General features: G+C 45.0%; 2 protein-coding genes across 3 annotated transcripts; one reads left to right on the forward strand and one right to left on the reverse strand.

The window, feature by feature from the left end:
* Positions 1-48,664: 48,664 nt before the first annotated feature.
* On the forward strand, positions 48,665-71,935 carry PLAT (plasminogen activator, tissue type). Its single transcript, XM_082374739.1, has 14 exons — positions 48,665-48,778; positions 59,538-59,635; positions 60,792-60,840; positions 62,438-62,575; positions 62,931-63,041; positions 63,353-63,527; positions 64,196-64,287; positions 65,481-65,655; positions 66,095-66,180; positions 67,055-67,250; positions 67,343-67,479; positions 67,617-67,757; positions 68,621-68,787; positions 71,102-71,935. The coding sequence occupies exons 2-14, from the start codon at positions 59,561-59,563 to the stop codon at positions 71,258-71,260; spliced, it is 1,701 nt and encodes a 566-aa protein (XP_082230865.1). The 5' UTR covers positions 48,665-48,778; positions 59,538-59,560; the 3' UTR covers positions 71,261-71,935.
* Positions 71,936-73,992: 2,057 nt separating this feature from the next.
* AP3M2 (adaptor related protein complex 3 subunit mu 2) lies at positions 73,993-95,020 on the reverse strand. Of its 2 annotated transcripts, none has more exons than XM_082374740.1 (9): positions 94,970-95,020; positions 93,184-93,521; positions 89,241-89,412; positions 85,763-85,900; positions 80,883-80,968; positions 80,498-80,631; positions 78,937-79,144; positions 78,536-78,680; positions 73,993-77,349 (listed from the first exon to the last, which is right to left on the reverse strand). In XM_082374740.1, exons 2-9 carry the CDS (start codon positions 93,454-93,456, stop codon positions 77,249-77,251), a joined length of 1,257 nt encoding a protein of 418 aa, XP_082230866.1. In that variant the 5' UTR covers positions 93,457-93,521; positions 94,970-95,020; the 3' UTR covers positions 73,993-77,248. The 2 variants fall into 2 exon arrangements, with proteins under 2 accessions (XP_082230866.1, XP_082230867.1); XM_082374741.1 differs by lacking the exon at positions 94,970-95,020 and adding an exon at positions 93,606-94,826.
* Positions 95,021-144,179: the final 49,159 nt, after the last annotated feature.

Genomic DNA, 144,179 nt, shown 5'->3' on the forward strand with positions numbered 1-144,179 from the left:
TAGAGCCAATATTTTCTAATAACTATAAATGGAGTATATTCTATAAAAAAAGTTGAATCACTATGTTGTACACTTGAAACTATATTGTAAATCAACTATACCTCAATTTTTTTTAAAAGGTAGGCAATATAAGGCTGAATTGCATGAAATTATCATTTTTTAAAATAAAACAAAACCAGTTGAAACATCAGCAACAAAGATTAGCAGTTTCATCTGGTTCAGCCTAAAAGCAGCAGGAGGTAAGAGGGCACACAAGTCAGAGACAGGAGGGCTGGGAGGGCGAGGGTGTTGTGAAGGACAGGTGATAAGATGGTAAGAGCCGTGCCTGACACAGAGGACGCTCCTGCCTGGACAGAGCCTGAGGCTGAAGTTTACTCTTAGGAACAGACGTCAACCCAAGCAGACGGGTCAGTGTGCCCAGGGCTGCCCTAGCCACGCCAGGATGCTCAGAGTTTCTCCACTTATCCTATTGCTTCTGCTAAACAGCACGCTGGGCCTCAAAGCAGGAAGAGAAAAGAACGTGAGTAAACAGTTGTAAAACACTTAGAATAGTGCCTGACATATTCTAAGTGCAGTGTAAGTGTCTCTCTTTTTTTTTTTTTTATTTTTGGCTGCGTTGGGTCTTTGTTGCTGCGCGTGGGCTCTCTCTAGTTGCGGCGAGCGGGGGCTACTCTTTGTTGTGGTGCGCGGGCTTCTCATTGCAATGGCTTCTCGTTGCGGAGCATGGGCTCTAGGCACGCGGTCTTCAGTAGTTGTGGCACGCGGGCTCAGTAGTTGTGGCATGCGGGCTCAGTAGTTGTGGCTCACAGGCTCTAGAACGTAGGCTCAGTAGTTGTGGGGCACGGGCTTAGTTGCTCCGCGGCATGTGGGATCTTCCCAGACCAGGGCTCGAACCCGTGTCCCCTGCATTGGCAGGTCTTAACCACTGTGCCACCAGGGAAGTCCTAAGAGTCTCTTTAATACATCAATTTTTAAAATAAATTTATTTTCATAAATAAAATTTTACTGAGTTCCTACAGGTGCTGGGCCCTCTCTAGAGTATGTTTCCTGTATGACATCACAAAAGGTTTCTTTTTAATCCTGTCACCACTGAAAATCACTGTCCCTGAGAAACTTAGTGAGACATCCACAGATATGCCAAAGGTTCACTCTGCACCACTATAATTTAAGAATTCTCATTTGCTCAGCTAAAAATACCTTGGCTTTCAACTGAATATAAATCTCTCTGATAAGTCACATATTACTGGATTTTTTTTAAAAAAATTAATGATGGCCCAGGAAGCAGTCTCTGGGTTTTATCATGTCCTGAGATGTTTATCATGTTAAGTCCCTTTTTCCCTCCAGATAAGACACGTCCACTGCCTACGTCTGGTCTTTATCCTGTTCTAGAGATGACTGAGCAGATTTTTTACAAAAAATATTTTCAGATGCAGCAGAAAAGTCTTCCTTTTCCTTCCTGTTTTGAGGCTGAATGTGCTATTTAGGGTAATCCAGAAACACTGAGCAGCCTGAGTGCCCCACACAGCCCTGGGTACCGCCGGTCCAGGGTATCCAACTCTCATTAGAGGCACCTAGAATCTTACTGGAGGTGTACGACTCACTGAGGGTCCCCAAGTGATGAGAGATGGGACCAGGCAATACAGTGTCCAGTGCTAATTTGTTCTGCTGTAGAGGCGGTATGGTGTTGGTGATGAGGATAACGGTTTCCAATGGGGTTATTGTAAAATAAAAGTCTTCTTCACAGGGTAAGTAAAAAATAACTATCCTCTTGCCCGATCTTTGAGAACAAAACAGCACTGAGCTCCTTTGAGTGAGAAAAGGATTGTTTTCTGAGCAATCTGGGAGCTGAGTCATAGTAAGAGAAGCCAGCTTAAAAGATAGGAAAGCGATAAAACAGACCACTCGGAAGAGGGAGGATTTCCCCAGGCCCCCAGCCCCAGAGTCAGCTCTGGTTCAGTGATTTCAGCAACTCTTTCACTATCCTTCCAAGTTTGTTTTACCCCAGCCCTGCAGGGAGAGAGCTCTGCAAGTCGGGACCTGCTCCTTCAACAAACAAAAAATCTTTTGTCGCAAAAGTTGGAAAACTTGCAGTTGAAGGACGTAAAGAAATCCGCCTTTCTTCTAGGGGAGATCGTGGGAGGCGGGAGTGGGCTGGTGGAGACTGATGGTGAGAATGAACTTCAGCCCAGACCCTACGTGGCTCAGCGCAGAGCTGGCTGAAGTGAGGAAGGGAAGAAAACGTAGCTAACTTCTACCTCTGTGAGTGAGACCTGGGCCAGTCTGGCCATCGTGCTTCAAACCTTGGGTGAAACACGGAAAGCTGGGCATTTGGGGCCCTGAGTCCCCCTCCTGAGAGGGATTATAGCTGGGGGAGGAAATCAGCTTGTAAGCTCCTTTCATTTGTACATGCACATGTTTTTATTCCAGTAAATTCAAATTAAAGAGGAAGGCGTTGCTAAAGCACAGCTGCCCATCCCTTGGCCGTGGTGGTGGGGAAACCGTGGATGTGGGCTGGGTGTGTGTGCTCATACCTTAGGATGTTTCTTAGCTCACCTTAGTTCTGAGCTCTTACCTGTGCTCTATGGGAGCAGAGATTTTATTCCCTGCTTCATTCCTAGTGCTTGGAACATCACAGGTGCTCGGTAAGAATTTACTGAATGAATGGGTGAATTGGCCAAGGCAAAAACTTGGTGATACTGCACCCTTTAGCATTTGGTTATAGGTGGTCTCTGGAGTCTGAGAGATGTGGTTCTAACTCTGGCTCTGCGTTTTCTTGGCTTTGTGAACAGGCAGTTCACTGGACCTCACTGAGCCTTAGTTTTCTCATCTCTAAATTGGGGGCTAATAATCATTAAAAAGTCTACAAATAATAAATGCTGGAGAGGATGTGGAGAAAAGGGAACCCTCTTAGACTGCTGGTGGGAGTGTAAATTGATACAGCCACTATGGAGAGCAGTATGGAGGTTCCCTAAAAAAGTAAAAATAGAGTTACCATATGATCCTGCAATCCCACTCCTGGGCATACATCCGGAGAAAATTATAATTCGAAAAGATACATGCATCCCTATGTTCATAGCAGCACTGTTCACAGTAGCCAGGACATAGAAACACCCTAAATGTCCATTGACAGATGAATAGATAAAGAAGATGTGGTACATATATACGATGGAATACTACTCAGACATTAAGAAGAATGAAATAATGCCATTTGCAGCAACATGGATGGACCTAGAGATTATCATACTGCATGAACTAAGTCAGAGAAAGACAAATACCATATGATATCACTTATATGTGGAATCTAAAATATGACACAAATGGACTTATCTATGAAACAGAAACAGACTCACAGACATAGAGAACAGACTTGTGGTTGCCAAGGGGGAGGGGGTTTGGGGAGGGATGGAGTGGGAGTTTGGGATTAGCAGATGCAAACTATTATATAGAGAATGGATAAACAATAAGGTCCTACTGTATAGCACAGGAAACTAATATCCTGTGATAAACCATAATGGAAAAGAATATGAAAAAGAATATATATATATATATATATATATATATATATATATATGATGAGTCTGTATAACTGAGTCACTTTGTTATACAGCAGAAATTAATACAACATTGTAAATCAACTTATACTTCAATAAAATTAAAAAAAATAAATTGGAGGCTAATAAAACCTACTCCTCATGGTTATATGGTTTAAGTGAGATAAGAACTATAAAGTGCCTAGTACAGAGCTTGGTGCTTATTAAAACCTGTTTGAATAGTAGTTATTAATACTTTTTTGTGTTTTTTTGTCTTTCTTTTTCGGCTACGTTGGGTCTTCATTGCTGCGCACGGACTTTCTCTAGTTGTGGCAAGTGGGGTCTCTACTCTTCATTGCGGTGCATGGGCTTCTCATTGCAGTGGCTTCTTTTGTTGCAGAGCACGGGTTCTAGGGTGTGCAGGCTCAGTAGTTGTGGCTCGCGGGCTCTAGAGCGCGGGCTCAGTAGTTGTGGCGCACGGGCTTAGTTGCTCCGCGGCACATGGGATCTTCCCAGACCAGGGCTCGAACCCGTGTCCCTGCGTTGGCAGGTGGATTCTTAACCACTGCACCACCAGGGAAGTCCTAATACTGTTAGTTTTTAAATGCAATAATCCAGAATTCAGCTGAGATCCTCGTCCCTTGTGATTCAAGTTAAATGGGCTCCAGCCGGCCCCCACTTAACGCTGAAAGGCCCTGTGTCCATTCACCTGTCACGTCTCTCCAGGAATTTGATGTAAGAGGTGGTGGTGTTAAAAGATAGTATGCTTCGCAGCCTCCTCTGATTCTGAGCTCCTGCTTTTGCTGAATTCTTGACTGTCCTTTCTAAATCGGTCTTCCTCTCCACCACAGCCAGCGATTTTGTCACCACACTCTCTTCTAGTTCTTAAGAGCCATTATCACTAATTTTTTTTTTTTTAAAGATTTATTGATCGATTGATTGATTGATTACTATGTTGGGTCTTCGTTTCTGTGCTAGGGCTTTCTCTAGTTGTGGCAAGCGGGGGCCACTCTTCATCGCGGTGCGCGGGCCTCTCACTATCGCAGCCTCTCTTGTTGTGGAGCACAGGCTCCAGACGCGCAGGCTCAGTAGTTGTGGCTCACGGGCCTAGTTGCTCCGTGGCATGTGGGATCTTCCCAGACCAGGGCTCGAACCCGTGTCCCCTGCATTGGCAGGCAGATTCTCAACCACTGCGCCACCAGGGAAGCCCCACTAATTTTTTGAAAAAGACTTCAGGTTTCTTTTTTTAACACAATTGTGTATTTATTTATTTATTTATTATTTATTTATTTTTGCCTGCATTGTGTCTTTTTTGCTGCACGCAGGCTTTCTCTAGTTGCAGCGTGGGCTTCTCATTGTGGTGGCTTCTCTTGTTGAGGAGCACGGGCTCTAGGCGCGCGGGCTTCAGTAGTTGTGGCTGGCGGGCTCTAGAGTGCAGGCTCAGTAGTTGTGGCGCACGGGCTTAGTTGATCCGTGGCATGCGGGATCTTCCCGGACCAGGGCTCGAACCCGTGTCCCCTGCATTGGCAGGTGGGTTCTTAACCACTGCGCCACCTGGGAAACCCCATCAGGATTTAAATTAAATCCTTTTGCCCCCCTGGGTTTGTGGATCCAGTTCTCTGCCCACACCTGGAAGACAGCCCTTCAGCTCGAATTCACCCAAATCATCATTCGCAGGACTCGTATTTACAGACTTTGCCAAAGGTTTGCAGAGATGGAGACATTTACATCCCAGCACCACAGGCGATTTGAAATAAGCATCAGACAGCTTCTCTTGAGCAGTTTCCATTCCCACCACCTGGCCCAGCTTCCCCCATCTCCACCTCCCACCTGCCCTGGCCGCCCAGCTCCAGGCCCCCTGTTCCTGGACAAAGAGCCAGATCCCTCTGACATCTCGGGCAGAGCAGCCCACTCTTCTCGGCCACAGCCTCGTCCTCAGTTAGGTCCCCAACAGAGTACAGCCAGGGGCCCTCAGGCGGCCAGCACGGCTTCTAAACTAGATTCAGATCCGAACGCCTTAGGCTGAGGCCTCAAGCCTGTCCTTTCCGGGCCCACCCACTCACTAGCTGCTGCCCTCAGGCTGCCATCACCTCCTCCAGACGCTCCGTCACCCCCTGGAGGCCTCCCCTTCATGACAAAAATCCTGGGCTGAACGAGGGGACGTCTACACTCTAATTTCTTTCTCTGTCCCTGCAGAGCCACTACCCTCTAAGAAAAAGGGAACTGCAGTGATTCGATAGGAATTCTGCCTCCCCTTAGAAGACAGAAACACCGACAGACCATTCTGGGTCCTAAATAATAAAAATTTTCCCCTCTCTGCTACTGCTACCTGCCAGTCTGGATCAATTCACACTGATCTGGTGGGTGGGTCTGTGAAGTGGGCAAAAAATGGCAGGACCCGGAGGGATGGTTCTTAGGAGAAAAAATTGTAGACCCTATTCATTTTATTACCAGAGGATGTCAGATCACTTAAACACATAGATAATCTTTCTACTTCCTTTTGGTCATTAAAAAAAATTAGGTTTATAGAGATACCATTTACATACCATAAAATGTACCAATTTTAAGTGTACAATTTAAGGAGTTATTCTACAACTGTGTGTAGCCCAATAACTCTCATGAGAATCACCCCGTAGAACATCTCCATCACCCCAAAGTTTGCCTCCCTTGGGGCCCCTTGCCGTCCACCCCTCCCCGGCTCCAGGCCCAGCACCCCCGGCCAGCACTGATGCAGTCACTGCAGTTACTCAGTTTGGCCCATGTTCATGTAGCTTCCTCGCAGCTACCACTTCTAGACAACTGTTAAGGTGTGGCCAGCCTGCTGAGTTGGGCTGGATTTCTCCTGCTGAGAAGTCAGAAGCTGGAGATGACCAAGTGGACACACTGGGAAGGGCCCGGGTCAGCGGCTCCAGACCCGGCTGAGTCAGCCACGTGGGGAAGAAGGGCTCGCCACTGAGCCGCCTGAGCCAGGAATGAGGAACAGAGAGAAAAGGGAAAGGCCGGGCAACTCCAGAGGGAGGAGGCGGAAGGCCACAGGGCCACAGAGATGGGAACTTTAATTAAAGTCCTGCACTGTGTTGCAATTCAACTGTCAGACCCCAATCCGCCCCCAGCCCAGGCTGCTGTCAGCACTTCCCCTGGTCAAGGGTGTTTGTCCCACCTGCCTGCCCCGTCCCAACTTCTCCTTTCTGCAGGAGGCTACGGGCGACTCCAGGCGGCCAGATCTCCAAATAGGTAAAGCGGATCTCCATCTCGCCACCCACTTCCTGCCTCCGGACTGGGGCCTCTCTCTGTCTGAAGACATCTTACCCAACTCCTCTGTCCCCTGGGCCTCTGTCTCCAGCTTCATGCCCTTTTCTGTGAGTGGGACCCTTTGCAGTGGCATTTGAATTTTTTTTTTCCACCGCGCCCCCGGGGCATTTGAATTTTAACTGGAAAAAGAAAAGGAAGTAAAATCACATGTCTTGAACAACTTTTACCAGAGGGAAAGAAAAATTCAAACAGTAACAAACAAAATTAAAAGTAAAAATTCTCTCTCCAGGTCTTAATTCCCAGTCTGTCCCCCAAGAGCCAACACATCAATATTTCTTTTATGTCCTTTGTAGGGGGAAGAGGAGATACTGTCTTTTTCTTTTTTTTTAAATTTTTTTGATGGGGACCATTTTTAAAGTCTTTATTGAATCTGTTACAATACTGCTTCTGTTTTTTTTATGTTTTAGTGTTTTAGCTGCCAGGTATGTGGGATCTTACGTCCCCGACCAGGGATCAAACCCTCACCCCCTGCATTGGAAGGCGAAGTCCTAACCACTGGACCACCAAGGAAGTCCCGGGGATATTGTCTTAAAGCAGCATAACATATGCATGGCTCTGTACCTTCCCTTTATCACTGTATAATCCGTCTTGGAACTCTTTCCATGTCAGCATATATATTAATTTTGATATAATTTCAAACTTGCAGAAAACCTGCAAGAATAGTAGAAGGAATTCCTGTACACCCATGAGCCAGATTCACCAATTATCTATATTTCACCCCTTTTGCTTTATCTGTCTACCCACCTACATATTACTTTTCTTTTTTTTAAATTGAAGTGTAGTTGATTTACAATGTTGTGTTAATTTCTGCTGTACAGCAAAGTGACTGAGTTATACATATATATATACATTCTTTTTTATATTCTTTTCCATTAGGTTTATCATAGGATATTGAATACAGTTCCCTGTGCTGTACAGAAGGACCTTGTTGTTTATCCATCCTATATATACTAGTTTGCATCTGCTAATCCCAACCTCCCATTCCAACCTTCCCTCAAACCCCTCCCCCTTAGCAACTGCCAGTCTGTTCTCTATGTCCTTGAGTCTGTTTCTGTTTCACAGATAGGTTCATTTGTATCATATTTTAGATTCCACATATAAGTGATACATATGGTATTTGTCTTTCTCTTTCTGATTTACTTCATTTAGTATGATAATCTCTAGGCCCAACAATGTTGCTGCAAATGGCATTATTTTGTTCTTTTTTAATGGCTGAGTAATATTCCATTATATAGATGTACCACATCTTCTTTATCCATTCATCTGTCGATGGACATTTAGGTTGCTCCATGTCTTAGCTATTGTGAATAGTGCTGCTACCTATTACTTATCTGAACCATTTCAGAGTACGTTAGAGACAGTCTACCTCTTTACACAGTTTACCTCTAGACTGTGGGATCTTAGCTCCCCGACCAGGGATTGAACTCCCACCCCCTGCACTGGAAGGTGAAGTCCTAACCACTGGACCACCAGGGAAGTCCCCTTTGATGATGTTGTAACTCTATCGTTCCTTACAGTTGGTATTCTACTGTAAAGAACTTGGTTTTTTAGCTGGCATTCTACTGTAAAGAAGAGCTTTCCCTTCTCCACCATTTATTTATGAATTTGTTTTGTTTATATTAGTATAAATCTTTGGATTCTTATTTTATTCAATGAGTTGTAATCCAATGCTATTACTTTTATTAATTTTGATACTTAAATTATTTCAAATGGCCAGTGAAAGCCACTTCAAGTTGGCTCCTTTGTCCGTTTGATGTGGCCCCATCATTCTTTGAGCCCTTCCTTATATTCTGGTAACATTCTGGCAACAAGATGTTCCAGGATTATCTCACACTTCCTATGCCACCGTCCTGGAATCAGCCTTTTCTCCAAGGAATCCTGGTTCCTTTTAGTGGAAAATGTTATTTGGAAACCAAGATCAGGGTGCTGGCAGCACATACATTTTCACCTAATTGATTTATCAGCTGGATATGATTCTATTGTATGTATGTAACATGATTTATAACCAGTCACCTGTTCATGAACATTTGTAGCGTTATCAGTTTTAGCTATTACAAAAGTGCGCTGCTGTGAATACTCTTGGCTTACATTTGGGAATATGCCTGTAGAGCAGATTTCTAGCAGTGAAATGCTCAATCAGGTTTATGCATTCAAAAATTTGATAAGATTACTCAGCCATAAAAAGGAACGAAATTGGGTCATTTGTAGAGACGTGGATGCATCTAGAGACTGTCATACAGAGTGAAGTAAGTCAGAAAGAGAAAAACAAATATCGTATATCGACGCATATATGTGGAACCTAGAAAACGGTACAGATGAACCAGTTTGCGGAGCAGAAATAGAGACAGATGTAGAGAACAAAAGTATGGACACTAAGGGGGGAAAGTGGCGGGGGGAGGGTGGTGGTGTGATGAATTGGGCAATTGGGATTGACATGTATACACTGATGTGTATAAAATGGATGACTAATAAGAAAAAAAAATTTTTTTAATGCAATATAAGCAGAAGGATTAAATTAGAAACAAGCATTCCAAGGATTAAGAAAACAAGTAAATTGAATTGCTCAGAGCGGTCATAAGTAAGGGAATAGAACTTAAAAACTAAAAATAATAAATGAAGGACCAGGCTAAATTTGAATTGATAATTTGTATATTTAATCATATGAAAATATGAACATTACCCTACCCACAAGGTTAACTAGAGGTTTAAAGTATGTTAAATTCACCCATATAATACCCCAGAATCTTTGTTATAGAAAAGTCATAAAACGGCAAGCGTGAGAGTCAGAGATGGTATGTGCCAGGATTTATTCAATTTATTTTAAGCTAAATTCTTTCTATTTTTAGATTACATACAATATCACAGTTAAATACATAGGGATGAGTGGTACAATTGAGTAGGATAAATAAAGACAAAAACTTAAGAAGAAAATATGGATAGAAAACATGTTATATGATCAGATTCTAAACATGGAATCAGCTGGGCATATTGATCCTTTATTAGGTCCTTGAGGCTACTAGGGATTTATAGATGGTTTCTGTCTCTAAAGTTTACACAGAATTCCCTATTCTTTTAAAATCACCACTTTCACTCAAACCACAGACTGCAATTTCAGTAAGTGCTGAACTTCACTATTTTGAGATCATTTAAAAACTTTATGATTTCCTCAAATTGTCCAGTGTCTCCACAGTCTGCTGCTCTCTAGAAAATACTTCTCACAAACACACACTAGATCTTTTAGCTTAATCACTGAAGAAGCTACACACCAGTTCTCATGAAAAATGGATTTGTTTGTTCTATTAGCAAGATCAGCAGAGCAGTGATGTGCTCTGCACGGGGGCAGGGGACAAATCTACACCCACTTGGTGTTTGTCACAGTGAGAGGGGGTTGAAGTCAGTGGCTCCAGTAAGTATCTTTAATTTCACATGTACACTGAAAAACCAAGTTAGTCAGATTCCACTGAATAAAACATATCCGACTAACATGTATGAAAATTTCAAAAATGCTTAGGGATAAATGGCCAAGCAACCATTAAAACTAGCACGTTATTTACAATAAATGTATAATTATAAATCTTATTGATACAGATTCACTTAAAGATTCACATTTGAAAATTTAGAGCAACTTTATAAGGTTTGGCAAGGCTTCTTCAATAAAGGTGGCATTTAAATGGAAAAAAAAATGTGATAAGGAATATGAAAAAGAATGCACGTATATGTATAACCGAATCACTTTTCTGTACAGCAGAAATTAACACAACATTTAAAATCAACTATACTTCAATAAAATAAATTTTTAAAAAAATGTGATAAGTATTTTCAATTATCCCTTGAAAAGATTAGAAAAGTACACTGATTCACTCCACATCAATGATGGAGTGTCTATTTATCCAAATCTTGCTAACTGTAAATACTATCAAAAATTTTCAATTTTGTCAATTTGATTATGGTTTTAAATGGATTTCTTGTGTTACAAGTGATATTGACTATCTTTCATTGGTTTATTGGCCATTTGTATTTCATGCTGCCTGGTCAAATCCTTTTCCCATAAATAGACATTCTCTTTATTCTTACTGATATATACCTTCCTTGTAAATGAAGACATTAGCCTTTTGACAAATTTTTTCCCAATTTATTTTCTGACACTGCTTGGTGTGATTTTTTAAAAAACATTTCTGAGAGCCAATTTGTTGACATTTTGTGGCTTCTAGGCTTTATATTCTGATTAGACAAGCCTTCCCTACTACAAGATTATCAATGAACATCACTCCGATGTTCTCTTTATACTTTTGTGGTTTCTTTTTTTAGGTTTAATAGTCTATTTAGAATTTCCTTTTGTGTAAAGAATGAGGTAGGGATTCAGCACTATTTCCCCCGCAAGAGGCTAATTCCAGCCATTTATTTAAACATCCATCTTATTTCTCACTACACTGAAGTTCACCTTTATCAGAAACTTCATCCTCATTTGTTTTGAATCTATTTCTGAACTCTATTTTGTGTCATTCAGCTCTCTTTTATTCTCCAGGGAGGAAAAACTATTTTAATGATTGTACTTTATACTGTCTGAATATCTGGAAGATGACACATGATCTCATTTAAACCTCAAAATAACTCAGAGAGAAAAACGTTTCTCCCATCATTGCTAGTGAGGAAATGGAAAAGAGGAGAGGCAGCTTGCTCCGGGCTGCAGAGAAGTTACTAGGACCCCAGGACCCACCCTAACTTCTCCATCGCTCTCCGGGGCTTTTTTGAATGTGAGGTCTTCCAGCAGGGTTTAGTAGGTTCTGACGTCCTGCTAGGGCTCAGAAGAGTCATTGGCTTTACCCTGTCACAATCAAAGGTCTTGCAGTTCATCTTAGATAGTCCCAGTTAATAGAAATATTCCTTGCTCTATGTAACAGATGTTTCCGAAAGGTCATATTAACCAATTTTTACAAAGTAAATCCTTTTTCAGATGAACCAGAGGGGGGTCTCTGTTGAAAGAAACTTCAGCGATCTAGCACAGCAGAGTTCTTTCGCAACTGTAAAATTTTCTCCTTCACTGATCTTTTTGTGATTCATATTTGGAGCAGATATTCGGACCTCTTAAAAAGAAGCATACCTGCCCTCTTAGAGTCCAGTAGCGTATGGCAAGTGTGCCTGAACCAGAGATATTGATGAAAGGAGCAATGAGGTTGGGCCCCAAGGTAAAGATGAGTGTTTCCTGGAGAACACCCTTCTTCTTTGTCAGCATCTGAAATTCACTGAAGGGTTGCCTGTGAAAATGACCAGCAAGCTAATGAGAGTATGGTGTAAGAAACCAGTTCATCTTCCTTAGACAGGAAACTTGAAATTGCTTTGTAAGGACAGTCAAAGGGCGGAAAAGCTGCTGAAGAAACTGTTTTCCACTGGCTCTCCTGCTGAGATGAGTGGTTTTCTGCACCAAGATCAAGAAGGTATCTATCTAGTTGTTTCCTGATACCGCAGAGCTAAATTTTAGTGAGTATCACCTCATGCCTGATCTGTGCTAGGGGTTTTATAAATCTCATTAGATCCTTAAATATTAGTTTTATTGTATACACCTTTCCTATCTAAACACGTTTTAAATGAAAAATATATATCTTGGGGGGAAAAAACAGAGCAATACAGAAACATATAATTCGGAAAGTGGAATTCCCACGAGGCAACTCACAGAGATAAACTCTTCTGCAATTTTCTTTCCAGTTAATACTCTGTCTTGAAAATAGACCTGTGTCAGTTCTTATTTTTTTTAACAGCAGCTTCGTATCCCATCGGATGGATGTACCACTTCTTAACTGTTTTCCCATTGGTGGGTGTTCCACATTTTGGCTATTGTAACAGTGCTGCAATAAACATCCTTGTACGTGTGTATCTTTGCACACATGTCAAGAATTTCACAGAAATCCCTAGAAGTGGAATTGAGAGTTCAACAGCCATGCAGATGTAAATATTGTAATAGTCATTGCCAAATGGCTCTGCAGAATGCTGATGTTTTACAGGCGAACTCCAGACAAGGGCTCTTGTGTCTCGTGAGCTGAGGGCTGCCTTTCCCCTCTGAGCCTGAGGGTCCTAGATTCCCTTGTGATCACGATAAGATGAAACTACGGGCTACAAAACACAGGGACTCCGTCTCCCTTTACTTTGTTGCCACATGCGTGCCCAGTGGTGTCCAGATGAAGCCCTCACTGCGCTCTGCCTGCCCACGTGATTCTCAAGCAGCCCAAGGCTTCTCCGCCCAGAGCCGGGTGTCTCCCTGGGTGCTGCGACAGATGGCTGGTGACCTGTCGCTGGGCCGTTGTGTGCACAATCCGCCTGCAGTACTGAGGGGGTGAAGTGTCCTGACCTGTCCCGTTGCTCTCCTCAGATCAGAAGATGTAGACCCACGGCTTCATCCAATCGCGATGCTCCCACTGCTTTGGGAGTACTGATGGGAAAGGGAGAGGTATTCCTGACTTGTACCGAAGCATTAAAAGTGTGATTTCTAAACAAAGGGCCTAAAAGCCCCTTTAGGCCAGGGCTTTCCAGATGTTACCCCTTGTTGCTGATGTGCCCTCTGCCTGGGGAAGAGCACACAGACCTTGGCACAGCTGGCTAAGGCAAACCACAGCTTATGTATCCCTCTGACTTCCGTTCAGAGGGAAAGCGCATTTGCAGGAGGTTTACCTGAGGGTTCCCCATATATCTCTGGCCTAGTCAGTGGAGGAATCAGTATCTGAACCCAGGTCTTACTGATTCAAAAGCCTGTCTAGAGAAAGGACAGTCTATTCAACAAATGGTGCTGGGAAAATTGGATATCCACATGCAAAAGAAGGAACTTGGACCCTTACCTTATACCATATACTACAAAAACTAACTAAAAGTGGGCCATATACAGCTCAATAACAAAAGAACAAAATAATCCCATTAAAAAATGGGCAAAGGATCTGAATAGACGTTTTTCCAAAGAAGACGTACAAATGGCCAACAGGTACATGAAAACGTGCCCAACATCACTAATCAGCAGGGAAACACAAACCAAAACCACATGAGATACCACCTCACACCTGTTAGAATGGCCGTCATCAAAAAGACAAGAGATGACAAATGCCGGCGAGAATGAGGAGAAAAGAGACCCACCATTGGTGGGGTTGTAAACTGGTACAACCACTATGGAAAACAGTACGGAGGTGCCTCAAAAAGTTAAAAGTAGAACTACCATACGATCCAGCAATCCCACTTCTGGGACTATATCCAAAGGAAATGAAAACACTCTTACAAAGAGATATCTGCACTCTGTTGTTCATAGCAGCATTATCTACAGTAGCCAAGACACGGAGACCACCTAAGTGTGCACTGACAGATAAATGGATACAGAAGATGTGGTATCTATACACAAAGGAATAAATTCAGCCATAAAAACAAGGAAATCCTGCCATTTGCGACAGCATGGATGGACTTTGATGACATTATGCTCAGTGAAATAAGTCAGACAATGACAAATACTGTATGATCTCATTTATATGTGGAACCTAAAAAAACGACAACAACAAAAAACCAAACTCACAGAAAAAGAGATCAGATTTGTGGTTACCAGAGGCAGGGGTGGGGGGGTGGGGAAATCGGATGAAGGGGGTCGAAAGTTACCAACTTCCAGTTATAAGATAAATAAGTACTGGGGATGTAATGCACACCATGATAAATATAATTAACACTGCTGTATGGTATATTTGGAAGCTGTTATGAGAGTAGATCCTAATAGGTCTTATCACAAGGAAAATAACATTTTTTTCCTTTTTTTTACTATCTACATGAGATGATGGATGTTAATTAAAATTATTGTGGCAATTATTTCACAATATATAAAAGTCAAGTCATTATGCTGTATACCTTAAACTTATACAGTGCTGTGTCAATTATATCTCAATAAAACTGTGGGGGGAAAAAGATTTTAAAAAATGAACTGTAGACCTAAATGTAAGAGCTAAAACTATAAAACTCTTAGAAGAAAACATAGAAGAAAAGCTTCACAATACTGGATTTGGATATGACACCAAAAACACAGGCAACAACAACAACAAAAGAGATAAATTTGACATCAAAATTTTAAAGTTCTGTGCATCAAAAGTCTTAATCAATAGATTGAAAAGGCAGCTCATTGAATGGGAGAAAATATTTGCAAACCATCTATCTAATCCAGAATATATGGAAAACTCTTACAACTCAACAACCACAACAAAACCCTATTAAAAAATGGGCAGAGGACTTGAAGAAGTCCGTTGTCTCCAAAAAAGGTATACAAATGGCCTAGAAGCACATGCAAAGATGCTCAACATCAGTAATCATTAGGGAAATTCAAATCAAAGCCACAATGAGATACCACCTCACATCCATTAGGATAGTTATCAAAAAACAAAAACAAAAACCAGAAAACAACAAGTGTTGGCAAGGATGTAAGAAAATTAGAACATTTGTACACTGTTGGTGAGAATGTAAAATGATAGAGCCACTGTGGGAAACAGTACGGAGATTCCTCAAAAAAAAAAACAGAACTACCATATGATCCAGCAATCCCACTTCTGGATACAAACCCAAAATAATTGAAAACAGGGACTTGAAGAGGTACCACTATTCCCAATAGCCAAAAGGTGGAAGCAACCCAAGTGTCCACTGATGGACGAACAAAATGTGGTCTCTACACAATGGAATATTATTCATCCTTAAAAGGGTAGGAGATTCTGACATGTGCTACGACATGGATGAACCTTGAAAACATTACCGCAAGTGAAACAAACCAGTCATAAAATAAAATAAATAATGTATGATTCCAGTTATGCGACGTGCCTAGAGTAGTGAAACTCATAGAGACAGAAAGTAGAATAGCAGTTACCAGGGGCTGGGGGTGGGGAATGGGGAGTTCTTGTTTTATACTGTTAATATTGTTTAATGGGTACAGAGTTTCAGTTTTGCAAGATGACCAAAGTCCTGGAGATGTATGTTGGTGCTGGTTGCACAACAATGTGCATATACTTGATACCGCTGAACTGTACACTTAAAAATGGTCAAGAAGGTAAATTTTATATTATGTGTACTTTACCGCAATTTAAATTTGTTTAAGTTCACAATAGTTCTCCTCCAATGTAGGAGGAGAGCAACACTTTGTTGCTCAAAAGTGTGCCTCAGAGACCATCAGTTTCTTAAAAGTTCAGGTTCCTGGGCCTCACGCCCAACGTTTGGAATCAGACTCTAGGAAGAGCAGCCCAGGAACCTGCCTTTGGATGAGTTCAGACGGTTCCTACGCCCACCAGTTTGAGAACCACTTCCCTACAACCAAGTGGCCAACTGAGGAAACATAGCAACTTTCCAACACACCCCTCAGCCCAGGAAAAGCGACGGCTCGGACTTTGAAAGCAGAATGACACGCAAAATCTCGTTGCTTTTGCCGCAGGGCTGTGGTCCGTGAGCAGCCAGCTCCCCGCCTCCACTGCCTCCCTGGAGGCTCAGGACTCGGCCTTCCAACCGGGGCCTCGTCCACAGCTGACCTGTGTCACGCCTGGTTCTGACGTAACCGGTAAAGTGGGGGATGATCACTGCCTCACCAGGTTGGTGTGAGGGTGAAATGAGAAACGCCTACAAACTCTGCTTTGAAGTCGTATGTAAATATAAATTATTATTATCTTGCAACTCTGAGAATAAACCGTTTTGGCAACAACACACTCTCCGATCAGCATCTCGAATGCAGCAAAAGACCTTCCTCAATATGGTATAGAATAGAGCACAGGGACAGAACTGATGCACGGTCCAGCCTGGTACAATTTAGGAAATAGTTCCCATCATGTTTCCTGCCTTCCAATCCCTGGACCAATTACAAGAGCAGCCTCGTGTCGCTGGATAATCCATTGATAGCGGACAACTTAACATATGAAATTAATTATGAATTACTTCTCAAATCATTGCTATACCAGCACAGGAGTACGGTAAAGAAGGTTAAAAGAAGCAAAAGGAACTTGGCACACTTAAATCAGGCCTGTTTGCTGCAGACATCACCTGGAGCATCGCGTGCGTTAGAGGCACTTCCTGTCTCATCACGTGTCTGGCAGCCACAGCACTGGGATAGCCAAGGACACAGTCCCCCTTATTTTCTAAACAGGAAAGAGAATGGACTCTGTTTTACTAGCTCCTCCCCTCAATCAGGGATCAGACTAGAAACTGTGAAGATTCAATTAATCCATTCACATAAAATTACCGCACGGATATGACACACACATCGGCCTGGATTTCCACATTTTGGTTGGGAGACCCCAAAGCATGACAAACGCCCAAATAAAATAATTAATACATTTAAAGAAAAGTGTTCATACATCATCAGTGGAACCAAAACATGATGACTAGAAGTAGTTACCTCCCAAATAATAGGAAACCTGTTTTGGAGCTTATATAGACTAGAGGGTGTCCAGCCCTGAAGTCATATCAGTATCCCCCTCGCGGAGTCACTGCTAATAAAGCCAGAAGCCCTCGGTGACCAATGTCCTGCATCGTCAGAGTTCAGCCGAGTTTCTATCTATAGTCTAATTTTTCGAGTATAAACAAAATTTGAGACAACATGCAGGTCTAAAAGCTCAAATATTATGTGTCCAACTACAGATACTCTTAAAATGATTAACCAAAGGACCAGGACTGTTGATCCTTATTTTAATGCTCTGAACACCAGCCCACCACCGAGCTCGCCTGCGGTTACAAACTTGGGGTTCCTGCCAGGACTGTCCGCCTCCCTGAAACTCAGTCCTGGTATCCGGCTCAGCCTGGAACCCTGGGGCCTCGTGCGGGGCTCTGAGCAGTAGCGCTAGCAATTTCATCTGAAGTGACGCCGTCGATCATGCTAATTAATAATGGTTGTTATTATTATCAATCCTGACCACATCTCAGGGGGTTGGTGAGACAGGATACCCCGGAGATGTGTGGGGCTCTGAGGACACAGAAGCCCCATGCCCACGTCCAGAGAGACCTGCCCATTGGCAGCAAGCCTGGTGCCATAGCAGTCTTGTGGAAATGGTGACTAGGCATGTCCAGTGCCCCGTGTCCCACAGCCCTCCTGGACAGCACTAGGAGTGACCGGGGGAGGGTCCAGAGACCAGCAGGAGCCTCTGGGCAGGGATGGGGGGACAGCATTCGCAGATGTGGCACGGGCTTTCCATGCTAGAGGCTACGGAAGGATTGTGGGCAGCGACAAACGCTGCAAAGAGTGAGGACAGTGACCAATGACCAGGCAGAGTGGGTTGACATCTGTGGAGGGTGGCAGAAAACAGCATGGACCAGAGTGCTCCCCTACCTGCTACAGAACTCAGCCAGAGTTCACTGACCAGCCACCAGTATGGAGTTTTCCTTATACCTTTATTATTTCTTACAGGGGTCCTTTATACATCCCCTCAACAACATCTACCATAATCTCTCTGATTCTTCTAGCCTTTTCACTGCCCAGTGCTGCTCTAAGATGAGGCTTGCTAATAACAGCATCTAACATCCGCAATATTGATTCTATTCAAAATCTTGGCTGTTTATCAATGCTAGAAAATTTTATCCCAACCAAAGGGCTGATGCTCTAAACCATCCCTACTGTAAACGGATGCTCTTTGTTTTGTCATATTAATGCGCCTCTCTACTGCAATGTAAGTACATCAGGGATCTGATCTGAGCTCAAATCCCACACTCACCAATGCCACCCGTGCTCTCTCTCTTCTCCTCCACTGTTAACAGCAGGGCTTTTACCACTATCGCTTATAAGCACGCGCGCTTAGATTTCCATATTAACTTTCTATTTCTTTTTTCATTTGTTTCGAGTGTGTTTGTAATCACTCACTGAAGCATTTTTATGACAGCACTCTCGAGTCTTCGTCAGATAATTCTGACACCTCTGTCAACTCCGTCTTGGCATCTATGGATGGTCTTTTTTTACTCAATCTACTGATTGTTTGAGATCTTCCTGGTTCTTGGCATGATGAGTGATTTTTGGTTGAAAGCTGGACATCTGGGGTATTATGTTATGAGGCTCTGGATCTTTTTCAAACCTTGTGTTTTAGCATGCTGCCTCCGACACGACGCTGGCAGGGCAGTTGCCTGGTGATGGGGGGAGGTGCCACCTCATTACAGCCAGGAGGGGTAGGAGTCCAGGTTCCCCCACGGCCAGTGATGATCCCCGAGGGGGGCGTCACTACTGCTGGGGGGGGGGAAGTTCCTGCTCCCCACGTGCTTTCCATGACACCCAGTGTGGGGTGACCTTGTTACCACTGGGCGGTGGAGAAAGTTCTGGCTCTTCCCTCTGCTCCTCTGATGGCCCCCAGGAGGGAGACAGGGGCACGTGGTTCCAGCCAGGGGAGGGCGGAGGCCCAGGACCCGCCTCGGCCTCGGCTGGTGTGGGTGGCTGTAGGCCCACGGCTTTCCTTCAGTGTTTGGCTAGGGTAGAGGGATTGTCTACAGGCTTCCTGTCTTGCTAGGCTGACACTTCCCTGCTCCTTTGGTAGGAGGAAGCAGCCTTTTCTCGAGGCTTTTGTTTTGTTTGTTTTTTTGCACCTATTGGCGTTTCACTTCTCCACCTCCAAGTCTGGGAAATAGACGAGGCAAAAAGAAAACCCAGAGAACTCACCACCCTTCACCACCTGGGACTTGTGACCCCCTAGCCAGTCTGCCTCCTCTCCATCTTCCAGACTCTTCTTAAGTTTATGTGTAATGTCTAGGGTTTCCAGTGGTATTTAGCAGGAGGAATACAGAAAATCTGTTTATTCCATCTTCCCACAGCAGAAGAACCTATCCGTTAAAAATTAAAATACTGCCTTTTGGGCATACACACACACACACACACACACACACACACACACACACATATATGTGTGTGTGTGTATATATATATATTTAAAAAAATTTTTTTATTTGGCTACACCGGGTCTTAGTTGCGGCACCCGGGCTTCTCTCTACCTGTGGCAAGCAGGTTTTCTCTCTCTAGTTGTGGCGCGCAGCCTCAGTTGCCCCGTGGCATGTGGGATCCTAGTTCCCCGACCAGGGATCGAACCTGCGTCCCCTGCACTGGAAGGCGGGTTCTTTACCACTGGACCAGAAGGGAAGTCCCGGGGGTATATTTTTTAAAAGACTTAAAAAAATCACAAATGTCTTCTGCATCAGCAACAGTAACGGCAGCACTAATTCAAGCATATGAATGTTTATAGGGGCAAAACCTCTTATGATCGCTCATGATTTAACATCTATATTACTTAACTGGTAATTCAAATTATAAGGAAATTTATAGTAGTGCTATTTAGTTGTGTGAGGATTATAAACATTATTGTCAGCTGACTTAACAAGCCTAGCTTTTCCCCGCCTATTAATCTAATTGGGACAAACTTGTAACTAATTATTCTTTTAATCGAGCATTACTGTTTTACAGATAGGTCTAAATTTAGTAATGACAGCTCGTTCTAATTATACAGTCTTTATAATAGAAAGTAGCATATGTATTAATCATTTTAATTGCACTAAACCATCTTTTGTATATAGACATGCTCACATAAATTTATATGTAATCTCTCTTCTACTCCTATAACTTAATCCTAAAATTATTCATGGGTTCAAGTACTGTAAATACAATTTAAATTAAACCTTGGATCGTGATTCTATGAAGAGAAGCTCATTAGTTCTCATTTACTAAGAAAAATTTTAAGAATTTCGAATTCCTGTTACTTTATGTAACAATGGTTTTTTAAAGATTTTAGATAATAATTTTTAGTTTGTTCGTTTGCTCAGGAGCCAAAAACTTGGTAATGCTCCAAACTAAAAAGTATTAATATACTAATACTTTAACAGTAATAAACCTGATGGTCACTTTTCCTACGTTATCCACACATTTGCACGAGTCATATCAATATTCAAATAGCTCTTTCACATGCCTTTTTAACCTGTCCTCTTCTTGGTCTTACATTTACTAATGCAGGTCAGATGACTACCATTTCAAACCCACATTGACCAACTATGCAAATATTTAGGCTCGTCATAAATGTTAAATTTGATTATATTTCAGTAATCTTTATTCCCCCTGCCTTTTAAGAACATGTTCAATTCTGAAATTTTAAAAAATGGGTACATATTTACTCAAATATTAATCAATTACTCAAAATATTTACCCTGATTTATGATCACTATAACTCTTATGCCTAACGATATTTTCAAACTTTTTATTGAGTAAGAAGGCACAGTAGTCATGTCATGTTATTAACTCGTTAATAATACGGTCAAACAGTTGCAAACACAGCACCCCTCCAAGCAGTTCTCGGCAACTGTGTTGAATTGTCAGCTTTGAATCAGGTTTTGAAAAGTTTATAATTAACTCTACTTCATAAGCTTATAACTAATTTTTATAATCAACCCTACTTGGCTTCCCATTTTAGGTTTCCTTGAAAGACCTGAGAAGTCACCCCAATTTGAGTCTGGCCATGACTGCCTCATACAGTAGAAATCTTCCACCCTAACAGCCCTACCTCATTACAGGACAAGAGTGGAACTGGATTTGTTTACACTAATCTGAGTCTAATATCACCTAGAGAAAACAAAACAAAACAGAACACTCTGTTTATGAGCCCAGATAGCAATCTAATTTTCACGAAAACATTAGATTTTTAAATTGTGGCTTTTCAACCTTTGACCTACTAAGAGTACTAATAACACTGAGACAGGCTGGGACCTGGGACCTGGGAGCCCTTGCTGCAGGGCTTGCATCTCCTCTAGCAACAAAACACAAAGAAACTATAAGGGACTAAAAATTACTGCGTATATGGGCAGTTGGGGCAAATTATGGACAGCAAGATACGAAAAGACCAAAAACCCAACTGCCACTTCTGAAGAGCCAGGAGCAAAAGCAAGGTACTGCGCATGCCCCCTGCACAAGACACCACCTAAGGGGTGGGCAGACCCCCTAAGCCCCACCTCCTGCCCAACCCCTGGACACACCCCTACACTCACCCCATATGAGGAACCAGCTCGCACCATCCCCCTCCCTTCCCACCCTGCTCGGGGCGCAAGTAAGGGAACCTGTTACTTGTTTTTGCTCCCCGCTGCTGCAGCAGGGGCCCCGGTAAAGCCTTGCCTGAATTTCTTTTTTTTTTTAACATCTTTATTGGAGTATAATTGCTTTACAATGGTGTGTTAGTTTTAGTTAGCTTTATAGCAAAGTGAATCAGCTCTACCTATACATATATCCCCATATCTCCTCCCTCTTGCGTCTCCCTCCCACCCTCCCTATCCCACCCCTCTAGGTGGTCACAGAGCACCGAGCTGATCTCCCAGTGAGATGCGGCTGCTTCCCACTAGCTATCTATTTTTCATTTGGTAGTGTATATATGTCCATGCCACTCTCTCACTTCATCCCAGCTTCCCCTTCCCCCTCCCCGTGTCCTCAAGTCCATTCTCTACGTCTGCGTCTTTATTCCTGTCCTGCCCATAGGTTCTTCAGAACCTTTTTTTTTTTTTTTTTTAGATTCCATATATATGTTAGCATACGCTATTTGTTTTTCCCTTTCTGACTTATTTCACTCTGTATGACAGACTCTAGGTCCATCCACCTCACTACAAATAACTCAATTTCATTTCTTTTTATGGCTGAGTAATATTCCATTGTATATATGTGCCACATCTTCTTTATCCATTCATCTATCGATGGACACTTAGGTTGCTTCCATGTCCTGGCTATTGTAAATAGAGCTGCAATGAACATTTTGGTACATGACTCTTTTTGAATTATGGTTTTCTCAGGGTATATGCCCAGTAGTGGGATTGCTGGGTCGTATGGTAGTTCTATTTTTGTTTTTTTAAGGAACCTCCATACTGTTCTCCATAGTGGCTGTATCAATTTACATTCCCACCAACAGTGCAAGAGGGTTCCCTTTTCTCCACACCTACTCCAGCGTTTATTGTTTGTAGATTTTTTTGATGATGGCCATTCTGACTTCTCCAAAGAAGATATACAGATTGCCTGAATTTCTTGTCTGGCCTCTAATCAATTTCTATTGATTAAGGAGGCCAAGAACCTTGGTCAGTAGCAATCCCAATTGAAAGTAATCAAACCCACTTAAAAAGAAGACATACAGATGGCAAACACGCATATGGAAAGATGCTCCACATCCCATGTCATTAAGGAACTACAATGAGATACCACTACATACCTGTTAGAATGGCCCAAATCCAGAACACTGACATCACCCAATGCAGGTGAGGATATGGAGCAACAGGAAATCTCTCCTTCGTTGCTGGTAGGAATGGAAAATGGTGCAGCCCCTTGAGAAGACAGTTTGGCAGTTTCCTACAAAACTAAACATACTCTTTTTATATGACTCAGCAATCATGCTCCTTAGTATTTACTCAAATGAGCTGAAAACTTACGTCCACACAAAAACCTGTGCATGGACGTGTATAGCAGCTTTATTCAGAATTGCCGAAATTTGGAAGCAACGAAGATGTCCTTCAGTGGGTGAATGGATAAGTAACCGGTGGTATATCTCAACATGGAAATTTATTCAGCACTAAAAAGAAATGAGCTATCAAGTCATGAAAAGACATGGAGAAACCTAAAGTGTGTATTCCTAAGTAAAAGAAGCCAATCTAAAAAGGCCACATACTATATGATTCCAACTATATGACATTCTGGAAATGGCAAAACTATGGAGATGGTAAAAAGATCAGTGGCTGGCAGGGGTTGGGGGGAGGGAAGAGTGAATGGGTGGAGCACAGAGGTTTTTTAGGGCAGTGAACTACTGTGTATGATATTATAATGGTGGACATATTTGTCCACATCCATAGAATGTACAACACCAAGTGTGAACCCCAATGTAGACAACAGACTTTGGGCAATAATGATGGGTCCACGTAGGTTCATTAATTGTAACAAATGTACCATCTGGTGGGGGATGTTGATGGTGGAGGGGAGCAAGGTGTACATGGGAACTTTCCATATCTTCTGCTCAATTTTGCTGTGAACCTAAAACTGCTCTAAAAATAAAGACTTTTTAAACATTTAAAAAATTGTTGCTTTTTCAGCTTTCTGCCTATTAGGAGTAATAATATACCAATTGGAATGAAGCCAATGTACTTAAAAATCCTTTGCAATAAGCACATGCTTTTTTTAAAGCAATTGTATTCGTGGCTCTATTAATCGCAGATTTACGGATGAACAGATGTTGGTGAGACAGGAAACCTAGTCTCATCCTTCCTTTTTACTGTGTCATCTTTAGCAACTGATAGCCTCACTTAATTTTTTTTCCTTTTTTTCCATTCTTTTGTTTTTCTTTTTTTTTCTCTTTTTTTAAGCCTCACTTTAGTCGAATGCTTTTTCTAGTATATTTTTAAATTATAAATTGTGAAATATTTCAACCTTCAGGAAAGTAGAGAAATAATATAACAGACAACCACACATCCACCATTAATTTCAAAAATGTATATTAGCACTTTGCCATACTTGCTTCATTAACATCTTTACAAGACCAGGTGCATTACACTTTCCACATCACATACTATTTGTAACTTTATCACCATGCATGTCACCTCTACATTCTTTCCTTGATCAGCAAACTCATGAGAAACCAGCAACCCTGTTGGAGAAGATCCTTCTTGGCCTGGCCTGCTGTTCAAAGTAATTTCTAAGCTGAACTATGGCTGGTCCTTCCTTCAAGATCATGCAATCTAAAACTGACCTTAATTCCTCTTAAGTGAGACATCATGACAATGAACTCATGACTAATTGGTCCATAGTCACACATAACTATCGTTTCTTCAGTTGGGTATCTTTTGTTTTATTTTGTTTTGATGTAACCTTAACATACATACAGAAAAGTACATAAACTGTAAGGCTGCAGCTTGACATCACTCAGATCACATGGTATCTTATTAAGTGAGGGAGATGCTATAATCCAGATACGACGTAAAAACCTAAATACAGTCTAAGAGCTTATAGCGTGTGATCTATGAATGCTATCTTCTTAATGTTTGAGCCATAAAATAAATCTTTATTTTATCAAAAGCAATGTGTAATAAAGATCTGTACATGAGCACAAATGTACATGAGGTAGTTAAGCATAAACTAAAAATAAATACAAAATTAAGTTAATTAGTTTACCTCCTGAATTACCTAGCCCTATTACTTTTAATATCTTGTTAGACCTCTAAAGTAAGATTAGTATATACAACAGCAATAGCTACTATCCTGTATTAAAAGACTAATTTTTAGGTATAAATAATGTTAAAGTTACTAATGTAGCCTACAGAATTTTTACCTTGGTTTTGCATTTATGTAAATTACCTGATTTTATGCTTCAGTACGAACACAGCACACAAACGCTTCCTGAGCTGATCTTGCTTATATTAAAGCTGGGCAACGGAAACACCCAGGTGGGCTTTTACAGGCCCATAAACCTAAAGGCGGGGGCCTGGCTTTATCGATAGTGGTCAGCAGAATTGCACGTGCCAGCATTGGCACACCAAAGGGAACGGGCTCTGGTCCACGAAAACTGAAAGGCTGCAGCACCAACAATACCATAAGGCAGCTCATCACATCTTGTTTGACCAAGTCCCCACGGAATCAAATTGTCAATAAATAATTTTAAATTATCGAACAATAAACGACGGTTTGACTAAGCTGTCCTGAGAATGGTAAATTTCATCCTAGCAGTTGAGTGCATATAGTTGATCCAAACCAGCATTCCCCCGTGTAAAGCATGTCTAAGAATTGAAAAGTGAAGTTCAAATTCAACTGCATTGTGGATAATTCCAGCCGAAATAAAAATGAAGATACTTAATTTTTTCCCTTTTTTTCGGTTGGGGTGGAGTGGGTTTCAAACATACAGAAAAGTTGAAGAAATGGTACAATGAAAACCCTTGTACCTTCCACGCAGATTAAACATTTTGCCATATGTGTACCCTCTCTCTCTTTCTCTCCCAAACTCTCTCTGCTTCTGTCTCTCTGGGCAGATAGATTTGATCCATAGATAGATGTACCGTTATATAATTTACGTTTATGTTTGGTTATGTCATTTGAAAGTAAAGTTGCAGACATTATAATAGGAGGACAGGTCATCCTAAATATTCCGGCATGAGTCTTCTAAGAATAAGGACAATCTTCTGTGTGACTACAGTCCTATTATCACACCTGAAAAAACTAACAATCATTCCTGAATAGCGTTTATATACACTCCATATTCAAATTTCCTAAATTGTGCCCAGGATGTTTTTATAGCTTTTATTGCCTTGGAATTGCTTGTTACATGTTCTTCAGTCTACCCACTCCTTTTTTTTTCCTCCGTGACCTTGACTTTTTGATGAGTCCAGGACTGTTATCCTTTGGAATGCTCCACAGCCTGGATTTGCCTAGATTTGTCTAACCGGCCTCTTGATGTCACTTAACTTTTTCTCCCTCCCCTGTGCTTCCTGTGGACTGGGGGTTAGGTTTACAGCTTTGGTAGATGCAAGTAAGACATTTTGGACAGTCCTTCACGGGGGATGTTGGGTGCCTTTTGCATCCCACTGGGAGGCACATACACTCAGGGTGTCCCACTATCTGTGAGGCTAATGTTGATCACCTGATTAAAGGGGTGATCATCAGATTGCTCCATTATAAAGGTGTGTCTTCTCTTTGCAATTCACAATGAATCTGTGGATGGTACTTTGGTGCCATGAACATATGCTGTTCACTAACGATCTTTCACCTAATGGTTTCAGCATCTGTTGATGATCATTGACTGAATGAATATGTGGGACTGCAAATTGGTGATTTTAAGAAAATGATTTTTGGAGACTATATAAGTCAAGACCCTGACAAGAATTAGATACTTTCCCATGCTTCATCCTAAACTAACACAGACAAAGCATTTTTTTGCCAGAAGACTGCTAGTAATGGCTTAAAAGCCAAATAATATGTGGTGGTTGTATCCCTCTGGGAGTCTCTTCTGTAACTGATACTCTCCTGTAAACCTCAGCTTCCTTACCCTTGTGATCAGCAGAGCCTTGGCATTGTAGAAGAGAAGGCACAGGACGGTCATAAAACTGTCAGAAAAGGTGCAGCATCTGGGTTAAGAACAAAGGAGCTACATCCTCTAGTTTATAGAGTATGTGGTTTGTGAATGTTTTCATGGTTAAATAGTCCAAAAGAGGATTTAATAATTAATAAAAAAAAAAACCATCTATGAAGCACTCATACCCAACTTCAATGAAAAATCTGTAATTTGGGGCTTCCCTGGTGGCACAGTGGTTAAGAATCCGCCTGTCAATGTGGGGGACAGGGGTTTGAGCGCTGGTCCGGGAAGATCCCACATGCCTTGGAGCAACTACGCCCGTGCACCACAACTACTGAGCCTGTGCTCTAGAGCCTGCGAGCCACAACTACTGAGCCCACTTGCCACTACTACTGAAGCCCGCGCGCCTAGAGAAGCCACCGCAATGAGAAGCCCACGCACCGCTCGCGGTTGTGCAAAGAGTAGCCCCCTCTGGCCGCAACTAGAGAAAGCCCGCATGCAGCAACAAAGAACCAACGCAGCCAAAAATAAATAAAATTTTTAAAAAATCTGTAATTCGTAATATGATGTATTTTATTGGAACCCACAGAGCAGATGGGTTACAACATGGTGAGTACACTGACAAGTATACTTGGATGAGTCAACTGTGGCTCAATCCAAGCAAATTCGGGGTGGTTTGGGGGACACCTGATTACACTGAACTCGCCCTAATCCTTTCCTAAGTCAAATTAAACTCTGCTCCACATTTCTTAAAACATTCATGTTCACTTAAAGAAGGGAAAAAACACTGGGGATTTTAAGCAAGTTCTGTAAGAAAATGGTAAACAATCAAAGTTAGCCAAGATCAAAACTTACGTCTTCGGCATGAAAAATTAACCAGAACTAGACGCACAAAATCTTATGGGTTTCAAATCCTGAATGTAACTAAATGAACAACTCATGAACAATTAACAGAATGAAGTCATCTATGTTGCAATATTATGAAAAGATTTATTAGGAAAGGGGAGAGGCCAACTCCACCCAGATAGTCAGTTATGGAAAATGGAATTTACGTTAAACTTTAAATACGCTTTTAGCGGTAATAACCTCAAGCTTATTTTAATAGAAAAAGAAGGTACAGGTCTTTTGAAATTGAAAATATTTTTTGTTGATCAATGAAAATACCAAAAATTCATTGCAGGCATAAGAGAAGGTATCAGTTTAAGTGGTTTAATTCCCATAATCAACCAGTAGCCCTGACAAACTATTGAACTAATCTATATATTTTAGAAGAAATAATACTTATTATTAGAAATAATAGTAGTTAGAAATATGAAAATCAGATTTCTTGGCATACGTCCATTTAAAAGAATAAGAAGGATGGAAGGCTGGAAAGGTGAAGCGGGGACGAGACAGGGGAGGCTTTTCCTAAAGGGTCTGTACACTCTCCCATGGGTAGCAGGGAGCCAGTGAATGTTTTAGAGCCAGGTGACTATATGAGGCAGGCATCGTTGAGCGATGACTGGGAACAACTCTTTGAGAAATGAGAACGGCTAGTTTGCAGGCATCCAATAAGTGCCAGGCTGTGTGCAGGCCCGGTGGATATTCTCTCTCTCAGCCCCACAGCCAGTCTGCAGAGTGAACACCAGCCCCGTTTACAAATGAGGAAACTGCTCAGAGAGCGTGTATCTTGCCCAAGGCCACGCTGCTGGCAAATTGTGGAACTAAGGTTCAAAACAAGTGTGTTGACTCGAAGCTGGATGCTTTCCTCTGCCCCAGGCAGTGACTGTGGAGAAAACACGTGGCCCGGCCAGCAATGCAGAGACCTGTCTTCTGTGCAAAGGAGAGCGTGGGCTGCGTCCAGGGCCCGGGGCCGGGGCCCGCGGGGTTTCTGCCCTCTTTCCAGGGTTAGTGCTGACACCAGGAGATCCTTCTCCACGTGCCCCATTGGAAAAGTCGCCTTGCCCTCACTCTAACCCTCTGAAGGCTGGGCAAAGGAATGAAGAAATAGGAAACAAGATAGACGTAAGATGGGAATTCAGGGCTGAGGTATTTGGCTCTGACTTTCAAATGTGTCACTTTACAGTTTTTCTACTCTCACTTCCTTCTTACCTATCCAACCGCCATCGCTATTGGAAATGTACCTAGTCAACCACCAGTGCCACTAGAAGCAGGGATGGGGCAGGTGCACACAAGGGACAGAACTGGGAAGAGGAAGAAACCTGGGCAGGGGGGCAGTTGATCATGTTTTCTGGACTCAGAATATATAAAGAATCTCTCTTTAGAGGTGATTTAAGGATTGAAATGGGATTAGTGACCATTTCTGGGTACAGGTGCATAATCACATTCCCGGCGTTTCTCAAACTTAAATGTGCATATGAATCACCCGGGATCTTATTAGAATAAATATTCCGATTTAGCAGGTCCAGGAAGGGACCTGGGGTTCCAGGTCAAGTTCACACCTGGGTAAACAGGAGCCAGACTTCTGTAAAGGACAAACCTCTGTAAAGTGGCCACAGAGGTCTTGGTGTGAAGCCAATGTGAAGAACCAAATAAAAGTTATTTGGATAAATGATACACTTTGATGTTAATTATTTAATTCACCAAGTGTCCGCTGAGGTACCCACCAAACACCTGGCAGATATGGAAGACAGAATTCCTGAGAATTACTCTCAATTTCAGAGCCTGGACTCAAAAAAGAACCAAAGTGTCCAGCAGCTAAGCAACCACGTAGACGGGGCCCAGGGCGGAGCTCTGTGGGTGGCTCTGTGCGGGAATCTCTGGAATTCTTCTTGCTCTGTGGCCTCGGGCACCACAGCCTGCTGCCAGGAGTGGGCTCCAGGTGGGCCCCAGCCAGGGTGATGCCACAGAGCAGGAGACCCTTGGCCACAAAGGCATGCCCTCCCCCCAGGGCACTGGCTTCCCCTGGCTCCCTGCCAGCCGCCTGGGATGCTCCAGCCTGACCGGTGGGGTGACCAGACAGCGTTCCTTCTTAAGATCCCCTCCCCGCACTACCCACGGTTTAACTTTCTTCCAACTCTGAGAAATCTTGACATCCTTTCCGCACTGGCAGGGGAGGCCACAAGGGTGGGACAAGGGAAGGGGGTCCTCAGAGCTGGGACCCACGAGGGGCAGTGTGGAGAGAGCCAGGGGTCTGGCACCAAACACATCTGCCACTCAGGGGAGGCAGTGACTTTTGGGCAAGGGTTCCCATCACGGAACGGGCTTAATAATGCCGACCTCACTGTGTTCTGTGAGAATGAAACTGAGATGGTTTATGTAAACTATCTGGAAGTGCGCTGAACACAGACTCCTCGGGCCTGCTTGTTCCTCTTCCCCTCGGCCCTGAGCACGGAGCCCCCCTGAGCTGCCTGCTGCTTCTCCGGCCTCCTATCTGGCTCCCGTTCCCTCCAGTCTAATCACATTCCTGGGATGCGGCGGCCTGACGTCCCGTGCAGTGCTGACCGCAGGGCCTTTGCTCTGCCACATGCCTCCGTTTTCCAGCCACGCTGCCCCCAGCCCAGCCCACATGGTAGCTTCAACTCTTCGGTCAGCTCAACCCTGCAAGGCCTCCTTCACGAGGCCTGCTCAGTCCTGACGTCTCCTCAGTAAAAGTGCCGGCCCCCCTCTGAGCCTCCCCACACTGGGTGGTCACGTCTAGCTGGTGCACCACCCTCTGGGGCAGGATCGGCAAACCGCAGCCCACGGGCCAAATCCAGCTCGCCACCCGGCTTGGTCCGTAAAGTTGTATCAGAACCCAGCCACGTTCCTGTGCTGACCACGTGGCTGCTTTCATGGCGCCGTGACAGCATTGCATAGTCACCGTGGAGACCCTATGGCCCTGGATCATTCGCACGTTGCAGAGAAATCTGTCAGCATCTTCTCTAGTACATCTTTGTCTCCTCTCTCTAGACTCTCAGGTACCTGAGGGCAGGGCAAGTGTCACCTGCCTCTGTATCCCCAGCATGTCGCACCCTGCCTGGCAGGTAGCAAGATTCTAGCCAATGTCTGAGAGATGGAAGAGCGAGCACATAAGTACTGGAATTGCGAGTCTCTGTCTTCCTTATCCCCCCGTGGAGTGGGGACCCATCGTGTGGCTTGAAAGTAGAGGCAGAGGATTTTTTGGGTTTTATTTATTTATTTATTTATTTATTTATTTATTTATTTATTTATCTTTGGCTGCGTTGGGTCTTTGTTGCTGCACGCGGGCTTTCTCTAGTTGTGGAGAGCGGGGGCTACTCTTCGTTGCGGTGCACGGGCTTCTCATTGCGGTGGCTTCTCTTGTTGCAGAGCACGGGCTCTAGGCGTGCGGGCTTCAGTAGTTGTGGCACGCGGGCTCAGTAGCTGTGGCTCACGGGCTCTAGAGCGCAAGCTCAGCAGATGTGGCGCACGGGCTTAGTTGCTCTGCGGCATGTGGGATCTTCCCGGACCAGGGCTCGAACCCGTGTCTCCTGCATTGGCAGGCGGATTCTTAACCACTGCGCCACCAGGGAAGCCCGAGGCACAGGATTTTTGTGCTTGACATGAAGTCTCCTGGACCCCAGCGAGCATATCCGAATGAAATGGGGACATAACGTAGCTTATCTGGATGACAAAATCTCCATCTCTGCCAGTGCTTCTGAGGATGCCCCCAGGATGCCCTGGGACTGCAAACAGAGTCCCTGGGCAGGAGGACAGCAGGGAAGCAGGGCGGGAGCTCTGCCTCCGTCCGAGGAAGAGTCCACAGTCAGTTTTGTAAAGAGGGAGAACTGGAGATCAGATCGGCGTGCTGTGACGTGGTGATGGCTTCAGGCATGAGGTTGCCCTGGGCTGTCTACACCTACTTCCGGGGAGGGTCATGCTGAGCCTTTCTCCGGATGGGCAGCCTCCTCACCCTGTAGCCGCATTTAACCTCGTCTAGTCATTTCTTCGGAGTGGCAAGGTGGATTTCGTGGTGTTCTAGAGAGAGCCCTGGACCGGGTCAAGGAGCACTGGGGGCCCAGGCCTACCACCACTGGTCCAGGGACATGAAAGTGTGGAGTGTGGGCTATAAGTCAAGTGGAATCCAGGGCTGCTTCTAGTTCCATAATTCTGCAAATCCGATTTGTTCTCCCTTGGGCTTGGGAGTACAAGAGTCCCCCCCCGTCCATGGGACTACGGTGCCAGGGTCTCAGTGCAGACGGGGACTGCTGTGTGATCTCCGAGGCAGCGCGCCGGCCACTACTCCCGTCTTCCTGCACCCTCTCTGCTTCTCTGCAGGCCATAGTGATGGACACACGACCCAGGCTGGGCCTGTCCGCGGGATCTTTCTGTGGTGCCGGGCTATAAGGACTGTCATGTCTGCATCCCCTGGACGCGTGGCACGCCAGTCTGAGAGGCCCTGTCACACAGAGAGAAGGGGAGAGACGGTGAGCAAAGACCAGTGTCTGCTGCCCGACAGGCCAGTTTACCGGCTACTGTGCCAATAAATCCCCTCTGTGCTCAAGGCCGTGCGTGGGGCCAGACCTCCCGAGCACACAGCGGAGTCCTGGCCTTCTCACAGCGCTTCAGGCAGCTCAGGGCCCCACGGGGCCCCCTCCCCGATGCCCTTACTGCTCTCTCTGGGAGAGTCTTTGCTGGGCGGTGCTGCGTTGTGGCTGCACAGGGGTAATCTGGAGTCAGGCTGGACTAAATCCTGGTTTGTCACTTACTAGTTGTGTGACATGCAGCTCTTGGTGCCTCTGTTTTCTCATCTGCAAAATGGGCGCGATCACAGCATCTCCCTCACAGGGCTGAACACGTGTGAAGGGCCTGACGGTGGAGGTGCCGTGTAAGACATGGCTATTAATATTCTCCCCGGGAACTCAGGCTATCTCTGTCGCAACCGAGGAAGTTTAGACTCTTGATGGAAACCCGTTCTCCCTTCGGCGTGGCGGGGTGGGAGTGCGTGCATCAACAATTGTGTTTAACTTTTTGTCCAACCCCAGCCAGATAGGACCACTTCAGATGCATTTTTGTTTATTGCTTTACCTTGAATCACTTACAGGAATTTGGCAGTTGGGCACAATTTCCTGTTTAGGACACGCAGAGCGCTTAAGGGAAACGGTGCGGGTTAGCCGTTCCAGCCCTCTGTCCCCTGTGCCGTCCACCCCCTGCACAGCTGATGACCCCAGGGTGGCCCGAGAAAGGTCCAGGAGCTGGGTAGCCAGGTGGGGTGTGCAGAGATAGCTGCACTGCCCTCTGCACCTGCCCTGCCCCCGCCCTCCTTTCTGACCTGTACCCTTTATGAAGGTATTTCATAGGGAGTCATAACTGAACTTATTTTTGCATAGCAAGGTCTCACCAATGATCATTCGATCTTCCAACACCCCTCTGAAGGCACAGCGTTGGATTTCATTCCCATTTTACAGATGAGGAAACTGGTCCAAGAGCTTAAGTGGCACCTGGTGAATGGCCTGGGGCCTAGTTTGATCTCTGGACCGTGTCTGCTAATAGAGGCAGTCAGAGACCCTCTGGGCAGGTGTGTTCCAGGTGTGAGCCTGTCCGTCCCACCTGCCTCCTGCCGCTTCTCTCAGGGAGAAAGTGCCAGGCGGGGCTGCCCCATCCCCCCAGGTGGAGCACATCCTGGCTGGCAGAGCACGGCCGGGGGACCCATCACCACCACCATCACCACCACCATCACCATCACCATCACCACCACCATCACCACCACCACCACCACCACCATCACCACCACCATCACCACCACCATCACCACCACCATCACCACCATCACCACCACCACCATCACCACCACCATCACCACCACCATCACCACCACCATCACCACCATCACCACCACCATCACCACCACCATCACCACCATCACCACCACCATCACCACCACCACCAAAGCGGGACGCCCAGCCCAGTGGGAGGTCAGGCTAGGGGGCCAAGGTTAACGACTCTGGCAAGGGCACGCCTTCGGCATCTCTGGAGATGGAAAAAGAGTGACCTGTCCCAGGCCTGGCAGGGTGGAGGCAGGTGGGCAGGGCAAAGTCGTGCGGCAGCCTCAGCTTTTTGGCGTCCGTGCCCTCCTCCTGGCCGGGAGGCTGGGGCCACTTCAGACCCAGGGGCTTCCCGGGAGCCAAGAGGCCCAGGAGGAGACATGGGCGGTCACAGGACGCGGGGAAGCGGTCTTCTGTTCCCATCCGTGTGGGAGACGGACAGGAGGAAACACAACACACAGTCTCAGGAACGTTCCGTGGCGACAAGAGCCAACTGAGCGGCTCTGCCTTGAGGACGTGGGAAGCGCCAGGTGGCATTGGTTCCAGGACGCCACTTGGTGGGCACACCTACCACAGGAGCATTCCTCTGGCCAGCACGTCGGCTTCTGATGTGGTGTGGGTTCTGCTAGGGGCACGACACACAAAAACACCAGCAAACTTAATCCTCGCTTGAGTTGCCACCTGTGGGCGTCTGCTGCAGACTCCCTGCCTGCCCCCCGACAGGTGGCCGGAGACCTCTGCTGTGTGCTCTCCTGGCTGAGCCCACATTCTATTTCGGTTGACCTCGTTGGGCTCCCTCCGGTACCAGTGAACAATTCTGTGGCCACAGGCAAGTCCTCTCTGGGCCTCCGTCTGCTGCTCTGCAAATTGGGTCTAACACCATCTCTGTCTGGCTGCTAGGCGATCACATTTGTGAACAGAAGTGATCGTGTACCTGAAAGAGCTTTGTAAGAGACAAGGCACGGTATAAAATTAGTTATTACCACAACCCCGTGGTGTCTGCAAGGCCGGCTCACCCTGGAAGCATTTGGCATCTCCCTGTTTGAGCCTCCTTCCTCCCTCTATCTCTTCTCCAAATACTCAGCATCCCCTGGGTACCGCAGCCAGGGACGGTGAGGTGGGGGACCACACTGCCAGCACCACCTCATCTGTAGCTTCTCCTTTCCTTCATGACTCCGATTACCTTTCATTTCCCAGCAAGGTTAGGGTTAGGGAAGGTGTCTTCCCTCCCAGCTTCATGCTGCCCCATAGCCATCCCCGTTCCCCGCCTCACGGTCCTCAAGTCTCCTCTGCTTTTCAGCTCCACCTATCCCAACCCCTGACTCCTTTGCCCTCTACCAGCCTGGACCCAGCAGCCCATTAACACGGTGCCCACGAGCGTGCTAGAAACTCTTACGCTCTTACTCTAACTCCAAGCTTGGACCTGACCATCTCAACACTCCCTCGGAGGGGCTCACTTACTCCCTTGGTTTCAAATATTATTTCTTCAGCTACAACCTCTCCTCTCCTGTGAACCCTTTGGGGGGGTGTGTTTTTTAAAAGTTGGCATCAGAATGCTTTGTAACCTGATTATTTTTCTTTTTAAAAGTTTTTAATTTTTAAAAATTCTTTATTTTTTATTTTTTTGTTGACGTGTAGTTGATTTACAATGTTGTGTTAATTTCTGCTGTACAGCAAAGGGATTCAGTTATACATATATATACATTCTTTTTCGTATTCTTTTCCATTATGGTTTATCACAGGATATCGAATATAGTTCCCTGTGCTATACAGTAAGACCTTGTTGTTTATCCATTCTCTATATAATAGATCGCATCTGCTAACCCCAAACTCCCCGTCCATCCCTCCCCAATCCTCCTCTCCCTTGGCATCCACAAGTCTGTTCTCTATGTCTGTGAGTCTGTTTCTGTTTCGTAGATAAGTTCATTTGTGTCATATTTTAGATTCCACGTATAAGTGACATCAGTGTCTGGCTTACTTCACTTAGTATGATAATCTCTAGGTCCATCCGTGTTGCTGCAAATGGCATTATTTCATTCTTCTGTTGGCTGAGTAGCATTCCATCGCATATATGTGCCACATCTTCTTTATCCATTCCTCTGTCGATGGACATTTATAACCTGATTATTTCTTCACTTTCCAAAGTAATTTCCCTGTTAGCCCAAACACATCAGCTAGTACCTTGAGAATGGGTGGGTCTCTGCCCTTGACCTGTTGCAGTTGTGATGTGATGACAGTTAGGTGGATCGGTGCTCACAGAGGTCTTTCTTTCGAATTGGAGGATAGGTCAGATTATTCCCATCAACAAGTGCGTGTTCAGTGTTCTGTGTTCTGGCAGCTTTCCTCAATCTCTAATCAAAGCTGTGGACTGAGCCATGCCTGAACCACACAGTGAGATAGGACAAGTGACATTTGGGATGTGATTAAAGCCACCAATCTAAAATCAAACAGGAAACCCTGTGCCCACTGATAAAGAGGAGCTGGGAAAAAATCTGATGTCAGGTTTGTTGGGATTGGTGCAAACGCCTCACAGGGGAAAGAAACGTACAGTCAGTCAGGATGAGTTAAAAGAGCATCTCCTAGAAAACACATCACTTCCCTGGGGTGGAGGAGACGGGCACTGGAGGCCACACCAGAGCTGAATTCACCAGACAAAAATGCTGGACTCAGGAAGAGGCCGTGGGCAGGGAATCCTGTGATGCTGCAGCGGGAGGGGTCCAGCGGAAACAGCGTGTTCCTGTCACCCTGGACACATGCAGTTCCCCCACGATGATCAGAACTGACGTGGACTGCCTCGCCCACGTAACTGTGTCGTGTGGGAGGTGAGGAGGGTGTTGGCCCCCTCCGCGGGCCTGTCCCAGACATCACAAGGACCCGACACTGTGGGGTCAGCTCGTGGGCAGATCCATATCCACTTAGTTTGGTTATAGCTGCTGTTGTTATTTCCAAACAAAAAGGAAATGACCAGAAAGGCTGAAAGGAAACAAATCAAATGTAGGCTTCCAATGAGGCCTCAGGTTTCGCTGGCACTGGATATGGTAGGACAAGTCACCGCCCAGCATCGCCCACACAGCGACCCCAACGGTCACTTCTGAGTGTCCTCAGGTTTAAAGTTAAGCTCCTTTAGGTAAACTTAATGGACCACAGACACGCTTACAACCCGAAGATGCTGATAGAATCCTTACAGATATGGATTCGATGGGATGGATGTGCCTGTAAGTAGATGGCGGTGGATGGTTTCACAGACCAGTTAATCTCTGCCAAAAAACCAGAAAAACTGGATTCTTAGTGTCATTTGAGGAAAATATTCAAATGTTAGAGATTACTACAGGTCAATTGAAATCAACTGATAAAACATAGGCTTTATAGCCATCTCTTTCAGATGTAATCTTGCCGTATTTAAAATCAATTTAAAAAGTAATCTTAGAGCTAAACTTTCTTGTTTACAATGTGTCAAATGTGTATACATGCATATAATATTATTATATAATTTTATATCAGAAATGACCATCTTTTGCAGTTTCAAGTAAATATTTCTAAAATTAATGAACATTTTTAGAAAAGTTTTATTTACAGAAAAATCAAGCAGAAAATAGTTTTCCCATATACTCTTCTCTTCCTGCATTATTATCTTACATTTAGTGCGGTAATATTGTTTTTAAAAGAAAAACATCATTAGCATTGATTTTTTTCATAAGTGTGACACTCCTACTGCTTCAAGGACAGTCTGAGAAAATTTGAGGTAGAAAAAAGAGGGAGAGGTTTTCCCCTACAAAGGGTTTTCCATTTGAGGAAAGATATAAGAGGGACGAAGCTGCAAAAAAACGTTTATGAAATGGCTTATGAAATCACCCATAGCATGTCATCGGCCTGAGGGCTTTTTCTTTCCCGTGCTGTCTTATTTGAGTCAAATAACAACCCTGTGAATTTACGGCTCTCATCTGAAACAGAAAGAAGCTAAAGCTCAGGCAAACTGGCCACAGTGGTGCAACTGCTTTCAGAGGAAAAAGGGTGAATTTTCTGATTTACCCCCACAGGTTCTCACCACCGAGGCACAGCTCACATGTCACCGGGAGGACAGTTCACAGGGGCACAGTGGACACATGTTTATTTAAGGACTCCTGAAAGGTCGAAACTAGGGGTTATGTTTCAAACTCAATTTTTTAGGGATGGAAAGGTCTTTTTTTAAATTGAAGTAGGGTTGATGTACAGTGGTGGGTTAGTTTCTGCTGTACATCAAAGTGACTCAGTTATACATATACATACATTCTTTTGTGTATTCTTTTCCAGTATGGCTTATCACAGGACACTGAATATAGTTCTCTGTGCTCTACAGTAGGACCTTGTTGTTTAACCATTCTCTATAAAATAGTTTGCATCTGCTAACCCCAAACTCCCAATCCATTCCCCCCACCCGCCTCCCCCTTGGCAACCACAAGTCTGTCCTCTATGTCTGTGACTCTGTTTCTGTTTCATAGGTAAGTTCATTTGTGTCATATTTTAGATTCCACATATAAGTGATATCACGGTATTTTCTTTCTCTTTCTGATGGGACAGAAAGTTCTGTTTTAGAGAATCAAGAGGCTAACCTGAGCAAGTCGATTCCCTCCAGGAAGGAACTGATTAAACAAGAGATGTATTCTAGGACTGTTTGAACACATTCATGGGTAACTCCATAACTTTCCATAACAGATTAAGGAAATTTCCTAACCCTCCGGCACACAAGCCTGCCTCCTCTTGACCAGGCCTGCCCTTCCATTGCCTGAGTCAGAGAGAAACTGCTGGTCGCACTCAGACTAGGCTGGATCCAGTGCAAAGTCAGTAAGTCTCTTTTTATTAAAGCAATTTCAAACTATTGAAAAAAAATGCATCAAAAATTACAGCACTCCAGGGATTTCCCTGGTAGCGCAGTGGTTAAGAATCCGCCTGCCAATGCAGGGGACCCGGGTTCGATCCCTCGTCCGGGAAGATCCCACATGCCGCAGAGCAACTAAGCCCGTGCGCCACAACTACTGAGCCTGTGCTCTAGAGCCCGTGAGCCACAACTACTGAGCCTGTGTGCCACAACTATAGAAGACCGTGTGTCTAGAGGCCGTGCTCCACAACAAGAGAAGCCACCGCAATGGGAAACCTGCACACCACAATGAGGAGTGGCCCCTACTCGCCGCAAACAGAGAAAAGCTCGTGCTCAGCAAGGAAGACCCAGCACAGCCAAAAATAAAATAAATAAAAATTAAAAAAAAAAGAATCTGCCTGCCAATGCAGGGACACGGGTTTGAGCTCTGGTCCGGAAAGATCCCACATGCTTCAGAGCAACTAAGCCCGTGTGCCACAACAAGAGAAGCCACCACAATGAGAAGCCCGTGCACCGCAACGAGGCGCAGCCCCTGCTCGCCACAAGAGAAAGCCTGTGCACAGTAATGAAGACCCAATGCAGCCAAAAATAAATAAATAAATAAATAAATAATAATAACAGCACTCCATAATGAGAACCTGCTGTATAGCACAGGGAACTCCACTTCACTGTACAGTAGAAACAAACACAACATTGTAAAACAAATATACCTCAATTAAAAAAAAATAAATTAAAAAATTAAAAAAAATAATAATGCATCAATTTTGGTTCATTCATTGTGACAAATGTACCATACTAATTTAATATGCTAATAGGGACAGTAGGTGCAGGGAATATGATACATTCTCATTTTTTCTGTAAATTTAACACTGTTCTAAAAATAAAGTTTATTTTTTAAAATGTAAAAAAAAAAGAAATAACAGCACTCCACTTTTGATTTTCTCTCCAATCTTTATTACACTCATATGTGGTGCTTACATAGTTTATATCACAGTTCATATACAAATTTGTTTTCTACTTTTTTGGGTAAGGTAATTTATGATCGATTTTGATATTCTATATAATTACACTATAATCATCGTAATGGCTACACAATGTTGCATTATACCGACATATTATATAGAACTCTTCCCCTATTTTTGGACATATATCATTTTCAGTGTTTATGTCTTGCACATATTGTTTTCTCGTATGGGAATTTAAATTTTTTATTTCATTGGGTTAAATATTCAGAAGTAGAATTACTACTCCAAGAGAATAACTCAGTTTTTACCTATTTATTTTGAAGTAATTTCAAACTTACAGAAAAGTTGCAAGAGTAGGTCAAAGAACTCGCAACCTGGTGAATGATTCTTAACAAGAGCAACCATTTTTAAGGGCACTTTCCAGGCATTGGGCCTGTCCTATTCAGCAGGTCACCAGAACAGCTGACCAATGTGAGAGTCTGGTCTGGATGAAGGCATAGAAAGGACACATCCAATGATACCATGTCAAATCCATTGTGATTTTTACCCCATCCCTGAAAAACCAGATGGCTACCCAAATTAAACCTTCTTAGGGCTAGCCTCATCCACCAGAGGGCAGACAGCAGAAGCAAGAAGAACTACAATCCTGCAGCCTGTGAAACGAAAACCACATTCACAGAAAGATAGACAAAATGAAAAGGCAGAGGACTATGTACCAGATGAAGGAACAAGATAAACCCCAGAAAAACAACTAAATGAAGTGGAGAAAGGCAAGTTTCCTGAAAAAGAATTAAAAATAATGATAGTGAAGATGATTCAGGACCTCAGAAAAAGAATGGAGGCAAAGATCAAGAAGATGCAAGAAATGTTTAACAAAGACCTAGAAGAATTACAGAACAAACAAACAGAGATGAACAATACAATAACTGAAATGAAAAATACACTAGAAGGAATCAATAGTGAGGCAGAAGAACGGATAAGTGACCTGGAAGACAGAACGGTGGAATTCACTGCCGCAGAATAGAATAAAGAAAAAAGAATGAAAAGAAATGAAGACTGCCTAAGAGACCTCTGAGACAACATTAAACACACCAACATTTGCATTATAGGGGTATCAGAAGGAGAAGAGAGAGAGAAAGGACCTGAGAAAATATTTGAAGAGATTATAGTCAAAAACTTCCCCAGCATGGGAAAGGAAATAGCCACCCAAGTTCAGGAAGCACAGAGAGTCTCAGGCAGGATAAACCCAAGGAGAAACATGCCTATACAAATAGTAATCAAAATGACAAAAATTAAAGACAAAGAAAAATTATTAAAAGCAACAAGGGAAAAATGACAAATAATATACAAGGGAACTCCCATAAGGTTAATAGCTGATTTCTCAGCAGAAACTCTACAAGCCAGAAGGGAGTGGCACGATATATTTAAAGTGGTGAAAGGGAAGAACCTACAACCAAGATTACTCTACCTGGGAGGATCTCATTCAGATTCGATGGAGAAATCAAAAGCTTTACAGACAAGCAAAAGCTAAGAGAATTCAGCAACACCAAACTAACTCTACAACAAATGCTAAAGGAATTTCTCTAAGTGGGAAACACAAGAGAAGAAAAGGACCTACAAAAATAAACCCAAAACAATTAAGAAAATGGTAATAGGAACATACATATCTATAATTAACTTAAACGTGAATGGATTAAATTCTCCAACTGAAAGACACAGACTTGCTGAATGGATACAAAAACAAGACCCATCTATATGCTGTCTACAAGACACCCACTTCAGACCTAGGGACACATACAGACTGAGAGTGAGGGGATGGAAAAAGATATTCCATGCAAATGGAAATCAAAAGAAAGCTGGAGTAACAATACTCATATCAGATAAAATAGACTTTAAAATAAGGAATGTTACAAGAGACAAGGAAGGACACTACATAATGATCAAGGGATCAATCCAAGAAGAAGATAGAACAGTTATAAATATATATGCACCCAATATAGGAGCACCTCAATACATAAGTCAAATGCTAACAGCTATAAAAGAGGAAATCGACAGTAACACAATAATAGTGGGGGATTTTAACACCTCACTTACACCAATGGACAGATCATCCAGACAGAAAATTAATAAGGAAACACAAGCTTTAAATGACACAATAGACCAGATAGATTTAACTGATATTTATAGGACATTCCATCCGAAAACAGCAGATTACACTTTCTTCTCAAGTGCACACGGAACATTCTCCAGGATAGATCATATCTTGAGTCACAAATCAAGCTTCAGTAAATTTAAGAAAATTGAAATCATATCGAGCATCTTTTCTGACCAAAACACTATGAGATTAGAAATCAGTTACAGGAAAAAAAATGTGAAAAACACAAACACATGGAGGCTAAACAATATGCTACTAAATAACCAAGAGAGGGCTTCCCTGGTGGCGCAGTGGTTAAGAATCCACTTGCCAAGGCAGGGGACACGGGTTCGAGCCCTGGGCCAGGAAGATCCCACATTCTGCGGAGCAACGAAGCCTGTGTGCCACAACTACTGAGCCTGCACTCAAGAGCCCACGAGCCACGCTAGTGAGCCCACGTGCCACAACTACTGAAGCCCGCGCGCCTAGAGTCCGTGCCCCACAACAAGAAGCCACCGCAGGAGTAGCCCCCGCTCACCGCGACCAGAGGAAAGCCCGCTCACAGCAACAAAGACCCAAAACAGCCAAAAATAAAATAAATAAAATTAAAAAAAAAATAACCAAGAGACCACTGAAGAAATAAAAGAGGAAATCAAAAAATACCTAGAAACAAATGACAATGAAAACACGAAAACCCAAAACCTATGGGATGCAGCAAAAGCAGTTCTAAGAGGGAAGTTTATAGCAATACAATCCTACCCCAAGAAACAAGAAAAATCTCAAATAAACAGCCTAACTTTACACCTAAAGGAACAAGAGGAAGAAGAACAATCAAAACCCAAAGTTAGTAGAAGGAAAGAAATCATAAAGATCAGAGCAGAAATAAATGAAATAGAAACAAAGGAAACAATAGCAAAGATCAATAAAACTAAAAGCTGGTTCTTTGAGAAGATAAACAAAATTGATAAACCCTTAGCCAGACTCACAAGAAAAAGAAGGAGAGGACTCAAATCAATAAAATTAGAAATGAAAAAGAAGTTACAACAGACACCACAGAAATACAAAGCATCATAAGAGACTACTACAAGCAACTCTATGCCAATAAAATGGACAACCTGGAAGAAATGGACAAATTCTTAGAAAGGTATAACCATCCAAGACTGAACCAGGAAGAAGCAGAAAATATGAACAGACCAATCACAAGTAATGAAATTGAAACTATGATTAAAAATATTCTAACAAACAAAAGTCCAAGACCAGATGGCTTCACAGGGGAATTCTATCAAACATTTAGAGAAGAGCTAACACCCATCCTTCTCAGACTCTTCCAAAAAATTGCAGAGGAAGGAACCCCCCCCAAATTCATTCTACGAGGCCAGCATCACCTTGATACCAAAACCAGACAAAGATACTATGAAAAAAGAAAATTGCAGACCATGCAAAAATCCTCAACAAAATATTTGCAAACAGAATCCAACAACACATTAAAAGGATCATATGCCATGATCAAGTGGGACTTATCCAGAGATGCAAGGATTCTTCAATATATGCAAATCAATCAATATGATACACCATATCAACAAATTGAAAAATAAAAACCATATTTTTTATTCTTCTGATCATCTCAATAGATGCAGAAAAAGCTTTTGACAAAATTCAACACCCATTTATGATAAAAACTCTCCAGAAAGTAGGCATAGAGGGAACCTACCTCAACATAATAAAGGCCATATATGACAAACTCATAGCAAACACAATTCTCAATGGTGAAAAACTGAAAGCATTTCCTCTAAGATCAGGAACAAGACAAGAATGTGCACTCTCGCCACTATTATTCAACATAGTTTTGGAAGTCCTCGCCACCGCAATCAGAGAAGAAAAAGAAATAAAAGGAATACAAATTGGAAAAGAAGAAGTAAAACTGTCACTGTTTGCAGATAACGTGACACTATACATAGAGAATCCTAAAGATGCTACCAGAAAACTACTAGAGCTAATCAATGAATTTGGTAAAGTGGCAGGATACAAAATTAATGCACAGAAATCTCTTGCATTCCTATACACTAATGATGAAAAATCTGAAAGAGAAATTAAGGAAACACTCCCATTTACCATTGCAACAAAAAGAATAAAATACCTAGGAATAAACCTACTTAGGGAGACAAAAGACCTGTATGCAGAAAACTATAAGACACTGATAAAAGAAATCAAAGATGACACAAACAGATGGAGAGATATACCATGTTCTTGGACTGGAAGAATCAACATTGTGAAAATGACTCTACTACCCAAAGCAATCTACAGATTCACTGCAATCCCTATCAAATGACCAATGGCATTTTTTACAGAACCAGAACAAAAAAATCTTCAAATCTGTATGGAGATACAAAAGACCCCAAAAAGCCAAAGCAATCTTGAGGGGAAAAAATGGAGCTGGAGGAATCAGACTCCCTAACTTCAGACTATACTACAAAGCTACAGTAATCAAGACAATATGGTACTGGCACCAAGACAGAAATATAGATCAATGGAAAAGGATAGAAAGCCCAGAGGTAAACCCACACACCTATGGTCAACTAATCTATGACAAAGGAGGCAAGGATATACAGTAGACAAAAGACAGTCTCTTTAATAAGTGGTGCTGGGAAAACTGGACAGCTATGTGTAAAAGAATGAAATTAGAACACTCCCTAACACCATACACAAAAATAAACTCAAAATGGATTAAAGACCTAAATTTAAGACTGGACACTATAAAACTCTTAGTGGAAAACATAGGAAGAACACTCTTTGACATAAATCACAGCAAGATATTTTTTGACCCATCTCCTAGAGTAATGGAAATAAAAACAAAAAATAAACAAATGGAACCTAATGAAACGTAAAAGCTTTTACACAACAAAGGAAACTGTAAACAAGAGGAAAAGACAACTCTCAGAATGGGAGAAAATATTTACAAGCGAATCAACGGACAAAGACTTAATCTCCAAAATATATAAACAGCTCATGCAGCTCAATATTAAAAGAACAAACAACCCAATCAAAAAACAGGCAGAAGACCTAAATAGACATTTCTCCAAAGAAGACATACAGATGGCCAAGAGGCACATGATAAGCTGCTCAACATCTCTAATTATTAAAGAAATGCAAATCAAAACTACAATGAGGTATCACCTCACACCAGTTAGAATGGGCATCATCAGAAAATCTATAAACAGCAAATGCTGGAGAGGGTGTGGAGAAGAGGGAACCCTCTTGCACTATTGGTGGGAATGTAAATTGATACAACTACTATGGAGAACCGTATGGAGGTTCCTTAAAAAACTAAAAATAGAATTACCATATGACCCAGCAATCCCACTACTGGGCGTATACCCAGAGAAAACCATAATTCAGAAAGACACTTGCACCCCAATGTCCATTGCAGCACTATTTACAATAGCCAGGTCATGGAAGCAACCTAAATGCCCATTGACAGACGAATGGATAAATAAGTTGTGGTACATATATACAATGGAATATTACTCAACCATAAAAAGGAACGAAACTGGGTCATTTGTAGAGACGTGGATGGACCTAGAGACTGTCATACAGAGTGAAGTAAGTCAGATAGAGAAAAACAAATATCGTATATTAACGCATATATGTGGAATCTAGAAAAAATGGTACAGATGAACCAGTTTGCAAGGCAGAAATAGAGACACAGATGGAGAGAACAAACGTATGGACACCATGGGGGAAGGGGGGTGGTGGTGGTGGTGGGATGAATTGGGAGATTGGGATTGACATATATACACTAATATGTATAAAATAGATAAATAAGAACCTGCTGTATTAAAAAAAAAAAAACCTTCTTAGATTGTACACAACATTTCTGTCTTCTGGTGCCAGACCACCTTGTCATAAGCCTCTTGTCTGTCTCTCTTTTCTTTGAGTTTCCAGACATCACATCATTTCTTACTCAGCTGAATGGGGTCTCAGCGAGGTCCTTGTTCTTGTGCCCATCCCTGGGTCCACTCGGGTGATAAGGGTTCAGGGGCTGGTGACTCGTGATGCTGCAGAGGAGGGGGCCACAGCAGAAACAGCATCTGCTGGGAAAGCCCTGGAGGAATTCTGTAGGACTATTTCCTTCCAGTTTCCCTGTGCCCAGTTGGTCTCCGTGTTATCTGGGCCTGGGTTTTTATCTCTCTTCCTTGAAAGCAAAGGCCTTTGATACAATTTTCTCAGGATGTGATTTCATCAAGATTTATTTTCATTTCTTCTTTTTTTTTTTCCACAGGAATCTTGTGACTAAAATCAATGCTCCCATTGTCATCATAGCAGCCTCCCTACTCCCACTTTCCCCAGAATCTAGGAAAGAGAAAATCACGCTCATGCTTAGTAGGAACACAAAGGCCCGTTCCTAGGACCAGGATATTAACTGGCCTGAGTCATTTGGTTGTGTTTCAACAAAGCTCCGGGGGGTACCTGCTGGTGACCAGAAAACTCTCTCCTCTCTATCCGCAGCTCTTGGTCCACCTCAAGACCCCAGGCCCACACCACCACCGCCCCCCGCTCCCCCCCCCACCCCCCGCCCCCGCCGGGCCCAGCAGACAGCTCCTCCCTACTGGAGACCACTTTGAAGGTTAACTGATCCAATTTGCATTTTAATTGGGGCCTTAAAACCTAAGGGATCGTGTTTCTCTTTTTAATTTAATTTTTATTTTATATTACAGTATACAGTGGTTGATTTACAATGTTGTGTTAGTTTCAGGTGTGCAGCAAAGTGATTCAGTTATACATACATCCATCCTTTTTTAGATTCTTTTCTCATATAGGATATTACAGAATATTGAGTAGAGTTCCCTGTGCTATACAGTAGGTCCTTGTTGATTATCTATTTTATATACAGTAGTGTATACATGTTAATCCTAAATTCCTAATTTATCCCTCTGCCCACCTTTCCCTTTGGTAACCATAAGTTTGTTTTTGAAGTCTGTGAGTCTGTTTCTGTTCTGTAAATAAGTTCATTTCTATCATTTTTTTAGATTCCACATATAAGTGATATCATATGATATTCATCTTTCTCAGTCTGACTTTTTAAAAATTAATTAATTAATTAATTAATTATGGCTGCACTGGGTCTTAGTTGTGGCATGTGGGATCTTTTTTTTTTTTTTTTTAGTTGTGGCTTGTGGACTTCTTAGTTACAGCATGTGGACTCTTAGTTGTGGCATGTGGACTGTTAGTTGCGGCATGCCTGCAGGATCTAGTTCTCTGACCAGGGATCAAACCCGGTCCCCCTGCATTGGGAGCATGCAGTCTTACCCACTGGACCACCAGGGAAGTCCCCTGACTTACTTCACTTAGCAGGATAATCTCTAGGTCCATCCATGTTGCTGCAAATGACATTATTTCATTCTTTTTTATGGCTGCATACTATTCCACTGTATATATGTACTAAGGGATCATGTTTCTAAAGGTGAAATTGCAGGCACCCTGGCAGGGGTGGGGGCAGGGGTAGAATGGGGGGAGGACTCTCCCTACCCCCTCTTTAATCACATCCTGCCCCTCATCCCCTCCCCAGTAGGGTCTCTGCCCTGGCTTTCTGAGCCCTTACCCAGACTGCTGTCTCTATGTGATCTAAGCATTTAAATGGGATCATTCATCCTCTACAGGAGCCCAAATTAAAGTCCTATTACCACCTCCCTTCCAACCTGCTGAATAGAAATGCCAAAAAAAAAAAAAAAAAAACCCTCCAAGCATCATCATGGCAAAGCATGTTACAGGAAAGTAGACCGTCTCGAGGCACAGCCCCTTCCCACTGCTGCAGCTTATCCGATGCTTGTCTGCAGATAATGCTTATCTGCAGCTTGCCTGGCTCCAATGTGCCAGTGTACCTGACTCGGTCCCCCATTGCCCCTTTCCTGTAACAGCCATTGGCGGACCTATGGCTTGATAAAAATATGGAAAAACAGTTCAACATTGCCCATGCCTGACTTATTTTCCAACCTCTAAAGCAGCTCTCATCACTTGACAAATATGAGCATAGTAAGGATCAGAATACGGGACATCTGGCCAGTCAACCCACACTTTCCTCATACAGCCTCCTGCGCCCTCTCTGGCATCCTTTCTCTTACTTCTCTCTCTCCATAATGGTGCCTGGTGTTGGCTAGACATCGGCATAACACATGCCACCGACTGCACCCTGGGATGTGCCAGGGATCTCGTGTGCAGTGTCTCTCTCTAATCCACACATGACCTCAGATGAGAAAGCTCAGCGTCATTGAAAAACTTGACTGAGGTCACATCCCTCATTCCTGATAGAGATGATTCAAGCAACGCCTTTTCCCCTACACGGTGCGCCCTTATTTTTGAGTCCTCTGCAAGGGGTTACCAAGTCCAACGGGGGCATTTACATTTAACAGCAAACTCCAGAACGCTGAAACGCTTCCCCAGTGTCGGGGGGGGGGGGGGGTGGAATTTCCGGCGCGCGCAGCCACGTTTAGGCAGAGCCTCGGCTCAGCGCCCGAACCTGTATCCACAGCCCAGCTGGAGACCTCGGGAGCCGAAAAGACCTCAGCGACCGCGGATTCACTTTACAGAATGATTTCCCCCAAGATGACAGAGCTGGGGAGTGGCTGATTCCAGGCTGCGGCACTTTCCACTGCAGGTGAGCAGGTGGTGCCCACCCACCTGCTACCTGTGTCCCCACCCCCCAGGTGCTCCAGCTCTGGTATTTCCTCTGCCCGGAGGGCGGCTGGTCCACCAGTCTAGCCGTTCCAACCTCTTGTGTCCGGAGGGGCAGAGTTACTGCTGGACATTCCAGAAGAACCCTGTCCCCTCCGCGTCTGTTTGTTTAGAATTGTAATCGCCTATTTTCCCATCGCGGGGCTTAGAGCTAGCAGATCCTCAGGGTCCCTTTAGGAGACGAGGCTAGGATTCTTCAGGTCCCGTCCAATTCCCAAATTGCTGTGATTCAAAGACATCAGGACCGTGAATAATCAGCCTGGCCTCCAGCCAGGATGGGCCGTGCTGCTTCCCTGGGGAACTTCCTCCCCCTCGTTATACAAACAGGCCCGCCCTGGTTTGGCTCCTGCAGCCTGGTCCACTGGGCATCCTCCCGCCGCAGAGAAGCCCGCCCACCCGGGGCCACTGACCCCACCCCCTGCCTTGAAATTTAAAGGAGGCGGGAGTTGTGCAGGGAGCGCAGAGCCGAGGTCCTGCAGAGCCTGGGGCTGAAGAGGACGCCTCTGGAAGGAAGGGAGAAGGCTCGCGGCGGTGGTAGGTTGGATTCTGCGCCTCTCTGCACCCCAGCTCTCTTAAAAGTCTTTCTGAGCCAATGAAGGAATGTCTACACCGAGGGGCCGACTTTGTAATTCAGGCCAAAAGGGGATTAGCTAGAATCCTCGTCCAGGGGGAGATTTGTTTTTGAATGTGCATCTCGTTGGGATGGGCTGAAGTGTTTGCAGGGGCCAGGTCGTCAGGGGAAGAGAGAGGATAGAAGGGTTGTGTTTCCCGGAGAGGAAATCTCTGCTTGCAAAGGGGAAAGTGAAAAGAATGATACAGAAATGCTCTGAATAGTCAATGGGCACACCTTATGACTCACGGGCAAGAAATGTGAAATGGGTTGATGGGGTCAGAGCCGGGAGGGTCCCTTGTGTGGGGGGGGGGGTGTCTGAGCCCATGGGGAAACTGAGGCTGGGCTGGGCAGTGAGTGAGTTGCCCACAGAAGATTCCCCGGGAGGGAAGTGCTGGGCGAGAGAAGTGGAGGACAGTCCCAGGGAGGCCTCTGATCTCCCTCCTCGTCCCCCACCTCCATGGCAGGTTTTGTCCTCTGGTTTTTTGCCTGGGGTGCAAGAGGTGGGGCTCTTGGAGGACTTTTCAATTACAGGGGAAAATAACAGCAATGTCTTCTATTCCCAGAGCACTCTGCAGGGACCATATCAGGCTCTCTAGGCTTTCAGTGTTATTATCTTTATTTTCTTAACCTCCCAGGGAGGGAGGGTAGGAGGCGAAGGGAAAGGAAGGAGCTCTCAGGTAACTGATGACAAACTCAAGCCCAAAGCCGTGTGGTAGTGATGACTGGTGTGGATAGCAATGGTGGTCTCCTGCAGCAGCTGGTGGATGACAGAAAAAAATTACGTGTGTGTGTGTGTGTGTGTGTGTGTGTGTGTGCAATCCCATGAAGAAATTCTGAAACACAACCGTTAAGTGGAATTCCCTGAAAAGGACTTCCTAGCAATTCTTGCCAGTGGACAGGAGACTCATCCCGGGATCTAGACACTGACTGGTCCAGAATCAATAGATGACGGTCAGAGTGAGCTGCCGGGTAAGTGCTTCCTGTGAGAGCAAAGCCAGACGGGGCACCAGCAGAGACGCCGTGAATATTGAAATAGAAGTAGCTCCATCCTACCCATCAACTGATTCCACCTAAAACGTTCTCAGAGACACCAGCCTTGAATTGCTCTTGTCATGAGCAGGTGAGAGGCTGCTCTCTGCCTGAATGGCTCAGTCTCTGTGCAGACTGTCCAGGACCACCTCAGTTTATTTTGTGGATCCCCATATCAGAGTCTCCCAGTGATGGTGCTGGTCTCAGGTGCTTCTGCACCAGCCTGGAGAAGTTCCTGATTCGAGGGCAAGATAAATGATCCCGTTACTAGTTTTTGCTCATGGAGGCGGAACTCTTGGACCTGGGGACCTAGCATGTTGGTGAGCAGGGCTGCTGATCAGTATATTTCAAATGATTGTAACAAGCAACCCAGCCACACCCCTGGTGTTGTGACTTGAAGCCACCATCACCATGTAAGGTTTTTGTAAATGGGTGGCCAGGACCACAGAGCATCTGGGAAAGTTACAACCCAGGTGAGGTCTGTCACTAATCCACCTACAGGAGTTCCTCTGGTCCTGGGGTTTTACAGCAGTGTAAGGGGCCCTTTGGCTAGATGATCATTTGGGAGGAGCAGTGCTGGCTTTAGATCTTCCAAAGATTCCAGAGTTTGGGCAGGTTGTTTGGATCAGAGGTTGAGGTAGCAGCATGATTCATGGAATTAATAGTGGGCTTAGTTCCAGTCAAAGTTCAAAATCCATGTGCTTCTCTGAATACCGAGTATCTGGTGGGGAGGAAACATTTGGGTTTTGAGCTAAAGTGTTCAGTTTCGATGACTCTTTGGCATCTGCAGTCTCAGAATAAAATTCCTATTTTCTGCGAGTGATTTTCAGCTCTGTTCTGATAAGATGGCCAGAATAGACAATGAGTGACCAGAATATTCTGTCCATTCCTTCTTTGGGCCATTCACTTTGCACGGAGAAAAATGCTGTCGGTAGTTTCAGGTGGTAAACCTCACCCTAGTCAACCAGCTCACAAAACCAAGTGGTGAGTCTCCAGTGAAGCCAGATAAAAAGCGAGGATGATTTAGACTCATGGAAAGTTCCAGCTAGAAAGAATCCTCAAGACCATCTGCCCTGGCTCAACCCCAAGTCCAGCTACATGGTCTCCTGCTGTTGGCTTAGGTGTCTATTTACATATAAGGACAGCACATTCTTTTAGTGATATTTTGTGCATTTTACATTCCACTTTCCTTCCTGGGAAAAAGACTTCTGTAGAAGGGTGTAGAGGGAAAGATAAGCCTTTTGATCGCCTGAAAGTTAAGACCTATGATGAAGGGAAAAGGAGCCAGGTGCTGAGCCCATAGCAGGCATTTCATAAACAGTCTTTGAAGGCACGACTCAGGCAAGCTCTGGTTCTGATCGTGATTCTCCAGGAAATGCCAGCGGCTGTTCTTCCCGTGGAACTGCTGCAGTCGAGGGTCCTTAGCAGCTGCCCACTCCATCCATACCAATGGCCATGATCTGAAAGGTGAGCCTTGGCCATGGGCTCAGCTGAGCTGCAGAGGAGGGCTACATGACACTCCTGATACATACACAGGGCTTGGAGAGGTTTGGCCTGATTCCACCTGGAGCCTCTGAAAGACCACTTCAAGGTCAGGCTGAACCCAGATACTAGGAGATCTTTGCATTAAGAGCCTTTTTTGTTTCTTATATAGTCACAAGGATTCCTTTAACTTACAATTACACATTAGGGAATCCAAGTTGAACTCGTCCCCCAAGGCCCCTACATCCCTAGGACTCTTGGGCTTTCCAAGCCACACTTCCTCCTAGGGACGCCCTCAAAGGGAGAGCCTGGGGTGTGTGACTCAGACTCCTTTGCCCAAAGAAAGGTGTTCGTGCTGAGTTTTAAGAGGCTCTGGCTGCTTGCTGCCGCTACCCGGGGCCCCGAACGATGGGCCCATCTTGGGGCTGTGCTTTGCCAGCGACACCTCTCCAGTGCCTGGCTCACTCCTGCCTTTGTTCGACAAACAGCTTGTATAGTGTCCATTCCAGAAAGCCCACTTCGACCAGCGCCCACCTCAACAAGCGTGACCTGCATCCCCTCCTTCACGTCCCAGCAGGACCCCTTCTTCCTCTGTGTGCCCACCTTCCACCCACCCGACCCCCGCATATCACAGCACCGATCTGCGGGGTGTTTTTGTCTAGTTACTTGTCTGTCGCCTTCCTAGACTATGAGGTTTTGTGGATGGAGCGTATGTGTCTTTATACCACAGAGCCCATGCCTGGTGCATAGCTGGTGCTCAGGTTTGTTGGTGATACGCAGAGTAAGTCATCACCTGTGAATTCAGGAAGAGAGGAAACCAGAATGAGCCAGGGCTCGGGTCAAGGTGGATGGGATGGGGGATCTGATGGAAGCCAGGAGGATGGCACCCAGGAGGCTCCCAAGCCCCTTGGTTAGAGACCTCGGCAGAGGCAGTTCCTTGAAGGCGGCGGGAGGGGCTCGGCAGGACGCTAAACCCGGTATCCTACTATGAATAATGTAAAACAGAAAGCCCACCGATAACTGGTCTCTGCTGGTTATTCACATGTGGTCATGTTCACACAAAAGAGGAATTTGTTTTATTTTGCAGCAAGAGCCAGTGTCTGCCACCTGGGCTGCAGAGAGAAAGGGGAGATCTGGTTTGGTTTGGTTTGGTTTTCTGAGAAGCTCCAGTTTCCTTATTTTTCTTGCCTAATGTCTCTGGTTTTCAAACATTTGCATGGTCTGCATCAGACAGCCCTTATCAGTACTGAGGGCCTGACCTTCCAGCTGCCTTGGCCGCGAACTCCACCTTCCTCTCAGAATCCAGAGTGGCCCTGGCATGTGTGGTGTAAGTAGGCCTGGGAAAGGTGAACAAAAACACAGATTGAAAATAGGATAAAAGACATTACCCCATAATCCAGGAAATAAGGGCTCCAGTTAATACTGATCTGTGCACGTAGCTGAAGGGCATGAAACTTGACTTCAATCATAAAGAATCCAGTTACAGGTTATCGCAAGATCTCCAGATGATCTAGGAGACAGGATTTGGTATTAACACTTGAACTTGATGATGACCCCATAGAACTTGGCTTCCTTTCTAGTCAACGTTCCAAGCAGAAGCTGTAAACTTTGGCGCTCCCCCGTCCAAAGGGCGCTCCTGGCAGCAAGTATTGTACAGTTAACTCTGCTGTGTGCAGGCCGGTAACTGGGGGCTTTACCGGCTTCTTCGCTAATTGCCATCACAGTGAGGCAGGGTGGAAAGGACTAGCCCATCAGAAAACCGGGAACCACATACAATCTGTAAGCGGTGGTTAGAGTTTGAACTAAGGCCCCAGAGGCTATGCTCCCTGCATGCCAACCAGCAGCTCCTCTCCACAGCAACTCTGAGCACATTAACAACACGACAGTCCAGCATCAGGACCCAGTAAGAGTCGTGGAAAGAGCGACTGTTGGGTTTTCGGTAGAACCGGGTGTCTTGAGACCCTACTCCTCCCTTTACAAGACGTGTCACGTCAGAGCAAGTTCCTTATACTTTTTTGAAGTTCAATTCTCTCATCCACAAACATGAGATAACAATATCGACTTAAATGATTCAATGGATGCCTGGTAAGGGGTCACAACTCCCGTACCAGGTGAGTAAGTGGCATTCATCCACACGCATTTCTCAAAAGTACGCTATCACAGTCACTTTCATGTGAGCCTCATAAAACGTGGACAAAGTTCCGCATGTAGTGATACAAGGAAAGCCTCTGATCATTTTTTCCTGATTTACGTGTGTTGAAATCTGGAAGGAGACTGAAGAATTATCAGATGATTGCGTATTTCATTCCTTGTAGTGATGCTTGCTTTAGGGAGTGGAAGGAACAGGAGAAACTAGCTCATTGCTGAACAAGATTCTCCCTTAGATTACCGTTCGATTGCAGGTTTGTTGAGATTCAGACTTGGGGATGACATGTCCTTGCACTGACTCGTGAAGTTAGCTTTGCCAGCTGAACCTTCTGTTTTCTTTGCAAGGGTCTAAGTTTATCAGGAAAGGATTTCTTTTGTTTTTACTGTACAGGAGGCAGGATGGACTTCTATTTTCCTAGACCCACAACTGTACTCCCTGAGTTCCTCCAGATAAGCAAGGTTACCTGGCAGACGGTGGAGAGGTGCGGCAATGGCAATGCTCAGGACAGATTGTTCTGAGTAGGTTGATGTCGTATAAAACTTGACACAGGTCATGTGCCTATATTTTGAAGATACTTTGCAGGGAATTCTGCCCTGAGTAACAGAGTGGAGATGGGAGTGGATGGTGCCACGAGAGGATTTTTATCCTATTTACCTCATTGGAATCAATCCAGTTAGATAAGAAACAGAATCCTCTCTTTTTCCTTAGTTATAAAGAGTTCTGTTCAGGAAGAGAGGAAATAAGCTTTGGCACATAGAAAATTACTTTTTTAAAAAAAATTTTATTGGAGTCTAGTTGATTTACAGTGTTGTGCTAGTTTCAGGTGTACAGCATAGTGATTCAGTTTATATATATATATACACACATTCTTTTAAAGATTCTTTTCCCGTATAAGTTATTACAGAATATTGAATAGAGTTCCCTGTGCTATACAGTAGGTCCTTATTAGTTATCTATTGATATTTTTTATACAGTAGTGTGTGTATGCTGATCCCAAGCTCCTAATTTTTCCCTCCCCCCTCCATGTTTCCCCTTTGGTAACCTTAAATGTGTTTTCAAAATCTGTGAGTATGTTTCTGTTTTGTAAATAAGTTCATTTATATCATTATTTAAAATTAGATTCCACATATAGGTGATATCATATGATATTTGTCTTTCGCTGTCTGACTTACTTCACTTAGTATGATAATCTCTAGGGAAAAGCTAAGAATTGCTTCTGTGATGGCAGTTTTGGGAAATGGTTTTTATTCTGAGAGCATGAGCTCTATAAAAAGCAGGACCTGTATAGGTGGGACCAGAGCTACCAGGCTAACGGCTCCGGCCCCGGGCTCTGACGCTGGTCCAGACACAGGTGTGCTTTTGTGGGAGCTCAACTCCCTTTCCAAAGCCTGCTTCCTCCTCCCGTCTCACTTCATCTCTTGCCCTGACTTAGTGACATGCCTTTGCTGTTCCAAGGCGTTCTGACCTACTGTTTCTTTTCTAATTTGTTGGCATCCCTCCTGGGCATGGTGGTTGCCCCGGGGGTTGGGGGGGGGGAGGGGAGGGTGGGGCGGGGAAGGTGTTGTTTGTCTTAAGGTCCTGAGTCATTTTGGAGTATTGGTGTCCTTGGAGACTGACTTTCTCTTACTCAGATTTTCAGAGAGAAGCTTTGCAAAGCAATAACAACCCAAGAATCCTCTTTACCAAAGATTAAGGTAGCAAACCTTGCACACTGGTGCAAAATTTGATAACAGTATCAATTTACCTTCATCTTTCCCTTGCAATTTCCGTGGTCCTCCAGCTTGCTCACGTTTCTGCGTTTTTCTTGCTGCCAAAAGTAGAAACTGCAAGTCCTCAAGTTCTTTAACTTCCAGGCAATTGCACTGTTTGTACCTAGAATCACAGAACTCGATTGATTGACTGCATTGGTCCAGACCTTTATTGCAGGTCACGTTATGGGATGTGGTTGAGTGTTTACCTGAAAGTACTAATCCCCATGTACAAATGTTTCACAGTTCACACAGCGTCTGTTCTCACAATAGAAACCACAGAATGTCAGCCCTGGAGGAAGCCTTGAGAGTCTAGCCCTCTTGGTTTTGCATCCCTAGGGGCAGATTTGATGTCTCAAAATATAGATGCTTTTTGGAAGGGCAGCACATTAATTTTTATGCAGTCACACCGTATGCAGATGAGCGTATCTGTTGTTTTCCTAAGAGCAGGAATTTCTAGGGGCAGGAGGACAGAACGGGTCATTGCAAAGGACAGTGAAAGACCCTGAGGACAACCCTCCACTGCATTTCCCCAGACCCTTCCTCTGGCTGTCCTGCTGCCATTCCCATGGCCTCACCCCACCCAGACTCCAGCCGTTACGAACTGGTGCCCATCAATCAGCATTCCCCGTGTCACCACTGCAGAAAGGAACCCTGTGCTTCTGGCTGGCGTGATTGGTTTCCCAGCCACAGTGGCACCCTTGGCTCCTGGAGGCTAACCCTCCCTCCTCCCTCGTTACCACACCATTGTTCTTCCCTGGAGCAGTCATCATTCACAGTTGTTCAGAGGTCAGAGAACAGAGTCACTTTGTCTCTGCAGCCAAGCAGGATCCAGCACCACTTCTAGGCAGGTCGGGGGACGCCCTGGAGTCAGAGGTTGCAGGCTGGTCCCACACAAGGATGCCTGCCAGCGCAGCCTGCGAATCCAGGCCACGCTTTATTTGCCACGTGTCCTGATGTTTCTAATTTGCACAGATTCTTTGTCAACTTGCCAAGCTCTGCATCTACTGAACTCCATCCGCTGAGAGGGTGCCTTTTGCAAATCTACAGAAATTGACTTTATGTGCCAGGGTGGGCCACCAGGGCTGGGGCCTTGGGACCGTGGGGACCACGGGCCTTAGAATCATTCCATACTCCCCGCCATACAGGGATGCTTCCAGTGACTCAGGGATTCTAGTCCCACAAAAGTCAGTCATCCTCATGGTCTTCTTTTTCCTTGTCTTTCCTCCGTTCTTCCCTCCTTCCCTCCTTCCTTCCTTCCCTCCTTCCTTCCTTCCTTCTTTCCTTCCTTTCTCCTCTTGCTTCCTTACTTTTTTTAGTTCTTTGATTCTGGGAAACTATTAAATACAGCAAAAGGAGAGGAGCACAGAAAAAAATGACAAGTTTTGCATTTATAAAATGAACCCCCAAAGGACTTCTTGCTTATTGCTCAAATCCCCCGCTCCTACTGGCCTCACACGGGCAACCGGCACCTCTCCCTTTGGTGGGAGCTTGTGGTCCAGGGTTGAGGTCCGCCCTGGCATGGACCCCAGGGTCCTGGGTCCAGTCTGCTTTTCTGGGGTCACTTGTTCTTTGTCCAGGTGCTGCCCCCTGACCTCCACACCCCCTGCCATCTCTACAAAGGCAAAACCAGGACACAGTTTTCCTGCTTCCCTCTCACTCCCTTGTCTTGGGAAGGCACTGCTTGTCTGCAGGCGGGATGACTCATTTCTTTGTCATCCTCTCACCCCACTTGGCCCGTCCAGCTGCTTCCATCCCCTTTGTGCAGCGAGGATGGAGCCATCATGTGGTGTGTGTGAGGCTCTTAGGCACTGGATCAGCTCCAGGCCCAGCAAGGCCAAACGAAGCAGAGGACTGATAACGACTGATAGAAGAGAGACAGGCTCCAACTGTCCCAGAGCAGAAGACAAAAATACACTCCTGCTGCTGATTCTTTAGCTGCAAAAGGGTCTGAGGCCATGCAGCTGTTGGAGCCTTTACACCCAGCCCGAAGTGCATCCCTCCCCCCACCTGGCTCCCCTTCCCCCATTCGTCCGGGGAATGCAAATGCCTTAATGCTCCACTTGTCACTTTGCAATTTTCCAGCATCTAGACTTGTGCTCCACTTAGGATGAGCCTGAGTTCTTGAAATTACACAGTAACTTGACGGGCATCCACCGCGTATGAGGGCAATGAACTTGCTGGAAGCCCTGGCTGGTTGGCAGGCGAGATGAAGAAGAATCAAATTCCCTGTTCGCAGGCTGGTTCATTGTTTCATTCAGAATTTGCTCGTAAAGTCCTGAGAGGGCAGAGCTCTCCCATCGCCAAGGCTTGGCTGAGATAATGCAGCTGGGACAACCTATAAACGTGAAAAATGATTAACAGCAGGAAGAGAGAGGGGGAATGTGTTTAAGAAGACCTATTTTAAAAGGTTATAAGTACTGGGTTAAAATTAAGAAGGGGAATTGAAGAGGAATTTGGGGAAATTTTGAGAAAGGGGAAATTCGAGGAACACTGAGCAAGAAATTCTGGAATGATCGCCTGTGATCAGAAGACTCCCCCGCGGGCTCCTGTTCGGATGCCCTTGACCCCCTAGTTCTTCCTTCTGAAACTGCCTGGAACCAGTGTGCTGCAACAAGCTTCCTGCAATGAGTGAGAAAAGGGCCCCCAAGCAGCGCACCCTGCCCCGCCCCGCCCTGCCCGGGAAGGGGCCCTGGGCAGGACGGACTGGAACAAAGACCCAGATCCTGGCTTCCTTCTGTTTCCTTCGCAGTAGGGGAGGGGCTTGCTGGCTGGCAGGACGCCCTCTGAGCCCGAGGAAAATCACCACCCAGACTGTCCGGCCCCCTCCCCTCCCCCCCCACAGCTCCGTGCCCTCCTCTGCCTGTCACCAGCGGCCCCGGAAGGTCACTGGGGCACAGAGCATCTCCCACCATCTCCCTCTATGTTTTCATCCTCGCTCTGAAGGGAGCTTGTGGTTGAGGGGACAGCACCTCCGACAGGAAAGGAGCCCGAGCCAGCGCCAGGGTCAAAGTCCCGGACGTCTCTGAATCCACGGGACCCTTCGGATGTTTGGGATGAGGGGGAGGGATGGCACCAGAGTTGTTGTGACTGAGGGGAAGTGAGTCAAGGGAAGAAAAGCCCTGATTTAATTCTTGCGGACGAGGGGGTAAGTGGAGCTGCCAGACCACAAAATAACACCCCAACCGACTAACCCACTTTGGGCTGCTGAGGGTGAGAGCACCAGGGCAAGGCACACGGAACCAAGGATGTGGGTCCAGGAAGATCTGAGTCCGATGACCAAAACCAGATGTCTCCCCTCCTTTCTGCAAATCTGCACTTCACGGGCCCCGTCTATAAAAGAGAGGCTGGTTTCCCGATGGAGCCGTGGGGCTGGCGGGGAGTTGGGGATGGGAGACTTTCCTTTGTTGGACAAGGAGGCGTGCACATTCTAAGTGGAAGAGCTCAGGCCATCTGAGGCAGGCTGGCTCTGAGATGTGCCAGCAACAAAATTCCTATGGTTTCCTCTAAAAAAGTCAGAGATGAGACATTAGTCAACCCCAGGGCAGCAACTGGGTCCATCTAGTCAACCCCAGGGCAGCAACTCACTTCAAGGGAAACCAAACCAGCACCCTGAGGTCCCAGGCTGCCAAGAAGTGCCAGAGGTGGTCTCAGCCTTCAGCCCACAGAAATGTCTGGGCAAAATCATCTTCCGGCAACCCATGTCCATCATCAGATGGATGGATAAACAAGATGTGGTCCATGCAGATGGTGGCATATTATCCAGCCTTAAAAAGCAAGGAAATTCTGACCCATGCTACCATATGGATGGACCTTGAGAGCATTATGCCCAGTGAAATAAGTCAGACACAAAAGGACAAACACTATATAAGCCCATTTATATGAGGTACCTGGAATAGTCAGATTCACAGAAATAGGAAGTAGGATGGTGGTTGCCATGGGAACGGGGAGTTCGGGTTTACCGGGTACAGAGCTTCAGTTTGGGAAGATGAAAGTTTGGAGATGGATGGTGGTGACGGCTGCACAACAATGTGAAGGAACTTAATGCCGCTGAACTTACACTTAGAAATGGTTAAAATGGTAAATTTTGTTATGTGTATTTTACCACAATAAAAAAGGTATGCGAGAAGAAGACACCATCCTTCAGACACTTGCCGTGGCCTCTCCTGCTGTGGGAGCCGACGCTGGGGGGCACTGGCAGACTCACGAACTGTGCTGTCCTCTTGGTCCTCTCACATCACACGGTTAAGGTTTCTTCCCCTCTTCTTCCAGAATTCAAGGGACACTCTGAGGAAATGATGAACGCTATGAAGAGAGAGCTCTTGTGTGTGCTGCTGCTCTGTGGAGCTGTCTTCAGTTCCCCCAGCCAGGTGGGTGTGCCCTCTTGTCTGTGCTGGCACACACCTGGACACACTCGCCTCGGTGGGCGACGCTCGGGGTCCAGGCTTGCAGCGGAACCCTAGGCACTCGTTCTGACTTGAGTAAACACTGCCTCTCAATGCCTTCTTTGGGGCTGTTTTTAAAGGAGGTGTCTGAATGAATCCATAAAGTATTTATAAAAGACAGTGCAGGCGCTGTGAGCCATGGAGGCGGGCGAGCTGCCCGTGTACCGTGTACTATCTACTTGGGGTGGGAGCTACACAGCACACGTGCTCTCTGCAGATGCCTGGCAGCTCAGGGCATCGTTCAGGCCACGTGAGCGATGCCCGCACAGCAGGATTTTAGAGAAGGGAGAGTTGGGGCAGCTACCTGGAGGAGATGGGATTGCAGGGCGGGGCGGTGCATGCAACCCCACTAACCCACATGTGGCTTTTTTTTTTTTTAATTAATTTATTTTTATTTTTGGCTGCGTTGGGTCTTCGTTGCTGCGCGCGGGCTTTCTCTAGTTGTGGCGAGCGGGGGCTACTCTTCGTTGCCGTGCGCGGGCTTCTCATTGCTGTGGCCTCTCTTGTTGCAGAGCACGGGCTCTAGGCGCACGGGCTTCAGTAGTTGTGGCATGCAGGCTCAGTAGTTGTGGCTCACGGACTCTAGAGCGCAGGTTCAGTAGTTGTGGCGCACAGACTTAGTTGCTCTGCGGCATGTGGGATCTTCCTGGACCAGGGCTCGAACCCACGTCCCCTGCATTGGCAGGCGGATCCTTAACCACTGCGCCACCAGAGAAGTCCCCGGCTATTTTAATTTAAAATTAATTAAAGTTAAGTAAAATTTAAAATTCACTTCAGTCACACCACATTTGAAGTGCTCAGTCGTCACATGTGACCAGTGGCTACCGCATTGCACGGCCCGGATGTTAAACATTTCCATCATTCAGAAAGTCCTTTTGGATGGGACTAGTCTAGAAGGGGGGAAAGAATTAGACAGGAAGGCAGGTGATGGACATTCCACCTGGGCCCATTACCTGAGGGGGATGCTCTGGGCAGGTGGCCTCTGATTGGTGGGTTGATGGTGGTCTTCTGGTTTGACCACCCTTATTCCTGAGACACCCAGCATGTACTGACTCTTCCTCCGCCCCTGGTTTCTTTGCAGGAAATCCACAGGCGACTCAGGAGAGGAGCCAGATCACACAGAGGTGGAGGTGAGATGTCACTGGGGTGGAGGCAAGTCAGGCTCAAGGTCAGGGTCGGGGTCAGGGTGCTCTAGGCTCCGGCGGGGATTTTTTTCCACGTGACCTGCTTACTCAAGATCCGTGAAGGTGAGACTCTGCTAAGATGCTTCTGTCCTGTCTCACCACTCACACAGGCTCTGAGGGGACAGGAACAGGTCCTCAAGGGGTCAGGATGCCTGGGGGTCGCTCGCTGCTGGGAGCCTGCAAGCCCAATGGCACAAAGGGAAGCGGCTTCGAATATTACACGGATGAGAACAGAGCCCAGAGAGACGGAGTGACTTGCCCAGGGTCACAGAGCCGCCGGGCCGCACGGTGCTGGTCCTCCAGGGCCTCTCCCTGGGCTGTGATCCCCACCGCCTCGCACTCCATTTAGCATCTTTGTTAACTAGCTTCTCTGTGCCTCTGTTCCTTCAGTTGGTAACTCAGGGATGACTAACCTGGGTTGCTTCACGGAAGCACTGTGGGAAGACCATCTCTGTGAGGCCGTGTCTAGAGTTGAGACTAGAAACCCAAGGAACATTCCCACTAGAATCCCAAGAATAAAACGTGCTCACGGCCCGATTGTCTTGACTCTGATCTAAAGAGCTGCAGGCCCCACTGCAGGTCCCAGATCATCCCTCCTCCCTCATGACCTACCTCTTTCGGGGCTGGAAGGCTCTGCAACACCCATTCAAGGTGGAAGTTTTCCCAGAGTGAGTCACAGCTTAACTCTCACTGCTTCCGCAGTCGGATAGCACAGTGCTTCCTGCAAGCGTACCCTGGCCTTGACGGCCCTCTAAAGGAACAGCAGTATTGTTGACAGTGAACGTATGTCACTGCTTCAATTCATTAAAAGTTAAAGATGTTTTAAGTTCGCATTCTGGGTTGCAAACAGAGAGAGAGAAAAAGGGAAAGTGTATTAATGGGAGGACTTCAACTATTTTCATTATACCAAAGTACTAATGGAAGTAGCAAATTTTCTGCACAGACTAAAATGTCAATTTTCTTTGTTTGGGACCAGAAATGCATCATCTCAGTGTGGTAATGCTAATATGGATCAAAAATTCTGGTAGGCAATTGTGTGCATGTGCATATTATTGATGAATTAAAATGAAAAATTAGAGTATTACCTAACAAATGTGTCTTGATAGATAAACTCTTTCAAAACAAGGGCCCATCAGAGGAAAAACAATAAAAGGGGTCTTTTTTATTGTTTTTCATAAGTGTATTTCATATTTCATTGAAACTAAAATAAGGAAATAGTAGAAATACACCATTATATTCTATTATATATTTCAAGAAAATAACTGATTTTCATAGGAAATTGAATGTAAAGATTACACAGTCATATGGAAAGCAATATTGGCACTGCCCCCTAATAAATTGAATCTGAAATTGTTTTTGAAAAATGAAAGGGGTCTTTGGTGACAAAATAAGGGGTATTTGTTGTCTTCTGGCTGAGAGCAAGGAAGGAATAAAGGACGTATTATCCCGAAAGTGAGCAGGATTGGCGGGTGGGGGAGGGGGGCATCACTGTCAGTTTGGGGTGAGTCGGGCCCTAAAGAGGCCGGCCTGTCTGTCGTTACAGTGACCTGCAGAGACGAGAAAACGCAGATGACGTACCTGCAACATGAGTCCTGGCTGAGGCCCCTGCTCAGGGGCAACAGGGTGGAGCACTGCTGGTGCAACGGTGGCCGGGCCCAGTGCCACTCGGTGCCCGTCAACAGTACGTGTCCACCCAAGCCAGGCTGTGAGCCTCGAGTCCAGTCTCACGGCCCCAGCCCTGTCTGTCACAGTCCCGGGCCTGTCTACCCTTCAAATGGGGCTGCAGGCATGCTCTGCCCTAGGCCAAGGTGCAGGTGCCGAGCAGAAATCATGAGGCCGTGAGCCTCAGTTTCCTCATCTGTAAAATGGGAGAACAGTCATACAGACTTCGTGGTCGGCTGTGAGGAGTCAATGAGTTCGTTTTTGTGACGTGCTCAGAATCGTGTGTGCGTGTAGACAGCACGCTTCAACTTTGACTCATATATTCTTGGGCTGCTTGGAAAGTAATTAGGGATTCCCTTGCTTCTACTTGACAGGTTGCAGCAAACCTCAGTGCTTCAATAGGGGGACATGTTGGCAGGCCCTCTATTCCTCAGAGTTTGTCTGCCAGTGCCCTGAAGGGTTCATCGGGAAACTCTGTGAAATAGGTGAGTGGTAGGTGGGTGGCTGTGAGACAGGGGCCCACCAGGGTGAAATCCCACCTGCAAACCTACCCAGAAAGGAAAGCAAGTGTGCAGTGACGGGGGAAGGATTGGGGTGGGATGGGATGGATCATCCGAGGGTGGTTAGGGCCTCGGGCACAAATCTGGAGCCTGGCGCGGTCCCCGTCAGCGGGGTGACCCAGTCACCCAAGCAGCTCAGCAGCTACTGCCTCAGTGGTTTGAGGTGAGATCCCCTTTGGAAACTAAATGACAGGAGGATTCACATGGGAGGTGTCGTGTGTCCTGTTTCCCCTCAGATGCCAGCGCCACATGCTACAAGGACCGGGGCATCACCTACAGAGGCAGGTGGAGCACAGCGGAGAGCGGGGCCGAGTGCGTCAACTGGAACAGCAGCAGCCTGGCCATGAAGCCCTACAGTGGGCGCAGGCCTGATGCCATCAGGCTGGGCCTCGGGAATCACAACTACTGCAGGTGAGAGGGCCGCCTTCCCCGCCCTGGAGGATCTTCTCTGCTGAGAAGCTGTCACAGTCGGGGAAAGACCTGCGTCAGCTCTGTCAGGGTTTCCAGGAAGTAATAGGAGATGTGTATACATAAAGAGATTTATTTTCAGGAATTGGCTCATGTGATTGTGGGAGCTGGTAGGTCTGGAATCTGTAGGCAGGCTCCCCAAGCTGGAAACTCAGACCCGAGTCGATACTGCAGTCCTGAGACAGAACTTCTTCTCAGCTTTTGCTCTTAGTGCCTTCAACTGATTAGATGCGGCCCACCCACACTTTGGAGGAGAATCTCCTTTACTTAAAGTCTGCTGACTGCAAATGTGAACCACATTGACCCAGCCCTTCCCAGCACCACCTAGGTTGGCATTTGATCAAACAACTGGGCGCGATAGCCAAGTTAGCCCATAAAGCTCACCATCACGGTGCACCCCTTGTCAACGTGGCAGCCACACGCATCTCCGTAAACCACACTTAATTTCCAAATAAAGACGATTACAAGGTCATACCTCCACCCAACACGATCTGACTCTCCTGTGTACGACAAACACGCGTAACTCTATCCCCGGAAGAGGTGCAGAGCCCTTGGCCCGAGAGGCGGGCCTCACTCTTCACCTCCCCTGGCCTTCCTGGCTGATTTTTCAGAAACCCAGACCAAGACTCAAAGCCCTGGTGCTACATCTTCAAGGCAGGGAAGTACATCTCCGAGTTCTGCAGCACGCCAGCCTGCGGCAAGGGTAAGTGCAGCCTCCCCACGGCCTCTGTAGCCTCACGGGGGGAAGGGTCTGGAGGACAGCGCTGACGGTCCTTCTGCAAACAAGGAGACAAAGGACTGAGCTGGTAGTTCATCATTTCAGTGTCAGAGGGAAGGAAGTCAAGAGGCTTAGGTCCTCACCCAGGCTTGGCATCTAACTAGCTGTTTGACCTTGAGCTGATCTCTGCACAGCTCTGACCCTCTGTTTCCTCATCAACAGAGAAGATGGGGCTGTTTCGGTGATTTCCAGTCCCTTTGAGAAGGCATGGAGGTTCTCTCTTTTTTGATTAATGGACCTGTTTCTCAAGATCTCTCTCTCTGTCTCTGTAAAGACTTTTAATGTGAGAAAATTTCCCAGATTGAAAAAACACTCAGTTACAAAAAGGTACTGTGAATTCAGTGGTGCTTTTGCAAATGGTGATGTTATTTATCACAAGAGTAGGGAAAATATGTTTTAAAGTTCTAAATATACATTTACAAAAATGGTGTACATTCAGTCTACAGGTGACGCTGATATTCCTGTGAATTTAAGAACTCTTTAGAGTAACTCTAAAGCATCCTCCCCACCCCCCAGCTCTGGTATAAATTGGGAGTCACTGGTCGCGATGATCTTAAAGGTCCCTTATCACTATGCTATCTGTGCATGGTAGTATACTTTGTCAGTTTCAAGTGGGGAGAAAAGACGGTAAAATGGGACAAATACGCAGCATTTGAAGGTTCATACTCTCCCTTCCTTCCCAAGTCCAACAAATCCTTCAGGTCCCTAGCAGACAATATCTGAGAAAACTGGGCCTGCCCACGTGTCCCCCCATTGAAGCACCCAGGATCCCAGCAGCCTGTCAAGTATACACAAGAAGCCCCTAATTGCTTTCCAAGCAGCTCCAGGAATAATCCCCACTAGCTGAACTCAGCACCCTTTCCTGCCGAACCTGAATATCCCTCAGAGTCTCTGTTAACACAGCCATAAGGAAGCCACAGCCCATGATGGAGGCTGGCACCGGATGGAAGCCACTTACCACCCGGTGTGAAAAGGCTTGAAGGACAGAAAAGGGTGGTGGGCTGGCTGCCTTGGGTGTCCCAGGCCGGCAGCTCTGCTTTAGGCCCTGCTGCAAACCCCACCTGCCTGCTTTAGCATTTAAGTGGCTTTGTTTCAGTTTGAGATTTCCTGTGTTCCAGAAAAAGATGGGGACTGCTACCAGGGGAAGGGGCTGGCATACCGCGGCACCCACAGCCTCACCGCGTCTGGGGCCTCCTGCCTCCCGTGGAGTTCCATGATCCTGATGCGCAAGATTTACACCGCCTGGAAGAGCAACGCTCAGGCCCTGGGCCTGGGCAAGCACAATCACTGCCGGTGCGCGGCGCAGGGTCCGGGGCGTCTGCGCAGAGGGCGGGGTTGGAGCGGGATGGGAGGGGTCTGATGCTGAAAGTTACATGAAAGACCCAGTGGGTGGGAGGGAACCATGGATGTGACCCAGCCCAACCTATTCATTTGCACTTGTCGTGAAAAGGAAAGTCCTCCAGTTTCTTGACCCAAATCCCATGTTAGAGGGTCTGTCCTGTGCCGTCCTCACTTGGCCCCTTTGTTCCATCCTAAGAGTCGTCTCCTGGCACAGCTGGGAGATGAAGACGTAATGTTAATGACAGAAGAAAAAAGTTACAGTCATTTCCCTCTGGTGGGATCTGCGGCTGAGCCCAGCCCGGGGCTCAGGGTCCTCCTTCCCAGCTGGTCAGCCTTCCCCTCTCTTCCCTGGCTTGTGATGTGATTGGAAACCTTCCCTCCTTATGACTAGGAACCCAGATGGGGACGCCCAGCCTTGGTGCCACGTGCTGAAGGATCGCCAGCTGACATGGGAGTATTGCGACGTGCCCCAGTGTGGTAAGGCCAGCTGTGGCCACCTCCCCGTGCCCAGCCTCATTCCTGACCGTGTCCTCTGCCGCCTCCCGTGTCTTCCAGGCTGCTCTCCCGCCTTCTCCCAGAACCCAGTTAACACAGGGGGATGGGGTTACCCAGAGGGGGTGGAGACCGAGAGAAATGCAGGTTGGCACACTTTGCTAAAAAATGAAACTTTAGAAATCGTCTGAGAACCGATTGTTATTACTCGGTTCCTGTGAACACGCAGATCAGCCAGACTGTTCCTCAGGGCACACATGCACATAGGGTTTAACTGGGCAGGTAAGACACAAACTACCAGCGAACTCATGACCAAGGTCACGCATGGCGCATCCTCAGCGGGCAGTACCAGTGGGCTGGCAGTATTAGGAAAACTTCGTGAGGGGGCAGGCTGTCCCATGGGCCTGGAAGGATGGGTAAGGCTGAGTCGATGGGAAAGCAATGGGGTAGACATTCCCCAGGAAGAAGCTGCAATGCCTCGCTATTTCTTAAGCCAGGAAGTGGCTGCAGGAAAAGCGTAGAGGTAACAAAGCGTCGCAGACGGACCCCCGGCTGTGGAGTCAGATCTGGGTTCTAATCCAGGTGCCACTGTGACCTCGGCAAAAAGGCCCCAGCCTCCCTGAAGCTGAGCGCTGTGAGGGTTAAGGATAGTGTCTATACAGTGCTTAGCTCATCCTGGATCCTCGCCACGTGCAGGCTGTGGATTCATTGCCGTGGAGATGGCTCCATCCCTCTGTACAGCCTGCAGAAGCGCAGCCGGGGGTAGAAACCCGGGTCCCAAGACGAGACACCAGGATGGGGCTCAGGGACCTCGCCCAGGCCCACAGGTCTGACCCCGGCTCTGCCCTCCCCTCCCCAGTCACCTGCGGCCTGAGACGGTACAAGCAGCCCCAGCTCCGCATCAAAGGAGGCCTCTTCGCCGACATCACCTCCCACCCGTGGCAGGCCGCCGTCTTCGTCAGGAACAGGAGGTCCCCAGGAGAGCGGTTTCTGTGTGGGGGGGTCCTGATCAGCTCCTGTTGGGTGCTGTCGGCCGCCCACTGCTTCCAGGAAAGGTAGGGATGAGAAGCCGGCGGGCCCTCCTCCTCTCTAAGGCCTTAGACCAGGCCCATTAGAGAAGAGCAGCCTTGAGCCGTCTCTCCATCAGGTATCCTCCCAACCACCTCAAGGTGGTCCTGGGCAGGACGTACCGGCTGGTCCCTGGGAAGGAGGAGCAGACGTTTGAAGTAGAAAAATACATCGTCCATAAGGAATTCGATGATGACACTTACAACAATGACATAGGTAAGATGTCTGGCTCTCCCTGCTGCCGTGGGAACTCCAGACTCACACGTGTGCAGTCCCACCTCCTCCACCCAGGCCCCCGCCCCCTCCCTCCTCTCCCCTGACATCCTCGCTCTCTTCCTCGCCCCCCCTCCCAGCACTGCTGCAGCTGAAATCGGACTCACTGACCTGCGCCCTGGAGAGCAACGCCGTACGCACCGTCTGCCTCCCAGACGCCGGCCTGAAGCTGCCGGACTGGACAGAGTGCGAGCTGTCTGGCTACGGGAAGCACGAGGCCTGTGAGTGGGAGGACATCTCGGCCCCGTCCTGTCCGTGTGGGGGTGGACCGGAGCACAAGTGCTGACCAGAGGGAGGAAAAAGTGGTCCCACGAGTGTCCACCCTCGGGACAGGCGCCGCCGCCGTGACCGTGACTGTGAGGGCAAGTTCCTGCCTAGCGAGGCCCCAGCGTCTGCCCTCCCAGCCTCACAGGGTGGCCATGCAGGTCAAGAGGGGTCTGAGTAGCACAAGGGTTCTAAGAGCCTAAGATTTCAAGGAGGCTTTGATAAGAAGTGGAGTGAGCATAGTTAAGGGGGTGGGGTGGCTGGACTCTGCCGTCGGGTAGCCCTGAGTTCAAATCCTTGCCCTGCACCTTGCAAGCAGTGTGATCCGGACATGGATTTTTATTTCATGATGCTCCAAGCCTCCGTTTACTCAGTGGCAAGAAAAGGATAGATTATGGGGTTTAAATGAGATCTTAGATTAAGCCAGTGGTTCTCAACTGGGGTGATTTTGCCCCTCAGGAAACACTTGGCAATGTCAGTTATTATGACAACTCAGGATGGAGGTTTATACCAGCCTTTAGTGAGTAGAAGCCAAGGATGCTGCCAAACATCTACAATGCACGGGACAGCCCCCTGCAAAAACATTATCTGGCCCCAATGCCACTCGTGCCGCTGTCGAGAAACCCTGGGTGAAACTCTATGAAACTGCTGTTTCTGTAGGTCAAAAGAATAAAATATTGGCCATTTCATAGGATTCAACTTAATACGTGTAAAAGGTTGATAAACGTTAGCTCTTATTGGAAAGTTCGGCTTTCTCTTTCCAAAAGGTTTATAAATAACTTTCCCTAAAACCACAAGATGCCTTCCTCCTCTGTTGCAGCTTCTCCATTCTTTTCCGAGCGCCTGAAGGAGGCCCATGTCAGGCTGTATCCATCCAGCCGCTGCACTTCCCAGTATTTGTTCAACAGGACTGTCACCAACAACATGCTGTGTGCCGGAGACACACGCAGCGGTGGGGACCAAGCAAACCTGCACGACGCCTGCCAGGTAAACACGAGTGTCTCTCCTCCCCTGAGCCTCCCCCTCCAAGGGCAGAAGTGCTCCTCGGCCGACAGGTTCTTAACCAAGAAAAACAGTGATAGCGGAAAGGAGTGATTCATCTCAGTGAGGTGCTGGGGATCTAGATGAGGACCTCAGAGAATAAAGCAACTGGAGCAAGGTCAAAGTCACCCAAACTCAAGAAATCTAAGCTGCAGGAAATCTCCCCAGTGTCTGCACCGGAGTTGCCAGCTGGTACAGGATTTCCTGTAAGCCCAGGCAATTAAATGACTATCAAAGTGATGGATAAAGCAACACAAATTAAGACATCTTTGACTTCTGTGGGAGCTGGGGAACTGGAGTCCATTGTGTAGAGGGGGAAGGAGGAATGGCAGCTTCCTGGGAAGTAGGACACAGATGATTTGTGAGATAAGTTTTAGGAACTCAAGTTCAGCCCTCAGATGAGGGTTTTCCCCTGGGAAAGCGCACTCTTTTGGGGTCTCTGCGTTAGCATTCCTATCAGAGCTAGTACGTACTTGTATTTCATGATAACTTGGGTGTAAGACACAGACCAACCCGTGTACTTAGGACCTAAATAGAGCCAAGGAGCCGTCCGTGCTGGGCTGTTTTCGTGCCCACAGTGTGCCGGGCTCCCCCCTGAGTCTGGGGAGGAGTGGATGGAGACAGCAGGGCCGGGCTCTTGCACTGAGGACTGTAGGCTTAGTTCTCATGCGGAGACCACACCAGCATCTCCCCCTCTTGGCTCCTTGAGAGCCTCTGGTCCCTCTTGGAAAGGTTTTTTCAGACACCTCCACCACCTAGCTCGACAGTCATTAAAAGGTTGTATGCAAGGTGAAACCATGATCTATCAGCTAGGGTTACCCACCGGGTGCTTGGCCTCCTTAATCAATGGAAATTGATCAGAGGCCTGACGAGAAATTCAGGCAAGGCTTTACTGGGGACCCTGCAGCTGCAGGGGGGAGCGAGAACAAACAACAGGTTCCCTTGCTCACCTGCTCGCTGAGGGGGGGCGAGCTGGTTCCTTATACGAGGAGAGGGTAGGGTCGGGTCCAGGGGTTGGGCAGGAGGCGGGGCTTAGGTGGTCTGCCCACCCCTCAGGTGGTGGTGTGTGCAGGGGGCATGCGCAGTACCCTGCTTTTGCTCCCGGCTCTTCAGAAGTGGCAGTTGAGTTTTTTTGGTCTTTTGTATCTTTTTGTCTATAATTTGCTCCAACTGTGCATGCACACAGCTATTTTTAGTCCCATACAGTTTCTTTGTATTTTATTGCTCCAGCAGAGGTGTATCCAGGTGCAAGCATTGCAGCCAAGGGTCCCAGGTCCCAGCCTGTCTCACTAGCAGCAAGTTAAAAACGAAACCAGAAATCATTTCGATTCAATAAGACAACAACAGCTAACAATTACCAGGAGTTTTACTAAATGCCACACATTGTTCTCAGAGCTTTTCAAACTTTCTCTCAATTAATTCCCATAACCTTACAAGGGAGGCAGTATGATTTCTATTTTAGATTATTATTATTCAGTATCATTCAAGTAAGAATACTGAAGCCCAGTTAGCCTGGGGCTTCACAGCTAGTAAGTGGTGGAGTTACAGCCTGGGTGGGGACCTGAAATGTCCAAGCAATGACCTCAATTCTGCTTTACCACGTAGCTACAACCTGATTCTGTAAAGGCCCAAGGTCACGGAGATAAAATTTCCCTCCCCGAACTGAGCACTTTGAAGAATACATAGGAAGGGCTTCCCTGGTGGTGCAGTGGTTAAGAATCCGCCTGCCAATGCAGGGGACACGGGTTCGAGCCCTGGTCCGGCAAGATCCCACATGCCGCAGAGCAACTAAACCTGGGCGCCACAACTACTGAGCCTGAGCTCTAGAACCCACGAGCCACAACTACTGAGCCTGTGCTCTAGAACCCACGAGCCACAAGTACTGAGCCTGAGCTCTAGAGCCCACGAGCCACAACTACTGAGCCTGTGCTCTAGAGCCCGCGAGCCACAACTACTGAGCCCATGTGCCACAACTACTGAAGCCCGCGCGCCTAGAGCCCGTGCTCCGCAACAAGAGAAGCTACTGCAGTGAGAAGCCCGCACACCACAACAAAGAGTAGCCCCCGCTCGCCGCAACTAGAGAAAGCCCGTGCGCGTGCAGCAACAAAGACCCAACGCAGCCAAAATAAATAAAAATAAAATAAATAAATTTATTTAAAAAAAAAAAAAGAGTACATAGGAACACTACAAACATTCACCCTAACCTCCCCCCAAAGAGTCTGCATTTTTGCAAAGAGCTGACCTGTTCTCCCTTCTGCAGGGTGACTCGGGTGGCCCGCTCGTGTGTATGAAGGACGACCACATGACCTTGGTCGGCATCATCAGCTGGGGCCTGGGCTGTGGCCAGAAGGGCATCCCGGGCGTGTACACCAAGGTTACTAATTACCTGGACTGGGTTCGGGACAACACACGACCATGACCAGGGGCACCGGTTCCCTGCATCACGGAGACCCTGCTTCCTTCACCTCAGAGGATGCACTGCGGCGGGGGCTTCTTCACGCAGCACAAGTGGGGGAGGATGGATTTCCATAGGTACTTTCCATTTTGGAAGTTTTCAGGGCTTCAGGTCTGAAACGTACTCTGTCGGACGGGAAGAGGGGTGAACGCCAGCCCCTCCTGGAATCCCAGTCCCCGGGGCAGAAGCCCACCTCCTCTGTCCACGTGAGCAGCTTTGCAAACGGGACCGCAAAGGTGAAAGCGTGTCTCAGTAGGCAAAGATAACTCGATCCTTCAGGAAAGAAGGGTTAGAAATATTCTATTAGGAATAGAATGTCTATTTCTAGTCACAAGGAAGCCCAGCAGGAGCTTCCTAATAAGGGATGGGCTGGCTGGCCAGATCACGTTCCTCAAATCCAGCCTTCAAATCAAGTGTCGGGTTTTCCCTTTCTCCGGCTATAGCTCTTGGAAGGAATCCTGTTGTGTAGAGTGTAATTCTTTCTCCTTTATAAATCTCATCATAGGACAGGAGACATGTATCATTTTAATAACTGATAAACTAGGCTCTAACATATTTATATCAGTTCATTTTTGTTTATACTCTTATACCTGTATGATACTGTACTGGAGTAATAAATTCTGATATATTTTTCACATATTTCCCCCGAATCAGAGTGGAATCGTTCTGTTACATGCAGTATCCCACAGCTTTTATTCATGTTACTTGTGTCCACGTTCTTTGACTCGTTGGAAATATTTCCTTTCATTCATTCAGAATAGCTGCGGCATACAAGGCCCTGTGCCGGGTGATGTAAATGGTACAGAGGGGGAAGAAAGGAGCTCTTGGTTTGACAGGAAGGTAGGGATTTAGAGAAATAAGAAGGCTGAATGGAGATGGACCACAAAATAGCAGACAGAAAGTTTTACTGAAATTCAGCTGCAGGAAAGATTCAAGAATCTTTGAATTCTTGAGACGCAAGAGGGAGGAGATTATATGTATATGTACAGCTGATTCACTTTGTTATAAAGTAAAAACAGAAAAATTAAAAAAAAAAAGAATCTTAAGGAAAAAATAGAATTAGGTAGGCTTTTCAAAAACTGGGCAAGATTTGGGCTGGTGGAGAGGGGTGGGAAAGGCATTCTTTTTAAAAATATTTTTGAAATTCTATTTTATTGAAGTACAGTTGATTTACAATGTGGTTAATTTCTACTGCACAGCAAAGGGATTCAGTTATACATATATACACGTTCTTTTTCACATTCTTTTCCATTGTGGTTTGTCATAGGATATTGAATATAGTTCCCGAGGCAAGGAATATCACCGCATGAAAATCTAAAGATCTGGAGGGGAAAAAAGGCAGGGGGAGTCTGGGGAGGAATTGAGTTATAGTTTGTCCAAAGTGAAGTTCATGAAGAAGAATGTAGGTTGGAATTTAATTACGGCGCTTTGAATGCCAAACCGAGCTTTGGACTTAATTCTGTTGGCAACAGGGAACCACAGAGGCTTGGGCTTAGTGGAGTGATGGACCGAGCGAGGCTGGGGGAAGTTAGCCCTGCAAGCAGACTAGGTAGGGAAGACTCCCTGGGCGGGACCCAAGTATAAAGGAGGAATGAGGGGTAAGAAGATACTGAGCATGACCTTGCTGACACAGTGACACCCCAATTGTTAGTTCAGACTAGGAGCTAGTATGAGGGCCATTTTTCCCCAGTCCATTTTGCTGTTCTCATTAGAAAGAATTCACTCCCAGACCAGTCCACAGAAGTATGTTACTTAAGTAATGCTGCTTTCTGCCTCTCTTAGACTTTCTTAACTACTCTTGAGATGCAACCCATACTCCTGGCTGCTGCCTGACAGTTTTTGTTATCACTGACACCCCAGATACAAGCATAAATCTGATGCCATTTTTGCTGTTGGGTAAGTGCCGACTGTTCCTTGGAGCAAACATGGTCATAGTTGTCTCTCTCAAGAGGCTGTCAGAACTGCTCAGCTTAGAGGTTCTTAGAAGAAAAGTAGTTTCAACTCACAAAGGAAAGAGACTCTCTAAAGCCCAAGAGCTTGGCTCTGGGGGGAAAACACCAATTTCCCTGAAATGCTCAAGTCCCTGGACCAGTTCAATAAACGTGGGTCACAGATTTCCTGACTTTAGCCTGCTGGCTTACAAGCTCCCCTGTGAAAATGGCAGGTTTTGTCTTAGGTAGATGTGCATCTTAGCCATTTCGGGAAAACACTGCTGGAGGACAGCAGTAAGGAAGACCCCGAGCATCTCTGGCCAGAGTTCGGCTGGTTTCACCCCCTCCCCCCTTGCAGGACAAGCTTTTCTTCGGGTAGTTGGGTTAATGAAATGAACTGAAGCAGTGAGGGCTCCTTTGATGGAAATGCAAAGTTAAAAGGCCCCAACATTCCTCTGAGTGAAGTCCTGGAAACCGCAGGCTGCATGAAGACAGGTGCTCAGCAGAGCCCAGTGACTGAGCGCCAGGCAGAGTCCCAGCCCTGCAGGACTGATTCACGTGGACGAGGCTAAAACACACTCAGAGCGCAACACATCATTACCCGGTGTGGGTGAGAAAAGTCAGGGTAGACTGTCTGGGACTTGTCTGGGGAAGGAAATGGGTATAAGGGGAAATTAAGTAGTATTTCTTTACTATCCCCAGCTGGTTAATACTGATAAAACAGATAGATGCTAATAGACCCAAAGAATAAAAAGGATTCTCAGATAATTGTGCATATTGTTTTAATGGGTAAAGGCCTAGAGGAACTCAAATGATTGAAACTCCGACCCCCCTGGAGCCCCAATCTTAAGTCAGGTTGTCAAAAGAGTGTCATAAACTTTGGTTCCACATTTAACTCTGAAAGCCAAAGACCCACAAAGTCCCCAGTACTTGGGATCTTGGGGGAAAGTTTAAGCGTTTCAAATTCAATTCCCTTTTAAAAATTCTAACAATTACAAAAATTAATGTCATTGCTGGCACTGAGTCACCACCTACTGGCCATAGAGGAAAGTACAAGTGTTATAAAACGTACCCGGTCACACCACAAGGCTAGGGAAACAGCCCGACCAAAGGAAGAGACATGAACGACTGAAACAGGATGGGGTAGTAATAAACACTCAACAACACTTGTGGTTAGAAAACAGAAAGAAGTCTCAGTCTCCCCCAGGCCACGAGGGACCTAGAGAAGGAAATCAGGACGGACGTAGGAGAAGGACCCTTGTCTACACTTCACAGGAGACTCCGGGAAATCTCCACTACAATTAGGATGACTGGGACCTTGGAGCCCTGTTTCACGCCCTAATTAATCAACCCAGGAAGATCGAGAGGAAGGGGAAAGCACTAGAATAGACGCCAGCAGTTTGGATGGTTTTGTCTTTCACACACTAGGCGGGACATAATTTGATGGCTCTGGACTCTCACAACCTTCAAAATGACATATGGCTTCAGGTCTGCTGGTTGGAAAGTGCAGAAACAGTGAGATCCCCATGAACTGGTTTCTTTCTTCCTGCTTCCACTGGGGCGTGTGTGCACGGCATCACCGCTGGTCCTAGTAACACCCTCAGGACATTAAGGACTGTTAACACTCAACTTTATTAACATTTAAACACAGAAGATGCTTCTGCACGTTAAACACGTATGGAACCGAGCAGCTCGGCAGAGGCGCGCGGCCCCACCTATGCTAACACACCACCGGCTGGAGTGGGTGGCCAGGGGTCTGCGGCCCAGGGGTGCCTCCCATGCAAAGGCCTGTGGCTCCCACAGCCCCGGTGCTTTATTTCTCCTTAAGTTCTTCCCTTGAAATTAGGATGAGCTGCCCTGGAGGGACAGCTGGACTTATAAACCTAAGAATATTCAGGGACCAATATTGGTTGTTTCCTATGACCGAGGAAACCCTGAAATCCTCCAGAGCCCTCGAAAGAAGCAGTTCCGGTGTTCTGGAATCCACAGGCAGAGGCATCTCCCTTCCATGGCAGGTGTGTACGGGACCTGAGAATCCAGGACAAATTCCGGAGTGATGGAATATGAGACACATGTGCTGGCTGTCCACAGCACAATTGACCCCAGAGGAAAACCATAAAGCAACAGTATTCTGCAGCAACAACAAGTCCAAGAAGTAGGAAGAGAAAACTAGAAAAAAAAAAATTGCTGAAGTATTTGGAAACAGGGCTTTAGAGAAAAACTGTAGGGTTTGGAGAGTACAAGGTCTTCATTTTTCTCCCTGCACGAAGCAGGGTGCAGTATCGCTCCTAAAGGTATAATTTTAAAAACCTGTCTTTTCTATAAATATTTCAATGGGCAGTGGGCACAGTAAACTAGAGTAAAAATTCCCTGCTGGGAGCACCTGAGGTCCGCCTTCAGTTGCCCGTGTTTCTTAAACCAGGCTACGCGGGATCAACACGGTCCATCTTCCTACAACATCAGTTTTATTCAACGATTCAGGAGCCTTTTTGTCTTAAAACAAAAACCGACTGGTTGATATACATTGCTAATAAATATATCATACAGTGGCAACTCTGAGGAAATAACTTTACTGGGCAGCTCCCAGGACTGGCCGTGCCCCTGGTGGTCAGCATCCTTTTCACTTAGGGTCACCGCTGGAAAAGCTGCAGACGGGAAGGTCGGACTGCAGCTCCAGGGCAGCACTGACAGACATGAACAAGGAACCGCTGGGTCACAGAGGTGGCACGAATACTATGACACACAACCTGCTGCCCTGGGGGTGATGGGATTGGCTTCTCTGAAGCGCTCCTCAGGGAACAGGAATTCTGTAGCGTGAAGTGAGTGGAGCTGCCGGGGGGGTTAGGGAAAGAGGCATTTCAGGCAACGCCCCCTGGAAGGGGGCAGCTCATCCTCGCTGAAGATGCCAGGCCACGTGCTGGAGGCATGCAGCGGTCCGTACTGGAAAACCGGTCAGAGAGCATCGTAGTCTTTAAGGGAAAATCTGATTCTACTGGGGTTTCCGTGTCAACAGTGCACTCGAAGAAGTTCCCAGGGCATTTCCAGAAGTACAAATTTTTATGTTTGTATGAAAGCGGAGGGGTCAAAAAGAAACTCACTCAACTCTGTTCCTCCCAGCCGCCCTGCAGGTGGGGCTGGACGGCTCCTCCCGCCTTCCTCACTTTAGTGCGCGGTGCGCACGTGTGCTTCACGCTGCCCCAAGAACAGAGCCTTCCCCGGCCCTTCCTTGGCTAACAGTCCTTCTCTTCCAAGCTTGCTCTCTCTTTCTAATCTTTCTTCCCAGCTTGAAATACAAAAACAGGACTTCCCTGGTGACGCGGTGGTTAAGAATCCACCTGCCAATGCAGGGGACATGGGTTCAAGCGCTGGTCCGGGAAGATCCCACATGCCGTGGAGCAACCAAGCCCGTGCGCCACAACTACTGAGCCTGTGCTCTAGAGCCCGCGAGCCACAACTACAGAGCCCGCGTGCCACAACTACTGAAGCCTGAGTGTGCCTAGAGCTCGTGCACCACAACAAGAGAAGCCACTGCAGTGAGAAGCCTGTGCACTGTAATGAAGAGTAGCCCCCGCTCGCCGCAACTAGAGAAAACCGGTGCGCAGCAACAAAGACCCAACGCAGCCAAAAATAACTAAAAATAAAATAAATTAATTAAAAAAAAAAAAAACCAAAGACGTCTTTCCTTGGCTTAAGATAATTAAAGCCAAGCGAGTAACAAATGCTGGTCTTTTCCTGTGGTAACCATGTCACAAGTAGTTACATACGGCATCAAGTACCTCCCCCTGCATCACACGCCTCTGCTTTGAGAACTGAGTTGGTGCTGCTGGCGTGTGGGCCCTGCACAGGCCTCCCTGGCGGCCCGGCCTCCCTTCGTTAGCTCCGGGGCACTGAAGGCTATGGGAAAACAGGAGCAGGTGGTCCAGAGTGGGCAGTGACCTAGGAGAGGGCTGATAGTTTTTACTTTTAGACAAGTAAGCAATGAAAAAGTGTTCGTGACTGTTCCCTTTGCAGAACTCTCCCTTCAGGTTCGAACTTGGAACTTGCCAGCTTTGGTCATGTATTTTATGCCCTTAAAGGGTTTGTACTTCTCTCCATACATATCCAGACGATTCACTTTGAGTCCTGGAAGGAAGGAAGAACAAGACATAAGCATTATTCAAAAGAAGCAGGTAGCATAACTGTTTAGATTCGTTTCAACTCAAAGAGATCCGTGGGCTAGAAAAAGCTGCAACAGTGAACTGGAAAATACCTGCCCTTACTTGTATCACTTAAACGCAGCCGACAGATACTTCACTCTTGGTATACAGGCTGAAAATAAAACCCTGCCCCAATGAAAAGCTAGCCTATTCGGAGACCTATTCCTGAAGTGGAAAGGGCAGAAAGTTATACGCAGGCTGAAATGAGGGTAAGGGAAAATTAAGACTGCTCCAGATTTTTCTCAAGTTATGGGGTTGAACATATGAATTAATAATAATAACAAAATTTAAAAATTCATAACCAAATAAAGGTATAACTAAATGAATAAATTAATGATGAAAAGTGATGAATTAATACATGAGTGCTTCCTAAATATTCTCACTATACTAAGAAAGGAACATTTTATACTGTGCAGAGCTTTAAAGTTTATTAAGTATTTTAAGATGAAAGAGCTTATCATTTAAATGAATTCTAATCACTTAAACTAGACAAGGTCCATTGGTAAAGAAAACAGGAACTTCATATAAAGCTGCAGTCATCTCCTATCCATCTGAAAGGGTCGTTCTAAGGACTAAATAAGAAAATAGATGAAAAGAGCTTAAACTAGTGTCTGGCACGTAGTAAACGTCCGCTAAGGGGTAACTGTTATTCTCACCATCCCCCTGCGAGGCGTAGACTATAGTCGATGACTGGGATTGGCCCGAGGGTTCCCAATGATAACAGCACCTGTGAAATCTTCTGAAACTGGGGGAAAGGAGGGGAATTCTTCTTTCAGTCACCAGCTGAGAATGCGGACACATCCCCCTACTGAAAACCCTGGGACCCCAATCAGCAGGCCCAGGGTGACTCAGCCTCGGCCTGAGAACACTTCTGTCTCTGATACTGTTTCCTTCTCACACGTGCCTCAGACACTTTTATTCACATCACTTAAGCCAACTTCGAGGTAAGGATTACGGACTTTCTCCAGAAATGTGCTAGGCAAGATCTGACTAAAGATCACATATCCGGTAACGAAACACAACTCTGCAGACAGGGAGCCGCCGGGAGGCTTTGTGATGCCGCTGCCTTGGCCACGTGCCCGCCCCACAACCTTGGGCTGGGTGTCACTCACCAGAAATGGCCAGCTGCTGGATCTTAAACTGCAGGTTAATCGTGGGGTTCTCATCGGGTTTGGAAGCTCCAGCCTGAAGACTCATGGTCCCCTTCAAACTGGGGAGCTTTTGGGGATTTATTTTTCCTACATCCCAAGACAGCATCTCCAAAGAAACAGGAAAGAAGTTACAGTGGAACCTTCATCTGAGGCGCCGGAGCTCAGGGTATCTGTTCACAGTATTCCTAGCGGCCTCCAGGGTGTTTCCCAGAAGAGAATACTATTTGTTTCCATAAATTATCTCAATGTCCTCAACAATGCCCCTTTGATCCATCTCCCCTTTCCACAAGACATAAAGGGATCCTGCAGAGTTGCTGCTATTTGTAACAACGGCAACTCAAGCCTCCCGCTTATTCTCCTACCTTGGTAACTGGGTCAAACGTGTGCGTCCCCTGAGACGGCGTGAGGCTCATGTTGAGGACGCCTCTGGGCATTTGGCTGCTGAGGGTCACCCCCTCGATGGTCTTCCCCATAGTCTGCTTGGGGCCCACCGTTATTTCAAAGCGGCCAAGAGAACTACTGTCCCGGAAGCTGATGTTATGTTTGACATAAACTGGAATCGCCACCAGGCTGGAAAAGAGAGAGACAAAAAGCCCATGTCGTTAATGTACCGGAAAAATGGCCAAACTTCCCTTTTTTTGCCCTGCTGGCAGCTTTTCCTCCCTCACCTGCTTCCTTATCTTACAAAGTAAGCACAGAAAAACCCTCTAGACATCTTTAATTATTTTATTTTTGTAAAGCTAAGATGCTGACTAGTAAGTAAACTAATTCTTCTAATGACTCTTTGAATAATATCAACAAAACCAAAGAGCAGACCTGGCAGACTATGAGAAAAAGGCGTGGCAAACAAAAACCACGCTTCTGTGTTTTACTTTGTGACATGTGACCAATAATTATTTGTACTTGGGAGGGTAATGTTCATACCTCACGGAGCTTTTACAATTTCTAGAGAGTGCTTTTACCTGACTTTGATCCGTAAAAAACCCTAAGGGGGAGGGTTGTCATCTGACAGAAGAGGAAACACAGAAGCTACAGGATGATACTAAAGTTGTAACCATCCTTGGCATCTGTGGAGCACTTCCCGTGGCCAGCGCTACTCTAAAGGTTTTCTCTCTATTAGCTCATTTAATCCTCCCTGTAAGTATGAAGTAGGCACTGCCTCTGTCCTGATGTCATGAATACTGACATCCTCATACTTAACTGAAGTTAACTAACTTGCCGTGGTCATATATCATAAGTACTACAGGTGGGGCTTAAGTGTGGGCAGTCTGATTCCAGAGCCTCTGCCCTCAGGCGCTCAGACATTTCCCTAAATTATTTATTCCGAATCCCACAGGAAGGCTTCAGTGGCTGTGAGGTCCCACAGCTCTCTTCAGTCTGCATACCTTCTACTATACACCTGCCCCTAAAAGCCCTCAGACTCCATAGTAAAGACAATGTGCAAGACCAAAAAATCATTGAATTTTGGTTTTTCATAGCACCATTCATGGCTTTTTTGAGTGGAGGGGATTGAATACAGGTGTTCTCAGATTCCAATCTGAGAAAAGAAAAAGTTTCTGTTTAGGCATATAATAACAACAATAAAACTTACAGCAGTAAACTTAACGAGCACTTACTTTGTGTGAAGCACTATTTAGAGTCTCTTGTCTAACCCACATAACAAGGTACTTTTATCATTTTCAACTTACTTATTACTTCATTACTTATTACTTTTATTACTTCAACTTTCTTAGGTAAGAAAACAGACACGGAAAGGATAAGCAACTCACCTGAGGTTACCCAATTAGTTACCTGGAGCCCAGGTAACTCCAGAGCCTGAGTTCTTCATCACCATGGATACTGTTTCCAAACACACATGCACATGCACGCACACGCATGCACACGCACACGCACACTCCACCCTTTGGTTCGATGGCTGCTTACTTCTGCGCACTGACGTGGTACGAGAGCAGGCGGAAGTTGCCGTCGGGAGGGATGAAGGAGAGGATGCGCTCGGACTCCCAGCGCTTGAAGCGGACGCAGGGGTGGAAGCTGACATCATCCAGCAGCCTGGGGTTCTGGGTGACAGGCAAGGGAAAGCAACAAGCAGGAATTAAACACCGTGCTTCTTTCAGGAAAGTAACTCAGATGCTGTTCTCACTGAAACACACACACACAGATTCTGTCGTTACTTTTAGGAAATTCGAGCCCAATATGAGCTTTGTGGTTGTCCTTGATCACTTCCTCTGGTTCCATCCCCTTCCCACCACTCTGTCATTCCAGAAGCATCTAAGTTCCCAAAAACTAAATCTCTGGCCCAGGATTTTACCATGAAGGAAAGCGTAAGGTCGGGCATTCCGGTCAGCTTGACGCAGGCATCGATAACCCCCTGGATCTCGGCAGTGATTGTGGACCCTGAGACAGAATAAGACCGAAAGAAGGTAAAACCCTCTCTGTCCCTCCCAACTAACCTACCTCCTCCCTCCCTCCTTCTTTAACTTTCTCTTTTTTCTCCCATCCTATTTCCTTCCTTCCTTCTTCCTCCCCTCCCCCGTTCTCTTTCTTCCTTCCTTCTGTCCATCCATCCATCCATCCAAATCATCTACCCAGTCCATCTGTCCTCCTTCTAAACCTTTATCGACTGCATAACAAGCACAAGACACTAATGAAGCAGTGGGCATAAAAGATTGGTGAGATAGTTACTAGCCTAAAGGAGTTTTCAATCTACTGCCAGAATCAAACAGAACACCGCTATCGTAACCAATGGCTCAGAACACTAAATTCGTATCAGATACTGCTCTCCCTAAGGGCACCAAGGAGCTTTGCCACCAAACGGAATGGATACTTTTGGTCTTCATCCTGCAGGCTCTCCCTGCTGCAGGGCCCTGTGCCCACTTCCTTCTTTCAAGTGTTCCTTTCTCCTAACCGCTCCTATTTCCTGTTTTTCTAGCTCTTCTCTCTCGTGCCTTCTGCAGGTTTCTCCTTCTTTGGACATCCTTTACATGTCTACATCTTATCACAGTTCTGAACTTCTCTTTTCTTGAACTTGACACGGTCTCCTTGGGTTACTTTACCTCCTTCCTAAGGCTTCGATTTCCACTGATGGCCAATTATTTCCTCATCTTTTTTCCAGTTCAGCCTCACTCCTGCCAATGGGACTGCTCCACCTGGACATCACTGAGGCACTTCAAACTCCACGTGTCAAAAAGTGAGTCCCTTACCTTCATTCCTGGATCTGTAACTTCTCTTTTCCTTACCTTCATGATAAAACCATCTATCCTGTTGCCTAAGCCAGAAACACAGATGGTTCCTTGATGACTTCCGCCCCCTCGGCGTCCATATCCCACCAACGCTCCATCCCCTCTTTCCGTGACTTCTCCACTCCTCTCCATCCTCACTACCATCACGGAATCTGTATCTTGGCCTGGACTCCACCACAGCCTCCCGCCTCCCTGCGCCCAGACTCCCCCCAACTCCGTGCCACACTGCATGCAGCAGCCAGTTGGACAGTTCTAAACGACAAACCTTGTCAAATTATTCCCAGCTTAAAACTCTTCAATTGCTCCAAATGGTCCTTCTTAAAATGGCATACAAGATTCTTCATGATCTGGCCACCTAGAGCTTTTTGGGTTTTGTTTTTTTACTTTTTCATTGAGATCAAACTTGGAGTAAAACGCAAAAATCTTATATGTCCAGCCCAATGAATTTTTAAATATGTTCACACCTATGCAGACACCACCCGCGTCAAGATGTAGACCCTCACTGGCATCCCAGCATGCTCCTGTTGCCCATCCCACTTCACCCGAGTCCCTAAAATTCTGACTTATATTACCTTAGATTAAGTTGCACATGTTTTCAAACGTCATATAAACATATATGATCAAAAAAAAAAAAAAAGAAAAAGAAATGTATATGATCTTACACATCTGACTTTGCTGCTCAAAACCATGAGATTCATTCATGCTGTCAGGTGTACCTGCAGTTCTTTTTCTTTACTGTATAGTATTCCATGGTGTGCTCATATCGAAATTTCTTTATCCTTTGTATTACTGATGGACATTTGAGTCCTTTCCAGTTTGGGGCTAATATGAAAAGCTGCTGTGCCTACTTCGTTTTAAAGCCTCATCACTTACTTTTCTTTTTTTAACACCTCTCAATCCAATCACACTGAGCTACTTTATTTCCCAACCATATTTTACTCATCTTATAGTGTTTGCACTGCTTTGCTCCCAAATCCACGTAGGTCTTACTAACCCCTACTCATTCTCCTGACAAAGCGTTAGTTAGCTTTACAATTTGCCCTGGGTGGGAGGGGACCTCTCTTATGCTCCATCTTTTTCCCTTTCTCTCTCCCTCGCTAGACTTTCAGGAAGCTTCCTGCAGCCACAGACCCTGTCTTAGTCACCATCACATGGCCATGATCCGGCACTCAGGTACAGCACCACTGGTTCTCCGTAAGCACTTTCTGGATGAATGGGTTCACTCATGTGAAGAGAACTTTCTCTAAATTTCTAAGCTCCAAGGACTTGTAGTCACATTAACCTATCCCAATGGATAGAAAAGAAGGTTCTCCATAAGCACTTTCTGGATGAATGGGTTCACTCATGTGAAGAGAACTTTCTCTAAATTTCTAAGCTCCAAGGACTTGTAGTCACATTAACCTATCCCAATGGATAGAAAAGAAGGTTCTCTGAATTTTAGTGATTACAACTTTAGTTCTGCCATGAGAATTGAGAGTCAAATATTTCCAAAAGGAAATCTGATCAACAAGAGATCAGGTTGTTACTTTTCTTTTTCACTCGAGAGGATAAAACCAGTGAAACTGTAAGCTCAGCACTGGTCTGCATCATGTTTTTCTTATTGCTTTTCTTTCAGCTTTGTTGAGGTATAATCAACAAATAAAAAGTGTATATATTTAAGGTGTACGACTTGATGTTTTGATACACATATACCCTGTGAAGTGATCACCACAATGAAGCTAATTAACATATCCATCACCTCACAGTTAGTTGGGTTTTTTTGGTGGTGAGAGCCCTTAAGCCCTACACTCTTAGCAAATTTCAAGTAGAGGATACACATGTGAGGTGATGAGGGGAATCCTTTCACAATGTATATGTATATCAAATCACCATAATATACATGCTAAGTATCTTACAGTTTTGTCAATTACACCTCAACAACACTGAAAAAAAAAAAGTACACAACTGTAGTCACTGTGCCATATATTAAACCTCCAGAACTTTTTCATCTTGTGTAAGTGAAACTTTGTACCCTTTCACCAACATCTCCCCACTTCCCTCTCCCCCAGTCCCTGGTAACCACCATTCCACTCTCTGTTTCCATGAGGTTGACTATTGCAGATTCCACATATAAGTGAGATCACGTGGTATTTGCTTTTCTGTGTCTGGCTTATTTCACTTAGCATCATGTCCTCCAGGTTCATCCATGTTGTCACAAATGGCAGGATTTCCTTCATTTTATGGCTGAATAATATTCCTGTGTGTGAGTCTATCTCACATCTTCTTTATCCATTCATCCATCAACAGACATTTAGCTTGTTTTCATATCTTGCCTATTGTGAATAATGCTGCAATGAACACGGGGGTGCAGATATCTCTTTGAGACACTAATTTCACTTCCTTTGGATCTACACCCAGAAGTGGGATTGCTGGATCATAAGGGAGTTTTAATTTTTTGAGGCACCTCCATACTGTTTCCATAGTGGCTGCACCAACTTACACCCCCGCCCCCAGCAGTGTACAGGGTTCCCTTTTCTCCACATCATTGTCAACACTTGTAATCTTTTGTCTTTTTGATGTGAGGTGTGAGGTGGTATCTCACTGTGGTTTTGACTTGCTTTTCCCTGAAAACTGGTGACACTGAACACCTTTTCATATATCTGTTGGTCATTTGTATGTTTTTTTTTGAAATATGTCTCTTCAGATCCTTTGCGCCCACTTTTTTGTCAGATTATCTGGGTTTTTTTTGCTATTAACTTGTATGAGTTCCTCGTGTATTTTGGATATTAACCCCTTATCAGATACATGGTTTTCAGATATTTTCTCTCATTTGTATGCTGTCTTTTCTACTCTGTTGATTGGTTCCTTTGTTGTACAGAAGCTTTTTAGCTTGATGCAATCCCATCTATCTATTTTTCCTTTTGTTGCCTTTGCTTTTAGTGTCATATCCAAAAAATCACTGCCCAGACCAGTGTGAAGAAGCTTCTTCCCTATGTTTTCTACTAGTAGTTTTATGGTTCCAGATTGTATGTTTAGGTCTTGTATCCATTTTGTATGTGGTGTAAGATAAGGGTAATTTTATTCTTCTACATGTGAATATCCAGTTTTCCCAACACCACTTACTGCAGAGACTAGCCTTTCCCCATTGCATGTTCTTGGCACTCTTGTTGAAGTCCAGCTGACTGTAGACACATGGATTTATTGCTGAGCTTTCTATTCTGTTTCACTGGGATACATGTCTGTTTTTATGACACTACCATATATTTTGATTTCTGTAGTTTTGTAATATATTTTGAAATATAGAATAGAGCTTTGTTCTTGCTCAAGACTGCTTTGGCTATTTGAGGTCTTTTGTGGTTCCATATGAATTTTAGGATTGTTTTTTCTATTTCTATAAAGAATGCCATTGAGATATTTATGTGGATAGCATTTGGGATTTTGATGGGGATAGCCTGCTTTGGGTATTACAAACATTTTAACAATGTTAATTCTTCCAATCCATGAACAAAGCATGTCTTTCCATTTATCTGCTCTTCTTCAATTTCCTTGATAAGTGCTTTGTAATTTTCAGTGTATAAGTCTCTTCAGTTAAGTTTATTCCTAAGTATTTTATTCTTTTTGTTGTTATTGTAAATGGGATTGTTTTCTTAGTTCCCTTTTTGGATAGTTCATTGTTTGTGTATAGAAATACCACTGATTTTTGCATGTTGATTTCGTATCCTACAACTTTATTGAATTTATTAGTTCTAACAGTGTTTGGTTGGAGTCTTTAGAAGTTTCTACATGTATGATCATGTTATCTACATCATAACATTTCAGTCCAGTCCTGATACACAATGCTTGACACAAAGTAGCCACTAAGTTAAAATGAATGACCTTGAATGGGGGGTAATTCTGGTACTAGCTAGCATTATCTAAAAGGGGCCTCTTTCTGTCTTCATAGTTCTGTGAACAGGCTGAAAGCACCTACCTGATTTATCAATGATGGCATCAATCTCTTCAATCACATCAAAATAGGCCTCATTGTTGGTGTATTTCACCCCAGTCCGTCGCCAAGGCACCACGGACAGCTGCCCGGTGGGAAGCTGGTCACCCACATTGGTGCTTCCTGAGACAGTGAATATTTGATAATTAGATGTAACCAATTATCCAACAACCAGAGAACACTCCCCCAAAAGTTTCTATACATCCGCTATCCATGCACTTAATTGAAGAATTTTTCCAAGAAAAAGATTATAGCTTTCCCAACTTCTATCTTGGTAACCTAATCTATTTTAAAAACTTGTCACCAGCTGGTCTGCCGCCTCAAGCAGAAGGAAGGTTAAAAAGTTACCTGAGAAACAGATATCATATTTTGGTTTTGAAAGTAACCTGAACTTGGTCTCTCAAATTGCACAATAGCTTGCCCCTTAAATAATGCATTGGCTTTAGGCAGGGATGGTAATCTACATACTGATATAAAATTTTCATGGGTAAAAACAGTATTCTAGTTTGAGGCAGGTTTTTAGGTACATTTATGCCAGGTATTAAAATGTATACATAAACATAATCTCTCTTATACCAATACTGGAACTTAGGAAAAGAATATAAATCAGATCGTTCCCTGTCTGTAAGAATTGTAAGTTGATTCCTTGACTTGTTTTTTTCCCCACAGGTATCAAATTTTTTTTTTAATTCAAAGGTTCTATACTGAAATTCTGAAATAGAACTAATTTAAAATCTATTTTCTTCTAATGTAACCTGGATCTTTTTAATATAAAGAAGGAAACATTAAACACACATATAGTCAGCAGCTTTACAAAACATTTCAACTAAGATAGCTGGTTCTCAGATATCTTTTCTAGATTTAAGTGAGATTCAAGAAAATGACTTCATAGTATTTCTAAGTGATTCAGTCACTAACAAAGCTTTTAAAGTTTTAAATGAGCCCAGAATATTGAAAAACCTGCCAATTTGTTTTCTTAAAAAGAGGCACTATGTATTAAAACATATCAACAAGCTATAATAATTAAAGCAGTATGGTTATAAGGCAGGAAAGCCTAAAAACAGACCAAAAATCCAATAATGACTTAGTACAAGATAAAAATATCATTTTAAAATGAGGAGGGCTTCCCTGGTGGCGCAGTGGTTAAGAATCTGCCTGCCAATGCAGGGGACACGGGTTCCAGCCCTGGTCCAGGAAGATCCCACATGCCACAGAGCAACTAAGCCTGTGGGCCACAACTACTGAGTCTGCTCTCTAGAGCCCTCAAGCCACAACTACTGAGCCCACGCGCCACAGCTACTGAAGCCCACACGCCTAGAACCCATGCTCCGCAACAAGAGAAGTCACCGCAGTGAGAAGCCTGTGCACCACAACGAAGAGCAGCCCCGGCTCGCCACAGCTAGAGAAAGCCTGCGCGCGGCAACAAAGACCCAACACAGCCAAAAATAAATAAATAAAATAAAAATAAATACATAAAATGGACACATGCATACTTAAAAAAAAACGAGGAAAAGGGGTAAAGTATTCAATAAATAGTGCTAGGGAAACTGACAGTTTTGGAGAAAAAAACACAGAGCCTTACTTTACCGAGACAATTTCCAAATGGATTAAAGAATTAAATCTAAAAATAAAACCATAAAAGAACTAGAAGAAAATGTATTTTTTTAAAAGAAAGACTTTCCCTTCTTTGAGATCAAAAAGACATTTTCCAATATTTCCTTCTAACAATTATAAAGTTTCTTTGTGTTTAACTCTTGATCCAGCTAAAATTTATTTTGTGTATACAGTGAGTAGGGGAACTTCATTTCTGTATCAAAGCTGACTGCCCCAATACAATATATTTAACAACTGGCCCGCAGTCCACAGATTTGATATATGAGCACATTTATCTATACCAAATTCCTATAAAAGGATCTGTTTCTGGACTTTCTATTTTATCCCAATCATCTATTTGTCTATTAATGGGCTAATACTATATTTTAAAAATTACCTGAACTTCATAATATATCTTAATTCTGATAGGACACATTTTTTCTCTTGCTCTTTTTAAAAAATATTTTTCCCGCAAACTGTCTTGGCTCTTACAGTATATCCATTCTATGAGTTTTTGTCTAATGCACCAAGTGAACTTAAATATGTCTTGATATTTGACAGGGCAAATTCTTCCAACCCGTCTGTAATTACTTTTTAAAATGTATTTTTCATTCAGTTTGTCAAATTCCATGAAAACTCTTGTTTATACATTAAGCAAGACCCAAAATGTAAAACCTTAATGAAGCAGAATGATCATTTTGACTACATCAAAAAACTTTAAAGGTGGCTAAACAAACACCACCTTGAACAATGTTAAATGACCAGGGGCAGGATGTGAGAAAACATCTACAACAGAGCATTCAAAATACACAGAGACTCCTGCAAACTAGCATGTGTATTTAGAGTATATATGATAGTTTAATATCCTTAAATGAAAGGAATACTTTTCAATTAGTAGGAAAAAAGAAAAACATTTCAACAACAACAACAACAAAAATGGGCAAAGGACATGAAAAAGTAAATCACAATAGAGGAAAAATAGTCAATGAACACTTGAACAGGTTTTAACTTCCTTAGTAATAAAAAACAAGTTTGGAAATAACAAGATATCACTAAACTATCCAACTGCCAAAGTTGTAAAAAAATTAATAACGATAATAATAGAGTTGGCCAGGTTGCATAATTGCTACTGAAGGTATAAACTGACATAACTTCTCTGGGGGGCTATGTGGCACAATGCATTAAAGTCCTTAAGACACGCACACCCTCTGATCCGGCACTTCCATTCCTAGTACTGAAAAGGTATCATTCTAGATGTGCACAAAGATTTAGGCATAAGAATGCCAATTCCTTGCTATTTAAAAGAACAAAAAATCAGAGACATCATAAACAGGGACACAGTAAATGACCTGGGATCTATTCCATATGGCAGAAAATTGTAAAGTCACCAAAAATGATGTAGATGAATATTTATCATAATGGGAACATGTTCACAAAACAATGATGAAAAGTTAAGTTTAAAAATATACAACAGTTGTTGTTTTAAAAAATTCCACCTGTCCATCCATTATCCTGATGTCTAGAAAAGATAAAAAATATATACACCGTATGTTAAAAGTGTGGTGGGATTATGAGAAATTTTCATGTTTTTTGTGCTTTTCTGTGTTTCTGACATTCCTACAATAATCATGTGCTACTTCTGTAATCAGGCAAATTATTTTTAAAGGAGAACAGTTCATTCTATCATTGAAATCAGAAAATTTTCTATATAACAAAAATATATTTCATGTTATATTCAAAGACTATAAAGAACAAAATTAAAGCACCTGGACATTCGAGATCCCCAAAGACAAGCACTCAAAACAATGCACAACAGCAGGCTAAGCCACACCCAGGATGGTGGCAGCCTTCCCTGGGGCCCCCCTCATACCTGTGATGGTGTTGACAACGGTTCGAAGGATAGTGGGCGGCTTTATCAGTTCTTTGAGGATGTTCGACTCGGTAGCCAATGGAAACCCGTTGTCAAGCATCTCTTCCAATACCTCATAAACCACAACCACATTGTCTTTTATCACTGGCTCCGAACAGACTCCAAAATAATCCTGATGAAAATACAATACGTGTATACATTTATCACTCAGAGACAGTGATGAGTGAAGGAATGTTCCCAGAGAGCAAGGATGGAGTCCTGTCCACACGTGTTTACTCTGTGTTTCTGGGATCTTCTAAAATGAGCGAATGAAGCATAACCATGGTTCTCTTAGGCAGGCTCAGTTTGGTGGAAAGAACACCGGACTAGATTGTACTACGAGTGTCATTAATAACTTCTTTCATAAACTAGAGTAAGTCATTTAATCTCTTTGGGTTAGTTTCTTCAACTAATAAAAGATGAAGAATACAAAACTGAATCTAGACTATTATATGTGTTTATGAACATGAATTTGAAAGAACTATGCAAAGTGATAATACCTGATATGACATACATTGGACCTGAAAATCTTTTTAACCCGTACTGTTGTGCTATTCCTTAACATTCATGCAGCAAATAAGAATTGAGAGAGAAACAAAATGAAATGAGGGGGGTGAGCTAGCACACCTGAAAATCTCTTTGGATCCCCTTACTCTAAGATGCTAGGATTCTAGTAACACTCTGTCCTTTTATTAACAAAGGCTAAACTTAGATACTAAACTGTCTGGGTTGTGGAAGGCCTGGGTAATAATCTTAATTGTCACCTACTAGATTAAGTCATGCTGACTAATTTGGGTCTTGATTTCTCTCGTAGTATAATCAGGATAATACCATGGGATGCACAGGGTTGTAAAAACTCAGCCTGATGGATGAACTGAGAACATGTATGAACATGCTTTGTAAGCTACAAAGCACCATGTAAACTGTGGTGCACGGCAATGAAATGATGCAGAGAGAAACGCTGTAGCCTCTTGGCGTGCCCCTCCTGGCAATGCTAGCACATCTGCTGCTGGGCCTCTCAGACAGCCCCCTAGGGATTCATCCACTGAGGGAAATTCACCGCTTTTGAGAAAGCCCATTTTATTCACGGGCAGCACTGACTGTTAGAAAGTTCCTTCTTTTGCTAAACTGAAATTTGCTTCCTAGGTCTGCCTTACAGAACAGGTTTACATAACAGCCCCACAGTGATCCAGTGATCTGAAGACCAGGACAAGCTTTGACTTGCATTTTTCTTCACAGGGCCGAACTCCCTGTTTGGTCCTCCCACTGTCCGTGCTACAGTAAGGTTTCTAGATTCTTTCACCATCTTGCCATTTCTTTGAATTTGCTCTAGTTTTCCAATACTCTCCTCAAATTATGACATCCAAAACGGGACACAGACTCCAGATATGACCTAAATTACATCAGATGATGTCAACTGTCAGAGACATTCCAATATCCAAGAGCACTTAGGAGTCAGGAATGTGTTTCTAAAACAAAAAGATTTCTTCTTTAAAAAAATGAGGATTGAAGGGGGGAAAAGTTACACATTTCCTTCTCAAGAATGATTTTATTTTGAAAAATAAATAAAACACCTCACTCAAGAAAAGGGAACCCTCCTACATTGTCAGTGGGAATGTAAATTGGTGCAGCCACTATGGAAAACAGTATGGAGGGGCCTTAAAAAACTAAAAATAGAGCTACCATATGGTCCAGCAATCCCCTCCTGGGCATATGTCCAGACAAAACTATAATTCAAAAAGGTAAATGCACCCCTATGTTCATAGCAGCACTATTCACAACAGCCAAGACATGCAGCAACCTAAGTGTCCACTGACATATAAATGGATAAAGAAGATGTGGTATATATATATATATATACATACACACACACACACACACACAATGGAATACTACTCAGCCATAAAAAAGAATGAAATAATGCCATTTGCAGCAACATGGATGGACCTAGAGATCCTTGTACTAAGTGAAGTAAGTCAGAAAGAGAAAGACAAATACCACATATCACTTACATGTGGAATCTAAAATATGACACAAAGGAATTTATCTATGAAACAGAAACAGACTCACAGACATAGAGAACAGACTTGTGGTTGCCAAGGGGGAGGGAAGGTGGGGGAGGGATGGACTGGGAGTTTGGGGTTAGCAGATGCAAACTCTTATATAGAGAATAGACGGACCACAAGGTCCTACTGTATAACACAGGGAACTATATTCACTACCCTATGATAAAACATAATGGACAAGAATAAGAAAAAATGTGTATATATATATATATATATATATATATATATATATATATATGACCGAATCACTTTGCTGTACAGCAGAAATTACCACAACATTGTAAAACAACTATACTTCAATAAAATAAACTTAAAAAAACACCTCCCTCGATTTTCTAATCAGGCAGAATGTGATTTTCTCAATCAGCAGCTGGAAGGAGACTGGTGAGCAAGGCACAGCGCCACAGCAAAGTGCGTGCACTTCCATAGCAGGAGCTCTTCCGTCACAGCCCAGCATGAGAGGAAGAACGCAGCCAGAGAACTCACATCAGGTAAGGCATTAAAATCAGGATGCGCCCATTTACTTTTAACAAGTGCTTCCAAAATGGCAAGCTCTGAAGTCCCAGCCTTCCAAAGTAGCCACTTCGATGTTCTCCCCAATTCCTCTGTGGTTTCAACTAGATTAAACAACATTTCTCACTTCCTGCCTTGTAATAAGTTACATAATATCACTATGGAGATAGGGAGCAGACTGTAAATGGGGTAAAGCATCCCTGTGGAAATCCTAACAAGGCCCAGCTCAAGCGGTTGAAGATCAAAACTGCTGGGTTCTTCTAGTTCTTCCACATACGGGGGTTTATAATTCTCAGGTTTTCACCGTGTGATGAAACAAGTATGCCACTGGAATCCCAGAATAGAACTACCAGAAAAGAATTTGGGGAAAAGAATATAAATATATGTTTATTCTTTGGGGATGAAACTGTTCTAAACACGTGATCGATATCTGAGGGCAAATGAAAGGACTCTTTGACTTGCTTTTTAATTTTTATCGTAATGTCTGCGTCCTTGTTCTCTTCTCCAATCCCACAATTTCTGTATTCATGTGACCAATTCCAGGCCTCACATGACACAGAAGTTAACCCAAAGGGCCCTTGATTCTCATGGATCGTTGAGTTATGCAAACAACCACAACCGTTAGAAGTTGAGCAATTCTTTTAGGGAGAGAATGTCTGAATCCAGAGTCTGGGCAGCCTAAAATCCTATGCCATAAAGGGTGTTGACATCCTGGTATGACATACCTCCCCACGCCCCAAGATCTCCAAATCTATTCCTGAAGGAAAAACTCGAAATGAAAACTGTATCTTGGAAAATGTGTCACTTAAGTTTTTACAGGTACAGAAGATTTTCCAATGTTAAGTGTGCAAAACAGCCCGTCACTGGTACTCATATGCTGTGGATGAGCACCCCAAATTCAAGCTGAAGGATGGCTTCCCAAATCACCCCTGCCAGGGTGAGTGAGTCACTTTTTGATGCAACTCAAAGCAATGTCGTTAACGATGGTTAACATCAAGTCTACCATAAATAAAAAATCGAAACTTCTCAGCTTTGTGAACAAAATGTAGGCCAAGTCCAATCTCTAGAACTGAAATGACTGTATACAATCATACCAAGTAGGGTGGCCTTCCCAGGCAACGGGTTCAAAAGTATACAATCTGTCATTCTAGATGCAGCCCATTCAATAAATAGAAACAAGCGTCTTATCAGATGGGAGAGGAAGTGAGCAATGTCAGAGTTTTAATTTCTTTTTTAAGTTCCTTAATTGAGGCTGAAAACAACGGAAACAGAACTATAAAGACACTTTGTAAGGTACACGGATGAACCTCCTCACATTCACGCACCTGAAACGTGTCCACTACTCGGTGAAGGAACTCAATGACAAACAGAGGTGGCACCTCCGTCTGGATCACAGCCACAAAAAAGATCTTGTGACGGTAAACACTTAGGAGATAGTGGTGAGGGGTGGAGATAACTGGAGGAACATTTTCAGCCTCAGTTGCTCGCTCTTGTGCCTCAAAAAAGTAATCGCAAACAGAACGGCTGACCACACTCTTCCAGTGTTTCTCCAGGAAAATATCTCCAGAGGAGTTGATCAAGAAAAGGCTGTGAATCATGGTGGAGACTGTCAGGGAGAGAGGAAAGTCTTTTTCCGTCCGACAGCCTCTGCAAATGCTCAACTCTAAAAACAAGAGAAGCTATGATCAGTTCCAGTCAACCAAAACCCCCTCCCCATCTGTCCAGCAGCCCAAGCCATCTCACCCACCTTTCAAGACGAGACTCAAGTCTTCCGCTACTGCAGGAGCCTGAAGTATCCCTCCCTAGAATTCCTAAGGGTAATTATCAGCCATCTCGTTTGTCAGCTAATCATATACTGTCATCTTTACTACTGCCTGAATCATATCCATTTAAAATTCGACTTAATTTTTGAGTGTCTATTTTCTCAACTGGACTGGGAGCTCCTTGAGAAAAAAAGCCCCTGCCTCATGTTTTTTGTTGCCTCCTTGTAACAAGAGGGCTTCAAAGAACACTGATGAGTTTCATGTATTTGGCAACAACACACACATATATAAGAAATGGTTATGGTTGTGTAGTCTCATACAGTAGCCATCGGACCAATGGGGTCACTGAGCACTTCAAATGTGGCTGGTCCAAACTGAGATGTGCTGTGAATGTAACACACGCACCAGATTTTGAAGGCTTTGTACGGAAAAAAAAAAGAATTTAAGATAGCTTATCAATAATTTAATATCAATTAATTAAGTCAATTAATAATATTAACTTAATACGTATTATATTTAATATTGATATTTTGGATATATTGGGTAAATAAAAGATATAAAAATTAATTCAACTGGTTTATTTTTTAAATGTGCTTACTAAAACATGTAAAATTACATAGTATGTGGATCGCTGCCTATTTCTACTGGATAGCGATGGTCCACGGAATAGAGCTGTCGTTGTGGTCTTGATTTATCCAGTCAGACCCCATTCTCTAAGTACTTGTTATGCACAAGGCTCTACATTGGATGCATTTTAAAAAATCCCTCTGGGGGATCCCCCAGGTCCCTCAGGCGGCGGCATCTCTACGGTGCCAGTCCCCAGAAACGAGGCGGCCGCGCGGGACCCCAGCTGTGGCCACTCCGCGAACTGGTCCAGGTGGCCAAATCGCGAAGGCCTGTTGTACCAAGTGCCGCAGGGTGAGCTTAATCCCTCTGCCGGCGACGAGACTGCGGGAGGGAGAGGGGGCCGGGGAGCCACGCTGTGGCGGCGCAGAGTCGGCTGCCAACGAGGGTTATTTCTGCGCTGGTCGCAGGGAGGATGGAGGCCGCTTGGGGCGAGGTAGGCGCGGGCGGATTAAGGTGTGCGCAGGATCCGGGGCTGAAGAGGGTCGCACGTCCGCGCACCTGCGTCGCCATGACAACAGTGTCCCCTCCTCCCCCAGCCCTCCAGCCGGAGCAGGCCACCTCCCCAGACCGGGACTCAGCCCCTCACCTCTCCCTGCCGCATCACGCAGCTCGGAGGGTCGGTCCTGCTGCACCCCGTGGCCCCGCCCCTGCCCCGCGAGCCCCCGCCCAGACCCCCGCGCGCGCAGCCCCACCCGGGACCCGGGTCGTCAGCCCTCCTTACCCCACTTGCTCTTCGCAGCGCCCACCGTTTGGCCTCGCAGACAGGCCCCGCCCCCGGGCGCCCCCCCCCCCCCCGCGCCCGCCGGCCGCCGCTCGCCCGCTGATTGGCCGGCCAGCGGGACTCGTGCCAGCACCGCCCACGACCGAGGTCTGAAGGCCGCTCATTGGGCATCGGCGATCCATTGCTCCCCTCTGATTGATCGCGGTCCGCCGCTCACCCTGTTCTGGAGCCCCCAATTGGCCCTTGTTCAGGCTCCGGTAATCTCTGATTGGTGTAGCTCTGGGGCTCTGAGCCCTGATTGGCTGTCATGAACAGTCGGCGGACCGCCCGGCCCCTAGCCACCTAGTCACAAAGGTCCCGGGCGTCTTCGCTGCCACCTGTGTAACCGCGGAGTGCGCCTCGAAAGGGATGCAAAAAGTGTGACTTCCAGGGCACGATTTATCGAAGAGCATATCATGGATGATAAATCCTGAGCAGTAATAACTACTCTCCATTAAATAAGTGCATTTAAAAAGGGGCGTGATGCCTTTTCATTTACGTGCATTGAGTAAAGGTGATTGGCTGTAACAGCGTCCTGTCAAGAGCTCTGAACCTGGATTCAGGAGGCCTCTTTCAGCCCCAGCTGGACCACCACCTGCTCGACCTTGGGCAAGGCACTTAACCTTTCAGAGTCTCAGTTCCCAGATCTGAAAATGAGGGGGTTGGGCAGGTCTCTCTCCAAATTGCCCTGGAGCTCTGATGACAATTTTAAGTTTGAGTCAAGCCACTGTGACCCAGAAAAGCATGCAGTAGAAGTCAAAAGACAAGGTTAAACCTAGTTGTTAAGTGGGATGGGGTATGGAAGGGGTTTGCCGCGGTGCCTGGACATTGAATGTGTTCAATAAAATGGTAAGCTGTGGTGATGATGGTAACGATGCCCCAGACAAGGAGCGCGTCTCCCTGCCTGTGCTGTAGTTTTCACTTGGAGCGGCAGCTCCTCCTGACACAGGACCATGATAGGTGTTTATTGAAGGTGGCATGGATTGTTCTTTGCCATACTTGCTAAGGGCAGATGGTTGGCTAATTCTGAACGAAGTCCGAGAGACAACCCCAAATCAGAATGGCTGAGTCATGAGGCATCCTGTAGGGTTAGGGGCTCTGGTGCCAGACCCCCTGGGTTTGAATCCTGCTCCAACACTTTACCAGCTGTGTCATTGAGAAAGTATCTTAACTTCCCTAAACGTCAAGTTCCTTACTTTCAAATAAGGACACTAATAGTACCTACTTCAGTACCTACTTCGGAAAGTTGTTGTGAGGATTGAGTTAGAACAGTGTCAGCGATTGTTACTGCCTAAGAAGCAGCACAAGATACAATTACACACGGTTACTAAGCAATGTGTGTCTAAGGTGCAGAGATGCTATCACTGCTGCGGGCATTTCTCACTCATTCACTGAATTAACCTCTGCTGAGAGCCTCCCGTGTATGAAGCCCTGTGCCGGGGATACTGCAATGACCAACATCACAGGCCGAGTCTCTTGTCAGAGAGCCTGGCTGAGAAGACAAATGAGAAGCAATTACAAAACGGTGTGATGAGCAAGGAGCACATGGGGGAGGGGGGGTGTTGCTGGTGGAAGGGGCAGACTTAGAGTCAGCGAAGTCCATCTAAACTGAAACCTGAAAGAGGATTCCACCGGGGTGGAAGGACAGAGAAGAGTACACGTGGAAAGCTCTAGAGACGAGAGAGGAAACCATAGCTGAGCTAGAACAGGAGAAAGAATGAAGACTTTCTTCTTTTTTTTTTCCTAAAATGAGATTAGGGGGGGTAAGTAGGAGCCAGGTGGTCGTGAGTTTTGTAATAATTGTTTTTAATTTATTTTATTGAAGTATAGTTGATTTACAATGCTGTCTTAATTTCCACTGTACTGCAAAGTGATTCAGTTATACACATGTAGACATTCTTTTTCATATTCTTTTCCATTATGGTTTATCACAGAATATTGAATATAGTTCCCTGTGCTGTACAGTAGGAACTTATTGTTTACCCGTTCTGTATACAGTAGTTTGCATGTAATAATTGTTAATAGTTATAAAACATTGCACCTCTAGTAGCCATCCAAGTGGAGATGTTGGGAAGGCAGCCAGATATATGAGTTTAGGGTCTGGGAGAGAGGTCTGAACTAGAGACATAAATTTGGAGTTATCAGTATATATGGATATTTAGTCATGGGACTAGTTGAGATGACTAAGAGAGTGAGCACAGAGAGAGGAGAGGCCCAGAGTCGGGGGACTCCAAAGTTAAGGGTTCATAGAAGAGGGGAAGACGCATGTTCATTTCATCCTCCCAACTACCCTAAAATGAATCATTGCTATGACCCCCTTTTTACAGATGAGAAAACTGCAGGGAGTGGTTAAGTAACTTACTGAAGGTCAAGCAAGTAGGTGAGTGGCAGAGATGGAATTCAAGCACACAGGGAGGTCTAAGCAGTGCTCCTCGAAGTGCCACCTCCTGCCTCTCTTAGAAGCCCGAGAGCCCACGAAGAGATGTTAAGTGGGAGAGTGAAATGCCTTCAGACTGACATTTCAGAAAGACCATGTGTATGGGATGGATTAGGGAAGGCCGAGCTTGGGGGCAGGGAGAGCATTTAGACTACTGCGGTAATCCACATGAGAGATGCTTGTGACTGCAGTCAAGATGGGGGATTGGAGAGAAGTGGAAAAATTCCAATGATAGGTAGAAAGATAGAGATCAGGGACTAACTGAAAGTGAGCGGTGAGAGAGACGAGGAATCAAAGTTGATTCATAGGTTTCTGATTTGGGCAGCCATGTGGATGGAAGTGTCATATGTTGAGATGGGGATCCCAGGAAGAGAGGCATGTTGAGGGCAAGGAGAGATGGTATGAATTCAGTCATAGCGACGCCCAGGGTCACTAACAAGTCGACACGCAAATATTTGTTGAGTTGAACCAAACAACATAAAACTTGGGAGCTCTAATAGTACATTCGCATGGTTTTAAGAGAGACCACAGGAAATCATGGACAGATGGTGAGTCTAGTTTTCAGGCATGAAAATCTCCAGGGGGAAATTCCCTGGTGGTTCAGTGGTTGGGACTCTGTGCTTTCAGTGCCGAGGGTTTCGGTTTGGTCCCTAGTTGGGGAGCCAGGATCCTGTAAGCCACTGTGCAGTATGACCAAAAAAAAAGGAAAGGAGGGAGGGAGGGAAGGAAGGAGGGAGGGAGGGAGGGAGGAAGGAAGGAAGGAAGGAAGAAAGAAAGAAAGAAAAAGAAAGAAAGAAAGAAAGAAAAAGAAAGGGAAAGAAAGAAAGAAAGAAAGAAAGAAAGAAAGAAAGAAAGAAAGAAAGAAAGAAGAAAGAGGACTTCCCTGGTGGTGCAGTGGTTAAGAATCCACCTGCCAATGCAGGGGACACAGGTTCGAGCCCTGGTCCGGGAAGATCCCACATGCCGCGGAGCAACTAAGCCCGTGTGCCACAACTACTGATGCTACAACTACTGAGCCTACTCTCTAGAGCCCGTGAGCCACAACTACTGAGCCCACATGCCACAACTACTGAAGCCCACGTGCCTAGAGCCCGTGCTCTGCAACAAGAGAAGCTACCGCAATGAGAAGCCGGCGCACCGCAACGAAGAGTAGCCCCCGCTCACCGCAACTACAGAAAGCCCGCGCACAGCAACGAAGACCAAACACAGCCAAATAAATAAATTAATTAATTTTTTAAAAAAAGAAAGAAAGGAAGAAAGAAAGAAGGAAAGAAGGAAGGAAAGAAAGAAAGAAAATCTCCAGGAAAAGATTTTCTAAAGCTGCCACTGATGAACCATCCTAGTGTTTAACAGCTCTTCCTGCTGCGAAGTTTTCTACCATAAAAAGCCAATCCCAACCCTCCTACACTGTTGGTGGGAATGTAAATTTGTACAACCATTATGGGGAACAGTACAGAGGTTCCTTAAAAAACTATAGGGCTTCCCTGGTGGCGCAGTGGTTGAGAATCCGCCTGCCAATGCGGGGGACACGGGTTCGAGCCCTGGTCCGGGAAGATCCCACATGCTGCGGAGCAACTAAGCCTCTGCGCCACAACTACTGAGCCTGCGCTCTAGAGCCCATGAGCCACGACTACTGAGCCCGCGAGCCACAGCTACTGAAGCCTGCACTCCTAGAGCCCATGCTCCACAGCAAGAGAAGCCACCGCAATGAGAAGGCTGCGCAACACAATGAAGAGTAGCCCCTGCTCACCGCAACTAGAGAAAGCCCACGCGCAGCAACAAAGACCCAACACAGACAAAGATAAATAAATAAAATAAATTAAAGAAACAAAAAAACTAAATATAGAACTACCATATGATCCAGCAATTCCACTCCTGGGCATATATCCAGAGAAAACCATAATTCAAAAAGACACAGGTACCCCATGTTCATTGCAGCATATATACAATGGAATATTACTCAGCCATAAAAAAGAATGAAATAATGCCATTTGCAGCAACATGAATGGACCTGGAGATTATGACATTAAGTGAAGTAAGTCAGACAGAGAAAGACAAATACTGTATGATATCACTTATATGTGGAATCTAACAAAAAATGATACAAATGAACTTATTTACAAAACAGAAACACACTCACAGATCTCAAAATCAAACTTATGGTTACCAAAAGGGAAACGTGAAGGGAAGTGATAAATTAGGAGATTGGGATTAACACATACACACTACTATATATAAAATAGGTAACTAACAGGGACCTATTGATTAGCACAAGGAACTCTACTCAATATTATGTAATAACCTATATGGGAAAAGAACCTGAAAAAGAATATATATATATATATATATATATATATATATATATATATATATATATGGCTGTATCACTTTCCTGTACACCTGAAACTAACACAACATTGTAAATCAGATATACTCCAATAAAAAAAATTTTTTAACAAAGTAAAAAAAAAGGCCAGTGCCAGTTCTCAGGGGTTCCTGGTAATGATTAATTAATTAATTAATTAGGGGATCTGAGATGAGAGAGGCCTTGCTCACTGAGAAAGACATTTGCAAGGGCTTCTCAGCGGGGCCCCAGCACTCGTCTCTGGCTTGACACTTCCACATCCTGTCCACACACGCTCCCCTTGCACTGGTCACCCCCTGAAGAAATGGGATGCCTCCCCGCCATGTCTTTGTTCCCGCTGATCCTCTGCTTGGCATGTCTTACTCATCCTTTTTGTGGAACTTCTCTCCAGCCCTCGAGCCCGGCCATATGTTCTCTCCTCCACGAAGTCTGTCCCCAGCTTGATGCCCCTACACTGGAAGTAGTTCCTCTGTGATCAAATAGCATTTCACAGCTCTGTCAGGTAACCTACAGCGCTCTTGCCTCTCTGCCATATGTCGTGTACGAATCTGGTCCCCATCACTGAACTGTGAACTCTTTGAGGACCACAGGGTACATAGCTCAATGCTTTATATACATTCATTCACCTATGAAACTAACAGTTATGGAGGGCCTGCTACCACCTGGACACCGAGGGGGCAAAGACAATTAAAGCGTGGTTTCATGGACCTTACAATCAAATGTGGGGAAAAAAACTCTAAAGAAAAGACCAGATTCCGCTAAAAAAAATCAAAACAGATTTCTTTAAGCCTGGCTGTAGAATGAGCCTGTCCCTGTGGAGAGGAGAGCTTGAACTTGACACCCCTGCTCTGGAACAAGAGACCCATTTCTGTCTTAGGGACCTCCCACTGCTGGCTGCTGCCCCCGCCATACTGAGCTTGGGAGGCACCGTGTCCCCAACTCTTCAACATCAGGGTAGACACACTAGTTTTTGTTTAATTTCCCATAGCAGAGCTGAGAGTAGATGGACACAGACAAAGCATGTCTAAAGATTTGGGGAGGGGCGCAGTGGCTGAAAATCTGCCTGCCAATGCAGGGAACACGGGTTCGAGCCCTGGTCTGGGAGGATCCCACGTGCCGCGGAGCAACTAGGCCCGTGAGCCACAGCTACTGAGCCTGCGCGTCTGGAGCCTGTGCTCCGCAACAAGAGAGGCCGCGACAGTGAGAGGCCCGTGCACCGCGATGAAGAGTGGCCCCCGCTCGCCGCAACTGGAGAAAGCCCTCGCACAGAAACGAAGACCCAACACAGCCATAAATAAATTAATTAATTAATTTTAAAAAATTCTATAAAGATTTGGGGATAATAAAGGGGAATGAGCAGAAAGAGTAACATGCAACCAATAATGCAGCTCACCAGATGTGACGTCATCGGGGTATCTCGGGGTGCACACCTGCTTCCTGGCGGCAGAGGTTCCCTGTCACTCCTCGTACTCGGGAGCCCCAGCAAAGCCCTCTTGAGTTACTGAGACCCAAATAATGCGTGACAAGAAGACAGAAGCATCCCTCTCCCGGCAGCCCCAGGAGCCCACTGATTTGCATCTCCTGGGGGAAGGAATCATTGCACCAAATGGCCCCTTCCCTACAAAAGTAACCCCAGGAACACCCAAATGTGAGGCCCCACTCGCACCTCTGGGGTCCGGGCCTTCTTCTACGGCTTCTTACGAGACCCTCCTCCATTCTCTGCCTACCTGTCTAGATGACCTCATGAGTGTAAGTCCACTTTGAATGATGTACTCATTTTTTAAAAAAAAAATAAATTTATTTATTTATTTTTGGCTGCATTGGGTCTTCGTTGCTGTGCACGGGCTTTCTCTAATTGCGGCGAGCGGGGGCTACTCTTCGTTGCAGTGTACGGGCTTCTCATTGCGGTGGCTTCTCTTGTTGCGGAGCACGGGCTCTAGGCGCGCAGGCTTCAATAGTTGTGGCTCGCAGGCTCAGTAGTTGTGGCACACGGGCTTATTTGCTCTGCTGCATGTGGGATCTTCCGGACCAGGGCTCGAACCCATGCCCCCTGCATTGGCAGGAGGATTCCTTTTTTCTTTTTTTTAACATCTTTATTGGAGTATAATTGTTTTACAATGGTGTGTTAGTTTCTGCCTTATAACAAAGTGAATCAGCTACACATATACATATATCCCCATATCGCCTCCTCTCTTGTGTCTCCCTCCCACCCTCCCGGCAGGTGGATTCTTAACCACTGAGCCACCAGGGAAGCCCCTGAATGATGTACTCTTGATTTTATGCATCCAATCTCAAACTTTTGACAGACCTCCAGACGCACATATCCAATTGCCCACTTGACTTCTCCACTTAGGGGCCTGCCTTACAGACATCTTAATAGGGCAAAAAGGAACTCTTGAGTTTCCCTCCCAAATCTGTTCCTTCCTCCAGCCCTACTCCAGCTCCAGTTTTCCCCATCTTAGTAAACGACAGCCCTATCCATTTAACTACTCAAACCGATACACTAAGCCCCCTACATACGAATGAGTTCTGTTCCGAGAGCGTGTTCGCAAGTCCAATTTGTTCGTAAGTCCAACGAAGTTAGCTTAGGTACCCAACTAACACAATCGGCTATATAGTGCTGTACTGTAATAGGTTTATAATAGTTTTTACACAAATAATACGTAAAAAACAAACAAACACGAAAAATAAAGAAAACATTTTTAATCTTACAGTATAGTACCTTGAAAAGTACAATAGTACCAGCTACATCACTGCTGTTTTTACGCTTGCTTCCAGACATCCTGGGCTTGAAATAAAGATACTGTACTATTGTACTCTATACAGTACTGTACAGTAAAGTACACAAAAGCACAACCACTTGTAGAGGATGCACGCATGTGACAAGGTACGCCAGACACGTGAACTAACTTAAGTGATTGGACATGCGAACACACGTTTGCGTCTTTGAAAGTTCACAACTTGAAGGTTCAGTTGAAGGGGACCTACTGTACCCATGATCATCCTTAACTCCTCCATTACCCTCATCCCCCAACAGATCCAGAAGCAAGCCATGTGGATTCTATCTCTAAAGTATATCAGGAATCTTTCTTCTCTCAACTCCACCCTAGTCCAGGCCACCATGGCCTGAACGACTCTAAACCACCTCCAGACTGGTCTCCCAGTTCCACACTCACCCCTTGAATCCATTTTTTCTTTTATACAGCAGCAAAAGTGAGCTCTTCAAGCTGTAAATAGTTACCTGCAGCTCAGATGCCTTCAATGCCTTCCCGCGGCATTCAATCCAAATGCATTTACCACCTTGCTATAGGCTAAAGGTTTGCGTCCCCTCAAAACTTGTGTGTGAAATCCAAATGCCCAATGAGACAGTGGGAGGTAGGGCCTTTGGGAGGTGGTTAGGACATGAGTGTGCAGCCCTCATGAGTGGATCGCTTAGAAAAGCGACCCCAGAGACCAACCTGGCCCCTTCTGCCACGTGAGGACACAGAGAAAAGACAGCCATCTTCTGAAACAGGAAGCAGGTCCTCACCAGACACCAAATCTGCTGGCACCTTGATCTTGGACTTCCCAGCCTGCAGAATGGTGGGAAATAAATGTCTGTTGTTTAAGCTGCTCAGCCTGTGGTATTTTTGTTATAGCAGCAGAAATGGACTAAGGCACATCTCTGTTATCTTATCCCCTCCTGGGTCTCCAGCTGAATCTCTTGCCATTCTCCATCCCCAACACACCCTGCTTTCTAGGCCCTAGACTATGTTGTTTCCTCTGCTTGAAAAGCTCTTCCCCTGGTCTTCTGTAACTAGCTCCTTTTCTTCCTTGAGGTCTTCCTAGATCGCCTTCTCAGAGTCTTCCATTATCGCCTTATGTAAATCCACCCCCATCTCCCTCTTCCTCTGCTACCCTAGGCTATTCTCTGTCTATTCTTTATAACACCTATCGCAGCCCGTGATGACTGCATTCATTTCTCTGTTGCCTTTTTCTTTGTCAGTCTTCCTCACTAGAGTATGTGTATCTTGCTGCATCCGTCTTGTTTCCCCTTATAGCCCTAGTCTACCATAGTACCTGGCACCCAAGAAGTCTTGATAAATGTTTGTTGAGTAAATGGACTGTTCTGAGCCCCTCTTGTTTCCCCTTATAGCCCTAGTCTACCATAGTACCTGGCACCCAAGAAGTCTTGATAAATGTTTGTTGAGTAAATGGACTGTTCTGAGCCCCTCCTATTCACCCTGCTGGTGAAGGAAGGATTCTTGCCCTTAATAGTATGAGATGGCCAAACACATGACACCCAGCACTGGGCAGATGACCCTGACAGCAGTTTATGAGCGACAAAGGCTCACAGCCTGGGGAAAGGGGACATCGCACAGCCGCAGGGCCACATGGGGGCCGCACCCTGGAATAGAGTGAAGCGACAGGGGCAGTGGGATGCAACCTTGTAGTGACAAGAGGGTGGGATGACCCTTGGTTCCTGCAGCGCTACGTGATTGGCTTGCTTGGATAATTTTGAGAACCGACAAGGAGGCAAAATCCAGTAATTTGAGGAATGCATGGAGTGCAGGTCCCGCTGGTAGGGGAACTCGTCAGGCAGGGAGAATTTCCTGCTGGTGGGGACATATCTGGTGAGGACTTTGGGTCCTGTGATGCTCAAAGATGTCAAGGCAGCACTTGAAATTTTAGGTCTTACAACACATGGACATGGCTTCTGGACAAGAGACATGCACATATAGTAGCCAGGGGTAGGGAATACAGGGAGGAGATTGTTTCATTATATGAGTAAGTGAATGAATTATTATTATCCTGTACGCCCTGTGATGGTGTATGTAAGTACTATATGAGCAACTAGTAAGTGTTCAAAAAAGGATCATTCAGTAAAACTGAATTCCTACTTTGTTCTTATCCTAAATGGGAGCCAGTGGAGATTATGTTCAGCTTCATGTAAAAGAAAACCCAAATAACACTAACTTAAATAAGATAGGGATTTATTTTTCTCTCCCATTATGAGAAGTCAAGAAGTAGGAGATCCAGTGCTGGAATGGCAGCTTCACATCAGGCTTCTCTTAGCTTGCCCCATTCCACCATTTCTAGGGTGGAGCTTTCACCCTCATGCTCACAATATTGTTGCTGTTGCTCCAGTCATCAAGCTATATTCCAGGCAGAAAGAAGGAGAAAAGACAAAGAGCAAATGGGCATGAGTCACTGGAGTCACTTGCCTTTAATGAGCTTTTCCTGAAGTCCCACTTGTGCTCTATTGCTCAGAAGTAAGCTAAAAGAAGTCTTGGGAATGTTTTGTTTTGTTTTGTTTGTTTTTTACTTTGTGTGTGTGTGTTATTGTTGTTGTTTTTAGGGTTTTTTTGTGGTTTTTAAAAATTGAAGTATAGCTGATTTACAATGTTTCAGGTGTAAAGTGATTCAGATATATATGTTCATATATATATATGTTCTTTTTCAGATTCTTTTCCATTATAGGTTATTACAAGATATTGAATATAGTTCCCTATATTGCTATAGTGCTACACAGTAGGTCTCATTGTTTACCTATTTGATCTATAGTAGTGTATATCTGTTAATCCTAAACTCCTAATTTATCCTTCCCGACCCCCACCCCCGACCCCAGTCCCAGGAATGTTTTTACCTGGGTACATTACTACCTCCACCCCCAAAATGGGACTTTGTTTATAAGGAAGACAGGAGAATGGATATTGGATAGACAACTAGCAGCCTGTCCACAGCCAGTGGGAGTGAATAGCAGCTACAATCAATAATAGACTGGATGCTTTAAATAAAGTCTGGAATTGAAGACCTTAGGCAAGGCAGACTAGAAAACAGGAAAGCTCCACAAGATAGCTTTTATTTAATCTCTGCAAGATTAAGATAAAACCAAAAAACACGTCCATAGTAATAAGAAAGTTCCGTAAGTGACAGCCAGGGAAGGGGTAATGTGGCCAGCTCTGATCTGAAAGGGTTGTAGGAAAGGCAAATGGTCACAGGGTCATAAATAGCCACAAACAGATGGCTTGATCTTGGGCAGGTTATCTAGATGAACTCCTTGGATCTCAATGTCCTTATCTGTAAAATGAGAGGATTGGACTAAATTATCTCCAAGATCTTTTCAACTCTAAATTTCTTTTGTAACAGTGGTCTTTTTTTCTTTCTTTTTTAGCAGTGAAATCTTTTAGACAAATGAAAGCTTATGTAGAAAACTAATAAAGCAGAGCTGCTCTGAATGACCAGGGATCAGAACCCTGGAGTTCTGTCCGCTTGGCCTCAGTTTTAATCCCCACGGTGGCCCCTGAACTCCAAAGAGGACATTTCTACATAGTTCCATGTGTAACTTTAATAAAATCAAATGATGTACTTATTGGTATAAATCAGACGACAGATATAACCATGGGAAAATTGCTTTTACTTGTTACTAACAATCTTAAAGACTTTCTAAAACCCATGAAATTAAATAACTAGAGTTTCAAATTGTGACACTTTATTATGACTCTCATTTGAAATCACTGGGGAAATATTCATAAAATCTCACAGAAAACTCGACAGAGTTTCCAGCAAAATTTATTCAGCAGTGATGGGGGGAAAAGGAGCTTGGATTATAAACCAAAGTTTTCAGAGCAACATACTTATTATTTTCTAGGTAGTTATTTAGATAAAAATGATTCTCAGAGAAAACAAAACAAAACAAAACAGACCTTTGTTTTGCAAATACTTGTTTCCTGTGTGCCAGGCGCGGCTGCTTCCTGTTTACCAAGAGTAATTGTTGGTAACTGGAAGCAAAGACCAGAATAATGCACCTCTTGTCAGTCACCTGCTGCACTTCCTTTCCCTTACACTTGTCATACTTTTAACATTCCCAAAGTTTTTCAAATGTCCTTCCAAATCTTCAATGTATTCAAAAAAACAACAGTAGAAAGACTTAATGAGATCTGGAACCGTTATCCTCACATTTCTCCCTCTATAGCGTCTACCCTTTGAGTTTCAGATAAAATTTTATGAATACTCTGATTATTTTTTCTACCCGCACAGAATCCTAAAGCGTGTTTTTATCTCCATAATAGTTCAATACACCCAGTTTTGCTCTCTCTTTCTTCCTGTCCACACTGGCAATCACCACCCAGCTTCTGCATTTTTCTCCTCACAATATCCCGCCTCCTTGATCCTGCTTTTCTCTCATCACTGTAACCTTTTTTCTTTGCAGATAGGTCTGGAAAACACCATCTGTTCCAATTTTAAGGTCTCTGGGGCAGATTAGAGGTCCGGGAGCAATACTCTTCCAGCTCGAAATCCCAGACGCACCGTCAGCCAAAGATTTTTTTTCTCATTTTTAAATTTGATTTTTATAAAGTTCCTCCAGAGGCAAAATAAAGGAAATCATATTTAGGCATTCATGAAAAGTCATACAAAACTTAAAAAATGGTTTAATAATCCATTTAAGTTAGAAGTCTGATCACAGTACAGGTCACATTGTTACCGCGTGGCCTCTTTGGTCAGAAGGCGTCCAGCAGTTTGAGGTCCAGATGCCCGAGACAGTTAACCAACTAGCCCTTATTGCCACGAACAGACTCAACTCCCAACCTTGGCGCCAAGAGCATCCTCGCAGCCGGGCCGGACCCGGTAATGAGCTCTCGGCTACGGAAGGTGGTGCTGTTGGGTCTGAGGGGAGCCGGGCTGGCGCCCGGACCCCGGGACCAGAGTTGGAAAAAGCACCCGGGATGCCTAAAGTGAGTTGCCCCAGTTTGGACACCACTCGAGAGTGGGACTTCTGGGGACTCAAAGAGTTCGAAATAAAGGCAGGAATGCTCTGAGAAGAGCCCATCCGAGAGGAAATTTAGACCCAAGCTATGGGCGGGGACCGGGGGCACCTTCTGGGGTCGGGGCGCGGGGAGCGGGGTCGACGGAGAGAAAGGGGGGGCGATGGAAACCAAATGTCTTTCATCCCCTGGAGACAAAGATGCCTTCTTTGGACAACAGCTGCCAGTGCCACACACACCATACGGCGGGGCGCGGGGGAGGGGCGCCGAGGAGCGTCGGGGGCCGGGACAGCTCCGACTTCCCACAATGGTGGTTGTCATGGTGACGGGCCATCCATCTAAGGGGAGGCTGAAAGGACCCATTGTTCCGGAGGCGGGCTGCCCGGGCTGCGCCTGTTTCTGGGAGACACCTTTAAACACCTCCCGGCTTCGGGAGGGCTGGGAACCGTGGCTGCGGCGTCCGCGGGAGTCTCAGGCCGAGACCGCAGACCGCGGGTCGCGACGCAGCCGGGACTCGGCTCGCGCCCGCACCGACCCCTCCCACGCGGGCGTGCGGCGATCAGCGGGGGACACGTGTGCGCGCGCGCACACACACACACACGGAGATGGGGTTGGTAACACAGCCGGCACGGGCACACACACACACACACAGATGGGATTGGTTAACACAGCCAACACACACACACACACACACACACACACACACACACACAGAGATGGGGTTGGTAACACAGCTGGCACACGCGCGCACGCGCACACACACGGGGTTAGCAACACAGTCGGCGCGCGCGCGCACACACACACACGGAGGGGTTGGTAACACAGCCGGCGTGGGTGCACACACACACACACACACACACGTTTGGTAACACAGCTGGCACGCGCGCGCACGCGCCCACACACACGGGGCTGCTAACACAGCCGGCGCGCGCACACACACACACACACACACACGGGTTGGTAACACAGCCAGCACACACACACACACACAGAGGGGGTGGATAACACAGCCGGCGCGCGTGCACACACATCCCGGGGCGTGGGCCGGCAGGTGCACGGGAGGCTAGTGGGGAAGGCCTGGGAACCCCACCAGTACTAGCTGAGGTCTGGGGCCAGGGGCCTCGGGAAAGCCCCACAGAATCACTTCGCAGTCATGCTGGAAGAAAAAGGAGAACAAAATCACGGTGTAAAGAAGGTTAAAAGTTCCAAGGAAGCATGGCACGTTTCGTTATTAACAGCAAACAATTAGAGACAACCTAAAAGTCCGTCCCTGGGGGCTGGTTGAATAATGTGGGACACATCCCTCTGATGAAATATTAAGCGGCCATTTAAAAATCAAAGGGCAGCTCCATATGCAGAGCTTATGGGAGGGTCCCGTATGTTTCAAGTAATAAAGCAAGTGCAGAACAGCGTGACTGTTATGTGTACCTCTGTGTACACATACACCCCTGTGCACCTGCACGTGTTTGCATCTCTCTCTCTCTCTCTTTTTTTTTTTTTTTTTTGGCTGAATTGGATCTTCCTTGCTGCGCGTGGGCTTTCTCTAGTTGCCCCGAGCAAGGGCTACTCTTTGTTGCGGTTCTTGGGCTTCTCATCGCGGAGCACGGTCTCTAGGCGCTCCGGCTTCAGTAGTTGCAGCACACGGGCTCAGTAGTTGTGGCTCGCGGGTTCTAGAGCGCAGGCTCAGTAGTTGTAGCACACGCGCTCAGTTGCTCCGCGGCCTGTGGGATCTTTCCGGACCAGGGCTCGAACCCGTGTCCCCTGCCTTGGCAGGCAGATTCTTAACCACTGCGCCACCAGGGAAGTCCTGCGTCTTCTTAGGAGAGCACTGTGGAACTAGAGCATGTAGTGGGGAAATGAAAACTTCCTTCTCACAATATAGTCTTTGGTACCTTTTGGATTTTGTCCTATGTACCATGTATTATCCAAAAAAAGAAAAAACTTTTACAAATCACTTTAAAATTGCATTTGAACACTATCTAATGAGATTTGGAGCTCTCCATAAGGTGCCTGAGCTCTTGTTAAAAATGTTTTAATAAATATTAATTTAAACAGTATACGTGGACAGCAAGTACCATGAACTCGCAGATTCGGAAAGGTAGTCAGAGTGCCAAAACATCTAAATACACACCTCGGGGAGCTCACTGTGTAATCGATCTGTTATATCAAATTAATCACAGGGCTTCCCAATTAAACAAATATGACATTGCATTAGGGCGCTTTTCCTAATTACAAAATGGTATACAGTCACTGAAATGAACTATTGAATCCCAATGACATGGATGATTTTTCCACACGGATACAAATAAAAATTGTTACTTATTAATGACTTACCAAATAATGATAATGAGTTAACATCTATTGAGCACTTACTGAACACCGTGTTGAGGGTTTGATACGCATTATTTCTTTTAACCTTCCAAACAAACCATTTGCCTGTTATACAAGTGAAGAAACATGGAGAAGTGTTCTTCCATTTACCTAATATCACACAGCTAAGAAAGCTGCAGAGCCTGGATTTGAATTCACATCTGACTGACTCTAAAACCTATCTTCTTAACCTTTACACGTCACTTTTCAAATTATGGTGAAAATATAGGCTCAGTATGAACCTCTAATCCTGAGGCTTCACAGATTTTTTTAATTGAAATATGTTGCTTTACAACGTTGTGTTACTTTCAGTTATACATATATATTCAGTCATACATATATATGTTTCTTTTTCAAGTTCTTTTCCCTTATAGGTTATTGCAAAATATTGAGTATAGTTCTCTGTGCTATGCAGTAGGTCCCTGTTGGATGTGGCTTCACAAATTGAATTAAAAGTTTCTAACTATTAAGAATTAGACTATATTTGAGAAAACATCCATTGCAAACAGTGTAGTGGACCTATGAAATTTTAACTCATGCTGTAGTTTGGTTGTGCAGAGTAAATATGAGGTCTGTGTTTTGTGAATAACTGATGTAGCCTTTCTTTAGATGTCCATAAATAAAGTTGAATTGGAATCAAACATGCTCATTCCTCTATGTATTGTCTGGCTCCTTTTGCACTACCATGGCAGAGTTGCATACTTGTAAGATCGACTGTATGGCCCACAAAGACTGAAATACTTGCTGTTTGAGCCAAGACTTGGAAACAACCTAAATGTCCCTTGACAGATGAATGGATACAGAAGACATGGTATATATCTACAATGGAATACTACTCAGCCATAAAAAAGAATGAAATAATGCCGTTTGCAGCAACACGGATGGACCTAGAGATTATCCTACTTAAGTGAAGTAAATCAGAAAGAGAAAGACAAATACCATATGATATCACTTATATGTGAAATCTAAAATACGACACAAATGAACTTATCTACGAAACAGAAACAGACTCACAGACATAGAGAACAGACTTGTGGTTGCCAAGCGGGGTGTGGGGGACGGATTGATTGGGAGTTTGGGATTAGCAGATGCAAACTATTATATAGAGAATGGATAAACAACAAGGTCCTACTGTATAGCACAGGGAACTATATTCAATATCCTGTGATGAACCATAATGAAAAAGAATAAAAAGTATAACTGAATCACTTTGCTGAACAGCAGAAAGTAACACAACATTGTAAATCAGCTATACTTCCATATAATAAAATTTTTAAAAATATTTGCTATTTGGCTCCTACAGAAAATATTTGCTGATCCTCGATCTAGAGTTAAGGTCATGCACTCAGAAAGGCAAAAAAGGGAGGGACTTTTATCATTTAAAAATTCTAGCCCCATTCTAAAAATATTATTTTAATATTCACCCAAGTATTCCACTCGTGTTCAAAGCTGTGCATTCAGGGCTGTCCCCAGGGGCTTTAGCAATGAGAAATATACTTCAGTTCTTACAGGATAAGAATGGTAGATGTACTGACATAGGCTTTCCTCAGCCACAATGCTATTTTTCTTCTGTGAGAAGCAGCTCACTGATGATCACCCATCTTTTTGCTTTGGCAGCTGTTCTTAACTGAAGAACTTCCAGAGAAAGAAAGAAGCCAAAGATACATGATGATTTGCCAAAATGCAGCGATTACTATGATTGAAATATATAGCTTGTGATATCACATACGGTAGCTGGAACCCACTGAGAGAGATGATTGGCACTGTTTTTCTTCGATTTCAAAGAATTGTGTTCCCTTTTCTCTTTAAAAGCTTTTGTGGCTCTGGAAACCCTGGAGAAGGTTGTGTGAATTTGTAAAAAATAGTACATTGGGGAGAGCCCTGTGCCATCTGCAGGGACAGTTACCACTAATCTTAGGGTAAAACTTTTCTAGGAAAATCAATGTTGGGGGATTTTTATCCCTGTTACCCCTCCTCTTCATTGCTATCTGTGTCACCTTCTAGCCCAGAGCAATGGCTGTTGCTCCCTTGTTGCACAACCAGAAAGTCCTAGGTTATGCCCAGGGACAACACCTCCTCATAAGAGCCAAAATCTGTAGGTGTCTTAGGCAGCAAGCCAGATGACTTTTTGAGTGTGAAGTTTTGTTTCTTTAAACTGGGGAGAACTCTCTGGAAGCTCCTCCACCCAGCTAACAGCTGACCTGTGTTGGCTTGTTTAAAGCATTCATGAAATTGGCCACAGTACAGAGCTCTTATGAAACACTGGCTTTACCAGTAGGCACAGAATACTTTCTATGTAATTATGGTAGAGCTATCACTCCATTCAACATCACTCAGTGGCTTAGGCAAATATGAATTCAAGCCAGTAAAAATTAAATTCTGACTGTAACCTAATTTGTGGGTATATGGGTGTTCATTGTTCAATTCTTTCCAATTTTCTGTATGTTTGAAATTTTTTCTGATCAGATGTTGGGGGAAAATTAGATTCTTATCTGAAAGCTCCATTTTCTCCAAGTTTCTGAGGAACAAAACAAGACTGATATTTGAGAAAATATCAGAACTTTTCATTTAAAAACATATCCTCCCTCTGTAAGAACAAAACAAAACAAAACAAAAACATCTCCATTAAGATCATAAGGATACTATGCACTATGAATAATAAAAACACAGATAAGGATCGACAAATGGATAAAGAAGATGTGATGTGATGTGATATATATATATATATATATATATGTATATATATACATATATATATGTACAATGGAATATTACTCAGCCATAAAAAAGAATGAAATAATGCCCTTTGCAGGAACATGGTTGGACTCAGAGATTATCATACTAAGTGAAGTAAGTCAGAGAAAGACAAATACCATATGTATCACTTATATGTGGAATCTAAAATATGACACAAATGAACTTATCTATGAAACAGAAACAGACTTACAGACATAAAGAACAGATTTGTGGTTGCCAAGGGGAAGGGGGCTCCGGGAGGGATGGATTGGGAGTTTGGGTTTAGCAGATGCAAACTATTACATAGAGAATGGATAAACAGCAAGGTCCTACTCTATAGCACAATATCCTATATTCAATATTCAATATCCTGTGATAAACCATAATGGAAAAGAATATGAAAAAAAAAAAAAATATATATATATATATATATATGAATCATTTTGCTGTACAGCAGAAATTAACACAACATTGTAAATCAACTATACTTCAATAAAATAAAATTTAAAAAAATCAGAGGTTAGGGTTCAGAGGCTAAAATAATTTCAGCGGTCTCTTCCTAAGCTTGAAAACACTTTCAGGAAAATATCTGGACATTTTCTAATACAATAATTCCCAGTACTATTCTTAAATTATCAAGGAATGGTAATAACACTGACTGTGTATGTGAGTAAAATGCTCTTTTTTCCCTCCATATTCAATTTTAAGTTGTCATTACTTGTTTCAGACTCCCAGATTGCCCTCTTAGTAGGTTTTCATCTATCAGAAGTTCTGAAAGGGCCACAACCTAATGCAGATGTCAAAGTCTTCTCTTTTATCTTCTCTCATCTCTAGAATAAGCATCCATGGGCATTTCTTCCCACTGCTGCCAAACTACCCACTAACTTCTACTCAATCCATCTCTTAGTCCTTGCAGCACACATACAGTTAAATAGGAAAGAATATAAAGGGACTAATGAACATTTGCATTTAGTCAATTAGGCAATGAATTTTCTCAGCTTATTGTCTAATATTTTTTCATGTTACTATACTAATATAGCACCCTAATACCAATCCCCAACTCTATAAGAAGTCTCTTGATTAAGTATGTAAGGAGGTAAGTATTTATCTTACTAAATTAGATAAAAGGGAAAAATTATGAAGAGAAAAATGAATATACAGTAATAATTGAAATTAATTACATTGAAAACTGATCAAGGAAAAAAAGAAAGTAAAAATGGAAAAGAATAAGAAAGATGTAACCATGGGTATAAAAGAGAGTTTTTAAAAAGTTTTCTTCATGGAATTATGAATTATGTGGCATCAAATTAGAAGATCTAGATGAAATGTATAATTTCCAGGTAGAATTTAAATGACAAAAATGACCCAAGAGAAAGTAGAAAATATGAATGGTCTTTTATCATAGAAGAAATTGGAAAGGTAATTAAGCATCTTCCATTAGAAGACGAGGAAAACAAAAACTATTATTACTATCTTCAGAGAGGTAAAAGGGATGCATGGAATGAGAACAGAACAATATGAAAAAGGATCAACAGACAACAAAGACCAAGAAAGAACTCAGAAATTTCAAGTATGGCCATCTTAACTTAAAAGTTCAATAAAACATCTGGGAGAGTAAGTCTAGAAATCTCCCAGAAAGTATAGGAAAAAAAAGTAGAGAAAATATTAAAATATTAGTAGACCAATGCAGGAAGTCTAATATCTATTTTTTTCTTTTTTTTTTGGTTGCACTGGGTCTTAGTTGTGGCATGCAAACTCTTAGTTGCAGCGTGCATGTGGGATCTGGTTCCCTGACCAGGGATCGAACCTGGGCCCCCTGTATTGGGAGTGCAGAGTCTTAACCACTGTGCCACCAGGGAAGTCCTGGAAGCCTAATATCTTACTAGCCGGAATGCTATAGAGAATGGAGAAAGTGGAGAGAAGGAAAAATTTTTAATCTAGTAAATTTCCCAGTACCGAAGGGCCTGAGGATCTAAACTGAAAGGACTCACTGAGTACCCAAGTCAAAGAATGAAAACCAACTTACAGTAAGAAAAGAAAATATCTAAAACCTATGTGGATTCAAAGGGAGAGAGAGATGAAAGAAAGAAAGAAAGAAAGAAAAAGAAGGGGGGGAGGGGAGAGGGAGGGAGGGGAGGGAGTGGGGAGGGAGGAAGGAAGGAAAGAAAGAAGAAAGCAAGAAAGAAGATGGAGGAGGAAGAAGAAGAGGAGGATTGACAGGTTACCTGGTGCATTTGACAGGTGGGAAATAATGGAGAGGGGCTATATAGTTCTATTGGAGAGTGAAAGAAGAATGATTTGGGTACATAGAAACCTGAGCAAGCCAACAAACAAGAAGTAAGTGTTAATTTCAGGAAAAACAAAGTTGTACAAGAAAGAAAATGTCACCACAGTATACTACTCGGCTTATCAGTGATGAGTTGATATCCAGAATATATAAAGAACTTCTACAACTCAATAGCAACAAAACAACCTAAAAAAATGGACAAAAGACTTGAATGGACAATTTCTCCAAAGATGGCATACAAATGGCCAAGAAGGGGCTTCCCTGGTGGCACAGTGGTTAAGAATCTGCCTGCCAATGCAGGGGACACGGGTTCGAGCCCTGGTCCGGGAAGATCCCACATGCCACGGAGCACCTAAGCCCATGCGCCACAACTACTGAGTCCGTGCTCTAGAGCCCACAAACCACAACTACTGAGTCCACGTGCCGCATCTACTGAAGCCCACGTGCTCTAGAGCCCGTGCTCCACAAGAGAAGCCACCGCAATGAGAAGCCCGCGCACCGCAACGAAGACAACACAGCCAAAAATAATTTAAAAAAAACAAAAAAAACCCCAAATGGCCAGGAAGCATATGAAAGATGCTCAACATCACTAATCATTGGGTAAATGCAAATCAAAATCACAATGAGATATCACCTCACGCTCATTAAGACAGCTATTATAAATAAAATAACAAGTGTTGGTAAGGCTGTGGAGAAATTGGAATCCTTTTTTTTTTTTCATAACTGGTGGGAATATAAAATGGTGTGGCCACTGTGGAAAAGAGTATGGCGGTTCCTCAAAAAATTAAATATAGAAATACCTTATGATTCAGCAATCCCACTTCTCAGAATATATTTAAAGGAATTGAAGTCAAGGACTTGAAGAAATATTTGCACACCCATGCTCATAGCAGCACTTTTCACACAATAGCCAGAAGGTGGAAACAACCTAAGTGTCCATCAATGGATGAATGGATGAACAAAACGTGGTCCCTATACATACTGGACAATTATTCAGCCTTAAAAAGGAAGGAAACTCTGACATATGCAACAACATGGATGAACCTGCAGGACATTATTCTAAGTGAAATAAGCGAGTCACAAGAAGACAAATTATTATATGATTCCATTTATACCAGCCATCTAGCAGAGTCAAATTCATAGAGGCAGAAAATAGAATGGCAGTTGCCAGAGGCTGGGGGAAGGGGGAAATGGGGAGTTGTTGTTGTTATTTAATGGGCATAAAGTTTCAGTTTTGCAAGAGGACAAAGTTCTGGAGATTGATTGCATAACAATGTGAATATACTTGACAGTACTGAACTGTACACTTAAAAATGGTTAAGAGGGCACACTCTATGTGTATTTTGCTACAATTAAAAATTTTAAATTACTACAAAATAGATCAAAGATCTTAATGTAAGAGCTAAAACTATCACTCTTAGAAGGAAACAGGTATAAATCTGCATGACCTGGAATTAGCAATAGTTTCTTAGGTATGACACCAAAAGTACAAACAACTGAAGCAAAAATAGATATTGGACTTCATCCAGGTTCAAAAGACACGATCAAGAAAGTTAAAAGGTAACTGAAAAAATGGGAGAAAATATTTGCAAATCATAATCAGACGAGGCTCTAGTATCTAGAATATAAAGAACACTTACAATTCAACAAGTAAAATACAAACACCCAACTTTAAAATGTGCAAAGGATTTGTATAGACAGTTCTCCAAAGAAAACGCACAAATGGCCAAGAATCACATGAGAAGATGCTTAAGATTATTAGTCAACAGGAAAATGCCAATCAAAAGCACAATGAGCTACCACTTCATAGCCACTAAGAAGACTATAATAAAAAAACAAAAAATAGCAAGGGTTGGTGAGGATGCGGAGAAATGAGACTCTGCCGCTGTTGCTGGTGGGAATGTAAAATGGTACGTCTGCTGCGGAAAATGGGGTGGTGGTGCCTCACCAGGTGAAACATAGAGTTGTCATGTGACCCAGCAATTCCACTCTTGGGTGTTCACCCAAGAGAACTGAAAACATATGTTCACACAAAAGCTGGTAAACGAATTTTAATAGCAGCATTATTCATAAAAGCCAAAAAGTGGAAACAACCCAAATATCCATCAACTGATGAATAGATAAATTGGTGTACCCACACAGTGGCATGAGAAGGCAAGTACTGATACATGCTACAACAGGATGAACCTTGAAAGCACTATGCTAAGTGAGAGAAGCCAGTGACCAAAGATCACATATTATATGATCCCATTTATGTGAACCATCCAGAAGAGGTAAATTCTAGGGACAGAGGGTAGATTCGCCTGGAGTAGGAGCAAGGCCGAGCGGAAATGAGAAGGGACAGCTGATATGGAGTTTCTCTGGGGGGAGGTGAAAAAAATCTAAAATTAGATTGTGGTGCTGCTCGCACAGCTTTGTGAATATACTAAAAACCATTGAACCATATACGTTATTTTTTTAAAATATTTATTTATTTATTTGGCTGCATTAGGTCTTAGCAGCCACGCATGGGTTTCTGTCTAGTTGTGGTGCACTGGCTCCAGAACGCATGGGCTTAGTTGCCCCAAGGCGTGTGGGATCTCAGTTCCCTGACCAGGGATCGAACCCACATCCCCTGCACCGGAAGGCGGATGCTCAACCACTGGACCACCAGGGAAGTCCCAGAACCATATGCTTTAAACGACCAGGTTTAATGATATGTGAGGTCTATCTCAATAAAGCTCCAAAAAACAATGCCAATAAAAGGGGGGAACCATCATCTCCTCCCCATTACTGCATCTTCTCATTGTTACTGGACCACTTGCCTTTTTTTCATCTTCCAAGTTCTTGGGCTGCTTTATAAACATTCTGTTTTCTCTAATACAGAGAGAGTGTCTTTCTACTCGGTCCCTCCTGCCTCCACCTGTGAGGACTGGATGCTTGGTGTTTCCTCCTCTCTTTTATCACCTGGGAGTGGCAGGAAGTCAGGGAACTGAAAGCAGGGATTCCAGGTAAAAGCCTACTGCGATAATGAAGGTGAGAAATGACCAGGGTAGCCTCGGTAGAGAGAGTGGAAGTAGTTGGACTCTCTATATAATTGAAGGTAGGGCCAAGAAGATTTGCCAGAAGACTGGGTGTGAAGTGTGAGAGAGAAGAGTCAGGAATGACTTTAATGGATAAACAAGGTCCTACTGTAGAGCACAGAGAACTATATTCAATATCCTGGGATAAACCATACTGGAAAAGAATTTTTTAAAAAAAGAATGTAGGGGCTTCCCTGGTGGCGCAGTGGTTAAGAATCCGCCTGTCAATGCAGGGGACATGGGTTTGAGCCCTGGTCTGGGAAGATCCCACATGCCGCGGAGCAACTAGCCCATGCGCCACAGCTACTGAGCCTGCGTGCCACAACTACTGAAGCCTGCGCGCCTAGAGCCCATGCCCCGCAACAAGAGAAGCCACCGCAATGAGAAGCCCGTGCACCACAAGGAAGAGTAGCCCTCGCTCGCCGCAACTAGAACTAGAGAAAGCCCATGCGCAACAACGAAGACCCAATGCCACCAAAAATAAATAAATAAATAAACTAAAAAAAAGAAGAATGTATATATGTATAACTGAATCATTTTGCTGTACAGCAGAAATTAACACAACATTGTAAAACAACTATGCTTCAATTTTTAGAAAGCTTAATTTAAAAACAGAATATAAAGAAAAATTTAAAAAGAATGACTTTAAAGTTATTGGCCTGAGTGCCTAGGAAGAAAGAGACTGTAACTCTTTACTGAAATGAACAAGAGTACAAGGGGAGCAGGTCTGAGCTGAAACATCAGAAGGTCAGCTTGGGACAGGTTAAGTTTGAGATGTTTCCAAGCGGAACTATTGAGTAGTGTGGTATAATAAAGAATCTATCTCATCTTTGTCCCAGGTTTCTGGCACAGAGCTTAGAAAATGCTGAGCATTTCCTGAGTGGTAGGAGTGTCTTGCTATGCTAACAAGGTGGGGCTTCCCTGGTGGCGCAGTGGTTAAGAATCTGCCTGTCAATGCAGGGGACACGGGTTCGAGCCCTGGTCTGGGAAGATCCCACATGCCGCGGAGCAACTAAGCCCGTGCGCCACAACTACTGAGCCTGCATGCGACAACTACTGAAGCCTGCACGCCTAGAGCCCGTGCTCCGCAACAAGAGAAGCCACTGCAATGAGAAGCCCGCTCACCGCAATGAAGAGTAGCCCCTGCTCGCCGCAACTAGAGAAAGCCCGCACGCAGCAACAAAGACCCAACGCAGCCAAAAATAAATAAATTTATACTAATGAGGTGACTCATGGTGGCCCCTAGATGGCCTCAGATGGGGGCTGGTCACCAGAAAGACTGACCACGTGATTAGAGGGTTGGAACTTTGGGCCAGCCTGACCTCAGGGGAGGGGAGGGTGGCTGGAGATTGAGTGTAGTAACTTGGGCAATGAGAGTTAATCTATCATGCTTACGAAATGAAACCCCAGTGAAAACTCTGGACATGAAGGCTTGGAGGAGTCTCCTGGTTGATGGGCACAGTGCTGTGTCAGGAGGGTTACGCACGCTGATTCCGTGAGGAGAGGGTATAGAAGCTCTGCACTCCCCCCAAGGTCCCAACTATGTGTATCCTTTATAATAAAACGAATCGTAAGCATAGCACTTTCAGTGTGTTCTGTGAGTCCTCCTAAAGGAATTACTGAATCTGAGTGCGTCCTGGGAATCCCCATATTTGTAGCCAGTCAGGCTGAAGGGTGGTGGCCTGGAGACACCGGTGAGTATCATCAGAATTGAGTCATATTGCAGTACACCCAGTTGGTGTCAGACTAAGGGGCGTGGAAATGGAGTAAGTAGGTAGTTTGATATTCCACTTGGGAGATTCAGGGAAAAAGTCAGGGCTGGAGTGAGAACACTGTGAGCTGCCAGCATACAGAGAGTGTTTATAAAGGCCCAAGGGTGGATGAAGTTATCTAGGGAGTGGGTGTGAGTAGAAAAGAGAAGACATCCAAAGCCATGCCAACATTAGAAGTGAGGAAGATGGGGAGGGACCAGAGAAGGAGGCTGAGAATTGGCCAGAGAGGAAAGCCAGGTGAGGGTGGTCCTGAAGAAAAGAAAGTGTATCTAACATTGCTGATAAGTCAAGTAAGATTGAGACAGAGGATTTTTCATTAGATTCAGCAATGTGGAGGTTTTGGGAGAACAAGGTCAGAGAAGTTTCAATGGAGTGATGGGGTTCGAGAAAGAATGGGAGGTGAGAAATGAGAGCAACTCTTTTAAACAATTTTGTTCTATTATTTGCAAAGCAGAAATAGAGACACAGCCATAGAGAACAAATGTTATGGATACCAAAGGGGGAAGGCGGGGCAGGATGAATTGGGAGATTGGGATTGACATATATACACTACTGTGTATAAAAGAGATAACTAGTGAGAACCTACTGTATAGCACAGGGAACTCTACTCAATGCTCTGTGGTGACCTAAATGAGAAGGAAATCCAAAAAGGAGGGGATATATGTATACATATAGCTGATTCACTTTGCTGTACAGTAGAAACTAACACAACATGGTAAAGCAACTATACTCCAATGAAAATTAGTTAAAAACTAAATAAAGGAACAAAGAATTTTTGTTCTAAAGAGAGGAAGAGAAATGAGGCAAAGGCTGGAAGAGGTAGGAGGACCAAAGAGGGCATTGGTTTGCTTCTTCAGTGGGAGAAGTAGCAGTAGGTTTATATGCTAATGGAAATGGTCCAGTAGAACAAGGAAAATGTACACAGAAGAAGAGCAATCGCTAGGTGGGGCAAGCTGGTTGAGTGACAGGTAAGCTGGGACAGGACCTAGTAAACAAATGGAGAGGATCATCCAGTGTGCAGTTCACCCCTTGTCACAGGAGGAAAGGCACAGAGCACAGACGGAAATAAGTCTGAAGGTTTGGTGTTAGGAGCTACAGAAAGTCTTCCCTAATTGCTGTTGTCCAAGGTTGGATTCTCCAGGAGCAGACACTGAAACAAAGATGTTTATGAGGGATCACCAGCTACCAACAGGAGGTGGAGGTGACAGGATTAGGCAGAGAAAGAACGTGAACTGTGAGATAGGCGCAACAAAACCCTGGCCAAGCCAGTGGGGAGCTATGGAGGAAGTGTGGCCCATTGGAGCTACCCTGCACTGAGCTGTCCTCTGGACACCAACTTCCCCAGCCCACTCTACAGCCTGGGTTGTGGTAGGATTCTCCTGGTTCTCCCAGTAAAAGGCTGTCACACAGGTGGGGTCTTGCTCAATGGGGCTGTGAGTCCCCAGGTGTGCTCTGAGACTATGCCTCCTCTGGTCCACTTGGTATTGTCACTGGCCTCCAGAAACTGTGAGTCCGGCACAGCTCGTAATGTACATATTGTTCAGTATCTCTGCTCTGTGGGAGGGAGGAGGGATATGTGGTGTGCAGAGTGGGGCTGTGGCAGCCAATGTGTGGGAAGAGCCAGAGGGAAATTGAGAAGATGAATGGAAGGGAGGCCAAATTGGGTTGACCAGTGCAAATATTGAGAACAAGCTCCAGAATCTATGCTCTGGCCAAGACTAGACCCTTCCCAGTTCTCCACTGAAATGACCTCCTCTGGTGTGAATTTGGCTAACTGTCCAGAGCCATGAACTTCTCATTTGGTCATCCTGGGGCCCTCTGATATGGGGAATAATGCCTCTGTGCTGCGTATTTTCTGTTTGCCCCCAGAAACACTCTCCACTCCTCTCTGCCCTGATTCCTGCCCTGGGAGGCTGACCTGTATAATTTAGCCTCCTCCCTCCCTCTTTTGGTTGGGTTCAGTCACTAGGGAGAACCATCAGGAAACCCGAAGTAGGGGGGAGAATGAGGCCAGAGTATTTGTCCACCTGGTTCCCACGACGTCACCTTGGGCTGGCTGTGTCACTGGTTCTCTCAGGGAAGCTTAATCTACATGACTCTGCTCCAGGTTGCAGGCAAACTTTTCCCCCGCTCATTCTTTTGGGCTACAGGGTCCAGGTTGTTGTCTAGTGTTTTGTGTGGGTCCCTTATACCCTACTCACATTTGGGGGAACTAACCTTTGTAACTAAACCCTTCTCAAATACTGTATTTCTTATCCTTAGCTGCCCCACCCTCTAAGTCCTGGTCTGCTGCGGGGGCAGCTGGGAGTGGAGGATGCAGAGAACTGGGCATAGAAACAGCACCAGAGGAAGAGTATGTAACAGGGAGGACCTTTCAGCTGCGGTGGTCAAACCAATGGAGCTAACCAAGGTGGAAAGGGAAACCATTGGCTTGTGTAACTAAAGAGCACAGAGGCAACCTCTCTTCAGGCATAACTCATCCGAGGACTTAAACTTGTCCTCGAGGGCTTCCCTGGTGGCGCAGTGGTTGAGAATCCACCTGCCAATGCAGGAGACACGGGTTCGAGCCCTGGTCCGGAAAGATCCCACATGCTGCGGAGCAACTAAGCCCGTGTGCCACGACTACTGAGCCTGCACTCTAAAGCCCGCGAGCCACAACTACTGAGCCCGCGTGCCACAACTACTGAAGCCCACACGCCTAGAGCCCATGCTCTGAAACAAGAGAAGCCACAGCAATGAGAAGCCCGCGCACCGCAAGGAAGAGTAACCCCCGCTCGCCACAACTAGAGAAAGCCCGTGCAGCAACGAAGACCCAACACAGCCAAAATAAATAAATAAATAAATTTTAAAAAATGCATTTAAGGGCTTCCCTGGTGGCGCAGTGGTTGAGAATCTGCCTGCCAATGCAGGGGACACGGGTTCGAGCCCTGGTCTGGGAAGATCCCACATGCCGCGGAGTAACTAGGCCCGTGAGCCACAATTACTGAGCCTGCGCGTCTGGAGCCTGTGCTCCGCAACAAGAGAGGCCGCGATAATGAGAGGCCCGCGCAGCGCGATGAAGAGTGGCCTCCACTTGCCACAACTAGAGAAAAGCCCTTGCACAGAAACGAAGACCCAAAACAGCCATAAATAAATAAATAAATAAAAATTAAAGCCGGATGAAGACCAAGCAGTCCCTATCAACCCTCTACTGGATAAGGCAAAATTTCACCACCTAAAAAAAAAAAAAAAAAAAAAATGCATTTAAAAAAAAAACAACTTGTCCTCGAGACTCCATGTCTTGCTTCATCTCCTGCTTTCGCTTTCCTCAGTGTTGGTTTCGATCACGGCCATGCTCTTTCCTTGCGGAAGCAAAGATGGCTAAAGGCAATACTGTGTTTATATCATCCTTCAGCTAGTGATCTCATAGAAAAGAAAACACCTTTTTCCTGATAGCACCAGCAAAAGTCCCAAGTCTTTTGCTGGTTGGCCTGATTTGGATCACATGCTCTTTCCTGAACCACCATTATGACCAGGGGATGATCCGATAGAATTATCCAGACCTGATTCATCTGCCCAGCTCTGTGGTGGGAGATGGGGGCCTGACCCCATTTGAGACACATAGTATGAATTCCCTACGAGAAGTAAGAGCTCTATAACCAGCACTGGGGAGGAAAATGTCTGGGAAGAAGTTACAGCTACCACGGTCGAGCACCAGTGAATTCAGAGTGGAGGAATGAATGGCAGCCGTTGAGAATTCTGCTGGAAGAAGTGGCTGAACCCGTCTGCTGCTGACCTAAGTGGTATCACAGCACCCTTTCCACACTTGATGGTCAGCCTGACAGGTGGTCAGGTGGGGCGAGGTGGGCAGTGGAGGTTGCAGATTGCGTTGAAATTTGACCATGTCTCCTGAGACGGGGAATGACCTGGAGCCTCCACGTCTGTTTGGGCAGCTCATGAGCAACGCCATGGACAGCGGGGGCTCTGAAAGCCACGCTAGAGAGGAGCCAAGCGCACCTTCAGCCCAGCAAGCAGAGCCTCTGCCCAGGAACTGTGGGAGCTAGCAGGCAGATGGGTGCGGGCGCTCAGCCACTGCCAGCCTCCACCAGGCTTCTTTGCCCTCTTTGGGGCCTAAGCAGTTTCATCATGCAGGGCACCATTAGGCATTTTTGGAACTCTGTGCCTTGATTTTTGGCTCTTCTTCAAGGACTTGGCTTAGACCTACCTCACTGGTTTAATTTTTGATGTACTAGTTCAAGTAAGAAACTCTGCCCAGGGGACTTCCCTAGGGGTCCAGTGGGTAAGACTCCGTGCTCCCAATGCAGAGGGCACGGGTTCGATCCCCAGTCAGGGAACTAGATCCGACATGCATGCCGCAACTAAGAGATCGCATGCCACAGCTAAGGAGCCTGACTGCTGGCACCTACGGAGCCTGCCTGCTGCAACAAAGACCCAGTGCAACCAAATAAATAAATAAATATTTTAAAAAAGAAAGAAACCCTGCCCAGTTAAGCAATCCTAAACACAACCATGCTAACACCCACCATGCTGGCTCTACTGTGGAGAGTGGGCTGCCCACCTCTTGGCTGGCTCTTCTGGGACAGGTCCAGAACTTCTGGCTGTTACAGCCACCTTGTGAAGAGGAGAGGCTCTAAGGTAGTTCCTTCCTTCCATATGTTCTCGAACTGTCCTGCTAAACATGCATCCTTGCAGAGCTGTGAAGGGTACGGTTCTCCCATTCTGTCTCCCAGTTGCTCCATCAAATTCTCCATTTCCCCTCCCAAGGTAGCTGTGAAGTGAAGGGGTGCCAGGGTCTGTGGGCCAGGAGTTCATGGGCCATCTGACCCTCTAGGAGCCAGAGTAGCATCCAGAGGCCCAGGCTCGCTTGGCCTGTACATGGGGGCTGTCAGCAGGAGAATGGCCTGGGCCAAGCAGAAGGTCATCTCCCCTGTTGCTCAGACTGGCTGGGCCAGAAGGTGATAAGCAGTAAGGCAAGGACTAGCCATGAGACTGGAGGCTGTGGACACGAATATCCAGAAATGGACAGGCACAGGGGCTCGGTCACAGAGAAGGCGAAGATGTTGTGAAGTGCAGACACGGACTAATATCAGGCAATTAATACTATGGACACCAGGCTTTTGGCAAAGCAAGGTCTTTTTTATATTTAGCTGTCATGTCCCCATCAGGCAGGGAGTAGGTCTTAAAGGGGCAGGTGCCACCAGACCCAGGATTACCTGTAGGTCCCTAAAAGTGATGATCCCACCTGACCAGCTTAGACTAGAACCAAGAGTTCTAGAACCGTGTCAGTTGCCTTTGGGGCCAAGTTGCAAAGCCCAGGGGTGTCAGATGTGTGGCGTCTGTTGGCCTCCATCAGGAGAGTGAACAAGCAGTCAGGAGGGGAGTGTTTGGGAGGGGGTAGGTGGATAACAAGTAAATTTAGACACTAGAGAATTGGTTAAGGTGAGGTCCTGAAGTTAGAGGGGTCCCTGGAAGCACACAGGAAACTAGGAGGATAGAGAGGTGGAACTGATTATCAATAGGGGGCAGAACTTGTAGTTCCTGGATAAGACACTATCCTAAGATAAGATATGACAGGGCATAGATGCCTGGTCCTAGCCTCAGCAGGTTTTCTTCCTGAGGCCTTTGGGTAGCCCCAGGGCCAAAAGCATCAGCCTCTTTCCACATACTCAAAGACTATAAAAGTATTCGGGGTAGGGATTAGGAGTGGGGAATTGTTGGAGAGGGGGTCTCTAGGGAGAGAACTAAGCGTCAAGCAGGACTTCAGTGATTAGGAACTCTGCATATAGATCAGTTAAATTCTGCAGGACTCACTTTATATCCTTCACCCCCTCCAGAAAAGAATGAAGAAGAGAAAGAGAAAGAAAGAAAGAAAGAAAGAAAGAAAGAAAGAAAGAAAGAAAGAAAGAAAGAAAGAAGGAAGGAAGGAAGGAAGGAAGGAAGGAAAGGAAGGAAGGAAGGAAGGAAGGAAGGAAGGAAGGAAGGAAGGAAAGGAAGGAAGGAAGGAAAGGAAGGAAGGAAATGAAGGAAGGAAGGAAGGAAGGAAAGGAAGGAAGGAAGGAAATGAAGGAAGGAAGGAAGGAAGGAAAGGAAGGAAGGAAGGAAATGAAGGAAGGAAGGAAGGAAGGAAATGAAGGAAGGAAGGAAGGAAGGAAGAGAGAGGCATAGCAGGTAAGCAAATGGGCCTGACCAGGTCAGTTTCTGAGACCAGGCATGAGAATCCATACTCCGGGCAGGACAGGGGTCATTTCCAGTCCTCCACTGAAATAGCCTCTGGTATGCATTTGGTGTTTTGGCCACAGCCATGAACCACTCCTGGGCCAATCATGGTCACCTGGGGGCACTCTGGAATGACTCAAAGGCCAGATTTTGGAGGGCCCAGGTGCTATAGTCTGTCAGTCCTTCCCCAAACCTTCCATGCCCTGTAGATGTGGTCACCCACCTCTCACCAGCTCAGCTTTGCTCAGGCACTGAGTTGATTCTATTTTCTAACGACAGCTGCCGTAATGACTTTCATCCCATTTCCTTTTTTTAATAACAGTTTTATTGAGACGTAATTCACCTGCCATATAATCTACCTCTTTAACATGTTCAATTCAATGGTTTTAATATATTCAGAGTTGTGCAACCATCACCATAATCAATTTTAGAACATTCCATCACCCCCTCCCAAAAGCCACCACTTATCTAGGAATCATTTCCTCCTCCCCAGCCCTAAGCAACCAAAATCTCTAATTTCTCTCTCTATAGATTTACCTCTTCTGGAAACTTCATATAAATGGAATCACAATATGTGGTTTTCTACGACAGGCTTCTTTCACTTAGCATGATATTTTCTTTTTTTTTTTAACTTTTTATTTTATACTGGAGTATAGTTGATTAACAATGTTGTGATAGTTTTAGGTGTACAGCAAAGTGATTCAGTTATACATACACATGTATCTATTCTTTTTCAAATTCTTTTCCCATTTAGGTTGTTACATAATATTGAGTAGAGTTCCCTGTGCTATACAGTAGGTCCTTGTTGAGTATCCTTTTTTTTTTTTGGCTGCATTGGGTCTTCGTTGCTGCGCACGGGCTTTCTCTAGTTATGGCAAGCGGGGGCTACTCTTCACTGCAGTGTGCGGGCTTCTCATTGCGGTGGCTTCTCTTGCTGTGGAGCATGGGCTCTAGGCGCACGGGCTTCAGTAGTTGCAGCATGTGGGCTCAGTAGTTGCAGCACACCGGCCCTAGAGCAAGCGGGCTTCAGTAGTTGCATCTCACGGGCTCTAGAGCGCAGGCTCAGTAGTTGTGGTGCACAGGCTTAGTTGCCCCGCGACACGTGGGATCTTCCCAGACCAGAGCTGGAACCCGTGTCCCCTGCATTGGCAGGTGGATTCTTTTTTTTTTTTTAATTTTAACTATGCCTGTTTATATTTTTTTATAAATTTATTTATTTATTTATTTTTGGCTGTGTTGGGTCCTCGTTTCTGTGCAAGGGCTTTCTCCAGTTGTGGAGAGTGGGGGCCACTCTTCATCGCAGTGCGCGGACCTCTCACTGTCGCGGCCTCTCCCGTTGCGGAGCACAGGCTCCAGAAGCGCAGGCTCAGTAGTTGTGGCTCACGGGCCCAGCCGCTCCGCGGCATGTGGGATCTTCCCGGACCGGGGCACGAACCCGTGTCCCCTGCATTGGCAGGCAGATTCCCAACCACTGCGCCAACAGGGAAGCCCTGGCAGGTGGATTCTTAACCACTGTGCCACCAGGGAAGTCCCTCCATTTTAAATATAGCAGTGTGTACATGTCGATCCCAAACTCGCTTACTATTCCTTCCCCCCACCCTTCCACACTGGAATCCATAAGTTCCTTCTCTAACTCTGCAAGTCTGTTTCTGCTTTGTAAATAAGTTCATTTGTGTCATTTCTTTTTAGATTCCACATATAAGCAATGTCATATGATATTTCTCTTTCTCTGTCTGACTTACATCACTCAGTATGACAATCTCTAGGTCCATCCATGTAGCATGATATTTTCAATTTCATCCATGTTGTAGCAAGTATCCGAACTTCATTTCTTTTTATGACTGAATAACATTCCATTGTATGAAACTACATTTTATTCATCCATTCATCAGTTGGTGGACATCTGAGTTGTTTCCATATTTTGGCTATTATGAATAATGCTGCCACAAACATTTTTGTATGGGTTTTCTTGTACACATATCTTTTTATTTCTCTTGGGTATATACCTAGGAGTGGAATTGCTGGGTCATATGGTTACTCTATGTTTAACCTTTTGAGGAACTACCAGACTGTTTTCCAAAGTAGATGTACTATTTGCATTCCCATCAGTAGTGTATGAGGGTTCCAATTTCTCCAATCCTCATTAACCTTGTTATTATCTGTTTTTTAAATTATAACTATCCTACTGGGTGCAAAGTGATGTCTTATTGTGGTGTTTATTTGCATTTCTCTGATGACTAACAATGTTGAATATTCATATTTGTATATCTTCTTGGGAGAAATGTCTATTCAGATCCTTCTCCCATTTTTAATTGGATTGTCTTTTTATTACTGAGGTGTCAGCATTCTTTATATATTCTAGGTACAAGACCCTTATCAGATATATGATTTGCAAATATTTTCTTCCATTAGTGGCTTGCCTTTTCACTTTCTTGATGGTGTCCTTTGCAGCACAACAGTTTTCAATTTCGATGCAGTCTAATTTATTTTTTCTTTTGTTGTTTGTGTTTTTGATGTTGTATCTAAGTAATCATTGTTTAATCCAAGGTCATGAAGATTTATGCCTGTGTTTTCTTCAAAGAATTTTATAGTTTTAACTCTGATAATTAAGTTTTGATCCATTTTGAGTTAATTTTTGTATATGGTGTGAGAATATTTTCATGTAGATATACAGTTGTCATAACACCATTTGTTGAAAAGACTGTTCTGGTTTTTTCCTATTGAATGTCTTGGCACCCTTGTCAAAAACCAAAATGTATTGACCATAAATGTATAGGTTTATTTCTATATTCTCAATTTTATTTCAATGATCTATACGTTTAGTATTATGCCAGTATTACACTGTCTTGATTACTGTAGCTTTATAGTAAGTTTTGAAATTGGAAAACATGAGTCTTCCAACTTTGTTCTTCTTTTTCAAGATTGTTTTTGCTATTCTAGGTCCCTTGCAATTCCATATGAATTTAGGATCAGTTTGTCAATTTCTACAAAGAAGCCAGCTGAAGTTTTTGTAGGGATTGCATTGAATCTGTAGATCAGTTTGGGGAGTATTGTCATTTTAAAATATGCAGTCTTCTGTTCCATGAACATGGTATATCTTTCCATTTATTTAGATCTTCTTTAATGTCTTTCAGCAATGCTTTGTTGTTTTCAGAGTGTAGTTTCACACTTTTGTTAAATCTGTTTCCAACTATTTTGTTTTATTTTCTCAGTTTTATTTTCGAATTGTTCATTGCAAGTATATAGAAATACAATTGATTTTGTATATACTGATTTTGTATCCTACAACCTTGTTGAACTTGTTTATTAGTTCTAATAGTTTTCTTAATGAATTCTTTAGGATTTTTTATACACAAGATCGTGCCATCTGCAAGTAAAGATAGTTTTTACTTCTTTTTTTCTAAACTGGATGCCTTTTATTTCATTTTATTGCCTAATTGTCAACTTCTAGAAGTGGTGAGAGGGGTGCTCTCTGTCTTATTCCTAATCTCAGAGGTGAAATATTCATTCTTTCACTCTTAAGTATAAAGTGAGTTGTGGGTTTTTTGTAGATGTCTTTTATTAACTTGAGGGCCCATGTGCTTTTCTGCAATGTGATGTGTCACTATCTCATTGGGAGAAGTAGAGTCTAATTCCCCTCCCCTTGAATGTGGGCTGAGTTCCTTGACTCACTTGTGGCCTGTGACAGTCTAAAAGCTAAGCCAACTTTTGAGTTTTCCCAGCCCAGGCCCCAGACATGTAAGTGAATAAATGATTCCACCCCTCAACCATACGAGTTACTGTCAACTGTTTCAATTCTCCCACTGTGGTCCCAGATATGGTAGAGTACTGCATCTTGTCAGAATACCTGGCCATGCAATCTATAAGCATTATAAAATGGTTATTATTTTACATCATAAATTTGGGTGTAAATTATAAATTATACAGCAATAGGTTTCTATAATACGTCTCAAACTTTCAAAAGCAAGCTTATTCAGAATGCTCTTCCCATCAGTGGATGTGGGCTGGGTGTCTAAGCCTGCAGTAGGAGTGGGCAGGGGATGGGGTAGGAGAGGACATGAGGTTACAAGTTTCTCTGAACCTGTCTGTAGGTGGCCCATCTGCAGCACCAGCCTTCAGTGCAGGTGGCCTCCTGGGGGTGGAGCCCAGACTTGAACCTCAGGCCAGCTGATGGCTCTTGCCAGTCTCTAGTTCCAAGACTGGACACTGTTCTCCCCCAAGTTCTACTTGATTCCTGCATCATCCTGGACTGTCCTCAATTGAGGTAATGCCCAGGGCCTTGTTGCAGCCCTGAAACATCATAACATTTAATAGTAATACATGTTTTATAAATGAATGATAAATTTTATTAAAATGAATATAAAATGAACAAGTTTTATAAAAACCTGTGACTCTGAGGCTGAGGATAGCTATATGCTTTCTGGCCCAGATCACTTGGACAACAGGGCTTGAGTCTTTTGTCACCCCTTGAACTTTGTGATTTGAATAGCTCTTTTTGTAGAATTTCTTCCTCTCCGGCAAACCTCAGTTTTTGCTCTTAACACCTTCAATTGATTGGATGAAGCTCCTCCACATTATTGAGGATAATCCCCTTCACTTAAAGTCAATTAATTGATTGTGGATGGTAACCACATCTATAAAATGCCCTCATAGCAGAACCTAGATTAGTGTTTGATTAAATAACTGGGTGTATAGCCCAACCAAGTGGACACATAAAACCAACCATCACAGATGTGGACATCTTTGGGGAGGGGCATTACTCTGCCCCCTACAGGTGAGAATAGTGAGAATGATAGGGATGAGCATCCTCTCCTCTGAGAGTCTGAGGCAGGCCCTTAGCAAGGGAGGGTATTCCACAAACAGCTAAAACACCCAGAAGAGACTATTCCAGAGACAGAAATGTCTCATATGAGGCAAGACACTGTTCAGCTTACATTTTGGGGTTGGAAAAGGGGTTTCCAAGAAGCACTCATAAGAGCTTCAGTTGCAAGAGGGTAGTAGGGTAGCAAGAATCACCCTTGGGAACCCTCCTGCACTGTTGGTGGGAATGTAAATTGGTGCAGCCACTATGGAGAACAGTATGGAGGTTCCTCAAAAAACTAAAAATAGTGTTGCCATATGATCCACCAATCCCACTCCTGGGCCCTATATCTGGACAAAACTCTGAGTTGAAAAGACACATGCGCCCCAATGTTCATGGCAGCACTATTCACAAGAGCCAAGACATGGAGACAACCTAAGGGTCCATCAACAAAGGAATGGATAAAGAAGATGTGGCCCATATGTATAATGGAATATTACTCAGCCATAAAAAAAGAATGAGGGATTTCCCTGGTGGCGCAGTGGCTAAGAATCCTCCTGCCAATGCAGGGGGCAGAGGTTCATGCCCTGGTCTGGGAAGATCCCACGTGCTGTGGAGCAACTAAGCCCGTGCACCACAACTACTGAGCCTGTGCTCTAGAGCCCACGAGCCACAACTACTGAGCCCACGTGCCACAACTACTGAAGTCCGTGTGCCTAGAGCCCATGCTCTGCAACAAGAGAAGCCACCGCAATGAAAAGCCCACCCGCCGCAACGAAGAGTAGCCCCCGCTCGCCGCAACTAGAGAAAGCCTGCGTGCAGCAAATGAAGATCCAATGCAACGAAAAATAAATAAATAAAAACAAATTTATATTGAGAAATGTTAATTTCTTAAAATAAAAAAAAAGAATGAAATAATGCCATTTGCAGCAACATGGATGGACCTAGAGATGATCATTCTAAGTTAGTCAGAAAGAGAAAGACAAATACCATATGATATCACTTATATGTGGAATCTAAAATATGACACAAATGAACTTATCTATGAAACAGAAACAGACTTACAGACATAGAGAAGACTTGTGGTTGCCAAGGGGTGGAGGAGAGGGAGAGATGGATTGGGAGTTTGGGTTTAGCAGATGCAAACTATTATATAGAGAATGGATGGACAACAAGGCCCTACTGTAGAGAACAGGGAACTATATTCAATATCCTATTATAAACCATAATGGAAAAGAATATGAAAAAGAATATATATATATAACTGAATCACTTTGCTGTACAGCAGAAATTAACACAACATTGTAAATCAACTATACTTCAATAAAAGAAAAGAAAAGAAAAGAACTACCCTTGGAATTAACGTCGTGGGGTGAAGCCTTAGCCAGCTCCAAAGTTCCTCAGGTGAGTTAGATCAGGAGCCACTAATTAACAAATTTCCAACTTTCTTAACATCTCCATGTTCCCTCCACAACAAATAGAAATTACGCCCCAAAGTCCTATGTGCTCCTTTGTGGGGAACAGCTCTGAAGTTAGGAGTGAGTAGCCTTGTGGCTCACTGGTCAGCAGGCTTAGGGAGAAGGGAGGACAGCTCTGGAGTGGAGGTGGCAGCTGCTGAAAGGGGGAAAGAAGACAGAGTTTTCAGGTCTGTGGCCACAAGGGAATGAACAGCTTCCTGGTTTGTGCTGAAGAAGAGGCCTTAGTGCTGAGCAGTTGACAGGCACATACATAATCCTTGAACACTTGGTGAGCTCTGGGGAGCATGGGATGTCCTTGGCTCCCACCACTAACCTTGCTTAGAAGCCTAGATCTCATGCGCAATCAGCATGTCCCCAGCAGAGCCTGGGATCGTGAAACACAGGTATTGCAAGCTTTGCTGGTAAGTGGGTGATGGGGGTAGGGGGGCTGGATCAGCTGCTCTGGAGCCATCTGAAAGGACTGATCGTAGACATGGATTTGGATACTGTCCCCTAAAGATGGACTGGGAACCCATGTGCCATTCGTCACTTCGTAGACCCTCACCAGATGGGAGGGCATCAGCAGCCGGCCTCTGTACGAACCCAGGCTCCCTAAAGCAGATCTAGAAGATTGGGGAGCACCTGTAGCAAAGGGAGCAAAGTCCGACATAAACAGAGGTCCTAGGACATCTTACCCAGTAAGGGTAAGATGTGTACCTTACATCTTACCCAGTAAGATGGTAGCGCTCGCAGGTGAGGTGAATAAGCAGACAAAACCATGCTGTAGACTTTTTCCTCAAGAAGCACTTATAAGGTTTGTGCCCTTGGCTGATAAAGAAATTGTACCCCAGGAGTTAGGGGGTGACAGAACTCAGAATGAGCAAATTAAAGTTATCATGAGACGGTCCAGGTGGGTTCCCTAAAGGTAGGAGTTGATCAGCTCACTGCCAAACCCAGCTAGAAGGAGGGCCTGTGGAAGGAGAGGGGACTTCAGATGGAATAGAAAGAGAATTCCCAGCAGCTTCCAAGAGCAACGCATAGCGTGGATCCTACAAACGCTTGGAGGTTTGAACGTAGAAGTGACAGCAACTCAAGGTTTCACATAGCCATTCAGAAAAAGAAATAGAATCAATGAATTTTTTTCACACGGAGGCTAGCTCTGTCCAAGTTTAGCCACTTAACATCAGGTGTATGTGTCATAAAGTCTTTTCCATTAACCAAATCTATCTGTGGCCACTTGGTCCAATAATCCCACATGGGATGTTAAGAAAGATTGCGTGGATTGAAGTGCCACATAAGTACCGAAATAAATGCACTTGGGGGAAGTTCAGGGTCTTCAAAAGGGACTTGCCTGTGGTAGCCCAACAAGGCTGAAAGGAAACCATGAAGGTGGCGATCGCTGGACTGAAAGCTATGCGGCCACGGTCACCATGCATCATCACACATGGGAGTTTCAAATGCGTCCGTATCTGTGAACGTCAGCTTTCTCCAGGTGAGGAGGGACCACACCTCTTGGAACCTGATTGCACTGGTTGAGTTGCTTTCGTGGAGTCCCGTGAGGTTTGCGGTGGGTCCCATCAAAACATTTACATCTAAGCCAACAGAGGATCTGGCCTTGCGTGTACCTGCAGACCCACCCACATTCCCGCCTTGTGCTACCATCAGCTGCTAAGGAACATGACTTGAGCCACATCTGAAGGAATTCACCCTTCATGAGGGTTATTAGCTGGATGAGGAATCCTAAATTTCATGGGATCTCCAACCATTACAATGGAAACCCAAGAAGGCAGAGCGGGAACCTGATTAAGATGGGGAGATCCATTGTCAGGTTCTTACACCGCTTAGTTTTCTGTCCACACAGCGGAATTCACTGCCAGGACAGGGGAGAGGGTTGCAGCGACCTCATCTGTGACCTTGCTCACACATGGGTGCCGTTCAGCAGGACCAAGTTGCATCTGGTGCCGAGTGATGGAATCCGGAGACTGGTAGGGGAGGATCAAGTATGTCTGCTCCCCAGAAGGCAACACAGGGGTGGGCGTGGAGGGCTTCCAGGATGCCAGAGAGAATATTATGCCTTTTCCCTGGTTTCCTCTCCCCCATCATGTGACCCAGGCAGGCCAACTAACTCCTAAAGGATTCTTGTATCTGTCCTTTCCTCTCCATTTCCACCACCAAAGCATTAGTCATTTCTCGCCTGCTCTGGTGCAAACATCCCCTTGCCTGACTCCTCTGCCTCATCCATGACCCCCTTCAGTTAACACCCCACGGTGCCCTCAGCCTTGGTCAGTTCACTCCACTACCTGCCTTCCTTCAACGAAGCCCCATTGGATCTCCACAGCGAAATCCAAACTTTTGCTTTGGACCAAGAACAAAAATCTTAATCAAGAGAATGTTCCCCATTATATGCTTATTATAAAAAACTGGGCAATGTAAGGAATTCCCTGGTGGGTCAGTGGTTAGGACTCGGCGCCTTCACTGCCGGGTCCCGGGTTCAATCCCTGGTCAGGGAACTAAGATCCCACAAGCTGGCCCGTGCAGACAAAACAAACAAACAAACCAACAAAAAACCTGGGCGATACAGATAAATGCAAAGAAAAAGCTGAAATTCACCTGTAATGATACCATCCAAAGATAACAACTGCAAATATTTTGTTATGTAATAGGAATGTTCTCTGGGAACCATTGAGATCACTAAGGTGACCGCCTAAATTACAGTGGTTCTGAGATTGCATCTCACAACTGAGTGTCCTTCTGAATCCTCCCCTTCAAAGGCTCCCTCAGCTATTTCTGAGTCTGGGGTGAGTCCCACGTGTGCTCAGGAACAAGTCAGCCCTTGACTGACTTGTCAAGAAACCCCTTTATTTTCCTCGTGCAGATTCTGCTACATTCCAGCCCTTCAGGAAGAGGCATCAGCTACAGGTGTCACCATGGGAACACTGGTTTCCAGTCCTTCCACTGGACACTACCGGCCCCTGTGAGCTGACACAGTGGAAGGAATGCTCTTCCTCCATCCTCTGGGGTGACTGGGTCCCTGGGTTTCCCTCTTTCACTCTCTAATCTCCTCCCAGGCATTCAGGCACCCAGAACACAAACAAACGGGAATGGAAACCCCAGTAACCACAACAAAACGTCTCCCTCTTTCAGGAACCAAAACCGCACAAAATCTCCCCGCTATATAATAGCAAACACTTACATGTGCTTTCTGCATGCCAGGCTCTGTTCTAAGCATTTTCCATGTATTAGTTCCTTTAGTCCACAACAATCCTATAAAATAGGTATTATTGTACCTTCATTTTACAGGTGAGAAAATTAAAGCATAGAGAGGTTAAGTGACTGACCCAAGGGCTCACAGCTAGGAAGTCTCAGAGCTGAGACTTGAACCCACACAGACCGGCTTAAGTGTCCACGATCTTAGGGTTCATGTCTACTACTTCTGAAGACAGCAATCCAGGTTGAAGTTTACTGGGGTACCATGTTACAGGTGTATTTTCTTCTACCTTTCTCTCAATGCTTCTGTTCACATCCATAAGCCCAAACTTCTCAGCATTGCACCCAAGGCTGAGATGGCTCCAACTTCTACACAGCCGCTTTTGCCCAGCTCTCCACCGCCCACCCCGAGGAAGAGTCGCTCTGAACCGTGGGCCCTCCCCCAGCCCTCATGCTCACCCAGGCCTCTCTGCCTTTGCACGTAACTACTCACCTTGACCTTGATGTCTGTGCTGCTGGTGGGCCAGGCTCTTCTTCCCAGTTCCGGTCCGGGGGCTCTGGGGTCTCAGGCCTTCCCTGACTTCTCCAGAAGTTGGGTGCTTCCTCCTTCCCACGCCCATGCCCTAACTCTGCTAAAGGCCCAACCCACGGTATCAGAGTTCTTGTGTGTGTGTCTGATTCCCCTTGGAACTGTGAGCTCCTGGTGGGCAGGAATTCTGCTTTATTTACCATTTCCCTAGGGCCTACCATAGCATTAATGAGCTCATCTTAATAAACTCATTAACTTTACAAATGAACGTTTATTGTATTTTTCAACAGTTTCTAGGAAAGGTGATTCCATTGCTTTTCTTAGTGGTCAATTCCAGCCTCCACACCTTCCACTTAGACCTTTTTTCCTAGTTAACCTGTACATTCTCCTTTTTCTCTCCACAATAGTTACCGCAAACTCTGCTTCTTCTCCTGTGGAGAATTGTGCAAAATGGATTATGGAATAAACCCAAGATGACAGGATGTCATAAACAGCCCTGGAAACACAAGTGCCAAGACAGCTGATTGACAAGCAGCACCCAACTCCACCCCACCCTTCTGGGAGGAGAAACAAGTTCTATCTTTTATGGGGAACATTAAAGTTAATTTGCAATCTTCACTGGTTCCAGGTGTGAAGCCTCTGGACCTGCATTATCTATCTATCTATCTATCTATCTATCTATCTATCTATTTATTTATTTATTTATGGCTGTGTTGGGTCTTCGTTTCTGTGCGAGGGCTTTCTCTAGTTGTGGCAAGCAGGGGCCACTCTTCATTGTGGTGCGCGGGCCTCTCACTATCGCGGCCTCTCCTGTCGCGGAGCACAGGCTCCAGACGCTCAGGCTCAGTAGTTGTGGCTCACGGGCCCAGCCGCTCTGCGGCATGTGGGATCTTCCCAGACCAGGGCTCAAACCCGTGTCCCCTGCATTAGCAGGCAGATTCTCAACCACTGGACCTACAGTGTCTTTTTTTTTTTTTTTTTTTTTTTTATTTTTAAAAAATTTTGATTGGAGTGTAGTTGATTTACAATGTTTTGTTAGTTTCAGGTGTACAGCAAAGTGAATCAGTTATACATATACATATATCCACTTTTTTTTTTTAAACATCTTTATTGAAGTATAATTGCTTCACAATGGTGTGTTAGTTTCTGCTTTATACACTACCAAATGTAAAATAGATAGCTAGTGGGAAGCAGCCGCATAGCACAGGGAGATCAGCTCAGTGCTTTGTGACCGCCTGGGGGGGTGGGATGGGGAGGGTGGGAGGGAGGGAGATGCAGGAGGGAGGAGATATGGGAACGTGTGTATATGTGTAGCTGATTCACTTTGTTATAAAGCAGAAACTACAGTATCTTTTATGTCCTACCGCATAAGAGACAGCCTGGAAACACTTCTGATTCGAGTCAAAGAAGAATTATGTCAAAATCCAATCTCTGAAGTTCTCGGCACAAGAAAAAAATTGTTTTCCATTTGTTTATGTGTCTATATGAGACAATGGATGTTCACCAAACTTGTGATAATCACTTGATGATGTATGTAAATCAAATCATGATCTGTATCCTTTATTTTATTTTTGGCTGCGTTGGGTCTTCGTTGCTGCGCTTGGGCTTTCTCTAGTTGCGGCGAGCGGGGGCTACTCTTCATTGCGGTGCGTGGGCTTCTCATTGCGGTGGCTTCTCTTGTTGCGGAGCACGGGCTCTAGGGGCACGGGCTTCAGTAGTTGTGGCTCACGAGCTTAGTCGCTCCACGGCATGTGGGATCTTCCCGGATTCGAACCCGTGTCCCCTGCATTGGCAGGCGGATTCTTAACCCCTGCACCATCAGGGAAGTCCCGATCTGTACCCTTAAAACTTATACAGTGCTGTGTGTCGAGATCTCAATAAAACTGGAAGAGGGGCTTCCCTGGTGGTGCAGTGGTTAAGAACCTGCCTGCCAATGCAGGGGACACGGGTTCGAGCCCTGGTCCGGGAAGATCCCACATGCCGGGGAACAGCTAAGCCCATGTGCCACCGCTCACCGCAACTAGAGAGAAGCCCGCGCGCAGCAACGAAGACCCAATGCAGCCAAAAGTAAAATAATAAAAAAAAAACTGGAAGAAAAAACAATCCAGTCTCTGAGACTTTGGTCAAGAGATATGCCTTTTCTTTACAATTGTCCTTTATTTGCCTAGTTGCTTGAGTGGGAGGGAGGTTATTGCCTTAAGTATTTTATCACTAAATAATTCCAGTTCCTTTAAACTGTTTGGAACCATCTATTTTTCCTGTGTTGTTTTCTGAGTCTACTTTAGGCTGTGGGTGTGTCGCATGGCCCCTGCTGTTGGATTCTGGGGAAATGCCCCAGGGAGTTTACCCGTACCGAACTTTCATTTGTGTTAGCAAGAGCTCCTCACTCTTAAATATTCCTCATGAAGCCACAATATAAAAAGCAGTGTTCACTTGGGAAACCAAGGGCAGTGGAGGCTGGCTTGGACACAGCGCGATCTAATGAGTAACTCCTTTAATCAGAGGTTACGCTTGATGATGGGACAGCTGCACGTGCTGTGGTCACGTGGGCTGCGAGTCACAGCCGCAATATTCTCTGCTGCAGGGTAATGACCAAAATTCTTTGGCATAGGTCAGCTTTGTACTGAAGCTCCACGCAGTCTGGAGCAAATCATCCTAATATCCTTACTTCTCCTGTACCTCTTTCGTGCACCTTTGCGTCTGCCGGACCCAGGGAGTGACATGGCCTGGCGTCTCCTGCTATTGCCCACCTTGGAGTTTCGCTCCTACCCTCCCTGCTCTCTGGAACCTCCACCTCCTTCTGGGCATACCCAGTTTCTTCTTAAAAGTCATTTGTTGTCTGAATTAATTGATACTTTCTGCTCTGATGTCTTTGCCCCTCTTTTTCTTTCCCTGTTCAACCAAAATAGTAAAAACCTGCCCAGGTTACACCCCTCACCAATGTGCTAACAGCTATCATTTGCTAAGTGTTTCTCTCATGCCAGGCACTGTGGGAATACACACAATCTGCAACAAAAAGCCCTGAAAGGTTTTTAAGTAAATATGTATTTTACATTTGAGGAAACTGAGAGTCAGATCCAACGATTCCTCAGGGTCACAAAATTAGTAAATGTTAGAGATGAAATTGGATCCCAGGACTAACCCAAACCCCATACTTTATTTTTCTATTATTGTTATACGTGACAAATAAGTTAATGTCTATAAAATACATTTTTCAAATGTAGAAATGTAGTGCTTGTTGACATGCTTGTTTTGTCCTTGTGACTTGCAAAGATTGAAGCCATTCGTCAAAGAAAAGTTACTCAAATTACCAAGCGATAGCTGGATCTGAGGTTTCTCCTCTATGGACATGTGACTTCTTTGACCTTTAGTCGGAAGAATCTTCATTATAGTGGGGTGAGGCTGCTCCCAGACCCTTTCAGTGGACATACGTAGATATGTGTATGTGCATACATATATATATATTCCCTATATGTCTATTCCCGTATATATGTATACACACACACATATATATCCATATCTAAATTCATTTTATTATTCAGCTCTTTATACTGAGCCTGAATTCTCACCAATACCTCTAGTTCATCCAATTTTCTTCCTTCCCATCTTCCTCCTTCCTTCCTCCCTCCCTCCCTCCTTTCTTTCTTTTTCTTTCTTTCTCTCTCTCTCTTTCTTTCTCTCTCTTTCTTTCTTTCTTTCTTTCTCTCTCTCTTTTCTTTCTTTCTTTCTTTCTTTCTCTTTCTTTCTTTCTCTCTCTCTTTTCTTTCTTTCTTTCTTTCTTTCTTTCTTTCTTTCTTTCTTTCTCTCTTTCTCTCTTTCTTTCTCTCTTTCCTTCTCCCTTCCCATTTCGTAATGCCAGAATTTATCTCCCTGATAACAGACACAACTAGAAAACACTTCACTCCAACAGACTAACATTCCCATCTCGCCTGGCTCATCTGGCAAGAACAAAAATGTCTGCGTGCTGTGGCGGAGACGGTGGACAGAGTTTCTCCATCCTTGTTTCAGCCTCCTTCTAGGGTGTTTCCTGTTCCTTGTACCTCAAAAACAGGAGGGCTGAGCACAGCCTTCCCCACGCTCCCTTGCAGCTTAGGGCTGGTATGATTTGGGTTCCACCGGTCAGATGCCTTCGTGCAAGAAATGAATGTAAAACTGAGTAAGTGGGAAGAGGAGCCCAGGCTTTGACTGGTCTGGATCGCAGTGGGGGGCCTGACTGGTCCAGTGGTGCTGTGGACCCACAGATCACGGCCCAGGCAGCTTGTGCCTGGAAATAACAACGTGGCAGCAGCTTCCCGAGCCCCTGACTGAGGTTAGACTGCCGTATGCTAGAGCCGTGGTTGTCAACCAGGGACCACTCCGCACCCAGGGCATTTAGCAGTCCGGAGACCTTTTTGATTGTCACGACTGAGGACGTGCTATCAGCATCCAGCGGGCAGAAGCCGGGGATGCTGTGAGACCTTGCTCAAGGCATAGGACAGCCTTGCAACAAAGAATCGTCTTGTTCCAAATGCCAACAGGGCCTGTCCTGAGCCTGGATTTCAGATGGTGACATCCTGATTCCTGAAGTTGTCCATCAAGGCAGAAGAGTCACTCCCTCATAGGGTCACTTTTTTTTTTTTTTTTTTTTGCTTGTACTTTAATTTTGTTCTGGATTTATTCCTGAGCCTTAAGTGTTCGTTTTTTCAGTTTCTCCTGGGATATCTTTTTCTTCGGTGCAACCACCTCTTTGGGTTCAGGAACTATTTGTTCTTTCTCAGTAAGGGCCATGGCAATGTGGCAGGAGGAGCTGCTGCAGGGGCTAATCCCACCCTGCGCTCTGTAAATCCAGAGGCCTCTTCGGGACTCCTTCACCTGGATGAGCTCAGTGCTCAGAGAATTGACATCTAAATCCTTAAGCATTATGGTCTGCATTTTAAAGTACGTACAACAAAATTTCGGCGCTCTTTTGGGGCCACCGATGCTGGGTCCAGTGCCAGGCACCTGCCAGCTCCACCATCATAACCGTGAATGCCGAGCGGCACTTCAGTAAAGGGACATCTTTCTGAGATGTGGGGGCCTTTCGGATATGCACACCCTTGAAGGCCCGTGCAAGTTCACAGGTGTCCTTGAAGTGAACATGAAGATTTGAACCTCTTGAATTGCACGGTTTTGTGGGTGTTTCTGGGTTAAGTGAGCAGCAAACCACTTTCAGAGAAGAATCATTCTGAGAATCATTCCTCAAGTTTCAACCTAAAGCCTGCTTTTCTAACCCCTCACACAATTTCGTAAGCACCTAATTCCTTGGATTAAATTCCTTTTCTGTGTAAGGTACCCACAGCAGTTTTTAATCTGCCACTGAACTCTGATACACATGCCATTGCCTGAACAGATCCCCAGATGATCCCTCCATTGAAAAACTGCATCAAAGGTAATTTTGTGCTAACAAACCATGAGGAATATTAAGCTCTTGCCTATTTGTTTGTCTCTCTCCTTTTCTTTTACCCACAGAGACGTCTGTTGATCTCTCTGCAGAATCACATGTCACATGCTTGCTCCAAGGATTTTTAAGATACAACAAAGTGAAGATGTGTAGAAGAGGATGGAACGGGCCTTTCCTGATTTATCAGGATATAAAACCAGCAAGACATTTTTAAATATAACCCCCCCCCCCAAAAAAAACGGGAATTCACTATGGGCTGGAGTGGGCATAAAAGGTTTTAATGGAGGCAGCATGGCATGGGGTTGAGAGCATGGACTCTGGTCCAGAGCAGGCGTTTGGGCTCAAATCCTGATACACACTACTATATATAAAAGAGATAATCAACAAGGGCCTACTGTATAGCACAGGGAACTCTACTTAATATCCTGCAATAACCCAAGTGGGAAAAGAATCTGAAAAAGAATGGATATATGTATATGTATAACTGAATCACTTAGCTGTACACCTGAAACTAACACAACATTGTAAATCAGCTAGACTCCGATATAAAATAAAAATTAGGGCTTCCCTGGTGGCGCAGTGGTTGAGAATCTGCCTGCCAATGCAGGGGACACGGGTTCGAGCCCTGGTCTGGGAAGATCCCACATGCCGCGGAGCAACTAGGCCCGTGAGCCACAACTACTGAGCCTGCGCTCTAGAGCCTGTGCTCCGCAACAAGAGAGGCCGCGACAGTGAGAGGCCCGCGCACCGCGATGAAGAGTGGCCCCCGCTTGCCGCAACTAGAGAAAACCCTCGCACAGAAACGAAGACCCAACACAGCCAAAAATAAATAGAAATAAAATTAAATAAAATAATTTTTTAAAAAAAGGATTAAAGTAAAAGAATGTACAAGACATATCAGAACAAGTAACCAAAAAAGACAGACCAGAACCATTTAAAAAAAAAAAAATTAAATAAAAAAAAATCCTGGCCACGCGTCCTCAGGAAAGTTGGTGAACCTCATCTGTAATTTGGCGATGGATAACAGTCCCTATGTCACGGGGACGCTGTGCAGACTGAGGTAATTAACATGAGGAAAGCAGTTAACAGTCCTTACGCGTAATGATGCTATTCAAGTGTCTGTTAAATAAAATTTAAACGGAGGTAGAATTTCACTTGGATGGGGTGAGTATTGTTAAGGGAGTGAAGAGCTTTCTGCGGTAAGCACCAGAATAGCCATGCTAGGGAACAGGAAGGAAGTGGTGTGTCTGCTGTAGGCGCCGGGGGTCGAGGAGCGGTGACAGAAAATGTTGGCCCAGTAGGGCGAGGCCATGAGTACAGAGTCTTGATCAACTTCTTAAATAGTCTGGGCTTTCACCTGCCAAACACTAGGAAGCTCCGGAAGGATGGTCAGCCGGCAGGTGGCGTGGAGAAAAGTGACATTTTAGGAAGAGCACTCTGAGGGCATCCTACACCTTTACACCCACCTGACACACCCATGAGCTACTTGTCAACTGGTCCATTAAAGGACCCTTTCCACACCTACAAGTATTCATGGCAAGCAGCTGGCCCTTCTCAACTCTGAAATCTGTCCCGCCCTAGACAGCTTCTGTAGCCTCTGCAGTTGGGGGAGGGAAGCTTGGAAAGTCATTAACTTTAATAAACTTTAATTTTTTGGTCTTAAAAAATAGCACAGTTATATGAAATTCTATTTCAGTTAAAAATTATTGGTGTCTCTTGGCTGATTGATTTCTTTTTCTTCCTCCCTTCCTTCCTTCCTTCCTGCCTTCCTTCCTTCCTTCCTTCTTTCTTTTTTCTGTCTCAGCTAAATTCTTATAGGTCCTGAGTGCCCTCTGGTCACTGTAGGTATTTTAGACGTTCGTAAGTGTTCTTAGACCATACCTCCAATTGTCACCCAGCTGATGTCATTCCCACAAACACAGACACTACAAAGGATGAACTAAGCATAGCTGTTATTTTTTTCTTTCTCCATTATCCGATGGGGGAAAAGCATCATAGGTGGCTTAATCAAAACCAGGATCATTCCAAATTTCTTTTACTTATCTTCACTAAGTCAGTGGCATTTGGAAATGAAGAAGCTAGAAATATCTAGAAAATAAACTATAGAGTTCTTTGTGGGGGCATAGGAGAGAGGGAAAAGTCAGGGATAATTCCCAGATTTCTGGCTTGGGTGATTGGAGTGGTGGCATCATTGATTGACATAAGGAAAGAGGAGGCGCAGGCAGGCCTGCTACATAATTTACAGGGTTTACTGGAAAATGAAAACACAGGTCCCTAGTTCAAAATGCAAGGGGAACTCTTTCCTTTCTTCCATGGTGTCTCTCTCAACTTGTCATGGTGGTCTTTATTTCCTACTTAATGTCATACTCTCTTGGGTACAGGGACACATGCAGAGTGAGTGCAGACCCTACAGATGAGGAGGCACAGAGCAGCCAGGTTACGCCTCCCGCCAACCAGGGACCAGCACCCGTGGAACTCAAGCCAGGCATCTTCCCTTCCCTGAGGCCGCAGTCCCAACCCAACTGTAGGCAGGTGAGCCCCAAGGATATCGTTACCTCTGTGCCAGGATGCACTAGGTACCTGGATAGGGGTGGGCAAGAGGCTTACACAACTGCCAAGTTGCCCGCTGAATGGGACCGTGCACTGCCAGCCTGGCACTGGGACGGCCACTGCTTTGCCCTGTCCCGAGATACACACGGTGAGCACGTCCATCCCCCACCCTCCCTGCACCCGTGCCCAGGACCCCACCACTGGGGACAGAGGTGCAG

This window comes from Balaenoptera borealis (genome assembly GCF_965194805.1).
Source record: "Balaenoptera borealis genome assembly, chromosome: 21".
Classification (NCBI taxonomy): Eukaryota; Metazoa; Chordata; class Mammalia; order Artiodactyla; family Balaenopteridae; genus Balaenoptera; species Balaenoptera borealis.

What these genes read in the sequence shown, in the direction of transcription:
- PLAT (XM_082374739.1), top strand. Translation starts at nt 59,561, where the DNA reads ATGATGAACGCTATGAAGAGAGAGCTCTTGTGTGTGCTGCTGCTCTGT. An exon ending in TTGCGACGTGCCCCAGTGTG is followed by an intron (nt 66,181 to 67,054) that starts GTAAGGCCAGCT and finishes TCCCCTCCCCAG; the next exon opens with TCACCTGCGGCCTGAGACGG. An exon ending in CACTTACAACAATGACATAG is followed by an intron (nt 67,480 to 67,616) that starts GTAAGATGTCTG and finishes CCCCCCTCCCAG; the next exon opens with CACTGCTGCAGCTGAAATCG.
- AP3M2 (XM_082374740.1), bottom strand. Translation starts at nt 93,456, where the DNA reads ATGATTCACAGCCTTTTCTTGATCAACTCCTCTGGAGATATTTTCCTG. An exon ending in TACCACGTCAGTGCGCAGAA is followed by an intron (nt 79,145 to 80,497) that starts GTAAGCAGCCAT and finishes TCTCTTTTCCAG; the next exon opens with CCTGGTGGCGATTCCAGTTT. An exon ending in CGTTTGACCCAGTTACCAAG is followed by an intron (nt 78,681 to 78,936) that starts GTAGGAGAATAA and finishes GTTTCTTTGGAG; the next exon opens with ATGCTGTCTTGGGATGTAGG.